Raw genomic sequence first — 144,179 nt, 5'->3', positions numbered from 1 at the left:
CACAGAAACTGGCTAAGGTTAACAATGTCGCCATGTAAGCGGGTTAGAAACTCCAGAATATTCCATACTGTTATTTGCCTTGTTACACTGACCTATGTTCATTGATCTATAAGATATGATGTAATCATATTTAACGTTGCAGACTATTGCGCATGTCTCTATAAGTAGAGCTTGTGCACCGATCAATTCGGGCGCCCCACGGGAATTTGAACCTAGCCTAAGTGGGGTGGAAAATTTAAACCGAAACTGTCAAGTCTTTTTAGCTGAATACACATGTTTTATCTTTTTATATCAAAGTGTTATAGGTAAAGAGTCCGCTTTTGCGAGCAGGCAGCGGAGAACAAAATGTTGTTTATTTCACAGAAACACTTGTTGAGTCGAAAACTCGACTAACCAGTAAAGGAGAGGTTTTATGCAAACAGAAAACACGCTTAAAACAAGCGAAATTACAAGATAAACAACTGAAATGAAAACTCATCGACTGTTCGAGCTTAGGGTTTACAAACAGCGACAATACACGGCAACAAAACAATTTTTGAAATGAAGGCGACGATTTTCCCTTTCAAAGCACATGGGCGATTGCCCGGATGTTTACGTCAACATAGGCCCGCAATGGGAGCTACACAAAAGGCTTACAAGAAGGTCATATTCGCCGACGTTGCCTTTTACAAGAACATCAAATCCGTTACTTGGATATGGCATTTGAACTCTCTTTCAAATTCGGCCCTGTGGAGTGGTAATTTGAACGTACCAATGTTAAAAGGTTCAAATGCTCGGGGAAGGTTGCCCAGGTCGGGAGGGGGCAGTAAAAGTTTCGAATTAATCGACGCATTACAATATGCACTTGAAACTTTTATCTATAGACTGCTATCTCTATTTTTTATCCGAGGATATACTTACATGGAATGTAACAACGTGCAAAAATAAAAGTAAGTGTTACATGGAACACAAAAAATAACATAAGATAAAATAAAAGAGTTAGATATAAGAAACAGGACAGTTAAACATTGTAGGCCTGCGTTTGAATTCCCCGTTCTCCTGGTTTAACAATATAAAACCAACAATAATCATATCGGACTTCACATGAGTAAATTTGGAAATATGTCTCAAAATATTATGGGATGCAAGTTGAAGATGTAGAATCGACCCAAGTTGGAGTCTATTTCTCTTTATCAGGAACTTCCCTCGGCCAAGATTTTTCCTCCAATGGCATTTTTTGTTGTATTCTCACTTACCCGTCGCTTAGACAGCATGTTTGCTTAAATTGCCTCATTTCATTTACTCGTAGGGTTTTTTTTTTTAATTAAAACCCAAACATACAAGAATTGAACTTCAGACCCAATGTTGTGGTACTGCACGAAATAATCAAATGTAAAGATGCAGAAATTTTTATATGTATTTACCAAATGCGAGATGAGGTTTTCATTCTCACGTATCTCAGTTTTAAAAATACGGGAGTATTCATTTGATTTTTATTATTACGTCACTGTTTCGGGAATCGTGCGGGGTCTTGTCTTTTGGTGGATTCAGTGAACGCTGTACCCCTTCAAAAATTTGTATTTAAATTAAATTTCACACTGAGATATTCGGCTAAGAGTCGATACTTAAGTCGCTAGGTTTGTTTGTTGATTTTTTTCTTTTTATTACATGAGCATAATGCCTTGGAACAAAGCTTTTATCCGTAAATACTCCCTCGTAAGCTCCATTGTCATACTCCAAATAAACCTTATGTTTGATGTGCTTAAAGGTGCGAAAACCAGACAAAACTGTGCAAAGTGCCTCAAGACGCATTTCCTTTCTTCTTTCGAAGGGCTGTTCAAATTCCTGCGGTGCTCCTAATTTTGAAAGTTTTCTGGTATCGAACTTAAGCCGACTGTAATGCTGTTTTAAAGTTTCGAAAGGTATTTACCCCTGACAAATTGTTGTTCTTTTAAGTAAATGAAAGTGAAAACACTTACAGAACTTGAATAGAAATGTATCACCTCTTCTCAAATTACTCTTGAGCATAAATTCGTGACGTTCTGAAAAGGAAGTCATAGTTTGCACATAAATAACCTCAATGTGCCTTGCTAATGAAATATATAGATAATCAGTGGCGGATCTAGGGGAGGGGCTCTCCCCTTATTGTGGATAAAAAAATAAACGCAGAAGGAAGAGAAGTCGGTAGGTGAACACACACAAACAAAAACGCCCCCCCCCCCTCCTCCCTAGTTCAAGGGCTTAAGTTTGAGGGAAACAAGGTACCGAAGACGATAGAAAGTACAATCTTGGAAAGGGACAGTTTAACTGAGGAATATCTAATAGTTTTTTTTAACTGTTCTTCATCTTCCGTAAATATTTTATTTTATTACAAGCCAGGCAATAATGAATATGATTTCAATTCCCAGAGGTTAGCAGTTTTACCTTATCCAAGTTCACACATTTGTAATCTTTCCGTAAAAAATATATGACCGTGTATCCATCCCAGATGAGACTGTCAAGGTCACCGGTCAAGTCGCCCGAGGTCATGTCGCCCGATACCGGAGTCAAGTCGCCCGAAACGTTAACTTTTGTTGCCTGAGGAAACAAATATCTAAAAGATCAGACTTACAGACTGTTAAACGGCAATAAAGTTGGGAAACCTTTAACACAAAGCTCTTTTCGTTACCGGAAAACACCATGAAGATGATGATCGCAATAGGAATATCTTCTCACTATATCTTTACACTACAAAAATAAGAAAAAGAAGGGCGATACGGGAGGAATCTGTCTCTATAGCTGTCCCTCTTTCATTTCTTTCACGTTCTTCACCACACTAATACGTTAACGTGGCTGTTTGTTTATTCCTTTAAAAGAAGCTCTCAGGGATGATAAACTTATTCCTTCAATTAAAGCAATATAATGCTTACGATGATATCAACAAACAAAATAAAAACAATGTTGACTATCTACAGCAGACAAAGATGACTACTTACCCAGTTCATGATTACAACAGATATAGTTTCTCAGCTTTTCTAAATGTGGAGAAGAAACAACCTAATAAAAATAAAGAGCGTCAAGTCCATCGGCAAGATTTTATTTTATCATATAGCCTACCTCTCTAATATGTAAGGGTTGTTGTTAATTTGCAAAAACGTTCATAAGCTAGTATTACCTACTTTTAAGTAACGATCTCACTCTCGTTTATCAACAAAATAACCGAGAGTGAGGTCATTACGGGAAAATTTCAAACTAAAGCCTTGCCGTATTGAACAAGCGATGGCGAGGTCAATACGGCTAGGCCAAGGTTTGAGATCTTTTTCCGTAGCGAAAGAATGGTCGAGGTTATTAAGATGTTTCATGGTTCACAAACTGAAGAAACGAAAAAATTTATTCAAGCAGAAATCTTCAATTTATACATATTTACCTATTCAATTTTTCACTTTTTTCATTTCTCATTAAGAGTCGCTGCCTATTTAATTTTATGCATAACTCTTCATATAAAAATTAGCGGGTTATCGAATACTTTGTACGTACTTTGCAAAGCTTTCCCCGTTACAATTCCTTTATATCTTCCCTTCCACTTGCTTGCCTCTGATTCATGAAACACTATCCCTAGCTCGGTAAGAAACATAGAACGAGTTCCGTTGACAGCATTGCCAGGAGCACAATTTTCACCACCTCCATCAAACGTCAACATAAAAAAAAAAGTGAGATTTCGTTTTAATGCCAATCAGTCTAACTAGCCTGAAGAGGCCGAACCAGGTGTATAAGATTTGAAAAACAAACACAAAATTTATAACAGTGGGGGGAAAGTTGATTTTGAGCGCTCTGAATTTAGCCAATGAGAGTTTAGGAAAGTGAATCCATACACCCTAGCCAGGTGGAAGGAAATGGTGGATATGGTACATTAGAGCTACTTCTAAATAGGCTAAGGGCTAGACACACAATTGCATAACTAAACAATAAGACAGAAACTCGGATGGAAAACCTGGAATAAAAATAATTAATGAAAAATATACGTTATTGTACGTTCCTGTGAAAATGGAATCAACTCTCGAACATTAGTGTATCAATTGAGTTCTTATTTAACCTGCCATACTTAATGCAAGAATTTGGATTGTCCACCATGCTTGTGGCGTCTGTGTAGAGAAAAACAAAACTATAAAGAATGGAGGCAAAGTCAGTATTATGCAGAACCAAAGCAAAAGTGTAATGAATACAATTTTTAATGATGGATTAAATCAAAGTATGAAAAATACTAACAACATCTACGAGACTTATTTTGAAACAAATGTATGGGGCTGGCCTACAAACATAGAAACAGAACAAAAAACCACAGAGAGGGGTAAGAATGAGAACGGTAGACAGGCAGCACCATAATGTGCTCGAAATATTCCTTATCATTACAACTACTACAGAATGTTATTTATATCCTCGCAAACACGTGCAAGCAATAGAGTGATCCATTTCATGACTCACCGCGTCTGATTCTCTTGAAGAGTGACGACCTATGCTCATCAACGAAAACTCTCCGTTTAGTCTTAACAGACTTACTTTCTCCTATGACAACAGGACAAAAATGGAACATAAGATAACTTAAGAAGTTCTTGCGCGTCTAACAGAAAGCCAGAGGGCCTGCTATTACATGTTAATACTAATTTTGGCCCATTCCATTTTTCATGAACTCTCAGAATAGAGGTCTGTTGTATGAAAGTTGAAACCAAACCAAGTTGGCTTTTTAAAAAGCTCGTCGTTCTAGCTCTTCTCCGAAAACGAGGTGATTCAGCCAGTTAGAAAATAAATAATGAAGTTTTCAAACTCTTAAGCTGTACGCATAACCTATGGATGTTATTTCTTTTATCAACTGGGGGATTATAGTTTAATTCCTTACCTTCCTCACGAAGACACCGTTCATAGCAAGATCGACGACGAAAGATCTGCAAGAAATAATAGTATCGTACATATACAGTCACCATCTATGCCGTTGATAAATCAGATCTCTAAGCCAAATTGTTAGTTTTGTTAGGCTTTTCACCAGCTCATGCAGAGAAACAAGCTTTAACAATTAGCGGGGTGTAGAAAATTATTAACGTTCTTCGTGTTTTTCCAATATTCCGCGCAGATCATGCCTATTCACCTTTGAAACACCGGGAAGATACGTTTGCTGCTAGAACACCTTTTGCGTTCCTTTCTCGAAGATGAAGTACAAAACTGCTAAAAGCGGCTGAGCACATAATACAAAAATGACAAATTAAGGAGCTTGCTTTATTTTATGGACATTGTCAACTGTCCATGACAACTGAAAACGACTATCACATGTAAAATTGTCTTTAAAAAGCAATGGCTACCATTGTTGAAAGCGCACACCCATTTTAGTAAGTCCATTTTTGGTCATTAATGGAAAGGTTTCTAAGTAAAGAAAAAAGGCGGGAAAATGTAACGAGTAAAAAGATATGGACCCAAATGTTCGAAGAGTAGAAAGTGACGGTAACCGATGGATAGATCTACATCCGGTGTAAAGCCCAATTCTTTTCATTAACACCAAACAACTTCATATTAATTTATCCATTGGAGAGCGTTATCCGCTCACTGAACGACCTAGCCGAGGTGTTTTTCCTTTATGAGCCAAGTTGACATCTTAACCCAACAGCACGTAAGTCTGAGAAAATGTACAAAAACAGAAAACAAATCGCCAGTGATACCAAGTTCAATCATGATGACTTGTAACAAAAATCCGGAAATATCATTTGAAATCTCGAACAAGATGTAGGTGGAGAAATCGTACACAGATAATCTCTTTTTGAAGTTAGTTCAGCATTGGGTTAAATCATTAAAAGAAGATAAGTACATGCCGATAAGCTGACCTAATGACTCTACGATTTTTAATTACAAAATCCGCTTTTCCTGCATTTGTCATCAAAGCTCACGAATGGCCACATTTCTCTTCGTGTGTTTGTCAGAAAGTATATTAGTTACATTGTTTTTGTTTACTTCTCCTATGTGGAGGGGAAGAGGGACAGGAGGGTGGAGCCCGTTAGAATTGGGGGCTGGAGAGGGCGGTAAGCGGGAGCAGAAATTAAAAAGGCACTCTTTGTTGTTTGTTACTGCTTATCATCCAGTGAAAAACTAGAACCATCAAAGTTTTTGACTTCTATTTCACGTCCATCGAGGCCTAAGATTTAGTTTTTGTAGGCAAGAGAACGTACGTTTTTTTTTCCTCAGGCGGGAAAAAAAAAAGCAAAAACAAAATCAAAACAAAACAAAAAATAGACAAAAATCAAATAAAAAAAAAAAGCAGAAACAAAACAAAACAAAACAAAACAGCATAGTAGCGGTGAAATTGGATACCATGATCTCGATCGCGAGCTGGAACTGTCGAAATTCTCCAGCGAATAAAGCGGGTCAGGTCAAATGTATTGATCAGCCACAGTATGTTTCAGTGTGGCAACCAAAACTCAGTTCATGGTAGACTTCGTATCTGCTAATGCTTATTGTTAAAATCAGACAAAAACATAGCTGCATAATACCGGTGTAAAAGTGTGCGTGAAAACTTCCCTAACTTTAAAAATTTTCTCGGGGAGCAATAACCTCTCCTCCCCCAAAAAAGAGAAAGATCAGTAATGATTTGTTTTGTCGTAGCTTTCCAAAAACCAAGGTTTCTGATCCTTTTAATTCACCTGAAGACGGGAGTTATACCTTCAAAATGTCACGATAATTAACATTGGCTCATTTTCGCATTTCATCACCCCTTCTAAGCTACGCCACAAACCTATTGTAGGTCATGCAAATAGTCAAATTCTGCTTCATATATATCATTCTTACCTAAGCCTACCTAAGGTAAACATACCTTAGGCCTCTTTTAAACGTGGCAAGAAAGAATATCTTAATAAGGTATAAACAGATGAAGAAAGAAAGAATGAAAGTGAAGAAATATGGAGAAGGCGAAAGAATTGTGCCACCGCAAATATCTGGCTTGACATAGTTACATAAGACGATCGTGTGGGCGTCATCTAACGACGAAATACCTATCGACCAAAAGTCTAAACAAAATGTTAATCCCTTGGCAGACGGAAAGTTCTTTAGGTGATGCCATTTAAAGGGATGATTACGGAAAACAGAGGCCTTATTAAGGATATCTTGTATTGTAGCAAAGCTATGATATGTGACAGCGTAGATTATTAGGCATTTATCTTTACCCTTTCCTTCACATAAAAAGAGATCTTGACGCAGATTGAAGGATCGGGGCACGCTACCTTACAATTGAATTGCTAATATATCTCAGAAATCGCGACCGTGTTTTTAAATGATATTGAATCTAAGGTAACTTGATATATTTATTCTTTTCATTCGATAATAGTTAATGGTTATTGGAATTAAATGCTTTCATGTGACAGATCATAAACCAGTGACAGATTTATTTTGAAGTCGTTTGCACTTGTTTCTTAAGAAATTCTGGCAGAACACATTTCAATGCGCGATTATGTAAAAAGAAGTTTTACTAGAGTTTGTTTCCTGAGTCTATGTTACTTCTACCCTAAAGATCCTTTCACCGCGATCGGGAAAAGATGCAATGTTATGACAAGATTAAGACCCGTGATCTACTTGAAATCGTTTTGAAGTTTTACTGACTAAGCCTTAGAAAAAATTTTTTGTGAGCTCTAAGAATAGTTTAAATGAAGCCAAAAGAGGTAATTAATTTAATTTAATTTATTAGCTTCGCCGACAGGCAGGGACTCCACAACAGCTTGCGCCAATATTACTTCGGGCCCACTAAACAGGCCAGACCACATCACAGTAATCTCGTGAGTGGGTTCTTTTAAGCGCCTCTGAGACGAAAATTGACCATTTTATTTTGGCATAAATTGTTTACACAATGTTGAATTGGGTCAAGTTAAGACCCTTTTTGCCATTCAAACTCAAAACAAATCTTCGATGACCAATTTTTACCGCTTCAAAGTCGTCCAAGAATCGTCCGCCATTGCTGAAAACATGTTCTAGCCGAGCCCGCAAAAACGTCGTCATGACGTCAAAAGCTCAACAAACTTATGCCTTGCTTTGCCACAACTCTCTTTGTTCGCTGCACAGAGAATCACACATATTACTTTTGTGAGAACTGTTTCGTTGTCAGTCGGGAAATGTCGACTTTTTCTGACGATGAATTGTCCCAGAAATCATCTGAAGCTTCTGTGGATAGTTTTGCGCCGACAAACGATGAACCATGCGAATAAAGATAAACACAGAACGGCACGGACTTCCAGTGGCTTTTGTGGTCGCATCGCTTTATCGCCCTCGAACTGTATTTTTGCTTGTCGTAAGGGATTTTCCTTTTTGCAAGAAATGATCGGGTGATTAGTAAAAATAGTTTTCGGCAATGGCTAATTGTGTATCCGAAGGCGGATATTGGGAGTTTGCGAAAGCCATTTCTAACAATGCGTTTTCCCCGATGCATTTGGTCAATGATCTCATTAACTCTTTCCTACGTGTTTTTTGCTATCGGTGCTTTGAGAGGTTTGAAGTGAACTCTGTTGTTGAGTTGCACTTTGGCCTCCTTTGTTTTTTCTGTCTTATTCATGATGACTATTGTTGTCAGGCGTCGGTGAGGTTTAAAGCAGAGTTTGTTTCAACTCTTTTAGAGCCGTACCCTCATTGCGTTACAAAGTATTTTTGGCTTAGATGCAGTCTGCAAGTAACGATATGACAATTTTCCAAGTAGCTCTGAAGGGCGATAGAAGACTGAACCGGTGGCATTCAGTTTGATATGAAACAGAAGTGGTTCTTTGATTTGTCCGTGAAAGGTGTAACGGAGGCGTATTCGTCTTGCGAATAAATCTCCCAAAGTTGGCCTGATTTTAAATTCGTTTGTCACGGGCGTTGGGATGAATTTGAGACCCTTTGATAGCATGCTGACTTGGCTGTCAGATGGTTGATAGTTTGACAGGTTTTTAATGAAATTTTCCTTTTCTCGGTGTTTTGGCTGCAAGCCAACATTTTAAAGTGTTTTTACGCTCTGTGTCTTAAGCTGTTTGTTCTGCTTTCGCTGATATTAAAGCCAGCTTTTTTAGAATCAGAGCACGCAATTATATTTTTCATCTCTTTTGTATAAAAGTGAGCTCTTTGAGGTCAGAAAATCAATCTACAACTCGGCTATTTTATCATTCTTATTTACAATGTTCACCGAGTAGTACTTTCTTTTGTGTAAGGTATTTTGCCAGAGAGTTGTTAAAGGTGGATATTGATCAGCTCATATGTAAAGGTGACAAAATCTGTGGACAAAAATCTGTGGACAAGATCCTTGACCAAAACAAACTTCTTTTCACCATGGATATTACGTCTCTTTACACTGTCATTCCTAATGGCGAAGGCCTTCTGGCCCTTAAACATTTTTTTGATCAATGTACTATTAAGGAACCTAAATCTGAAACACTACTACGCTTAGCCGAACTAGTGCTCACAATCAATTGCTTTTCATTCGGAAAAAACTTCTTCAAACAAACCAATGGTGTAGCCATGGGAACCAAAATGGGACCTAGCTATGCCAATCTTTTTGTAGGTTTTGTCGAACATCAATTTTTCAGCCAATACAACGGGTCCAAACCAGAACTCTACGGTCGCTACATCGACGACTGTATCGGCGCTACCTCCTCTACCAGAGAGGAGCTCACTAAATTCATAACCGCAGTCAATTCTTTTCACCCGGCTCTGAAATATACTTGGGAAATTTCTGACAATTCTGTATCCTTTTTAGACGTCAAAGTTTGAATTGAAGGTAACGGTTTATACACTAGTGTGTATTACAAACCTACATACTCGCATAATTACTTGTTATATTCGTCTTCGCATCCATCTCACGTTAAGAATTCCATTCCTTTTTCTCAGTTTCTAAGACTTCGTCGTTTATGTAGTGATGACTCTGATTTCCACCACAAATCAGAGTCAATGTGCCAGTTCTTCGATAAACGTGGTTACCCTGTTTCCGTCGTTCAAGCGGGTTACCACCGTGCTCAATTTATTGATCGACATTCAGCACTACAAACGTCGCATAAGGAAGATTCCGACCGCATTCCATTCACTGTCACGTTTCACCCTCACAACAACTCAGTTAAATCCATCATTCTTAAAAACTACTTCAAAACGATCCAGAGACAAGCACTATCTTTTCGCAGCCTCCGCTCATTTCATTCAAACGCGACAAAAACATAGGCAATCTTTTGGTCAGAAGTTCTTTTCAGACTAATGACCAAACAGGCACTTTTAAATGCGCTCGTGCACGATGCAAAACGTGTCCTTTCATTCACAACACTGATAAAATATCGGGACCTAAACGATCCATTAAGATCACCGATCACTTCACGTGCACCTCCGCCAATGTAATCTATTGCAAAAAGATATACATCGGCGAAACAGGCAGAAGACTGACTAGGTGACCGATTCCGAGAACACCTTCGAGACGTGGAAAGGAATGACAAGGACACATCGAAACCAGTCGCTAGACATTTTAATTTACCTAATCATTCTAAGAAACACATGGCAATCTGCTGTCTTTCTTTGCACTTAGATGGCACGGAAAGCCGTAAAAATCTTGAACAAAAGCTCATCTTTCAAACCGGTAGTCTAAATCCCACAGGGATCAACGAACGCTTTTCATTCCACTAATTTATTCATTTTTTTTCTCGTTGCCATGCTCCAACCAATAACGTAGCTCCATTTTCTGCCTTTAAAAGCACACACGACCCACAATTCCTCTATTCGCTCCAACGAAGGGCTAACGCTCGAAACGTCAGCTTTTATAATCATTACGGTGGCTAATTTACCATTTCAACTTTGTTGATATATCCAAATTATTTCGTTACTCCCACCGACGCAGCCCCAAACAGTTTCCTTCGAAACTATCAGCCTTTAAAATCTGTGGAGGTTCGTAGACTTCGCTTTCCGGCGTCGAGATCGCACTGAGGATGGTTTTTCTTGTCCCTTCTCCTCTTGAACGGTAGGCACTGAACCCGACAGATGTCTTCGCCAAGATCCTTCAAAGTACATACATCTCTCGAAACAGTCCTCCGAGAAGTGTTCGGAGTAGATCACAAATATTTCTCTAGCATTGAAGTTTACTCGGCGAGGTCGCACAAATCGCATCCGTTTTTCCCGCTCGGATCTATTTGCAAGGCTCCGATGCAGAGAAATACCTGCAGCATGGTCTGCACGATTACTTCAGCTTTGAATTACATACATACATACATACATACGTTAGTTGACCACTCCCCATGGGGGTTTTTCAGGGTCAATTCCCACCCATCCCACCCCAGGGGAGGACATCCACGACACAGTAATCTCGTGCGTGGGAAATTAACGTCTCCTACCCCTAACCCTGCAGGAGACGGGGCCTACGGTTTATTCGTCCATATCCGAGAAGACTAGAATATCTATCCATTTCTTGATTATAGAAAGGTAGCAAATTCTCCTCACTTATTTTAAGACCATGAGTATCGGTCCGGCCGGGGCTCGAACCCTCGACCTCCCGCACAACACAATCCGGCGCTCTAACCAACTGAGCTAACCGGGAGGCGAATTACGCATCGATGCCCAGTCATTTTTGTTTAGTTTTTGTAAGAATAGAGTAAAGCACTCTGTTATGTTTGCTTGACATTTTGCCATGTGAGATTTCCCGTTGAGCCTTTGACGTCACTTCCTCTGAGTCTTGCGATCAACTTCCGGAACATGATCAAACAATGGCGGACTCGAAATCGTAAATTTAACGGCCCGAAAAAAGATATTTCTGGTGCTCGATCTAAACTGAAATTTTAAAGAGTAGATGAAGGAGACACACTGAACACGAAGATAGAAAAAAATGATGTACGAAAATTTTGATCTCAGGGGCACTTTAAGAGCGGCCGTCAGTAAATAACGCCCGGAGGTGTGCAATATGGAAAAATCGAAAATCCCCAAACTTTGCGAGAATATAGGTCTGGATGAACTATTTATAGAAGAAATACTTTGAGTTCAATCGCATTTTTACTTTCCCCGAACGGCGGCAAAATCGGTTTTGTGGCTCTGACCGTCAGCTTCATGAGGTTTAGACAGCCATTATTTGAACGTCGCTTAAAAATGAAATAAACAGTAAATGTGACCAAATATTTTCCTAACGAAAATAACACGTAATTGCAAACAGTTTGAAGTGTTCTTTGCTCGATTTCGTTGCAATCTAGATTTTTGGGGAATTTCTGTTTTTTTACAATAATTCACTCATTTTGGCGGAAAAAAAGAGCAAAATTAAGAGAGTAAAATCGCACCTTGGTACATGGCATGGGCTTATATCTGTTAGAATACATGCCCGGATATTCCGAGCACCTACACTTAAGTTACTTAACAGTTGCCCCAGATTAGAATACACCACAACGTACTACTGCTCACCTGCAAATTTCCTTTGTGGTAAATGCCTAAAATGATTATCGTTTCGTTCTAATTACGCCTATCTAAAAAACCTGTATATAATATGATTCACTATGAGAAATAAATCAGTTATTACTCCTAGCATTGGTTGATGTGCCATTTTGTGTAACTACTATGGCGACATCGAACTCTTGGAACCTAACAGGTTATGGGCCCAGGAGAACACTCCTGTTTGACGGGGATGACAGTAAATACGAGCCATGGGAGGTAAAGTTTTTGGGATACATGCGCCTTCAGAAGCCGTACAATGTGGTCGTTCCCCCAGAAAGCGAAACGACAGCCCCCAGTGCTGAAAAGAAAGCGCATGCCTTCGCCGAACTTGTTCAGTGTTTGGACGACAGAAGCTTGTCCCTCGTCATAAGGGAAGCCAACAACGATGGGAGGAAAGCTTTGCGCGTGCTACGAGAGCACTACCAAGGGAAAGGAAAGCCCAGAATCATTGCCCTCTACACAGAGCTGACTTCGCTTCGTATGAATGACGGAGAGACCACCACGGACTACATTATTAGGGCGGAGACCGCGGCAACTGCTCTGAAGGCAGCGGGGGAGGTGATCAGCGATAGCTTACTGGTAGCTATGGCACTAAAAGGTCTTCCTAGCAGCTACAGGGCTTTTGCTACAGTAGTTATGCAGAGAGAAAAGCAAATGACCTTTGCTGAGTTTAAGACAGCCCTTCGAAGCCATGAGGAAAACGAGCGATGTTGCCGTAGTGAAAACGACGGTGTTATGCTGGCTAACGCGTCCAAGGCGCTCCCAGCGAAGTTTCTAGGAAACTGTTATAAATGTGGCAAAAAGGGGCACAAAACTGTAAACTGTTACTCCCATAAAGTAGTGGATAAATGGTGCCAACAATGTCGGACCAAGTCCCACAACACTAAAGAGTGCCGAGTACGGAAGACCGATGCAGCGAAAACAGCCGCGGAACCCCAAAGAAAGAGGGAAATATCAAACAACATGGACTCCGTTGAACATTATTTTACTTTCACCGTTAAAGACCAAAGTGGTCTAGGTAAGAAACAGCAAAATAGTTTACTTTTCGATTCGGGAGCTACTAGTCATATAGTAACTGAGGAATCTAAGTTTGTAAAGTTTGACTTAGACTTTAAAGCAAAGGATCATGTTGTTGAGCTCGCCGATGGAAGTAAGGCTAACGTAGTTTTGGGGAGGGGAGAAGCTAAGGTTAAGTTATATGACATTAACGGTAATTTGCATGATGTTATCCTTAACAACGCTCTGTATATCCCGTCCTACACTCAGAATATTTTTTCTGTTTCCGCGGCGGTAGAAAGAGGGGCGAGCATAAATCTTAACAGGAAAGAAAAATATTTCAAAGCACCGGATGGCACAAAGTTCGAGATCGAACAAAAGGGGCGGTTGTACTATTTGAATAGCATTTCATCCTCCCACAACAATGCAAGCTCTTTGATGGAGTGGCATAAAATTATGGGCCATTGTAATTTTCAGGATTTACGAAAATTATCTAATGTTGTTGACGGCATGAGAATCAAGGATGACAAAATATGCGAGTGTGCGGTTTGCACGCAAGGTAAAATGTGTCAATTTCGGAACCGGAAACCCGATGAAAGAGCTAAAGCAGCATTAAATTTTGTCCACTGTGATCTGGCTGGTCCAATCAGTCCGGAGGCCAGAGATGGTTTCAAGTATACATTATGTTTCGTGGATGACTATACTGGAATCATTATGGTTTATTTTCTTAAGCAGAAAAGTGACACAGTAGAGGCCACAAAGAAATTCCTGGCTGACACAGCCTCGTATGGCAAGATAAAGCGCATTAGGAGCGACAACGGAGGCGAATTTTCGAACAAAGCGTTCCGATCGTTATTGCGCGAAAACACCATAAAACACGAGACATCCTGCCCCTACTCACCGCATCAAAATGGATCGGCGGAACGGGCATGGCGCAGTCTTTTTGAAATGGCCAGATGCCTTTTGTTAGAATCAAAATTGCCAAAACAATTTTGGACATACGCGCTAATGACTTCCGCCCATATCAGAAATCGATGTTTCAACGCGAGATTAGGCAAAACTCCCTACGAAGCGCTTGTAGGCAACAGACCGGATATTAACCACATGCAAGTTTTTGGCTCCACTTGCTATGCTTATGTTCAAAATGCAAAGAAGCTAGAGGCGCGTAGCAAGCAAGGTATCTTTGTAGGCTATGACAAGGAAAGTCCATCTTACCTAGTGTATTTCCCGGAATCAAACAAAATTGAGCGGGTAAGATGTGTAAAATTTTTCCGAACTGACAACTCGCCACATTTTGATGAGGACGCTCTACGACCAGCTGTTGACCCGACAAAACTGACAGAGGGGGAACATGATGAAGTGACTAGTAACTCAACTGAGACAGAGAGTCAGAGCCCCGGTGAGAAATCTGATAACGGTGAAAATGACAAACGCTACCCCCCACGAACCCGTAACAAACCCCAACAGTTAGAAGACTATGTTTTAGACACTGACTCAGACGATGATATTAACGTCACAGTAGATTACTGTTATAGAGTTTCAAACATTCCGACAAGTTACGAAGAAGCCATTAACTCTATCGAGGGGATGAAATGGCAAAAGGCCATGAGCGACGAAATGACTGCACTTCGAGACAATGACACTTTCGAATTAGTCACGCCACCTGCGGGTAGAAAAATTGTCGGTGGCCGCTGGGTGTTTGCAGTGAAGGTTGGCCCGGACGGTGGGGAGACCCACAAAGCTCGATATGTAGCTAAGGGTTATTCGCAAACTGCTGGAATTGACTACCACGAAACCTTTGCTCCAACCGCACGGATGAGTTCAGTTCGACTACTTATGCAGCAAGCCGTGCAAACCGGCATGATCATTCATCAAATGGATGTAAGATCAGCCTATCTTAATGCACCAATCGGTGAATGCGAAGTTTTTATGCAACAACCAAAAGGTTTTGAAGAAGTCGGAGAAAATGGCGAAAAATTAGTTTGTAGATTGAAAAAGTCCTTATACGGTCTTAAGCCGAGTGGCCGAAACTGGAACAACATGCTTCATAATTATTTGTGCGAAGAAAAATTTGTTCAATCAGCCGCAGATTCCTGTGTTTACACTCACAATTCCGAGACAGAAGGTCGTGTTATTATAATTGTTTGGGTTGACGATCTAATTATTTCCGCAACAAATTTACCATTGCTAGAGCAGGTAAAAGGCGCTTCGAGTAATAAATTTAAAATGAAGGACCTCGGCCCACTTGCATGGTTTTTAGGCACGGAGTTTAAATGCAGCGAAGAGAGTATTGAAATAAACCAGACGCAATACATCGATAAGATTTTAAAGAAATTTGAGATGTCCGACTGCAAACCTAAATCGGTCCCATGTGCCACAGGGATAGAAAAAGAAAGCGAGGATTCGCGCACATTAAGCGATCCCAGATTATACAGAGAAATTGTTGGTAGTCTTATTTACGTTATGACAGGTACTAGACCTGACTTGTGTTATATTGCAACTAAACTTTCACAGAAGATGTCTTGCCCCACTGAATCAGACCTCAGTATGGCCAAGCACGTGCTAAGGTATTTAAAAGGCACGCGTGCAAAAGGCCTAACATTTTGCAAATCAAGATCAGCATTGAAGTTAGTTGGATTTTGTGATGCTGATTGGGGAGCGTCTGTAAAAGATAGGCGCAGCATTACTGGGTATAATTTTCAGCTATCTGTAAAAGGCCCTTTAATTTCATGGAAAAGTCGCAAGCAGCCAACTGTTGCACTTTCGACTTGCGAAGCTGAGTATATTAGTCTAGCGAACGCAGTTCAAGAGGCGAAATTCCTCAAACAATTATGTAGTGATATGAATGTAGTGATCGATAACGTACTTATTAAAGTTGACAATCAAGGAGCGATCAATCTAGCTAAGAACCCTGTAAATCATCAGAGGTCAAAACATATCGACATTAAGTACCACTTTATTAGATCTGAAGTACTGAATGGAAATGTAAATTTAGAGTATGTTGCAACGCAAGATAACGTAGCAGACATCTTCACAAAACCTGTAACTAAAGTTACGTTACAAAAGTTCACAGGCATTATTCTAGGTAGTTAGATTGTTATGCTCGCAACGTCCGAGCAAGAGGGGGTGTTAGAATACATGCCCGGATATTCCGAGCACCCACACTTAAGTTACTTAACAGTTGCCCCAGATTAGAATACACCACAACGTACTACTGCTCACCTGCAAATTTCCTTTGTGGTAAATGCCTAAAATGATTATCGTTTCGTTCTAATTACGCCTATCTAAAAAACCTGTATATAATATGATTCACTATGAGAAATAAATCAGTTATTACTCCTAGCATTGGTTGATGTGCCATTTTGTGTAACTACTATGGCGACATCGAACTCTTGGAACCTAACAATATCAAGTTAATTCAGCGACAGAACAAAGTTTCTTCTTCAAATATCTCCAGCAAAATTTTGGGGTACTCAAACTATGAAATTTTAGTACCCAAAAAAAAGAGGTCAAAACTCAGAGGTCAAAACACGCCATTACTTGTCACGCAATTGGAGGTGAAAAATCAAAAACGCGCACGTGGAAAAGACAACAGGCCGCTTTGAGAACGAAATATCGTCACCAGTCTGAATAAAAAGTTAACTTTGATCAACGTTTGCCGTTTCTGCTGTTCAGGTTATCTGAGATTTAAAGATTTTAGCGTTTATTTTCGAAACAAAATAAGCCAAAATGCAACATCGTCCAGTTCGAAGCGGCCAAGGACGGATACAAACCGTAAAATAAATATGTTTGCCATATTTACACTTTGACTTGAGAATTGCTTATGAATTTGTACATACCATGCATCAGCGCCAAATATTGATTATATATTCGCTGCGTGAACTGCCCTCCGCTGTCTCGAAATGTTCAGTAAGGATTGCGTGACAGGCGGACTCAGGTCCTGGACCACAATTGCAAGAGCACGTGTCTTCACCAGAAACACTGGCACTCCTCCTCTATATTCATTATTTTTTTTCTGTTTGGGAACGTTGAATTATGCTTGAATACTTTTTGGGGATTTTTCTCTTTATTCACCCCCCTCTTCTCTGTCTTTTTCATTCACTAATCTGTTGACATTTTACAGGCTTTATCAAATAAGCTTTCAAAGCTTATCTGATCAGTGGTCTGTAATTTTTTAACATTTGGATTAGTGCAGGAACATGGATTGTGTATTTGCTTCAAAACGGTGCAGTCGTTAACTGCCCTCCGTTGATCTTAATGTTCTGTAAGGATTGCGTGACAGGCGGCTAGGGCAAGCGTCTTTACCATCATTGAACACGAGCTCTCTTCCTTCGTATACAGTATTATTTGTTTGGGAACCTTAAATGATACTTGAATGTTTGTGGGGGATTTTTTCCGCTTAGTTCAAGCCCTCCTCTTTTTCATTCACTAATCTGATGACATTGTTTTTTAGGCTTCATCAGATAAGCTTTTAAAGCTTACCTTATCAGTGGTAATTTTTTACAAGGTAATTTGGTAATATCAACTGATAAGTTGAAATTGTAAATTGGCCACCGTAAAGAGTTAAAAGCTGACGTTTCGAGCGTTCGCTCTGATTAGGGGCTAACGCTCGAAACGACAGCTTTTTAAAAACTCTTTACGGTGGCCAATTTACAATTTCAACTTAGGTGATGTTACCAAATTACCTTGTTACCCCCACCGACGCAGCACCACAGTTTCTTTAGAAACTTACCCTCTTTAGTTTTACATCTTAATTAGTGTGGGAACATTGTATACTTGTCATGTTATTGTGCTTTTAGTTGTAACGTTGTTCTACTTTTGAGGCTGTAAGCTTCCCACATTATTAGATGGGAGAAGATTTACGCAGGTAGGTATTGCCCTGTATACAAGTGTCTGGGAATCATGACCAAACATCAAGCACTTAGCACGCAATAACTGATACGATACACAGATAAAATTAACGTCTTTACGTTTGACGCACAATCAGATTACTTTTGCGTCTATAATCTGTGCCGCGGTGCGCTTTTGCACAGTCGTGTATATGTAATGACGACCTGTGGCTACTCAGAACTTGTTGGAGGGCCTTGTGGTTGCAGTGTCCCCGAAAAATGCTTTATGTGAGGTGATAGAAACATGCAGAAGGAACATCAAGTGTCACCTGAAGTTTTGACTGCTTTGATTCAACTTTGAATACGGAGGCAGATCTTCTTGTCGCCAGGGCAGGTAAATCTCAATATTTCTTACGATTTCTTATTGATTCTGTAGACGTTATGTAGTGTATAAACAATAAGATAACTCGAGAAGGTACCTTAGGATGGTTATTGAATGCTATGTACATGTAGTTTGGTTTTTTTTTTTTTCCTGAATTATATTTCCCGCATAATAAAAGTATGAGAAAATTAGGTTGACGACAGCGGATAAAGACTTGCTTTAAGTTATTTCAAACATTTTCATACGCGAGTCCCTCAAAAAGCCTTCAAGAATAATTCAAAGTTACCAAAGAATTGATACTGAATGTTGAGGAAGAGTGCCAGTGTTTCTGGTAAAGACGCTTCCTCTTGCGATTGTGGCCCAGGACTTGTGGGCCTGCCTGTCACGCAATCCATATTGAAAATGACCCCTAAAATTTTAAATCTCAGGTAACCTGAGCAGCAGAAACGACAAATGGAGATCAAAGTTGACTTTTTTTTCAGATTGGTAACGACATTTCACTCCCAAAGCGGCCTGTTGTCTTTTCCTCGTGCGCATTTTTTATTTTTCACCTCCAATTGCGTGACAAGTAATGGCGTGTTTTGACCTTTGAGTCAGTTTTGTTTGGGGTCCTAAAATTTCATAGTTTGGGTAGCCCATAATTGTTATTGGAGATATTTGAAGAAGAAACCTTGTTCTTTCGCTGAATTTACTTGATATAACCCCATGCCATGTACCAAGGTGCGATTTTACCCTCTCAATTTTGGCATTTTTTTGTCCGCCAAAATGAGTGAAATATTGGAAAAAGTCAAAAATTCCCCAAAAACTTAGATTGCAACGGAATCGAACATAGAACACTTCAGACTGTTTGTAAATACATGTTCTTTTCATTAAGAAAATATTTGATCACATTTACCGCTTATTTTATTTTCAAGCGATGCTCGAATAATGGTTGTCGAAACCTCGTGAAGCTGACGGTGAGAGCCATAAAACCGATTTTGCCGCCGTTTACGAAAAATAAAAATGCGATTGAACTCAAAGTATTTTTTTCTAGAAACAGTTCATCCAGACCTATATTCAGGAAAGGTGTGGGGTTTTCGATTTTTTCATACTGCACACCTTCGGGCGATATTTACGGACGGCCGCCCTCAATGAAAGTCCCCTTTCAAGTTCGTAATTCTGTGCAATTTGATCTACCTGCGCCAAGACATCTTCATTACTTTGGTTGAGTTGATTGGCCTGCGGTTGGCTTGTTGTAGGAGATTCCAGGGAAAGAATTGTAACTAGGGGACTGGTAAATTCTTGGCCAGGAAAAGGATAGACAGTCGATCCTTAGCCCAATGTCCAAATTTGCCGCATTTGAAACAGCGGAAGAAGTTGCCAGAAGTGTCTCTACGCCTGAAAGATAAAGGCAATGTCGAAACCTGTAGTAAACGGGAGGTGGGGGACGTAAACCAGAAAGATGAATAAACTTTGTGAAACCGGAAGCGCGTATGGTACTCAAGAGACAGCGAAGAGTATAGTACTAATAACTGGCCGATCAGGACATACATGTAGAATGCACAATAGTGGGTGCGGCAGGTGTGAAATGAAAACAACCGCAACTAATTACTTGGAATAGCAGCGGAAAATAAATCAGTCTCGTCTTGCAGCTAAAATCCCTCTCCTTTAACCTGAAGTGAATTTGTATCATAATTCAATTCGGTTCTCTTACGTAAAGTGTGGTTTTATAATTCACCTTTTATTTCTCTGAGCCATACTGACTAAACAGTGCTAATTCTTGCATAAATTCGAACTTTGTTTTCTTCCCGGGGCTAAGAATAAACACAAACGAGCAAAGCCGAAATAGGTTTTTACCGTAAGGGGTAATATTCTTTCCAAAGACGGTAGCAGAATTAGATCTGTTATGCTGATAATACAAAACATAAGATAGCAATTGAAGAATCTATTGTGAGATTTGAAAATAGTTTTTAGCTCAGTGAAGGCAAAAAAGTATAACCAATACGTTCAGCGAGTCAATTGGACTAATTATGAAAACTGAAGAAGGAAGCTAGTTTCAGTTGATGATGAGTTTGACTTTGAGACCGGAGTTTCCCCAGAAAGCGGCAATTATAAAATCAATTTTACTAAAGCCTTAATTCTGGAGGTAAATGAAATGCAAATAGTGCGGAAAAATACGACCACGCCCTTTCGACACAAAGGTATTTCAGGGCACTTACGGCCACTTACAGCACGGACTGTTTGTGTACATCATCATCCTGACGAGTGTCGACAACTACAAAAGGAAAGTCTATCTCACGGTGAAGATAAATCAAAATGAAGCAAGGTAAATTCGCCTTTACGCTTAAAGTTTCAATCGTGTTCTTAAGCTAACGTCAGGTTTTTTTTTCTTTTTGAATCAATGGTTTAGAGAAGAGATTTTTGTCCCGCGTCTAAAATGCAGTCCAAGCTATTCGTTATCGTTCTTTGATTATTGAACTTTCATTTTCAGTTTGAGTGGCAGGTAAATTTGCTAACCGTTAAATAATGAAAACGCAATTAAAATGTAGATCAAATTGTCAGCTCAGCTCCTCCTTATTTCTTCGCTTTACTCAGTATTTGCACTTAACTTTAGAGAAAATGACGGAAGTAAAGTCAAATTCATTTTTATTTTCTTAGTGAATTTCTGGAATTTACATTGTGTTTTGATGATAATTTTGCGTTTCAAATATTTGCAATCGCCATGAAAAGAAAAATATTCAAATTTGTCATTAAAAAAAATCGATGTTAAGATACATGAAACAAATAAGTGAAGGTCAAATTTTGCACGAAAATGTCATGTAAATAAATCCAAATTTTGCTAACGCTGCAATTTAACAACAACGGGAGGAAATGAGAAACAATTCAAACTAAAATTTGTCAAGGTACTGAGGTCAACAGAGAACTGTGAGGCTTCAGTGCTATATTGTGGGACACTGGGTCGAATGGTTTTTGAAAGTCAATGTGGCCTTTCTGTTGTCAACAGCTGTTTTCCAGGTTTAGATCAGGTAGATTAATATATCATGAGTTCCCCAGTTGATCTGCCATGTCGAAAAACCACTGTTTGTCCGTTCAGTTGCCCGATGTCTACGATGAAGCCGTCTAGACCCTGACACAATAGTCCCTCTAATAATTTGCTTGGTAAACTCAGCATTTGGAGAGGTCTGTAATTTCCTCTGTCTGATTTGTTTCCCTTCTTGGGAGTGATAAGCATTCTGGGTACTTTCCATTGGGATGGGATAGTGGAGTTAAGCAGGCTATGTCTAAAGACGATGAAAAGGCCCTGTTCTGCAGAGGCCTTACTAATGAGGTGCAGGTCTCGTGGGGTAATCGAGTCTGGGCCACAGGTTTTGTTGGGGTTGATAGACGTGATATGTCTAAGGAGGTCTTTTTTGTTCTGACTAACTCCGGAGAGGGTGGGAGTGATTCTGTAGATATGTTCTACGTCCCGAAAACTCGGTATTGGGTTTAACTGCGAGGGCCAGGTTTGGTCCTACTGCCACATAATAGTCGTTCATGGTCTCAGCCTTATTTTTATCGTCAAGAACCATGTGGCCCTGATCATCAGCAAGGGACCCAATATTATTCAGTTTCTTCTTGTAGGTAATTCTTGCTACAAGCTTCCAGAAGTCTTTGCTGCTTTCTGCGTTGTTCAATTCTTGTCTCCAGCAGTTAGCCTCTGCTTCTCTAAGAGGCTTGGTAACTTCGTCCGTAGTTAATGTTTCGTTTCTTAGCTTGTAGCTGGTTTCTAGCTTCCTAGCTATGCAAAAAGCTAGCGAAATCTTCTCAGATCAAATTTTTAGCCCCTTGAGTCTGATTTTAAAATTATTTTAAGAGATAACAATAGTTCTGGAAAGGCAATGGATGAAAACACAGTCATAAAAAAAACTTGTCGGTGAAAAACGAAGAGGGAAATATCAATATGGCCGATGGAGAAGTGCTCCTAACCGAAGTACCAATGCTGAGCGACTGGAAACCAATGGACAGCTGAATCCTCCTGTGGATAGGATTGTGTGGACATTACGATAAGAATATTAGATCAAATTTTACTTTGATGATGCTCCTTCCGAAGCGAAATTGATTACACGTGTGTTGTCGATTCGTTCTGAAGAATGGCTAACGCTTGAAAAGTCAGCTTTAGAATATCTTTATGGTGGCCAGTTCAAACTATGAACTCAACATATGAAACCAAATTATCTTGTTATGCCCCCAACGACGCAGCAACACAGTTTCCACAGTGCCCTCCATAAGCGCATCAGGGATGCAGGGTTATCAATTGTCACAGTTTGATTCACTTGACTAAAATACACAAAACAAAGGCAGGACTGCTTATCTAAACAACTACCCTGTAAATCGTTCGACCTGGTTGTTTGACATCAGGTTTTCCTAACATGATTTCATTCTTATTTAAAAAGGAAATGCAAGCGAGCATCAAGTCTTTTCTTTATTAAAATGAGAAAATTTGCTTTTTATCAGCTTTTTGTGGCTACTACCTCGCATAGGAGGGGAAGCCACATGTGTTGTCAAGATGAGTGATTGAGTGAGTTCTTTGTTACCATTTAATCATTGGTTGAATGTCAATTAGACAATGTATTCTTGAATCATCTTTCTCTTCTGGAACAGGGTACTCATAAATATGTGGGATGCAGCATATTTTTGTTGTTGTTGTTTTGTTTTGCATGTGAGACAAATGTTCTGCGAATCTACCTCCTAGCATTATTATACAACCTTTCATTCTTTTTAATGCCATAAAAAACCATGCTATACCAGTAGCCACGTGCAGTCTTTGACTGTACATTTTTCTCTTTGATACTCAAAAGGTATGAGGCTCACCCTCATAATCAACCAGGGTTCTCATTGAACCCGTAACGTGTAAGACCTGTCGCGGGTGTCACTGGCAAGTATTACATACAGCTATCAAAGCGCTTCGATTAGAAGATCAATTCGTCTATTAAATGCAAATGAAAGAACGACTTATTGGGGAGGTAACTGAGTTTAGTATTGACTGTTGGTCGGTTCTAGTTTCCGAAATGAATAGCCTATCAGCAGATCACAGAATGACAAAATAATCAAAATGCCTCGCAGTGTCTCTACAACGTTGAAATATAGGGACCATTTTGAAGTTGTAAATTCTGGCCCAGGCCTCTCGCAGATGTCATTTTCCGATATGCTTAAACGTGGCCCTTCAACGGGCCCAAGATACATTACCTTTGGCTTGTATTCTAGTGTCAATCATGAAAGCAGCGCAGCAACAACTATAAAAAATTTTACTGAGAACCCTGTCAACTATTTTAATGACTTACCATTACAGAAAAAGAGGTTCCCTTCTTATCACCTTAACTGCAGTACCTTCCACCAATCAAAGTTTGAAAATTTTGACTCTAACCAGAGTCAAAGCTTAACTTGATAAAAACGGCGGTCTTTCTTGACTCATGCAAACAATATTCATAGTTTTCTGGTCCGAACTGTTCTCCTCATCTTTATCTTTCTTCATAGAAACAATACCATAAAAGATAATTGATAACCTGGAAATCCTTTTAGAATCTGGAGAAAGGTCTCCACTTATTGTTTATACTGTACATTGTGGCGCGACACTCGTAATTATAGTCATGTGATCAGCAAGTCACATGAACTGTCGTGCCTCGTGGTACCAGAGTTGTTACAAAAACACAAACCTGAACAGGACGTTAAAAAGTCTTGTTGCAGTTTTAACCTGTAACTCTGGGATTTTATCGTCATCGCAACTCTACATACTTTGCAAAAGGGAAAGTAAATGTTGATGATGAATTTGTAGCACGCTTTCCTAACTTAATGGAGACTGTGGTTGAGAGAGAAGTGGTGGGGATATTGAAAGAGGTGATAGCTATTAATTATAAAGAAAAGAGAAGGTAGAGTGAGTGAATGAGACAGTTATAGCTGCATTTACAGTAAAGGGGAATCATATCATACTGAAATAGGAATATCCTAATTCAAAAAATGTCCCACATTTAATGTAATATAATCCAAGAGGCTCTCCACGATTTCTATAGTTACAGTAGATTCTGGATAAGCAAACTTCTTGTCAGTTAACAGATAATCAATTTATACAGGTACAGTATTCAAAGTATGAAATGTCTCCGGGATCAGAATCTTCAAAAAATTAACGAAAATCAGGTCTATTGGAATTCATGATTAAAGATAAGAGCAAAAATTTAACAGAGTTACTTAACTAGGAGAGGGAGCCTTGAGAACTCGAGATCGGTCACTCCAACGTTTTCCTTAAAAGTACTGAATGCAATTTTTGGAGGAAAATCGTTGCCAACTCTGGGGGAAGGTAATTAAGGAATAGGGAACTGAAAAATTGATGCTACATTTTTTAACCCTTTACACCCTAACATCGTATGCATATTTTCCATACTATTCTCTATACATTCCCTAAGGAAATAATGAGAATTTGTTTACCAATCAAGAGCATCTTTAGTTGGTGATCGTTCTCTTTATTATTGTGACCTTCATGTGTGATACAGGGGTGACAATGTGTGGAGGAATCAAACTCTAGCCAATTCGAGGGTAAAGGGAAAGTACAGTCTAGAAAAAGTTCATCTCAGTTAGAAGACTTTACCCTCAGGAGTTCGAACATTACTATCATTTTGTCTAGTTTGCCTTGTATTAGCGACAAGAGCACTTTGAAGTTGCCCTTTCTTATAACTTTCGTGTTTAGAAATGCGCCATCTTGGATATGATGTCAGCTATGATGGAGCAATAGTCAAACTTTGTTCGACGCTTTGTCCTTGTTGACTTGTTTGACCTTTGTGAGAACAATTTCTAATAGTTGGAATAGGGTGAACTGTCTTGTGATTGAATGTCAAAATGCATACTTAATTTAAAGGAAAAGGTGTAAGCCTACACAAGCTTCGGAAAAGTGTAATATTAAAGAAAGTTTAGCTGGCAAAAATAACCCGTGAGGACGGCTTGCCAACCCCTACAAAATCTCAGAACTACCAAAACAAAGACTTCTCAGCGAGATACACAGGCATTTAAGTCTTCTTGTTGACCTTCGCTTCAAGCTGAAGGCTATGCTTACGTTTTCCATATTTAACACAAATTTCAGTTATTTATTGAATGAACTTTTTCAAACCATTTAATTGTAAGCGGGTAAATTAAAGCTCGAAATGGTAGTACACCATGTGTGGTAAGTTCTCAGTCGCCACCCAAAGCCGATTTTTGAACATCATGTGCTTTTCCAAGCAGTGTTTAAAGTTATCTTATCTTTCCCAAGTCTGCTATGAGTCCACCGAGTAAAAAAAAAAAGAAAGAAAGAAAGAAAAGACGTTTATTACATTGCCGGTGTCCTTGCGGATTTGGACCTCCCTGAATTTAGACTGCCCGGTCCAAGTTCGTCAGCGGATATGGACCCACTTGTCCAAATCCGTTAGCGGATATGGACCCCCCCCCCCCCCCTTCCGCGGATTTAGACTTCTCACAAGTCGCGACATTTCAAAAACTTTAGAATGTAAAATATTGCGTTGAAGCTAATTCTGAGCAATAAAGATAAAAACACCGTTGCAAATTAAAGGTAAATGCTGAAACAAACCAAATTTAATCCGTAACAATTAACCTCTGCCTTTTGTCTGCGTTAATTTTGGTAACTTAATGTTTCTAATCAATATTGTTGGTGTTTACGGAAACGAAGAATGATCCTCAAATCTATCATTCCTAACTTAATGCGCGCCAACTGGGGCTTTGCTTAGTTCTAAATGGTTCGTGTTCAGTTAAAAACCGAAGCTGGTTATCTGAAATTGCAAAAATAATTAGTTTCATTCTGAGCCGGGTAGCAATGCGAAATGAATCCATCGCAGGCACTGCAGTCTTCTTAAGCAAAATAACTATCAATCCAGAGCTAGGATTGTTTTGGAGGAAAAAACCTTTACCTTTCAAGTTAAGTCGGTGTCCTAGTACATTTAATTCTTAGGAGCATACTTTCTCGTTTTCCGTAGGTTTCTCTTGACAGTTGCCGCAAGGAAGCCGCTTGCGATTTCCAAGACGTGAGCGACTTCTTGAAACTTATTTTCCTGACTTTCTATCTCTTTGTGTATATGTTTCGTTTGGAACATAAATGGATTTATTACACCCTCTCAGCTAGATTAAAATCCAGGTCAAGAATTTAGTCAGCAGCGCCCTCCTCGCTGCTGTCTTCCTTGTTTACACCCACCTCAGCAGGGATATAAATTAGCATGCTTGACTATTGCTACATCAAATTTTCGTCATAACAAAGATGGTGGATTTCAATTTGAAAATGACGATTTCTGGACGTAACTGTTCGCAACTGAAACGCTTTTAGCTCAAATGAATTGCCAGTCAGTACAATGAAAGCAAGGGACTTTTGTTTTAAGTAAACTTTTTCTGGACCTTGCTTTCCCTTTAAAGGGTTATGAGACCACCCTCGTACAGGATTTAGAGCGAGCTGTCGAAACTCAGACGGAATCGTTCAAAATCCAACAACCTTCGGAGGTCGCTCGGAATCATCTTAAAACAGACAGAAATCAAGTGAAATCTCGTGAAATTAGACGAAACAGTTTTTAAATTTAGGGACACATACACTGTACTAGTCGGACAAAACTTTTCAAAATTAGAGGGAAACGTCCTTAATCAGCGCATGAACAGAAAAGCTTTGTTAGAATTAGAATAAGAAACCGAAATGGCTACATAAGATAGAGACACTTAATGTGCACCGGCTCCTTATTGAACACAAACACACTCAAGCTACGAAAAGATTATCATGCTTTATTCCACTTTATCATTAAACTCGAGACTCGAGATCAGAATTGAAGAGGCTTCAGTTTACAAGCGTTGAAAGGCTATATGAGCATGACGAATTGAGCAAGACAAGCAGTCTCTAAGAGAAAACTCGACATCGCACTCAGTTATTTATTTTTGAAAATATGAAGATATGAACTGTAGTATTTCAGTGTTCAATATCTAATCTTTATGATTCCTTACTAATGGTGACCTATTAAACAATTAACTATCGAAATAACGCCTTCATCCCATGTGGTTTTCAATATCTAATAGCTTTATTTCCTTGCTGATGATAAGCCACGATCGTCAAGTAACCGTTGAAACTTGCTTGAATCTACGTGAACACATCGAGCTTGACAACGCTTTCATTCGAAAAGAAACTGAATGAGAAACCGAATGAAATTTTCTCCTGTTAGTGCTTTGGAAGAAGAAACAACAACAACAACAACAACAAATTCAGAGGAGATGGGATGAATCCCCTTTTCTCTTAATCTACCGCGAAAAAAAGAAACTCTTAACTAGGATACCGTTTCAATGGCAAAGAAATAAATTTTTAATATGGAATTTAAATTCTGTTTCGAAAGCTTATATTAGAGACAAGAAAAAACGGGAAAATTAGAAAATTAATTGAAATATGAATTTCTTTGTTCAACGCTCTACTGAATAGAAAAACCGGTTTGCCGAAAGTTACACTGGCTACATGGAGTTAGTTGTTTGTAATCTCTTCTCGCTCGCCATCCATTAGCGAAAGATTGTAAGTGACCGGTCTTTATGGTTATTATCATTATAAAATTTTATTACTCAATGGACCAATTGTTTTGTAATTTTCCGTGTCATCGTAATCATCATAGTCGGTATTGTGTAAACACACTTTCCTCATCGACTTCCGCGTAGGCATAGGCAAAAAAGCGAAAAAAATATTTTTTCGAAATTTTGCGTTGAGTCTTTTGTTATAATCGATTCTGTTTGTACTTCGAATGGAAATACTCAGGGACACTAACCTCCTGCTGACGACATGTTTCACTGTCATCTTTCGCTCGTTTGCGCCATTTCTGTGTCAACACTAAACAATGGCATTTGCATAACATTTCTGAGAGGGCTGTTTGCTGCTGACTTTTCAAAGTTCTTTCGATTTTTTTATTTTTTTTATTTTTGTGGTTAAAATACTAGTTATAACTTGAAATTGATTAAATTCATTTTGTTTTTGTGAGTTGGTACTTGTAACTTCACTTTGCTGATAGTAACTTCTCTGTAGTATATTTCTTTGCGTATCATCCTCCAGTGCACTGAGTTACAAGTTTCCGCGTTGGGTGTGCCAATTAGGCAATATTAGAAACTCCGTTAGTTTCACCATTAGTCTGTAAAGCTACACTTATGCCAATTCTCTTGTTGGCAAGGGAGGTTGATGGTGTATTGCTGCAAAGAAAGAAAGCGCTGCATTATCGCGAAACTTATTACGGTTTATATTATTTGTTCCAGGCATAAACGTTTTCCTATTAATTATTTTAAAGATAAAAGTGTCCGGTGAATTACGTGGAAACGATGATAAAGCAGGTGACAGGATGTTATAAGTAAGTTAATAGTGGAAGCAAAACTCCCCGAAATAGCAGTTTTTCCAATTTGAATTGCATTGCAAGATGTTAACCAGCCGCCTCCCGCTGACGTGTAGGTTTTGATGCTTATTTGCGTTTATATTCCCTTTTGAAAGTTCCTCAAGATTTCTATAATTTTAAGAATTTCAAGACTTCTAGAATTTTAAAAAAGAAAAATTATTCTGTATGATCGCAGCAGTTTGACATTTGTCCGGCACATTGTTTACAGAGATATCTTGTCAAAACAAAAATTACCATTAAAAAGCATTCAAACAGCTGATCCCTACTTGCAAAGCGCTCAAGCACGCTTGATATATTTTTAATTAAAGGGTAACATTTTTTCATGCCCCATTAGTTGGTGTCTCCTCCTCCTACCTCCTTCCTAGCTCTAAAATTCAGCGTTAAACGACTGATTCATTTACTTCCGGTCTCATTAACTTGACGTGACATCAAGAGTCACGAAGCGATGTTACTTCAGCTTTGACCAAATTGAAAAATTACACCAATGAATAGAGAACTGAGAAATTGATGGAATGTTTTATTTAACCCTTTATACCCTAACATCACTATGTGTATTCTCTGTACTGCTCTCTCTACATTCCCTAAGGAACTGATGAGGAGAATTTGTTTAACAATCAAGAGCTTGTTTAGTTGGTGATCATTCCCTTTATTCTCGTGACCTTCCCGTGTGATACAGGAGTGATTATGAGTGGAGAAATTAAACGTTGGTCAATCTGAGGGTTAAAGGGTAAGGAGATTACCCTTGTACAGGAGTTAGAGCGAGCTCTCCAAAAGCAGACAAAATCGTCCAAAATCCGACAACCTTCGGAGGTTGCTCGGAATCGTCTTAAAACAGACGGAAATCATGTGAAGTCGTCTGAAATCAGTTGAAACAGTTTTTAAATTTAGGGACACATTCACTGTAATACTCGGACAAAACTTTTCAAAATTAGAGGGAAACGTCCGCAATCAACGCATGAACAGACAAGCTTTGTTAGAGTGAGAATAAGAAACCGAAATGGCTACATGAGATAGATACACTTTATATTTGTATTTGTATTTATTTTTTCCTCCATTTCAACAGATTAATTAAGAATTATTTTATGCTTAGCGTGCGTATATCGAGTTATGGATGCACGCGGGGAGTTTGGAGAGCTCGAGAGAGGCATAAGAGTTGCTTGAGGCGTTGCTCATTGTTTTCATAATTAATTTCGTTGGCAACCTCACTTTCAGTTAACGGGTAGGTCGCATTCTCATTAACAGTATCCTCTAAATCAATCGACGCTAATAGCTCGTTTTCGCTTTCGTCTTCTAGGTCGTGGAGGACTTCTGGGTCGAATAAAAACCCGAGAGAAAAATTCGGGATTTGGTCCGCCATGTTACAAATTGGCAGATGGCGTGACAGCTTCAACTCCATGTTCTATACTCTCATAGAGCACGCCCTTTCAACCAATGACTGCACACGTTATATCCGAACTTTATTATTAAGTCTAATGAATAGTTACAAGTAAGATAAGAGGATGCAGAAGGGCATAATAGAGCAAGCTAATTAGATACCCTTTACCTTGAATTAATTTTTTTTATACAGGAGTCGCTCTTGCATCGCTCCAATTTGTTGGGCTTGATTTTGCGTGGTACTTTCAATTTCTTCGATTTTTTTGTGAGTCTTGCTGATATGTCGTTCAAGGACGACTCGTTAAGTTAGACTTTTGCCTTTAAGGTGGCTACAACGTGGAGAATCTTGTCTTAGCCTTTATTCAATTTTACGAGCGATTCTTTGACAAATGCTTCAAGGTCGTCTGTGTCAGTAGAATTATTTTCTTTCCCTCTTTTTTTAAACATATTAACACTTAAACACTGAAATGTAATGACTAAATTAGTTCAAAGATTAACCGAAAGATGAAAAAATGCAAGTTTTAGCCTCTTTTGTTGAGAGCTTCAAAATTTGCGGCCATCTTGACCGACGTCCGCTGACCTGAAACTTTATGTGCGTCGGCTCCTTATTGAACACAAACACACTCAAGCTGCTAAAAGCTTATCATTGAACTCGAGACTCGACATCAGAATTGAAAAGGCTTCAGTTTACAAAGCGTTGAAAGGTTATATGATCACCACGAAATGAGGACTAGAGAAAGCAGTCACTAAGAGAAAACTCGACATCACACTCAATTCTTTATTTTTGAAAATTCAGAAAAAGGGCCTTAGGTCTTTTCGACAGGTATGAGGTATTTATCCCATGGCTCTTCAATATTTAGTTAACAATTATTCCTTGCCGATGGTGACCTGTCAACAATTAACCGTTGAAATGACGCCCTCATCCCACGTGGTTTTCAATATCTAATCTTTATATTTCCTTACCGATGATGAGCCTATCGTCAAGTAACCGTTGAAACCTGCTTTGAATGTAATTCAACATATCGAGCTTGATGACGCGTTCATTTGAAATTGTATTGAATGAAAAACCAAATGAATTTTTCTCCTTCAGTGCTATGGAAGAAAAAACAAACAAAAACAGAAAAGATGGGAGGATTCCCCTCTTCTTTTAGTCTACCAAGAAAAAAAAACTCTTCACTAGGATACCATGTTAAATGGCAAAGAAATAGATTTTGAATATGGAATTTAAATTCCGTTTCGATAGCTTATATAAGAGACAAGAAAAAGGGAAAATTAGAAAATTAATTGAAATATGAATTGCTATGTTCCATCCGTTAAAAGAAAAAACGGTTTGCCTCAGGTTACACTGGTTATATTGAGTTAGTTGTATGCAATCTCCTCTCGCGCGCCATTGAATTGCGAAAGGTGGTAAATGACCAGTCTTCATGGTTATTATTATAAACTTATATTACTCAATCGACCAATTATTTTGTAAATTTCTGTGTCATAATCATAAACGGCATTAGGTAAACACACTTTCCTCGTCGACTGCATGGGCTACAAAAAAAAATTGGTTTTTTCGAAAATTTTCGCAGTCTTTTGTTATAATCGATCAAGTTTGTACATGAGGGACTCAGGGACACTAATCTCCTACTGAAGACATGTTTCGCTGTCATCGTTCGCTCGTTTACGCAGTTTCTGCGTCAACACGAAACAAAGGCATTTGTATAACATTTCTGAGAGGGCTGTTTGCTGCTGACGAAGTTTTTTTTCGAATTTTTGGGGTTTTTACAGTGTTGGTTATAACCATAAATTGATTCAATTCATTCTGTTTTTCGGAACTAGCATGTGTAGCTTTACTTTGCCGTTAGTAACTTTTCTTTACTATTTTTTCGTATCATCCACCTGTGCACTTGGTACGCGTTTTCCGTAGTGGGTTTGTCAATTAGGTAATATTAGAAGCGCCGTTAGTTTCACCATTAGTCTGTAAGCCTACACTTACGCCAACTCTTTTTTCGTCTCCTTTTGGTAATGGAGGTTGATTGTGTATTGCAGTCATAAAAGAAAGCGCTGCACTAATGCAAAACTCAGTGTAGCTTATATTATTTGTTCCAGGGATAAACGTTTTCTTATCGATTATTTTAATGTCAAAACCGTCCAATTAACTACGTGAATACGATGATGAAGCAGGTGACAGGATGTTATAGTTAATAGCGGAAAAAAAAAATCGAAATAGCCACGCGATTGAATTTAAATTGCGTGGCAAGATGTTAACCAGCCGCTTTTGGTTGACGTGTAGGTTTTCAGGCTTATTTGCGTTTAAATTTCCTTTTTGAAGTTTCTCCCTAGTAAAAAGGAAATAATTCTAGAATGTTAAAAAAAAATAAAATTATGCAGCATGATCGCAGCCGCTTGACGTATGTGTGGCACATTGTTTACAGAGACATCTTGTCAAAATAAAAATTTCCAGTAAAAAGCATTGAAACAGCTGATCCCTACTTGTGAAGCGCTCAAGCACACTTGATATATTTTTTTAATTAAAAAGCACCATTTTTTTCATGCCCCATTAGTTGATGTCTCATCCTCCTTCCTTGCTAGCTGTAAACTTCAGCGTTAAACGACTCATTCATTTACTTCCGGTCTCATTAACTTGACGTAACATCAAGAGTCACGAAGTCATGTTACCTCAACTTTGACCAAATTGAAAAAAATGCACTAATGATTAAGAATTCATAATTATTAGGCAAGCCACAAAAGTTAAGGCAACTAACGTGCGATAATTAATAATTCAAATTCTAGGGAGTTCGGTTTTCACAGCTATCTACATGCTCATGATGAACAACGCTGCGGGCAGAAATGTAGGTCATTATTTTTCGGAATCATTTTTTCCAAGAAGCAGAAGACGATACTCAGGAAAGCATACAAAAAAAAAGCGAAAAAAAAAAAATTGAAAAGAGACGGTGAAATTCAGCCACTGCTTAGAAATTGTAACTGTGATAGACTTCTCTTTTCGCATAGAAAACAAACTGACAAGTCCGTAGATTTGAAAGGTCACCGCTAATTTAAATATTTTCGTTTTCATGGTCCACAAAAAGTTGGAAATGCAAACAGCTTTAACTAAACACACTGAGGAGGAGATCGCGAGAGATTATTTGATTCTTGTGTCGTCAACTGTTGAACAAGTAGTTTTACTTTCACTTCGAAAACTGAGGAAGACCCCTCAATGATTCGGTGTAGACGTTCTTAAAGACTTCTAGAGTCTAGACTTCTATCCATCCTGTGTTGGCCAGGAGAGAGAAACGAGGAGTCCAGGTGTGAATTTATACTAATATGCACATACATATGTACATTTGCAAGTTCAATGGATACATCTTAATATATGAAAAATGAAGAGCATAACATTGTGCGAAAATGGGTAGAAACGTATTCACCCCGTGTTGAACTTGTTAGCTTGCCGAATGCATCGTTAGGAAAGTAAATCCATATTATACATGCTTTATACTCGAGAAAAAAAAGATTTTTACAAGTTGTGTAATTTCTCGTTAACCCCAGACCAAAATGTTAATGATAAAATGTCGCAATTCATGTCTATTTCGTTATAGCTGAGTTTTCTTCACTATGTAGCTGGGTACTTTATTTCCCACCAGACTGCTGGCTTTTAGATAAAACGTTTAACGTTTTGCAATGAACAATTTTCCACTCGTTTAGATCACACGAGATACACCCACGAGATGAGACAGATAAATATTAATAAAGACCATTATTGGTATAACGTCCTCTCCGTCTGCTTTATTAACTCGCTTTGTGGTTATTTAGGTGTAATTCATTCGTCAGTTGACAGTTTGGAGCAAATCTAATTTTAACTTTAGGTGGGCCGCTCAAGCTGTTTTTTTTTCCGTACAATTATATAAATGGAGTTACTCTGGTCCTGAAAGGTCACATCCTGAAGATTCACCAAGCTGGAACTCGCCGAAAACTGGTAAACTCCCCTTAGGTAGTCAGAATTGATATGACGCTGCGCAGAATCGATCAGATATGCTGGGAAACCTTGCCAAAGTTTTAATAGAAAAAACCAGGAAAGATTTATTACTCGACGTTTCGGGGTCATCGTGACTCCATTATCAAGAGACTAGTTTAAACAAACACCGCGCCAAGGTGTTTGTTTAAGCCGTTCAGTCTAATTTATGCTATTCTTGTACCTTTCCTTATTTGCATGTTTTTAAACTAGTCTCTTGATAATGGAGTCACGATGACCCCGAAACGTCGAGTAATAAATCTTTCCTGGTTTTTTCTATGCCTTTGCCTTAGCAAATCCCTGCTGATCAAAAGTTTTAATAACATTCTTAAATGAAACTCTTTCTTTATGTTTTTAAATCCCTAATTCTTGTCTTTATTTGTTTCATTTTTATTTCGCAGTCTAGGGGTTTCAGACTCTTTGCCCTTCTGCTGCTATTTATCGGCACCCCGAAAGGAAGACAAATTTACGGAAGAGCTAAGACCGTAGAGGCGGACCGTGGCATTAAAACCAACACATGGGACGATGTAATAGATTACAACGCTGAAATCCACCAAGAACGCGATAACAAGGAACACGACGAATGTTCTTCAAATATAGCTAAGGCAAAACGAGGATGCGCGGGGCCTGATCTTTGCGCGGTTCTAAACGAAGTCATTTCATGTTTATCAAATGACGAGGATAAAAGAAATATTTGTCAGTATAATACCTCTTGCATATGTAAATTCAAGGGAAGCATTTTAAAGATGGAATGTTTCGGGTGTGTAAAAAGCAATAGAGGTTCTCCAGGCTTTTGAAAAAAGGAAGGTAGACTCGAAACGCGTCAAAGCTGTGTTTAATAAATGAACTAAAACAATTATAGTGCTTGCCCTGAGCTACATGTGCGTAATAAAAGTATAGTACCTAAGGTCTTCTGATTGATTTTAATACAGCAGCCGGTCTTTTGACGCATGTGGTTCTGAGTTTTTAACTGGAAGGCTGCTCTGCTGAGTGCTATGCATATTGGTTTTGTTTTTTTCTTCCCGCTCATGCGGTGCGAAAATTATAGACGAAGTCAGAGTACAAAAGTGTCAAAGAGAGTATTAGGAGTGGAAGTGGTACAAGTTAATCTTGAAGTCTTGAAGCCCCCTTCAACCCGACAAAGTGCAGTGAGTGACTCGCTTATGTTCGTCTGGAATCTTAAGAAAACCTATAATTCCGAACTTTGTTAAGGTTACTTATAATAAAAGTAATGATAATGACAATCTTTATACAGGGGGCTCACATCACTGGGGAGTGGTATTCTGTGAGGCCCTGTAAAATAAGATAAGTAAAATAAATTTTATAGAAATGGAAAACAAATTACAAACATAAAAACTAAGTAATATATAGGGTGTGTGAACATGATAAAATCAGATCTCAACGCTAACTTAACTAAATACATGATTTTTCACTCTGTGCTTAAAAATGAGAAAGGAGTCAACTTAATAGAAGTGTCTAAGAGATTCCATTCTCCTGCGCACATATATAAAAGTCTCTGTTTTCCATACTTCGTTTTTACACGAGGGAGGCGGAAATCGTTCTTTCTTCTTGTATTATATCTATGGAAGTCAGAATTCCTTAAAATATTAAAAATACAATCCACAAGGCGGTGAATGTACTTAAAGGTGGCAATGTATCTGCGTACAAGACGCCGTTGGAGCAGTGTTGGCCAGTTCAGAGAATTTAGAGCGTCGGTGGATGAGGCGTGACTCGGCAAATCAAGGATAACTTTTGCAGCTTTATTTTGTAGTATTTGCAAATCTTCCAAGATAGTGGCGTTATTCTTGTCTCCCCAAATGATGTCGGCATAGTGAAAAAGTGGACTTATTAAGGAATTGTACAATGTAATTCGCGTTTCTAATGGTAACAGATGCTTGACTCGTTTTGGTAAACCGATTCTTTAATTTGTTTCATTTTGTTGATTAATGATTCGATGTGCTCGTGCCATGTCATGTTCTTGTGGATGACCACACCGAGATATTTGATCGAATCTGTATTTTCAAGTTCTTTGTTATCTATTTCAAGCTTGATACCTTAGTAGGTTTGCAATCTGCGATGGCTACCAAACAATAAAAATCTCGATTTTTTAGTGTTCAGTGTCAGATAGTTACTGTCAAACCATTGAGCTAAATTGGCAAGGTCGGCATTTAGATGGTATTGAATATCTTGGCAGCGTTTTCCACTTGAATATATCACAGTGTCGTTGCATACATAATTACTTGACAGTGTTCTAAGCAGTTCGGAAGATCGTTAATGTAGATAAGGAATAGTAGAGGGCGGAGGATGCTACCTTGCGGTACTCCAACATAAACTCACAAGGAGGGGACTGGTAGCCTTCAATAGATGTTATTTGGTACCGATTATTGAGGTATATGAGACAAACCACTCCACGACTTGAGAACCAGCACCAATAGCCTTGAGTTTTTAACAAGAAGCATATAGTCTACGGTATCGAACGCCTTGGAGAGGTCAAGGAAAACTGCTCCCGTAAAACAGCGGTTGTAAAGACTCTGAAGTATATTGTCAGTGAAATGGGCAAGGACAGTTTTAGTTGAAAGCGTGGAACGGACACCAAACTGATTTGGAGTAAGTGGTTTGGAGTCTGATAGAAAAGTGTAAAATTGCTGGTGCACGGCTCGTTCAAGAATCTTGCTGATGGTTGGGAGAACATTTATCGGTCTGTAGTTGTTACAGTCCGTTCTTTCACCAGTCTTAGATAAAGCACATACTTTACCAAGTTTCCAGATCGATGGGAAGGTGCTTGTCTCAATTGACCGGTTAAATGATTTGGTCAGCATGGGTGCCAGACACTGAGCCGAATCCTTTAATAATCTTGCACTAATAGGATCTAGTCCTATGGTTTTGTTAGTTCGTAAAGCTTTCAGTTGCTTGAGAACAAATGATTCAGTGATAGTAGAGAAGGTGAACTAGTTCTCTTTTCCAATGTAATGAGTGTAAGAGGGTGACAGAAAACTTTATACTGTTGTTAAATGTAGATTTTAGTTTACTTTGATTTTTGCAGCTAGTTTGATTCCGATAAGAGAGAAATGTTCATTTAGAACCCGAGCTATGGCGCTTTTTTTGGTGTGAAAAACGCCATCAGCCTCTTTTAGAGAAAACGGTAGAGTTGGATTTCTTTGACGTGATCTCATCTAGAGTCTTCCAAAGCTCACTGGGATTACCTTTGTTCTTGTTAATTAAATTTTTACATTTTTTTACCAGTTTGTTCACGAAGCACTTGATCTTTTTAAACTTTCTCCAGTGGTATTTTGAGTTCGTTTTTATCGCCTTTCTATGATGAAAATCTCGGTCTCGTATGGCGTTTGATAGATCAGAAGTCATTCAGGGTGTTTTTATTCCTTTTATGCGAGTTTTCTTGATCGGCGCGTGTCTATTTGCAACATAAGTAAAAAGGATATTCCACGTTTCCACAGCAGGATCTACGTCTCTATCTATCTCAATTAAGTCCCAGTTAGTCTCAGCTAAATCCTTGATGAAGGCATCTTTATCGTACTTGCGGTACGAAAGGTATTAAACTCTCTTTGGCTGGGACTAGGGACACCAGATTTTATGGTGCAGAACACAATGGAATGGTCGCTAATTGCCGAATGAATTACACCACTTTCAACAATGCGATGGTTGTTGCTGACAAAGATCAGATCGATGGCGGATTTCGTTTGTTCATATATTCTGGTCGGAGTGTTGCTTAACTGCTCAAATTCATTTGTTGTTGCAAATTTTGCAGTTGCCGTTTTAGTTAAAATGCAGAGTCGTCTTTTACAGCTAAATAGTCGATATTGAAATCCCCCAAAACGCCTATTTCCGATCCCGCTGACAGTTTCGTGAGTGAGTCACTTAGTGCATCGATGAAAGTCTCAGAACAGACGTAAGGTGGCCTATATACACAAGCAATAAACGATTTATTGCACTTGAGTCGATGTTCCTCAATCCATAATATTTCAAAATTTTCAGTAGTCAAATCCGTTCTATGTTTGTAGGGAATCCCATCGCGTACGTAAATTGCCGTGCCGCCGTCTCTTTTACCTGTTCGGTCATTTCTCAATACTAAATAGCCACTAATATCTGCTTCAGAATCTTTTATAGATGGGCTAACCCATGTTTCAGAAAAAGTAAAAATGTCGAATTTCTTGTCACTAAATAATAGTTGAACATGATTCATCTTGTGCAAAATGCTTCGCACATTAAGATGAGCTATTTTAAAGCCGCGAAGCTTCGGTAGATTTTCGACGCTGTGGAAATCTCCGATAGATCGAGGATTCAAGTTGGCATTTGGTCCTGGGTTTACGGAGATATCACCACACTGTAACAGCAAACCGGCGAGTAAGATATCCCCAGTGAACTTGATGATACGAACTGAGAGTACAGTCGCAAGATGGCTTCTGTTTGTCGGTCTCTTTAGAGCTCTTCTTTTCAGCGAGAACTTGGGAAGGGAAAAGGAATTAAGTTCTTTGCCAACAGCCAATGTGGAACAACAGCCAGTATCATTATTAAGCTGTAAATCGTGCGAAGGCTTTAGAAAATCTCCAAGAACCAGCCAGAAAACCAAGATAACTACTGAGCGCATAAACACGTGTCTCAACGTCGCCATTTTGTTTACAATCAATGGCAACCCATTTCAATTTCCTCACAAAGTCTTCCCACCTTAAGAGGCCGAAAAATATTATTTTCTTTTATTAAACTAGATTGAAGTTATATATTTTACCTAACGCTTACAAAAATAAAAATTTAAAAATCTTAAAAAGCGTCTGACTTATTTAGAAAAATGTACTTTCAATAAATCACGAAGGTGTCATAGTCTCGTAAATGGGCGAACCCCTGGGGAAATATTCGCGGCAATTTCATGTTAACGGTTGTTTTTTCACTGGGACAAGTTTGACTAGTTGAAGTCGGAAAAGTCCGGAAGTACAGTGAAAATAGCTCGTCGTAAGTTTAGCCAGTTAAAAATGCAAGCTGTTCTCACAAGGAAAATCAAAGGATTATCTCGCCTTCATGACCGGAAATTCCCGTAGTTATACTACCTCGCGAGATGGTATAACTCGTCCTGATAAATGCCGCAGCCAATCACATTGCTCGTAGCGACAGATGCCTGCCAAACCGTGAACTGGCAAATATTTTTCAGACAATCGCGTTCACTTTGCAAACAGTGCATTCGAAATGACAGACAAATTCACTCGTAGTACTTTCCCGTTCTGATTTACAATTCCTCCGGCCTCATTAGACTCCTCAGCTCTTCGGCCAGGACTTTACCCTTACTTATTTCACCGAGGTGGCATGCAGAACCCGCCATACCTGCTTTTGAGCACAAATGCTCAACAATCCGTGGTATCCTCTCCATTACTCGAGACATTAGTCGCGTCCTTTGAAAGAAACGCCGTCTGATTCGGAAAAATATGGCGAGAATCAATACAAGAAAAAGTCATTGAAAATGCCTCGTCTCCCGCCATTTTCTCAAAGTTTAGGGCTTCTGTAATTTGAATCTACTGAGTAAATGGCTTAAATTTCGGTTTAGATTTCAGAGTGAAAACAGATGTCAAGTTTAACTAGTAAATGTCGGTCTGTAAACAAACACCTAGAAATGTTCAGCTAGAAAAGTTGTCTGATGAAAACACACTCATTTGCATATTTGACAAACTTCTCACGTGGAAGTTCTCTGTTAGTGGAAAGTCTTTTTTCATGGATAGAAAATATAGATCAAAATTAGAAATAATGTCAAGCAGAAAAAAAAAAAAAAACAGTCCTGACACTCCCCTCCACGTTAGCATCGAAATTGGGTCAAATTGCGAACAAAGAAGTTGCCATCTAATCTACACTTGTCGCACATAAGGCTAAAAACGAAGTTGCTTTCAAGATGCAAGTACGTGCCTACAAAAACATCGGCAATCGCCTCGAATCGTATGAAATTATGAATAAACCTACCCGAGGGAACTCATTTCAGCGAAAACGGTACATGTATTACTTAAGCTGCCTGTCGATTCGCTTGTTTGCTTTTCAGTGGTTTCTCCAACTTTAACTTTCTTGCCGCGGGTTTTTCCTTTGCCATTTGTCCATTACTCAACGTTCAACAGAGTGAGATAAAAAGAAAACGTGATTGCTGTCTGATACTTTTCACAGGAAACTTTTGATCCATTACCATTCACGCAAGGGAGTCCTGGATTCAGGAGGCGAGATAATAGGGAGTTTAAGCAAATCACTACGGCTGACGCTGCTACGGCTACCGGAGGTAAAATTGTCCAGAAACGAGTCATTGCGCATGTCAGTGGTTCCCATCCAGCCGTAGCGGGAAATCCTTCTACGCGAGCGGAAAGGTTTCGGCGTAGTCTGTGGTACGTGAACTTATCTCGCTTCTTTCTTCGCTTTATACATTCTCCTGAGCAATTTTAACTATTGAAATACACTTAACATCTTTAAAAATAGCTTATCGGGAATATTTATCAAGCTTGCTGTCCCTTACCGAGTGAATCTGCCTTTATTTTTGCAGCTGGGTTTGTCGAAGGATCGAAGCAGTGTGCACACGGAGAACGCAGCGAACGCAAGGAGAAATGCATAAGTAGAAAGTCTAACTTTTCCTTTTCAAACCTCAAAGACTACTTGAAATTCAAATAGCTGAGACCGAGGAATGACGAGGGTTATGAGGGACCGTGTAGAAACTTTGCTTTGGTGCTTATAAGCTCCAAACTGGCAATTTTACAACACGTATGCTTAAATATTTCAATTCACTCATTCACTGTGCACAGGATCGCTTACAATTTTTTTTTCCAAACGTTGGAATCCCTCGTCCCTTTGGACGAGGCCATTTTGAGTTTTTAGACGTGCAAAAACTACCGCGAAGACACTTAATTTATTGGTTTTAAACTTCTCAGTCGTACTAGGTTTGTAGTTCGCGTTGCTTAACGTTGAATTTTGGCGGGCTACGGCGACGTACTCTCCCCAAACCTCGTCAACCACGCTAGCCGTAGCAGCGCCAGCCGTAGTGATTTGCTTAAACTCCCTAATCTTTTGGTGTGGCGTTAGTTTTTTACAAACCTTTAGGAGCTAAAATCTCGCATTTGATTTTGAGATGAATACATCCACTTTGAACGAGTTTATAGGGTATGTAGATTTGACCGATTTTCGTGCAATTTCGCCGAAACATTCCAGGGATAATGACGAACGAAAGGGTGTCAAGAAATTTTGATATTTGAGATATTTTTCAGGTGGTGTCCATTTACGCGACATGTTTCGCATATTTTACGCTACTCTAACTTTAGATGAGGATATCTAGACAACCAGTCAGAATTTCAAGAAAGCGCGACACCCTTTTGGCGATTGATGCCTTGTGAGTAACACTGTGTAGCCATTTTTCTCTGCTGCGGGATCCGATACCCGATAAATTCAATAGAAGGACTCTCGGTCGTTTCAAGCCTTACCGGCTCATGATTCTCCCTAAATCAAAAAGGGCCTAAATTATATTTTTATCGTAAACTATATTTATTAAGCTTTCTTTTCATGTATAGTTTGTTAGGGTTTTCTTGAAACTAGCGTGCGTATAAAATTTTTCCCGAAGGACACCTGCGAAGGTGTGAAGTAACCTTAAGTCGTTAAGTCGTACCAGAGAACACTGAAAAAGGAATATCCCACGCAAATGGTAAACTGTTGATAAACATTTTGTCCTGCACACTGCAAAAGTATTTGAAGGATAATAAACGCATTAGAACTGACAGATTTTTCCTCGAGCTTCGCTCTCGGGACGATAATGTCCGCGGACAAACATCCGAGCATATTTTCGCGCCAAATAAAGGCTATAGTCTAGACATCTGCCTCTAAACAAGCCATCTCTACAATTACCACATTTACAAATACCGAAAATATTTCACTTAGACTGGATCTTTAACGAAGAAGTTCAAATATGCGGAACATTGCTTAAAGTGCACCTGACCCCTAAATTTTTTTTTCACTTAAAAAATCTTCTTGCTTTGGTGAGTATTTCTTCGAAAAAATTGTTGAATTTGGTTAAACCCTCCTTTTTTTAAGCCCTGTTGAAGTCGAGATCGGAATGGACCACGACTGCGTAAATGGCGATCTGGGTAGAGTAGACTTGTGATGTCACTTCGAGAAGACGCTCGAGGAATTCTCAGCCAGTCGTCGACCTGCGAAAGCCTTTCTAGCACTAGATTCATTCTTCGGCATATTTGCGACCAATATCGATGTAACCTTTCAAATATAGCCAATGAACTGTGCAAAATGGGGCGAAATGCAGATTGTTGGGTTCTCGAAGTGACGCCACATTAGTCGCCAGACTCTTGATCCTTGAAACGCGGTCGTGAGTCAAAATAGTGGTGATTTTAATGCGATTTTCCGTACCTGAACGGGGCACAAAAATTCAAGGATTTGACCAAATCCAACAATTGTTTCGACGAGATACTCACCAAAGCATGAAGATTTTTTTAAACGAAAAAAAAATTTAGGCGTTAGGTGCACTTTAATAGTCACATAGTGCCCGAGTTTAATTTTGAACTTGAGAGTTCCTTCGACCGACTAGCTACTTACTGTTGGACTTTTAGGGTGAGCTAGCTCGAACACCACGTGCAAACGAGTGCTAGGTACCCGGGGAAGGCGAGGGCTTCCTAACCTTCTTGCCTCCCAGTTAGCTCAATGGATAAAGCAATGGACTGTTGTGAGGGAGGTCGAGGGTTCGAGCCCCGGCCGGACCAACACTCAGGGTCTTAAAATAATTGAGAAGAATATGCTACCTTTCTCTAACATCAAGAAAGGGTTAGATATTCTAGTCTTCTCGGATAGGGACGAATAAATGGAGGTCCCGTCTCCTGCAGGGTTAGGGGCAGAGACGTTAATTTCCCACGCACGAGATTACTGTGTGATGGATGTCCTCCCCTGGGGTGGGATGGGTGAGTAACAGGACCCCCGTTGATACCAGTGTTTACTACGCTGAAGGGGCTATCCTGTATAAATATAGATGTCTACTCTACTCTAAAATGGGGGGGGGGGGGCTTACTAGAGGGGGTCGCTTATTAGAGAGGGGGCTTAATAGAACATTTACGGTAAAACAAAAATGGGCAAACCTTTGTTCACCGCACACAAAGGAAATCAAAGGCTCTGTGAGCGAACTCGTGAATTGGATAAGCCAATGTAATTTGTGTCGTCAATAGAAATGGGTGCTTGATTTCTATACTAGGGTATAAATCGTTAGATAAAGGCTGATAGTTTCTAAAGAAACTGTATGGGGCTGCGTCGGTGGGGGTAACGAAATAATAATTTGAGTATATCAACAAAGTTGAAATGGTAAATTGGCCACCGTTACGATTATAAAAGCTGACGTTTCGAGCGTTAGCTCTTCGTCGGAGCGGATAGAGGAATTGTGGGTTGTGTGTGCTTTTAAGGGCAGAAAAAGGAGCTATGTGATTGGTGGGAACATGGCAACGAGAAAAACACGAATAAATTAGCGGAACGTAAAGCGTTCGTTGATACCTGTGGGAGTAGACCGCCGGTTTGAGAGATGAGCTATTAAGGTCCGCGATTCTCTAAAGAATTGGGGATATATCGACTCAGATAGGTGCGCCTTCTGTTCCGGTAAAGAAACTATAGATCACATTTTTTTCAATTGCCCCCGTGTGAAATCTGTATGGTTCCACTTCTCCCCTGTTATCTCCTCTATCCCTGGAACTAGCTTTCTCCCATCCTGTACCTATGTTTTCTTTTTTCGTTGGACCCCCGCTAGTCCAAGACAGAATCGTATTGCTCGCTTTCTAATTAAGACAATTCTGTACAGCATCTGGAAATTTCGAAATAAATCTACCTTCCACAATGGGAATGATCCCCCTGAAGGTATAATTCGCTATGCCCTTAGTGAGACCAAAAAAAAAAATCGCGTGCGCCTACTTCCGACTCTCGTTATCTAACTTTAGAAACGCTTGGGAGTCCCCATCAATCTCTACAATTGATGGGGACTCTTATAGAATACTTTTGTAAATAGATTACCTTAAGCTTTAGTTAACATTAGATTAAAGTAACTTGGAATTATTTACAACTTAGAATTAGCATTAAACAATCCTAGCGTTACATTAATATTAGTCTACATTAGCCCTAGCCATACCAATATTATAGATTAAGCTTATATTAATATTAGACCTAACTATTTTGGAATTATTTATAACCTTACATTAATATTAGTAATATTTGATACTCGTATATATTTAAGAACTCCTGAACTTTGGAACTTTGGACTGTTTAACAACAACAAACATATGAAACATATGTATGAACTGCGGTTATGAAACGTATATGTGCACGATCCTTCGCAGTAAAGCACTATTTGAGCAATAGTGAAAATCAGACCTGAAAAAAATTTTTCAGGCCTGTACGGGACTCGAACCACTGTGCACATATACGTTTCATAACCGCAGTTCATACATATGTTTCATATGTCTGTTGTTGTTTGATTTATCAAGCTAACTGATAAGTATCGAGAATAGAAAGAATTACAAAAGTACAATACAAGACGATACAATATTATAATATAATACTTTACTGACAAATCCCCATGAGGGTTTTTCAGTGACAGTTTAAAGAAATAAAAATTAGTATTTAAGGCTAGCTAAAAGATGACAAAATGACTCATCGTAAGGAATCTTTCAAAAGATGCTCTCTCAAACTACGCTAAAATTATTTAGAGATTGGCTCAGATTTATTTCAGGGGGTAAATTATTCCTTATTTTAACAATTCTATAAGAAGAGGATCGCTGCCCTGTTTTTGTTTCGATAATGGAATATTTAATTGTGGGAAGTTCTATTCGCCCGCCCACTTATGTTACCTCTAGAGAAAAATTTGTTACTTAAATGGTCTTGGGCCATGCCCGTCATACATTTAAATACCATAACTGCATCTCTAAAATATAAATTGGTTTTTACTGAGAGCCACCTCAGTCTCTTTAACATTTGAGATACGTAGTCGTATATCTTATAATTAGTATCGCTAACTATGCGGGCAGAAAAAATTTGAACACTTTGCAACTTCCTAATGTTTGTATCAGTGATGTTAAACCAAACCAAAGAACAGTAGTACAATCTACTTAAAAAAACTAAAGCTTTTATGAATGTTATTCGTAAATCTTCCTTGAAGATATGTTTCACGCGACTAATCTGTTCTAATGCTGACATGCAAAAAGAGACTGTTTACAACCTAATTATTAAGGTCAAACTTTCACTTTACTTCTGCGAAAAAGACACAAAGTACATTATTTCAACGGGTAACTTGCAAGTTTTGACTTTACAAGTTGCAATGCTAATAAATGCTCTTGTTGTTCTTATTACACGCTGAAAATGCATGCCGTTATAGTGCTGATGTAGAGTCAATCATAATTTTCTCTTTAGCTATTGACCTTCAAACATTTTATCAATTTTTTCTCCCAGGTTTCCTTTTCAATTGACTTTGGATAGTCTATGTAGCTCCTGTTTTGAAGTTCCTTCGGCAATTTATTTCTGTCAACATCATCAAGTTTGACAACAACTAAGCTGTTATCATTTTTTTCCATGAGTCGGTGGAGGGCGTAATCTAGCTCAGATCCGCAGTAGTTACTATTGAAGAAATTAGTGGAGACAACAGCCACCGTTTTCTTGCACTTGTAAACGCTGTCAACCATATTTTTCCGAATAGGTATTCCAAGAGTGAAATCTCTGTAGTGTACACAGCACTTTAACCCATGCTTTTCCTCAAGAGTTGGAAGAAGGGTTTTTACTACCCACTCTGAGTCTTTTGAACTGTATATAATGAATGCATCGAACTCAAATTTCAGCTCTGAAAAATAATAAACGTAAACCTCGTAAATATCTGTGAGTTATAGTGTGCGACGTATTCACAAGGTCTTTCATAGTTCACACAAGAATATCAGGAAAATGTTATGCAGCTGTTTTCCCTGACAAGTGCAGGCGGACGAGAAAATGGGGGAAATGATAACAAGCTGTATTCCCTGAAAGCAGGTAGGCGAGAAGATGAGAGAAATGTTACGTCTATGACAATCACCAAGCGTCAATTGCCTGCATGCTAATTTGCTCTTTGTTACCAACCTCACCCATAAAACCATCATCGGAGACCGCTCGGATAAATAATCAAGCGAATAAAATACTGGTTTCGCTTCGATAAAATAGATTTTTGGACAGGCAAGAGTCGTTGGGCAGTTACTCTTACCAGACCAGTTCCACAGGCCATTTGGGTCAGGAAATGCTGAGCCTTGACTATGCAACTCACCATAACCGTCACTTTTCTCCTTTTATTACAAGTTAAGGTAATATTCAGGAAAGGAAACGCCTGTTTTCCGAGTAAAATCCGAGCTCAAGTCCGAGTCAAAATATCGAGTTACTGGCCAGCGGTATAATTTTCACTAAAAAAAGTTACCCAGAATGCCCCGTCAGTTATTTTTCCACGTTCTTCAAGATGGCTCCCTCGGGAGGGTCGGGACGTGAGTGCAGAAATTTTTTATTTAATGGCTTGTATCTTAATGTTTTCTTGTGTTATCAAATAACCTGCGGTGCTATACATGGATTTCCAGCCCAAAGAAAAGCCGCGACATCACACGTGAAAAAATACGATAATTTTTCATGTGTTTGATATAGCCAATCAGCTGCTGACACGTCACTCGCCTTTCGCCCCATTCTGTCATGTTCATGACTGGCAAATCCCTCGCCATTCTCAATTCAAGGTCGTTTGTCGATATATTCTTGGGTTGCGGCAGCTAAAACACTGAAAAACTCGTATCACCCACAGACAGTTACGCTCAGAATTTTCTAGAAGGGGAAGAAAACCAAAGTACGAAAAGAAAATATGAACGTTACCTACTTAGTGTCTCTGGTAAAGACATTTCTCAGTGGTATTTTTTTTCATCTTGTTGTATTGGGAATTAATCACAAACCTGTCAAAGGATTCGCAAGCTTAGTACTTTTGTGTTTTTTATGTCGGCGGTAGTACCCAAAGGCTAATACCAAAGCCACAAATGATACACACGACGTTACAAAGACAGCTACAAGGATCATGGTGGTCCGGTTACCTGAAGGGATAAAAAAGATAACTTTGGTAAAAATTTCTCACCAATTAAGACACTAGATTGTCACTCAAACAAACTACAGTTTTGGGTTCGAACAGACCGACCACAGTCATGAAGGTTTTTTTAAATTTACATCATAATGGCTTACCATTTTCCCTTGGGTATGGCGGCTCTGTCTTCGCAGGACCCCTCGCAGTGCTGCTACTTTGCAGGCCTGCAACAAAGTATTGCATTCCGATATGTTAAACAGGCCCATGTTACCAATTTTTGACGGCATTCTCAAAATGCCCTTCAGTTGTCAGATTAACTCAGCATATGCTTTCTGTTAAGATATTTTGATTAAAGTGTCTCAAGATCTAACCTTAAACTTTCTTGTGGAGGAATGACCAGAATAGAAAGGAGACCAAGAAAGGTTTCATTTGCACGATTCAATGGACCGGCATTTACGTTCTCAATGACAGTCATGACAAAAAGGACGCTCTCTTGTTTACAAGACTTTTTCATGCTATACGAGTGTATCACCATCTGTATATAACTAAGAGCAATTAAATATCAACTAACCTGTTGGCGACATTGTTGTTATGTCTATAAGTAAGAGAAAGAAAAGGTAATAAAAGTAGCATGTCACTTCAAAAAGTATCAAGCATTAAACTAATATCGAATGCGCAGAACTTGTTTCCTGACAATATATCCTCATCAGTTTCTATTACCCTCGACTATGAAGAGGAGAGGAGGGATTGATCAAAGGTTTTTGTTTTGATCGGTAGGATGATATAGATTTTAAGCAAAAACAAGAAAACAACTAACTAGAGAGAAAACCAAGCAAGGTATGACTTAAATAGAAAAATTTACGATTCAATCAGCCACGATGTTAAAATATCCAAGAGAGCATCGATACACTCTTTTGTTTACTAGTCATTTTCACACTAAAAGAACATACCATGATCCGTACGTATATCAATAACAACTTGCCAAAGTTACTTAAGCGGCGCAACACTGAGCTCTCGTCATCAAACCATGGCACCCTACATCTTATATCAACTACTTTACACCGATTAGGAGTCAAGGCTCCAAACTTCACTTTTTCCAAATTTACTACGTTGATGTGTCCAACATTTTCATTTTCTGGTTAATAATCAACTGTGTCTGTCTCAATTAAGGTTACTTCCCACCTTCGTGGGTGTCCTTCGGGAAAAAAAAATTCGCACGGGCGCTAGTTTCAAGAAAACCCAGACAAACTATACACCAAAAGAAAGCTTAGTAAACGTAGTTTACGAAAAAAATATAATTTATGCGATTTTTTTCTTTAAGGGTGAGTCAGGAGCCAGTAAGGCGTGATATAACCGAGGATCCTTCAATTGAATTTATCGGGTATCAGATCCCGCACCACGAGCAAAATGGCTGCACAGTCTTATTCACAAGGCATCAACCAAGAAAAGAGTGTCAAGGTTTTCCGATTTTCTGATTGGTTGTTTAGTTATTCGCGTCTAAAGTTAGAGTAGCGTAAATATGCGAAACGTGTTGCGTTAATGGAGACCACCCGAAAAATATTTCAAATATCAACATTTTCTGAAACACTTTCGTTCGTAATTATCTTTGGAATATTTCGGCCAAATGTCACGAAAATCGATCAAATCTACACACCCTATAAATTCGCTTGAAGTGAATGTATTCCTCTAAAAATCAAATGCGCGATTTTAGCTCCTAAAGATTCGTAAACAACTAGCGCCACACCAAGAGATTACGGAACTTAAGCGCCGGTCGTTTTCAGGTCTGGTGCTTAAGTTCTCTATTATCTCGCCTCCTGAAACCGCGAACCAATGAGGAGACGAGATCTCCTGGCGTCAATCACAATGTATCACGACTTTTCCAGGAAAAGAGTCGCATGGCAGTCACGTTTTTTGATTTCGCTCTGCTGAACGTTGAGTAATGGGCAAAGTTGACAAAGAAAAAACCCGCAGCAAAAAAGCTAAAGCAGGAGAAACTGTTCAAACGCAAAACAGCGAGTCGACAGACAGCTGAAGGAATACCCTGATCGCTGAAATGAGTTCCCTCGGATAGTTCATTCATGATTTCATATGATAACAATGCCGGTACTTGCCTATTGAAAGGCAACTTCGTTTTTAACCTTATGTACGACAATTATAGATTTGATGGCGACTTTTTTGTTCGCAATTTGGGTGCTAGCGTGGAGAGGAGTGTCAGGACTGCTTTTTTCAGTTTTCCTGACAAAATGGTACCATTTATCTCTTCTTTGGGTCTGTTTTTTTTTTTTTTCTTTTCCTTTGCCTTAGAACTCCTATTTAATTTTGATTTATTTTTTTTATCCATGAGAAAGACTTTCCACTAGCAGAAAACTTCCGCGTGTGAATTTTGTCAAGTGCGCGATGTAAACAAAATATGAAAATATAATGAAATTGCCGCGAATATTCCCCAAAGGGGTTTGTCCATTTACGAGCTTCTGAGGCCTTCCTGATTTATTAACTTTTATTTGAAAATTCGTTTTCCTAAAAAGTCGGACACTTGAGATTTTTATTTTTTTCTTTTTGTAAGAGTAAGGTAAAATGTCTAACTTCAATCTAGTCCAATAAAAGAAAAAACGATTTTTTCAGCCTCTGAAGGTGGTAAGGTGACCCATCTACGTCGGTATAAAAATATTTGTAAAAACTCATTCTAAAGAATGTAAGCAAGTGTCCAAACCCTTCGGGTGTCATCTCCTCAAAGCATGTACGGAAAAGTTTGGATTCACAGTCTCAATTTTATGATCGCTTGCCTCATACTAACCTCGCTTATAACATCCATTGACGGCTGGAACTTTGCAGTCTACGAAAAAACCAAACCATATCATATTTGGCATGTATGGCAAATCAAGTAATTGAATGGAAGAAATTGTGGTTTTGACAATTTCCTTCATTGACATCGGTGTAAATGAACATTTGTTCACCTCAAAGCGAGTAAAACTCTATTTCTAAAGGGAAATTACTATCCCAAAGGTAGGCCCAGACACTGATATCCCGATAAATGCTCTAAAAACATTTTGCAGAAATTCCCATTTTTTTCCCTCCAAAAATCCCTGAATATCCCAGAATTTTTCTAAAAATCCCTTAATATCCTAAAATTTTATAAAAATTTGTATATATCTCCCATTTTTTTACAAGAAACCTTAGCTCTCCCTTAAAAAAAAAAGAAGACGGTGTTTTGTACGCTAGATAGCGCCCTTATTAAACAATGTTCCGTCTGATGCGAGGAGTGCAAAACTGCTAGCTCGTCTGTAAAAGTAAAAGCTTGCAAACTGAGACTCACGAACAAGTTTTGATTATATCATAGTTCGTGATGATAACAGGACATAAACGAGGCAATCCACTAGAGTTCTCGCATAGAATGTGAGTAGTCACAGAGTCCTAGACTCCTGGCTTGAAGTGTCTGATAAGGTAAAGCTAACACCCTAATAACGTGACGATTCTCAACGATTGTTTACTCGAAGAATCAGAGCTGCCTCGATATAATCTTTTAATGTGTCCTGCTATTGGTCACCAAACATTGTTACCAGCAACGAAAACACCCTCTCAGTGGCAGCAGATGATGGCTGTACAAGAGCGATTTTCAGTCTTGACACAAGAGACTCAGAGTGTCATTTCCGCAGCTTTATCTCTCCACCATTGTCAGGTGTTTGCAAGAGCATCAAAATTATCTGGGATGTTTCCTACTATCATCAGATATGGTGGAAGCTCATCCTTCAAGGGCTGGGTTGAGGAACGGCACAGCTCTGATTAACATCTGCAGCAACTGGCTTCGATATCTTGACAACTCATGGGTTGAACAAACGCGCTGCTTCATATACCCCGGATGGAAAGGGAGACGATAGCATCATTGGCAGATGTTTCCAGATAGTATTGGAATGATGGTAAGCATTAGAAATAGGAAACACTGCACAATTTTCTTGCTGTCCAAAAATCCCCCACGAATTCCCTTTTTATTTCATAAAATTCTAATTTTTTTATTAAAAGATCCTGATGTTCCAAAACTCCTAAAAAAAGTCAGGCTTTCTATTTTTAGGCCTACTATAAGGTATGATTAAATGTCTTCAATATCACAAGTTGATGTCTAGTCTACGGTGCATGATGATGTATAAAAGCAAACTGTACCTAAAGGCGAACAATTCAAGCCTAACAATTCAAAAGCGTGCTATCGTCTGCAAGAGCGGAATGATAGCTGCTTCTGTCGCAGAGGGGAATGATCAACGCTGAAAGGGGCACAAATTTGAAGTTAACTCCCTTTTTAAAAGAAATATGGAAATTTGTGTCGGGTCGCCAACACACCATAGCCTCACACTACCAAAAGAGCCGTTGGGCATTTTATTGGAATCTTGTCTCTATGTTGTCTCTATCCCTTTAACTATTTCTTTATTACACCATTTACAACTGCTGTTGCTTTATGATAACTTCCGCTATTCCTTTATATCAATCCTTCACGGGTGTTTCGATACTTGTTCGTTGAAAAAAAATGCGAGAGTAAAAATAATTATGATAATAATAATGATGATGATGTTGATAATGATAACAATAAAGAAAACAATAATAATCATTATTATATAGCTGGCTGTGCCCGCGGTCAAGATGAAGCGAATCCAGTGTTCTGATTGGTTACCCAAGCGGGCAAGATGGCTCGAGACTGCCTGCTTTGATCCTGCGCAAGAAAAAAATTGTGTAGAGCGGACTTACAGAATTCGTAACTTTTGGACAATGTCAGCAACGAAGTCGCAAATAGCGGCAGAAGACAGTCAAAACAAAACGACAATCTTAGGTTTAATGTGCTACAAACACAGTTGGCTTTCTTTCCCGGCTCCCTAAATAAACAAGTCATTCTTGATTCAGATTAATGCGAAATCCTCTTTGCTATATATCAAGTTCTTTATTGACCAAGCTTGCCCGATCAAGATGGCTAGATATTAGCCCGGTTCTTTTTTTTATTGCTATTTTGAAAATACAAAAATAGAACTTAGCTAAAAATTCAGCCGTCTTCAGCTGGCTCTTGGTCAATAACGTATATCTATCATACAGCCGGCAGCGCGGGCGGGAATTGTGAAGCGAATCCTATGTTCTGATTGGCTACGCGAGCGGGCAAGATGGGGTCGAGATCGCCCGCCTTGATTCCGTGTAAGACTGAAAAAAATTGCGTGAAGCGGACTTACAAAGTTTGTAATTTGTGGACAATAGCGGCGATGAAGTCACAAAAAAGAGAAACACAAAGAACACAAAGAAAACATTACTAAAAACACAGTGGTTTTTCTTTTCTGGCTCTCGAAATGAACAAGTCATTCTTGATTCTTATTATATCAAATTGTTTTCTTTTGTCATATAATAAATCCTTTATTGACCAAGTTTATTCGGTCGAGAAGGCTGGATATTATCCTCGTTCTTTTTTGCGTTTCTATGGCCCTTCACTTCGTCTCGGTAAAGATGCAAAAAAAGGAACGATCGAGGCTGATATGCAGCCATCTTTATGGAACAAGCTTGGTCAACAGTGCATATTTTCTGATAAAGCGGTGATATCGACAAACAAAATAAAATAAGATCAATGCTGACTAACTAAAGTACTCACAGATGATTACTTACGCGTCTGACTATCTTTTAGTAACTTAGTCAGATTTTCGAAATGTGGATAGGAGACAACCTGGTAAAAGTGCAAAACATTCAGTTAATCGGAAAGATCCTTTTTTTTTTTTTAGTATAAGGCGCACCCATCTATCAATGGTTATTGCTATCTTCAAAATTGTTGAGAAAATGTAGATTGGTCAAAGAGAGAACAAACAAATTGCTCAAAAGGATATTTGAGGTGTGTTGCTACTGAAAGTGAGGTGAACGTTTAGAGACAGACCTTAACAAAATGATACTAAAGTAACAATGTAAATCAGGATCAAGTTGCAACATAAGATCCTTTAAAGCTGATAGAATGTTAACATAGACGATAAACGCTTACTGATACCGGCGTTTTGAAAGCGATTAGAAGCTTTTTACTACGGTTTAAAGGAACTGAAATGCAACAGAAAAGCATCTATAGCATTCATCGGTAACATGAAACAGGACCGACTAAAGGATGCTGTTGGATAATAGGGGAAGGGGGGGTGGCGAGGTGGCGTAGATATTCTCTTTTGTTTTAGGCCCTTACGCGAGTCTTACTAAATTCACTTTTCTCCCGCTTTGCCAAACGGAATAACGGAAAATCCATTAGAGCATAAATCATTTCTAAAATGGGAGCCAAATTTGGCACTAAACCCGGACTCCGCAAAGCAACTCCAAATGTACTCGGTAAGGGATTTCATAATCAAATTGAAGAGGGAATCTATTAAATATGACTTTCATAGGCTCAATTTTACTATTACTTCCTCGTTTATCTCACCATAACGTCCACCCTAGAACCGTTCATAATGCCGTTTGAAGAATTAGTGAAGTTATACAGCATAACAGTCTGAAAATAAAGTGAATATATATCATTAAACTAACCAACAGCTAACGGCTAAGTTATGGTGTCAACCCTTCTAAAACATATGTCACGTATGTCGTAAAAATTGGCCGGGTATGCGCACTTTGTAACGGTGCTTTGATAGCACAAGCAAATTTTTGCGATTAACAAAATTACCTGCAAGTAATTACTTACTCACCCACAGTTTCTTCCCTACTGAGCGTACCCGCTATTTGGAGGGCAATTTGTTATGAGTAAGCGGAGGAATACAGACCAACAAAATTGCGTTCATGTAATCACTCACATTCTTATTCACAACTTCTTACTTGTGCTACATCTCACCTTTGCAACCACTTCGCATTCCACACTTACTTCAGCTTTACCCAGATTATAGACTGCTATTATCTTGTATCCATCACTTTCATCTATCAGCCACAAAATTTACGTAAAATATAAAAAACGAGGATAATGAGGAAAAAAAATTAAAATAAACGGACAAAACTGGCATATCCTCCCCCTCCCCATACAGAGAGGACATTTTGAGATGACTTCCTTCGGTCATGTTCGAATGACTTGTTTAACCCTTTACATACTAATATCAGCATGTATATTCTCCATGCTGTCCTCCATATATATCCTTGGGTGCTGACAAAGAGAATTTGTTTCACAATCAAGAGCTTGTTTAGTTGGTGATCATTTCCTTTACTCTCCTGACCTCGATGTGTGATTCAAGGGTGATATTGTGAGAAGAAATTAGATGCTGGTCACTCTTAAGGGTTAAAGGATTAACGGTGGAGAGCAGCAGAGGTTTGCTATATTAATATGACTAAACTGTCCCGGTGGAAGATAAACTTGTGTTATGACGCAGGGCCGTTCTGATGATCTAACGCACGGCCGCTGGTCACGTAACCTAAGTTAAAACGCTCTATGCTAGGCTTATTGACAGCCACTTTTTTGTCTTACAAAATGAATTAATGAATAACAAAATAAAATAACTCCAGAACACCATTTTCCAAGGCTATAGTGAAAACTTTGATTAATATTCTAGCCTTGATATTAATTACCGATGATCAGAAACTATAGTATTCAATGCGCACGTCAGTGCAAGAGTAAAGCGATCTGATTTTTATCTCATTCTAGGCAGGACACTTGAAATAACTTCGAGACTATAGGTTATGGATTTCGATTTCACATACTTTGCAAGGGTTTCCAAGTTACAGTCCCTTGATATCTTCCTGTGTCCTCTCTTTCGCGGAACACTATCCGTATGCCGTCAGCATTCTTAGCATCAGTTTTATTGCTAGCATTGCGCATGCCAAGCAAGCATTCTAGGCCTTCTTCAAACGTCACAAACAAAAGAAAAGTAATATTTTGTTAGAATGTTTGAACCAGTCTGATAAGGCCGAACTAGATGTATAAAATTATAAACATACAAAAACGTGTAAATAATGTATATGCAAAAAATGTACGTTGTTTTTCATCGGATGTGTTATAACCGTTGGGGAAAGTTGTTTTTTGAGCTCTCTGAATGTAGCCGTCAGAGTTGATGACAACTTCAGCCAGCCACCTTCTTCCCGCACGCGGAAGAAGCTAGGATATGGTACACTGAAACTAATTACAAATAGACCAAGAGCCAGATATACAATAGCATAGCTAAATAAAAAGACAAACAATCGGACGAGAAAACTAAAAAGAAGCAAAATGGAAGCAGTTCTTCAACACTTGGGTTATAAAAAGTATCTCTTATTTAAGCTCACCATTTTTAACGCCAGTACTTTGTTTGTTGGTCGTGTTGTTGGCGTCTGGGAAAAACAAAACAAAACAAAAAACGAAGGAAGGCAAACTCATTATGAGGTACCAATGCTAAAGTATGTTAAAATCAGTTGTTGATGGAGGAAAGTAGGGGAAAACTGACGGAAGGATTGGAGGAATTAGGGATCACATTTTGGTCTCCGATTTTTTTTTTTTTCAAAATGTTTTCTGATCCTAACTAACACCGAGACATATCGGAGTGTCGTTCCCCAGAGCTAAGCAGAAAATGAAAGAGAGGGGTAGGGGGAGAAAGGGAAAGAGACACTACCATAGCATGCTACAATGCTACAGGGTGTTAGTAAGTCCCTCGCAAACACGTGCCAGAGGTAGAGTGATCCTCTTAATGACTTACTGCGTCTGATTCTATTGAAGAGTGACGTCTTTTGGTCATCAACGAAAACTCTCCGTTCACTCTTTACAGACTTTGCATCTCCTATGACAAAAGGAAAAAAATCGAACATATGATAAATTAAGCAGTTTTTGTGCGTCCAGCAACAAGCCAGAAGGCTTATCATTTTATTCTAATATTTATTCAGGGCCATTTTTGAGGGATTCTAAGCGTGTAGGTCTGCTTGTCGTTAAGCGTTTACACGCTCAAAATTGATTTCTTGTTGATTATATTTTTAATTGTTTATCAACTGGAATTAAATTCTTATTTATTTAAATCAGTAGACATTATCTCCCTTGTCGATTAGTTTAGTGTAGACAGGATTCTAGAGTTTAACGAGCTTACCGTCCTCTCGAAGACACTTTACGTAACATGAACGACGCCCAACTATCTGCAAGAAATGACAGGATCGACAACGTAGTTTTCATCAAGAGGTACAGTTGATATATACTCTTATGGTTTTCAAAACATATCTGTGCATACGAGCATTATCTACACCGTTGGCGAATCAAATTCCTAGACCTCTGAAACAGGAACAGAGAAAAATCACTCGCCCTAAAAACGTCCTCGTGTTCTTTCAATATTCTGGCCAGATAATTCACCGGTTATAAACACCGAAAAACCGTGATCTGTACTAATAGAGGGGGGGGGGGGGATTGGGGCCTCTGGGAAACCGAAAAACCGGAGAAAAAAAACCTCCAAAACCGAAAAACCGACAAAAAAAGGCAGCAAAACCGAAAACCCCGTGCAAACCTGACAAATCCGCTACATTTTCACCTTTAAAGGGGTCAAAAAGAACAAACCGAAAACCGCATCAGAGTTTTCGTGAAAACCGAATGCAAAAACACGTAAAATCCGCAAACCGCTCTGAACATCAAAACCGAAAAAACCGGACCTTTTTGGCCCAAAAACCGAAAAACCGATCCAAAAACAGTCAAAACTGCAAAACCGAAAATCCCAAAGCCCCCCTCCTAATAAACCGGTCGTGTTCATCTCTTGATGATATACAAAAGTCTTAAAAGTCTGCTTGTTCAGGTTAGCGCAAAGGAGGATTAGTCAGGTATCCCACAATTCCATGCTTCGAACTATGTTATCAATTCGCTCTAGTCACGTAATCACTCTGTCGAGATGGAGGTAGTTGAGATCAACAGCGAAGTGCTCTCGCGTTCGCGACTAATTTATGTCAACTGCTTGGATTTGGATAGTCAGAGTTACATCAAACTTTCCAATTTGGCTTGTTGTCCGAGACTTCCAGGCTTCTCAATGTGATATTCTTTCGATTTACCCAAACAGCTAGAGGATGAAAGCGAAGATCGAAGACGTCCAGTGATTATAATCTTCGACTTCAATTTCGTCGAAAATCGGTCTCTTGCCGCTTCGGATACTCGACCATATGACGAATACGAACGAGATAACAACATCCCAGAAATGCCCTGGCTAGACTTACAAGTCTTAAATTATAATATTGAAGTTGCTACCCGACGAAAGGAAAAATCGCCGTGAAAAGCCAGTATTCTGAAGAAGAGGCAAGCGACTCGAGTTACCAAAAGAAATAAAGAAAACACTTCCCCAGAAGATACTAACCTTAATTCGGGAGCAAACCTTTACACAGGTGTACTAAAGGGGCATTTAACACAGGTAGTAAAGGCTCTTGATCGATCAAAAGCGGGCTGGGTGATACACCAGTCGAGGAAAGACGTCAAATTTTTGGCGCCAATTCAAACAATTCACAACGGCCACATATTCCTACAAAATTTGGGGACTTAAGGGGACCTTCGCTAATATTGAAAAGTGCCATTATTCAGGCACCACCAGGCGGAATAAAATGCTTAAGTACCCACCAATAATAGCACAACAGTCAAATATCGATCAAGCGTTAGAGTAAAGCGTATAAACAAAGCCACTCAGTCGTGCATACCACTCATAACAAAGGCGTTTTTTTTTTCCCATTTAGAGAAGAGCAAGTTCAAGTACTAAACTACTAAAGTCAACTTAACTGTTACAAGAATACATAAAACCGTTCAAATCACCTTCCGTGCTCCTGAGTAAGGACAAACAGCCGTTTAAAATTCAGTCGACTTTCTAGTCCGTGCACTCGAATTCGATGCAATGTGACACCTTCTCATCGATAATAACGCGCAAGGGCTAATGGGATACCCGACTGATCCTCCTTTGGTTAGCACACAATTAGAGAATGACAAATTAAGGAGCTAGGGGGTTGGATATGGATCGTGATTTGTCCGGCCAGGACGAGTGGAAACAACTCTCAGATTCAAAATTGTCTTTAAGAGCAATAGCAAGCATTGCTGCATGAATGCGTCCATGCTGATATGATATAATAAAGTTCACTTCAACGTTGTTGCGATTAATGGGTTCCGCAACACCCTGAATGTAAGGAGCAAAGCCATGCGTCCACGCACTTTAGTAACTTCCTTCTGAGTAATACGTTGAAAATTCTTTGAAGTAGAGGAAAATATAATGAATAAAAAGACATGGCCACGGTTTATCGAAGGTGGATAACACAATCCAATGAATAAGGGTTTAAGGATACGGTAGACCTTCGAGGGAAAATTTTTTAAGTTTTGAATGCGAAATTAAGCATTATTATTTTAACTATAGTTTCCAAGAAAAAATTTTGATAAAATATTGAAACGCACGCGAGTTATTTACAAAAACGTATTTCCGAACTGAATTCTTTAGTCCACCGAAGTGTGCATAGCTAATTATAACATGCTAATATAAATGACTCCCGTAGGGTTTCTTGCGGCAAAACAGCCGGGTCCTTGAATTTTAATCGCTTAGATATCTGATTTCGGTTGCACGAGGAAATCATTGCTATCTGCCTGCATTTAAAACTAGAGTGTGAATGGAGAAAGATAAAAATCAGAGGAGTACATAGTTGAAAGTAAAAAAGAAGCCTGGCTATTAGCACAAAAAGTAAAGAAATTCGACGCAGAATGGCGAGAGAATCTCACCGAAACGGATTAAGGCTCGTGGCTTAGGCAATCTTCGTTGTTCGCACGAGATCAGCAACCATTCATTTTTAGTTGCCGTGGCGTGCTTCAGCCGCTTTTTATTAAAAAAAAAAAAGCGTTGAAATCAAAATTGCCGTTTAGCAGCTTTAAACTAGTTAGTTATCAAATAAATGCCATTTTGCTAAGAGTCTGCGGAGACTTCGCTTCTGTGTTCTATTGGCGGTCAGTATTTCGAGTTTTGAGAGTGTTGACATAACTTGACATGTAGTCACCCGAAGGCGTGAATTGTTGGAAGACTTTGAAAGCAAAAGAGACCTACTTCTTTTTTATGCGAATGTGCCTTATTTGAACGAATTAAGGTATGTAAATTTTACGGATTGTCGTGAAAGCCTGAACGTTATTAAGGCATGATATATCATACTTCGTCAACAGCGATATCATTCGAAAAAGGTGTAGTTCAAAAGCATGTCGTTCATAGACCTTTTAACTCACTAAGTTCGGGTTCGTATAATATCCAATGAGTCCATTTCTCTTGTTACATGTATCAAATCATTGGGGTTTAACAATATTGATACTAACAAAGTCTGCACAAGCAAGGACGCTCAAACTTTTACGATTATGTTCTTTTCTTGTTTGTTTGTTTTTTTGTTTTTTTGGGGGGGGAGGGTGGTTTTCTTGTGTTGTTTACTAGCCCTTCACATTCAGTTTTGTTACATTTCGTTTTCTGCACAAGCAAGGACACTCAAACCTTCACATTTATGTTCTTTTGTTTTTTTGCGGGGGAGTGAGAAGGGTGGTTTTCTTGTTTTGTTTACTAGCCTTTTACATTCAATTTTGTTACATTTCGTTTTTATGTATCTTGGTTTTGTTTGTTTGTTTGTTCGTTTCTTTGCGCGCTTATGCGTATGAGTTTTTCTCAGTTTACAAACCACAGCTGTCAAACACTTCTGGTGTCTTGTATCACAGCAAAAGAATATCAGTTGACTCTTTGCCGACTCCTGGCGACATAAGTGTATCGTTCGTTTATTCATGACTGGAAGACAATAAAAAGAAAGGAGTCTGAAGCTAAAACAGTAATGATCATGGCGCCCTAGACTTCCTACAGGTGTGTAAATGGGTGGAGGCGAATTTGAAACGTGGAGTAACCACGTGATGGACTAGTATCCCATCCAGGGGGAAGGGAGAGTAGAAATATTTCGTCGCTTAGGCTGTATGGGCTACTGGCCTGACGCAGACTTTTTAAATTATAATACATGCATCTCCAAGAACAGTACCGGCAATTGTTTATTTTTTTGGGACAATTCGAGAAAAATTTCGTGTCAAATTATTTAATTAAGTTGTGAACTTACCATTGATTTTTAATCATCAATATTCTTATTTGTTTATAAATTTACTTTTATTTGTTTAAAAACATTTTTTTTTTGGTCATTCCGGGTATTCCGGGTATTCCAGGCATTCCGGTTCCGGTTCCGAATTCAGGCGTTCAATATTTTCCAACCTACCGATTTTGATTGTTGTCAGTCTGTTTCGCGTGTGTCTTTTGTCACATGTTGACGTTTGTTAGTTATATCAAGGTAATTTTATACGTGCAGGCTTCTGGAATGTTTTGAATTCGTTATAACGAGGATTGCGTTATATATCGAGGTTCTGTCGCACAGATTTTACTATAACTTTAGCCAGGCTGAAAAGTATCGTTCGTTGTACCGAGGACTTCGTTATATAGTGGTTCGTTAAATCGAGGTTCCACTGTACTTAGTTTTCGTAACAAATCTTTACATCTACAGGCATCATATGAAGCGTTGGTAAATCAGATTCCTAAACCAAGTTGTATGTTTAATTAGGCTTCTTAATTACTCTCGCAAAGAAACTAGCTTGAAATTGCTAAAAGAGAGAAAAATTACCCCCTGTAGAATTCGTCGTTTTGTCCAATATTTAATCCAGATCATTCCCATTCACTTTTTAACCACTGAAAAGATAGGTGCTGATGCCAATAAATGCTGGTTAAGACTAGCGCATAATCGAACAATGGCAAATTGTGGAGTTAGGAGGTTGAATATGAAATAAAGCATTTTATGGCCATTGCCAAATGTCAAGGGCAACAAAAAAGAACCATCAGATGTAAAACTGTCATTAAAAGCAATGGCTATCATTGTTTTAAGTGTACACCCAGTTTAGTACGTTCATTTTTAGTACTTTTATGGAAAGTTCTTTGAGAGGAAAAAAGGAAAGACAGGAAAATATAACGAATGAAAAGAAATGGCCACGGATGTGGGAAGGGTGAAAAGTAACGCTATCCAATGGATAGATTTATATCAGATGTAGAGCGCAGTACGTTATAAACACCAAACACCTGCATATCGATTTATCCGTTAGACAGCGTTATCCGCCCATTTAACGACCGGTGTTAAAAAGACTGATTACAAACAAACTGGCGGAAGTTGTTCAAGAACATTAACTTCTAACAAAGACAATTACGTAACGACTTTTGTTGTTGTTGTCGCATAACGTATGCAACCTGGAGATACTTTGTCGAATAATATTGTACGCATAGTTATATAGTTTAACAGCAGAGTGTTTTAGAGAATCTTTCCCGAGGATCTCGAGATTAGTTTTATGCTAGAGACGTCCTGAAGAATCTCGATATTAGTTTATTTAATTGGTGTTCTGTCCGACCAACCGAGTCGAGTTGTTTTCCTTTTATAAGCCGAGTTGACGTCTTAACCTAAGAGCACAGAAGTATGGGAAAATGTTGAAATACAGGAAACACAGCCTCAATGATACCAAGGCAAATCATGATGACGTAACAAAAATCTGGAAATATCATTTCAGGTGGTGAAATCGTTTACATATGATCTCTATTGGAGGTAAGTTTACCATTTGGCTATATCATTCATGGAGTGAAAGAAAATAATACACGCCGATAAGTTGACCTAATGACTCAGCACTGGCCGCGCCATTTATTAAGTCAAGCTATTGTCACGCGTTACGTACCTTTCTTTAACGCTTTGATTGACAGTTTTGTTTACGTCATCGTAATCAGATATTCTTAGAAAAGAGCACACGTGTCTCTACTTCTACCGAGACTGCACACAATTAAAATCTCTCTTCATCGAAAGCTTGTGTTTCATCATCTCTAACGCGATCATCCAAGCGCGATTATAAATTTTAACTCTTTGCCGACTTCTGGCGACGTTAAAGGATCGTTTATTCATGATTGTGTTGCAATTCGAAAGAAAGGAGTCTGAAACTAAAACAGCAACGTGATTCTGCAGAAACCGAAATATCTCCAAAGTGAAATATCCAAGGAAAAATGATGAGGAAACGGAGGAAAAAAAGGAAACAAGCTAAACAAAAGCACGAAAAGAATGTTAAAAATAGCAGAAAAACAAAGAAGATAATCACTACATAATGACCGCAGTGCCACCTAACAATCATTAATTCATGTCTTTTCTAGCGTTTCCTTTGTTTTTCGTTGTCATCAGGAATCATTATATAAACAGCCGAGATAAACTTTCCTTATAATGACGAAAGAAATGGCGACATACATGTGCTGCATGCTCGCTGCTTCGCGAATTGGGGGGACTTCCTATCGAGTCATCGCGTTCGCCACCTCGAATAAGGTAGCGCATTAATGGCTAAAGTGTCCAGCTTTAAACAGACCCTAAGCATAAGAATAAAAATTAGTTTTGAATTTTTGGCATTTAAAGCGCAATACGGTAAACATCGTTGGGTGCGCCATTGAGTTCACCTTTATGGATCGTTGCCAGAGCTTGGTTGTTCCTTCAAGATCCCACCTCAGCTGTATGAAAGTGTCCATCGTTTACGGTTTTAAAGGATCCGATCGAGCTAATTACTGACACTTTTGAACACGTGTGCATTTGTTATTAATTGACATTGGTGACTGAAGAAAAGTGACGGTAAACAGCTCTGAGGCCTTACAACAGTCAGCTTTTATAACCGTAACGGTGGCCAATTTACCATTTCAACTTTGTTGATATATTCAAATTATTTGTTAAAGAGCCGATTTGAGCCTAGTCAACTGGACAATTCGAATAACTCCAATATATCGCCTTACAACTTGAAACTTTGTCACTTAAGTAACCCCATCACGAATATTTTGAAGTGAAAATGGGAGCAAGCCTGTCTGGAAACGTTGGGAACAATACGGCCTTTTTATATCACATGCGACTGATAGGAAAACTCAAATATTGCGCAATATTCACCTTGGCAGTCGGGATTTGATTTTAGACAGAATAAATTTATGACCGAAATCTTAGCTGGATCTGTGCAGCCAAGCTAAAGTTTCCACGACAAAATTCGTATCGTTAACTACTCTAACGTGATTAGAAGTATTATCCTGTGAAAAGAGTCTATGCAAAGAAATAAGGATTACTATTCGAATTTCTGGCGACGATTGTGTATTAACTTTAATAATAAAATTAAAAAAATCATTTACATATGCAGTCAAAGTAAAATGTTTAACTGCAAAGGTTCTGCATGTAAATCGCTGCAGGTACAAAAAAAACATGGGTTCGTACCTCATTACTCGATATTCCCCTGTCATCCGCTTGAAAGCTAAAGTCACATCTCCTGAAACAGAGTTCCTTGTGTTCCGATAACTTTGAATCATTAAGAATCCCGTGAGTGCCTCGACATTGCGCACGCAAGAACAAAATATTGCCCCAGAAAAAGATGATGATAGGATGGAGGGATTTGTTCATTATTTATCTCGGCGCTTAATTTGAATTCAAGGTTATATTCACTGAAAGAGCTTCCAGATTGTAATGTCGTCTTGCGCACGCGATGGTCTCCAAATCAAGCATAACAGGATGTATAAGGTCACACTACACCACTCCCCCACGTAGAAATCGAATGAAAAGAAATCTAATACAATAAAAAATACCTTGCATGCCATGAAGTAATATGCTAAAAATCTGCCCTCGAGCCTATTTTTCGTTAAAAGTTTCATGAATCTTAGACGCATTCTTGAGTTATTTTTTCTCTGGGTATCTTTGTGTCCCCAATCGTGGCCTGAGAACACTTTCCTATTGAAACTCACGCGTCCACAAAGTGAAGCACAGGGGTGAAACTGGTATTCCAACCTAAACATGCCTTAGGCTTACCGTAAACGTAGCAAGAAAGAATATTGTTAATAAGGTATAAATAAAGAAAGAATGAAAGTGAAGAAATATGAAGAAGGCGAAAGAATTGTGCCACCGCAAATATCCGGCTTGACATAGTTACATAACACGATCGTGTGGACGTCATCTAACGACTAAACACCTATCGACCAAAAATCTAAACAAAATATTAATCCTTTGACAGACGGGAAGTTATTTGGGTGATGGAATTTAAAGAGATGATTACGGAACACAGGGAGGCCTAAATAAGGATATGTTCTATTGTAGCAAAGCTAGGATACGTGACAGTGTAAATTATGAGGCATTTATCTTTACCCTTTCCTTTACCTAAAATTAAAAAGGGATCTTGACATAGATTAAAGGATCGGGGTACGCTAGATCACTATTAAATTACTGATATATCTCAGAAATCGCGACCGTGTCTTCAAATGATATTGAACCTTAAGCCTTGGTCAAACGGCGCATGATAGTCGATGAAAGTTGATTCTCTTCAAACTATCACCAACTATCACCAACTATCATTCGCATGGTCAAACGGCCAAAAAAGCTCGTGATAGTTGATGATAGTTCACCGGCACTCGCGCGAGCAAAGTCACGAGAGCAGCTAGTTCCAGGCTCTTTCCGCGTAAAATGTGAACACTAACATGGCTTCGCGTGAGACAAACAAACTTGTTGAAGTATGAATTTACGACGAAAGAGGGCGGCAGCTTGCCTACTAGTGGCCGATTTGTTGGAGGAATGTACGTCTGTTAGACGTAATATGAGGTCATTACTCCATCTCGCCGTTGAACGTTTAGTGAAACGCTGTTTTTTCGGCGGTGTCTCCTCGAATTCCTGCGAGTTGACGCTTTCTCCAGATTCTTGGTTTTCAATATTTTCTTTCTCATTGTTATTATCTTGGGTATGAAAAGGAATTTCTGAAGCTAAAACTGAGCCTCGCGAGGAGCCTTTGGCGACCATTTTAAACGAGCCCGCCGATTTTCGGGGAAAACAGCTGACCAAAAACTATCATGAATTATAGTTCACCACTAAATTTACTCCGGTTCTTATTGGTTTAAATCGATCATTTCCTCGACAGAAAAGATACTCTATTGTTTAACTATCGTACGCTTGGTCAAACGAGAAAAACTATCATCGACTATCATGAAGAATTTGAACAAGCTCAAAATGAATGATAGTTGGTGATAGTCGATGATAGTGTATGATAGTTGGTGGTCAAACGGAAGCGTGCGCTTCAGCTATCATCGACTATCATCAACTATCATCGACTATCATGCGCCGTTTGACCAGGGCTTTAGGTAACTTGATATACTTATTCTTTTCGCTCGATAATAGGTAATGGTTGTTGCGATTAAATCATTTAAACATGTGGTAGATTGTAAACCAATGACAGATTTATTTTGAAGTCTTTTGCACTTATTTACATGAAACTCTAGCAAAACACATTTTAATGCACGACTATGCATAACTAGATTCTACTAGAGTTTGTTTCCTGAGGCTGTGTTACTTCTACGCTAAAGATCCCTTCACCGCGATCGGGTAAAGATGCGATGTAAATACAATACTAAGACCCGTGGTTTACATGAAATCGTTTTGAAGCTTTACTGACTAAGCCTTGCAAAAAATTTTTTGTCGGCTCTAAGAATAACTGAAAAGAAACCAAGAGAGGCACTTAGATCTGTCTCGTTCAAAATTATTCGCAATATCCGGTAATATTAAATTTCCATATCATTAGAGTACTTACGGTAGTTTGGAAAATAAGGAATACCGGAATTCGGAACCGCAACCGGAATAATTGGAATACCCGGAATACCTGGAATTCCCGGAATGACCGAAAAATAATAAATTTTAAAAAAAATAAAAGCAAATTAATAGATAAATAGGAATATTGATGATTGAAAATTTATGGTAAATTCACAACTTAATTAAAAAATTTAATACGAAACTTTTCACTGAGGGTCACAAAAAAAGAAAACGCTTACCGGCACTGTTCATGGAGATGCACGTATTAGAATTAAAAAAAGTCTGCGTCAGGCCATTAGCCCATACAGCCTAAGCGACGAAATATTTGTACTCTCCCCTCCCCCTGGATGGGATGCTAATCGATCACATGGTTTCTCCCCGTTTTAAATTCGCCTCCACTCATTTACACACCTGTAGGACATCTAGGGCGCCATGACCATCGGGCCGCCACGCTTTTCCAGCCGGAACCATTGCAGAAGATTAAACAAAAGCATTATTTCCAATTATTATCCAACTACACTTAGACGAGTACAAATAACGCCATAGACGAGTTCAAATATCACGCGGCATTTGTACTCGTCTATTGTAGAGTACCGGTTAAACAGGTTTTCTCGCATCGCGCAAGCGAAGAATTGGATTGTAGTTACGAAAAAAAAAAAGTGGCGGGCAATTTGAACCATATTTCCGACGACGAAGAGTCAGAATGGCTGGCAAATATAGATCCACGTTTATTAGATGAATCGAACAAAGAAAAACAGCTTGACGAACAGAAAATTTCTTCATTTAATGATGAAAATAGAAACAGCAACACAACACGCCAATTCCGTTCCGCTTCGCATACTTCTGTCACGCACTCCTCGTAAATAAATATCCGCGAAATTCGCCCGCACTGAAATAAAGTTTGGCGTGTTGGATAATAAATAACTTATTAGACGTTTTGTTGAGTAGTATCGCTGAGTATTTTTACTCGTTATTTGTATTTTGACTCGCTCTACGGGCTCGTCAAAATACGGCACAACTCTTAAAAATACTCAGCGATACTACACAACAAAACGTCTAGTAAGATAAATTTAGTTTAATAGTTAAATTGTAAAAAGCTCCGAACTATTACAAATTAATACTCTACCTTAAATAATTATTAACCACACATTGGAAGCTATCAAAGCAGCCACCACTAAGACTAGCCGTCTACAGTTAAAATTAAGAGATCGTCAGTTACTCGACACCTTTTCGCGTTTATTATAAATACTTTGAATATATAACTTTGAATATAAACCTTGTTTAGAAGAATCCATCAGTACAGTAATTATTTGAGGTAGCGTATTAATGTTTAACAGTTCGGAGTTTTTTACAATGGAATTATTAAACTAATTGGAAATATTGCATTTGTTTAATCTTCTGCAATGGTTCTGGTTGGAAAATCGTGGCGGCCTAATAGTCCTGGCGCCGTAGACATCCTACAGGTGTGTAAATGGGTGGAGGCGAATTCAAAACGGGGAGTAGCCATGTGATGGACTAGCATCCTATTGAGGGGGATGTGAGAGTACAAATATCTCGTCGCTTAGGCTGTATGGGCTACTGGCCTGACGCGGACTTTTTTTAATTCTAATACGTGTATCTGCATGAACACTGCCGGTAAGTGTGTTTTTTTTAGGACCTTTCCGAGAAAAATTTAATTCGTATTAAATTATTTAATTGAGTTGTGAACTCAACATTTATTTTCAATCATCAATACTATTTTTCGGTAATTCTGGGAATTCCGGGTATTCCGATTCCGGTTCCGGTTCCAAATTCTAGCATTTTATATTTTCCAAACTACCAGTACTTAATGAAAAACACGCACGTACTAGTTTCACCTATAAGCTGATTATCTTTCAAAAACAAAGTAATGAGCACAACCTGAAAAAAGGAGTTTTCTTACTAGTTTGTGAACGAGATGATAAGTATAATGCATGGCAGAGGGCCTCGAGGGGGTTTAACCGTCAGCTGTCAAAGGGCCTGAAATTTAACCGTCAGCCGTCAAAAAGGGTACGTTTTCACCGTCGACCGCGAAAAAATGGCTCAAAATTAACCGTCAGACGCTTTAAAGGTGTTACGGACCTCGTTAAGAGAGAGTTTCAGATTCATGTTTGAAGTGTTAACCGCAAACGTGAAACCGCCATTAGCAGTTTGACGTTTCAAACAGAGTAAAGAGAAATGCTTAGTTTCAGCTCTTAGATCGACGTCACCTTTCACCTGAAAAAAAAAATCATCGTGTGTGCTGTCATCTTGAATTACACGAAAGATGGAAGTCCTTCCATGTTTTCAAACACAAAATGTGGCAAAATGTTTGGTTTTCTAACGTCCCAAACGGATTTTTAAAAGAAAAGACTCCTCTCACATATATATACAGGACATCTGTGGGAACCTACGGACAGGAAGAAGAAAGGCGCCGCCTGGTTCTAATTAGCTCAAGTGGTGGAGTGCTAGACTGCCGTGCGGGAGGTCGATGGTTTAAGCCCTGGACCGGACCGACACTCAGGGTCTTAAAATAAATGAGGAGAATGTGTTACCTTTCTATCATATCAAGAAATGGATAGATTCTAAGATAAAGACGAAAAACCGTAGCCCCGTCTCGTGCATCTTCTAGTTGTAATTGTAAACACTACTGGTTAATGGAGCTTTCACTCTATCGTCATAATTATTTTAATCGTTTTTCGACTTACTTCTCCTGCATCAACATTTCTGCGCTCGACTGCGGCGTTTATTTAATGTTTTAGTCGTGCGATAGCGAAACTGCCACGTTAACACTGGACTTTACTTCTTATTGAAAATATCGCGTTTACGATCCTCCATTGTCGAGTTACCAGTCTTGCAGAGGTTATGTGTGCCTTTTTAGTCGAATTGTGCACTATCAGTTTTCCTTTGTGTATACGTCCAGTGTGTAATTACCAGATTTATCCATCTCTCTTTTGTCATTGATGTTCTCAGACGAGATCTCGGAATTTCTGTTCCTTGGCCCTTGACTTTAGCCGAAAAAATAGAATTCACCGCTATCGTAAGCTTAACGTTTGTACGTTTACTATATGAAAGCATTTTTGGTACAATCGTACAAAGAAATATTCTCTCAGGTGTCTCGTTAACACAGACCTCGATAACGCAGACCGCAGACCGCACACCTTGAAAAACGTGAAATTCCGAGTACTTGTACACTGCACCCACCCCTCCCTGAGTAATAAAGGTTTGCCTCCCCCTTATAAAATGGTCCAAAAAATGGTCCAAAAAAAATGGTCCAAAGAATGGTCCAAATATGGTCCAAAAAAAGCCCAAGAAGTAGTCCAGTCCAGTCCAGTCGATATCTTATCCTATTCCCGTTTCCTTTGTTTTCGTGGTGTCATTAGAAACCATTACATAAACAGCCAAGATAAGCTTTCTTTTATAGTTATAAAAACAATGGCGACATACATCTGTTGTGTGCTCGTTGATTCGAGAACTGATCGAACTGATTGAGGAGACATCTCATCGAGTCACCAGGTTCGCCTGCTCGAACAAGGTAGTGCATTAATAGAAGAAAGGTATCGAAGTGCCCAGCCTTAAATAGACCCCAAGCTTAAGAGTAGAATTCGCTTGTGAATTTTTGGCATTTAAAGCGCAATACGGTAATCATGGTTGGGTGCACCATTGAGTTCACGTTTATGGATCGTAGCCAGAGCTTGATTTAATTTGCTCGTTCAAGATCCCACCACAGCTATATGAAAGAGTCCAATGTCCACGGTTTCGATGGACTCGACCAGACTAAATTACTGACAATTTTGAGCACGTGTGCATTCGTTGTAAATTCATATTGATGACAGAAGAAGTGTCGGTAAACTGCTCTAAGGGCTAGGAACAATTATTTGTTAAAGAGCCGATTTATGCCCAGTCAACTGGTAAGCTCGAATAAATCCAATAGATTGCCTTACAACTTGAAACTTTGTCAGTTAAGTAATTCCATCAGGAATATTTTGAAATGAAAATGGGAACAGGCCCGTGTGGAAATGTTTGGAACACTACGGCCTTGTTATCTCACATGCGACCGATAGGCAAACTCAAATATTGCGCAGTATTCACCTTGGCAGTCGGGATGTAATTTTCGACATGAATACTTTTATGACCGAAATCTTAACGAGATCTATGCAGCCAGGCTAAACTTTCAACTACAATATTTATCTCATTAACTCCTTTAAAGGTGATCAGAAGTATTATCTAGTGAAAAGACGCTATGCAAACAAATACAGACTACTACTGGAATTTCTGAGGACAATAGTACATCAACTTCAAATGAAAAAAAATAATTTACATATGCAGTCCAACTGAATTGTTTAACTGCGAAGGTTCTAAATGTAAATCGCTGCAGGCGCAAAATACATAGCTTAGCTTCGTACCTTTTTACTCGATATTCCCTTGTCATCGCTTGAAAGCCATTGTCACATCTCCTAAAACAGAGCTCCTTATGTTTCGATAACTTTGATTCATTAAGAATTCCGAGAGTGCCTCGACATTGCACGCGCACGAACAAAATGTAGCCCCAGAAGAAGATCATGATAGGCGCAAAATACATAGCTTAGCTTCGTACCTTTTTACTCGATATTCCCTTGTCATCCGCTTGAAAGCCATTGTCACATCTCCTAAAACAGAGCTCCTTATGTTTCGATAACTTTGATTCATTAAGAATTCCGAGAGTGCCTCGACATTGCACGCGCACGAACAAAATGTAGCCCCAGAAGAAGATCATGATAAGATGGAGGGATTTGATCATTGTTTATCTTGGTGCTTCTTTTGAATTCAAGGTTATATTCGCTGAAAGGGTTTCCAAATGCTAATGTCGTCTTGCGCTCGCGATGGTCTCCTAATTGCACGTACCAAATGAAGCATGTACCCATTCACCCACGTCGACATCGAATGAAAGAAATATAATACAATGAAAAATATAACTTACGCACATGACGTAATAATCTGAAAATTCACCCTCGAGCCTCGTTTTCATTAAAATTGTCATGAATCTCGGACGTTTTCTTATTGTGTTTCTGTGGGTATTTTTATGTCTCCAGTCGTGTTCTGGGAACACTTTCTTCTTGAAACTCATGCCTCTACAAAGTGAGGCACATGGGTAAAACTGGTATTCCAACGTAGTCATGCCTTAGGCCGATTGTAAACGTGGCAAGAAAGAATATTGTTACTGAGGTATAAATAAATAAAGAGAGTAGGAAAGTGAAGAAATATGGAGAAGACAAAAGAATTAGGCCACCGCATATATCCTTGACGTAGTTACATAGCACGATCGTGTGGGCGTCATCTAACGACGAAACACCCATCGACGAAAAATCAAAACAAAATGTTAAGAGTTCCTTTGGCAGACGGGAAGTTCTTTGCGTGATGCATTTTAAAAGAGATAATTACAGAAAACAAAGGCCGAAATAAGAATATGTCATATGATAGCGAAGCTATAGTGTTGACAACGCAAAGCATTTATTTTTAGTAAGCATTTATCTTTATCCTTCCCTTCAGATAAAAAGAGATCTTGACACAGATTGAAGGATTGTTTAAATATATTAACACCACAATTATTCGGGGTGTGCTAGAGTACTATTGAATTGCAAACATATCTCAGAAATCGCGACCGTGTCTTGAAATGATATTGAATCTAAGGTAACCTGATGTATTTATTCTTTTCGTTCGATAATAGGTAAGGATTATTGCTTTTGAACATGTGGCAGATTTATAAACCAATAACAGATTTATTTTGAAGTAGTTAACACTTATTTCTCAAGAGATTCTGGCACTTTTTAATGCACGATTATGCATAACTAAATTCTAGTAGAGTTTGTTTCCTGAGGCTGTGTCAATTTTACGTCAAAGATCCCTTCACCGCGATCGGGAAAAGATGCAACTTGAAATTGTTTTGAAGATTTACTGACTGAGCCTTGGAAATAATCTTTAGCGAGCTCCAAGAATGGTTTAAATCAAACCAAGGGAGGCACTTAGATCTGTCTTAATCAATATTTTGTGGAAAATTCTGTTCATGTTGTATTTCTATATAAATAAAGTACTTAATGAAAAACACGTTCGTATCAGTTACACTTGTACGCTGATTATTTTTTCAAAAACAAATTAACGAGCACATCCTGAAAAAGGTTTTCTTGCTGCAACAGTTCGTCAACGAGATGACAAGTATCATGCATGATAGAGGGCTTCGAGGGGGTTAAACCATCAGCTGTCAAAGGGCCTAAAATTTAACCGTCAGCCGTCAAAAAGCAGCCCACTGATTAACCGTCAGATGCTTTAAAGGTGTTTCGGATCTCGCCAAGAAGGAGTTTTCGATCCACGTTTGATGAAAGGATTGATTTAAAAGAAAAGACATCATTTCACATATATTTACAGGACACATGCGAGAACTTTCGGACAGGAAGAAGAAAAGCGCCGAGGGAGTCGACCTGCCTGAAGTTCAAACGTGGACCGCAAACAGCGAACATGACCGCTAGCGTCTTCTCACCTGATTCCTAGCGGTTTACGGTGAAAAATTTTCACAAAAGAAAGGGGATCTAAAACTCTGTTTTCCCCATTTACGCTGCTTACCGCGAACAGCTGACGATCTTACGTATAAAGAACCTTTAAACTGGTTAACTAGTCTCCAGGTTTCCATGTACACTCACTCTATGGTCATGTTTACTGATTTTCGCCTTAACTGACGGTTTCAAGTATTTTGATGTCTCATTTTCTAATGAAGTGGATTTTCCTTATAACCTGTACGTTATTATATCATTTGACGAGAAAGGTGAAGCTCAAAAGCATGTCGTTCATAGGCCTCATAACCCACTGAGTTCGGGTTCATATAATTTCCAGTAAGTACATTTCTCTCGTTACACGTATCAAACAATTAGAGTTTATCAACATTAATACTAACAAAGCCTGCATAAGCAAGGATACTCAAACCTTCACAATCTGGTAATGTTCTTTTTTCTTTTGTTTTCGTTTTTTTTTTTTTTTTGGAGGGGGGAGGGAGGGAAGGTTACTCGTGTTGTTTACTAGGCTATCACTTTCGGTTTTGCTACATTTTGTTTTCTTGTGATTTATTAGATTTGTTTTGTTTGTTTGTTTGCTTTTCTTGCGTGCCTATAAGTGTAGGGAATTTTTTAATTTATGAACCACAGCTGTTCAAACACTATACCGGTGTCTTGTATCACAGCATGTGGGTTACCGGTTTACTCTTTGCTGACATCTGGCGACATTATTGTATCGTTCGATTATTCATGACTGTAATACAATGAAAAGAAAGGAGTCTGAACCTAAAACAGCAACGTGATTCTACAGAAACCGAAATATCTTTAAAGCGAAATATCCAAGAAAAACTAATGAGGAAACCAGGGACAAATAAAACCCAAACAAAACAAAACCACGAAAAGAATGGTAATAATCACCGAAAAATTAAGATGATAATCACTATATGATAACCGCAGCGACACATATCAATCACTGATTCATGTATGTTTTTACCAACCTTCCTTTGTTTTCGTGGTGTCATTAGATACCATTAAACAGCCGAGATAAGCTTTCTTTTATAATTATAAAAGCAATGGCGACATACATGTGTTTCGTGCTCGTTGGTTCGGGAATTGTTCGAACTGATTGGGGAGACATCTTATCCAGTCACCAGGTTCGCCGGCTCTTAAAAGGTAGCGCATTAACTAAATGGAAGAAAGGTATCGAAGTGCCCAGCCTTAAATAGACCCTAACCTTCAGAGTAAAACTTGTTTGTGAATTTTGGCGTTTAAAGCGTAATACGGTTAACATGGTTTGGTGCGCCATTTAGTTCACGTTTATGGATGTTAGCCAAAACTTGATTTAATTTGTTCCTTCAAGATCGCACCACGGCTATATGAAAGAGTCCATTGTTTACGGTTTTGATGGACTCCACCGGACTAATAATTACTGAAAATTTTGAGCACGTTTGCATTTGTTATTAATTGATATTGTTGACAGCAGGAGTGCATGGTAAACAGCTATAAGGGCTAGGAACAATTATCTGTTAGAGAGACGATTTGTGCCCAATCGCCTTACAACTTGAAACGTTGTCAGTTAAGTAATGCTACTACGAACATTTTGAACTGAAAATGGAAGCAAGCCCGTGTAGAAATGTTTGGAACACGACGGCCTTAGTATCTCACATGCGACCGATAGGAAAACTAAAATATTGGGCAATATTTACTTTGGCAGTCGGGAGGAAGTTTTCGACATGAATACATTTATAACCGAAATCTTAACTAGATCTCTGCAGCCAGGTTAAACTTTTCACGACAATATTCATCTCATCAACTCCTTTAATCAGAAATATATCTTGTGAAGGAGACGCTATGCAAACAAATACGGACTACTACTGGAATTTCTGAGGACAGTAGTACTCTCAAATAAAAAAAACAAACAAACAAAAAGCATTTACATATACAGTCGAACTGAATTGTTTAACTGCGAAGGTTCTACTTGTAAATCGCTTCAGGTGCAAAAAACATTGCTTCGTACCTCTTTACTCGATGTTTCCTTGTCATCTGCTTGAAAGCCAATGTCACATCTCCTGAAACAGAGCTCCTTGCGTTCCGATAACTTTGACTCATTAAGAATCCCGAGAGTGCCTCGACACTGCACGCGCACGAACAATATGTGGCCCCAGAAGAAGATGATGAGAGGATGGAGGGATTTGCTCATTGTTTATCTCGGTGCTTCCTTTGAATTCTAGGTTGCGTTTGCTGAAAGGGTTTCCAAATTCTAATGCCGTCTTGCGCACACGATGGTCTCCTAGTTGAACGTACCAAATGAAGCATGTACCGATTCACCCACGAAGTCATCAAATGAATGAAATATAATACAATGAAAAAATAGACCTTACCTACTGACGTAATATGCTGAGAATTTGCCCTCAGCCCATCGACGAAAAATCAAAACAAAATATTAAGAGTTCCTTTGGCAGACGGGAAGTTCTATGTGAGATTAATTTTAAAGAGATGATTACGAAAAACAGAGGTCCAAATAAAGATATATATGTAGTAGCAAAGCTATGATATGTTGACAGCGCATTTATCTTTACCCTTTCCTCCTGGAATATTCAAGGTGCACCATTATGATAGGATGGAGGGATTTGTTCATTGTTTATCTCGGCGCTTCCTTTGAATTCAAGGTAGCACTCGCTGAAAGGTCTTCAAATTCCAACGTCGTCTTGCGCACGCAATAGATGTTAAAGGTCACACCATATACCCGCATTCACTCACGTAGACATCAAATAACATAAGTATGTCTTTAAATGATATTGAATCTAAGGTAACCTGATAGATTTATTATTTTCGTTCGATAGTAGGTAATACTTAGTGCGATTAAATTTTTTGAAGGTGGCAGATTATAAACCCATAACAGTTTTATTTTGAAGAAGTTTACGCTTACTTCTCAAGAAATTCTGCAAAACACATTTTAATGCGCGATTATGCATGACTAAATTTTACTAGAGTCTTTTTCCTGAGGCTGTGCTATATTTCTACCCCAAAAGGTAGACTTTATCTCACATATATTTGCAAGACATATGTGAGAACTTTCGGACGGGAAGAAGAAAAGCAGCGAGCGAGTGGACCTGCCTGAAGTTCAATCGTGGGCCGCAAACGGCGAACGTGACCGATAGTCTTCTCACCTGATTCCTAGCGGTTTGCGGTCACACATATTCATGTCGCACAAGGGAAGCTTTGTTCAATTAAAGCAATAAAAAAGGATTATTATCTGTCATCGCAGCACGTTTCCTTATCCCACCAGCGTTTCAAAAATTTCTGAAATTCCGCAGCTTGGAGAAGGCACTAGTGTTTGGTGAAATGTCAAGAGCTGCCGCGATATGAAGGCTGTGTTACTGATTGCCAAATGGCACAGCTGCAGACAATCGCATTGACGAATCGAGCTTGGGGAGTTAGATCTAATAAAATTCTGCTTACAACACAGGCTAAAACCTTTTTGGAATGCCAAAAAAGAATCTGGAATGAACTGACTAGTACAAAATTAGCCAATCGACTAACTTTTAACTTGTTGCGTATGCTTATCATACTCAAAAAGTAAAACTGTCCAATCATCAATGTGACAGCTCATCAAAAACAAACTTATTCAGTACACAGTTAAACTGAATGAGTTTGGAATTGTACTGAATGAGTTTTAATTTATACTTAAGAAGTTTGCAGACAGTTATTCTGTATTAAGGCCCGCTTAAAAGATTTTAACATTTACTTCAGCATCAGAATTCAACAATTTGTTGAACCTAATTTTCGGTGCGTTTTTTCAACATTGTTGAAAACGTAAAAAATGTAGAAAGCTGTTGAAAGCGCGTTGAATCAAGTTTAAATCGGTTTAAACTTTCATTCAACATCGATTCAACTTTCCCTTTGTAAGGCCTCTGTAAGACCTTTGTACAACGTAAGGCTTTATAAAAGGCCGCCGCTCAATTTTGTTTTTGCGTTCATCATGAATTTTGCCCAACATCCGTTCAACTTTTGTCGAACGAATATTGGTCAAATGTTGAAACCGTTTATACGGGCATTTAGAGACCTTTAGCAGTCGGCAACGCGACGAAAGATGTGGAGTAAAAATCGATTCATTTCAGTATTTAGGGCCCACCGCACTAGCAGGTAAACCTAGAATTGTCCCGACAAAATCAAAGGTCAAATTTTTGTCTTAACAAATTTTTGTCTCCACTGTTGCACTCGCACTAAAATATCGAAGTTGCTAAAATTCGGTTAATAGCCAAAATTAACACCTAAACTAAACTCAGTTCAGTTACCGCACTGGTAATGATCGACGAGTTTATCACGGTTTTGATTGTTTAGTCGATTTTCTCAAGGTTTTACTCGGGACAAATGTTGTCGGCGGTGCCTTTGAAAATTTGTCCGCTTCGGCTAAATTTGTCAAGTCGCGACAAACCATCCGTGCTTGGGAAGTGTTGGTGATAACAGAAATTGTGTCTAAGGCCCTTTTCGCACTAGACCGAAAAAAATTGGTTGTGTATTTGCAAAAAAATTGAAAATTTTGAAACGGCGGATTATTTGTTTTCGTAATAGCGCTCACTCCTGAGACGTGCGAATTATTTGTGTAACCACAAATGTCAATCAATCGAAATAGATATCGAGATTCCGTGACAGTGCGTTTTCTTTCATGTCGTTTGTGGTCAAGAACTGATCGCAAATTAAAAGGCCCCTGCAAAATGTGTTAATCGTCGTTCTTTGCTGTTTCTTGCCATGCAAAACCTGATTGTGGCTGGTCAACAGTAACTTTTGGTTTTGTTGGGAAAATGAAAATGTTTCACGTTGAGATGTTTTCTGGCAATACAAACAAAATTTCACAAATTGCGAACAGGCCCTTAATAAACAATTTTCGGGTTACGGTAATTTGCGAAACGAAACGAAACGAAACGAAACAAGGTTCGTAGACAATTTCTTTAGGCGCTCTGCTCCCGAAAATTGTCTTGCCAGATAAAGCAAAGACAGGCTTACAGAAGCGGCATGAAATTCAAGTATTCCCTCTCTTCGAAAACTGTTCTCGCTAGGTGCCTTGAAGTTGAAGTTCAAGTTGAAGTTCATTTATTTGTTTAAGCAGGTTGATTAATTGGCAGCTGTAATAGCTGATGTGGACCTGCTGTCCTAACCCACCCATCCCACCCCAGGGGAGGACATCCATCACGCAGTAATCTCGTGTGTGGGAAATTAACGTCTCCTGCCCCAACCCTGCAGGAGACGGGAACTCCATTTATTCGTCCCTATCCGAGACGACTTGAATATCTAACCATTTCTTGATGTTATAGAAAGGTAGCAAACTCTTCTCAATTATTTTAAGACCTTAAGTGTTGGTCCGGCCGGGGCTCGTACCCTCGACCTCCCGCACTACAGTCCAGCGCTCTATCCATTGAGCTAATCGTTTTCGTCGTTTTTTCGCAAAATACCAATAACGGCCGGCTTATGGTATTTTGCGAAACGAAAGGAAACGAAACGAGAGGAAACGAAACGAAACAAGGTTCGCAGTCAACTTCTTTTGGCGCTCTGCTACCGAAAATGATCTTGTTAGATAAAGCAAATACTGGCTTACAGACGCGACAAGAAATTCCCTGTCTTCGGATAATGCTCTCGCTAGATGCCTTGTTTCGCAAGATACTAATAGCGGCCGATCGGTACTCGACGAAACAAGATTCGCTGACTAATAGACTAGCGGCCGTTTCGTTTCGTTTCGTTTCGTTTCGTTTCGCAAATTACCGTAAGCCACAATTTTCTCGCTGGGCGGTAGCCCCCTTCGTTAGAATTTCGCGCATGGCTGGATTTGTTTACAGTTTCTTGCTGCGCTTTACTTCAACTTCAGGACAACACATGTGAGCCACAATGAAAACTTAGCTAATTTTGCCGTTGGGCTTTTTGTTCACAGACCACGCAAATCAAAAGTTGTTTGTTAGGGAGGACAGCTGCGAAATGTACAAAGTTTTCAAAGGGACTCGCTAAGCTATTTTCTGCCCATTGGATCTTTTAAATTTGTTTTCAGTTTGCCACGTCCTCGTCACCGTTACCGTCGTGGTTAGGGCCTGTTCGCACTGCACGAAATTTTCTTTGTTTTGCAAAAGAATTTGTCAACGCGAAACCAATTTCAGTGCGAACGATTTTTTTGACCCACCAAAATTTTCGCAAGAGCCACCAAACTACAAAGATACCGTCAACTACTTTTGGATGCCTACAATGTTTTGTCGGGCAAGAAAATCTATTGTCCCCTGACAGATACCCTTCAACTGGTCATCATATCTCGTAATTGAACGTCGCGTTAGTGAGTTGTGGAATGACTATCTACCCATTCTCAAACTGTCTACGGAAAAAGGCTTCAGGAAGTTACGATTTCAAACCAGGATTCTACAAGTCGACTGAGGCCTCGACGTATATTGAGCAACTGAGTTAAAGTCTCCATGATTGGTAGAAGCCGAATCCTTCCCAAGAAAACCAAAAGTAATTGTTCACTGGCACAATCAGTTTTTGCATGGCAAGCAAACAGCAAAGAAAGGCGATTAAAACATCTCGCGGGGGCGTTTTGCTTTGCGATCAGTCCTTGACCAGAAAAGACATAAAAGAAAACGCACTGTCACGAAACCTCGGTATCTTTTTCGATTGCTTGACATTTGTGGTTACCCAAATAATTCGCAGGTCTCAAGTGCGAACGCTAAATACAAAAACACAAAATTCGTTGTTACAAAATTTTTAACTTTTTCGCAAATACCAAACCAAATTTTTCGGTGTAGTGTGAACCGGGTCTTACCTAATTTTTACACTGTCGACTAAACTTTCTCTTTCTTGAGCGTAATTGCTTTGTTATCAAAACAAACTAAAAAGTACTTGTGTCGTTCCACAGGCAGCCCAAGCTCATTGCTGGAAAAGCGGACGTGACTCTTACCGTGTTGCGTAACGTTTTATATTTATAAAGGTTTGTATGGGATGTTATCGGTTTGCCTTAAAAGAGAGAAAAAAATGTCTTCTTTTGAAATAAAATGGGCTTACCTTATTGCCTTGTTGTTTTCTTTGTTGATTCCGAGCGTCTCAGGCCATTTTGAAGCGTTTTCGGCGAGTTAGCGCTATGTTGGTGTTCAACTGCTAAAAGAAAGACACCTTTCACGGACAAAACAAAGAACCACTTCTGTTTCATATCAAACTGAATGCCACCGGTTCTGTCTTCTATCGCCCTTTAGAGCTACTTGGAAAATTGTCATAACGCTACTTGCAGACTGTACTTTGTAACGTAATGAAGTCACGGCTCTAAAAGAGTTGAAACAATCTCTGCTTTAAACCTCACCGAAGCAACACAACAATAGTCATCATGAATAAGACAGAAAAAACAAAAGAGGCCAAAGTGCAGCTCAACAACAGAGTCCACTTCAAACCTCTCAAAGCACCGATAGTAAAAAACACGTAGGAAAGGGTTAATGAGATCATTGACCAAATCCATCGGGGAAAACACTTTGATGGCTTAGAAATGGCTTTCACAAACTCCCAATATCCGCCTTCGGATACACAATTAGCCATTGCCGAAAACTATTTTTGCTAATCACCCGATCATTTCTTGCAAAAAAGGAAAATTCCTTACGACAAGCAAAAATACAGTTCGAAGCCGATAAAGCGATGCGACCACAAAAGCCACATGGGGAATCCGTGCCGTTCTTTGTTTATCTTTATTCGCAGGGCAAAAATTCATTGTTTGTCGGCGCAAAACTATCCACAGAAGCTTCAGATGATTTCTGGGACAATTCATCGTCTGAAAAAGTCGACATTTCCTGACTGACAACGAAACAGTGATTCTCTGTGCAGCGAACAACGAGAGTTGTGACAAAGCAAAGCATAAGTTTGTTGAGCCTTTGACGTCATGATGACGTTTTAGCGGGCTCGGCTGGAACATGTCTTCAGGAATGGCGGACGATTTATGGACGACTTTGAAGCGGTAAAAACTGTTCATCGAAGGTTTGTTTTAAATTTTTAATGGCAAAAAGGGTGTTAACTTGATCCAATTCAACATTGTGTAAACAATTTAGGCCAAAATAAAATGGTAAATTTTCGTCTCAGGGGCACTTTAAGCATTTCTTTTGATCACTTAGTAGATTTCAATCAGGGACAGTGAGGTACCTAATTTCCTGGAGGAGCTGGCTAGCACCTGGAGGGCAAGCTCTCCAGATTTGACGCTGTAAGTTAGTTTCACATTGACATGTTTCGCAAGACGCTCATTGGCTGAATTTTCAATCGGGTCCTGGAAGGAATTTGAAGGTTAAGCCATGATGGCAGATTCCCTCTTCTTGTTTCTTTTCTTAGAAGAAAGACCAAATAGCCACTACCTAATGAGATGGTAAGAGTTAATCTTCCTCAATAGATTCATGATTTTCTGATGTCTCTTTTTTGTAAAGAGATGTTGAAGCTCAAGTTGCTTTTCAAGTACATCTTTCCAGGGACTATGGTGGCTTCGGCAGCTGAATTCGTCAACGAACAGGCCCTATTTAGGAAACTTAGTGGTCTTAGGTCACCAGTGAAAAATAGGTATTATCATATTCATCACTTTCTAAATTATTTCACCAGGAGATCTATGAACGCGCTTGGGGTGTTTTCTTTCAATCTACGGCTGCAGAAGGAAATTAAGAGAGTGCGTGATAATTAACAATTATTCCACGAGCGCGCGTTGGATATGAGATGATGGATAGCCAACTTGGCGCGTAGCGCCGAGTTGGCTATAATCATCTCATATCCAACAAGCGCGAGTAGAATAATTGTTTTAGGAAAAACGTTAAATCAAATTATAAAATTTTATTAAATTCTTAGCTCCCTTTTAATTTTAAGCTAACACGTACGCTTACCATATTTGTAGATTATGGTATATTGGCTGCTATACCATAATGGCTAAGCCAATAAAAGTCTTGAATTGCATTATCCAATGATCTAGTTTTTAATAATTTCTGATATTTTGCAACCAAAGTTAAAGTTCTGTTTTAAAATTTCAGCCGGACAACACCGAGGTAAATTGAAATTGGATTACTGTAGATGACATTTTCTTAATCTATCAACCTTATGTTAACTTTCAGGTTCTCATATGCAGGATGTGATCATCTTTTACTAAAATAGTTAAACTGATAGATGTAAATGAAGATTTTTGTGCGTGAAGTAAATTAATTTTGGATTGTTCTTAGGTATAAAGCTTCTATTGTTTTATTACCTTTCTGTTTTGATGAACGATATCCTTCGCAAGCCATAAAAAACGCTTATTTGGTCATCGACTTTTGTATTATAATCAAATCTAAAGCTCTCTCGCTCTCAGTAAGCAAACCATACTTCTTGTAAGCTATATGCCTTAGAACTGCCTATTTCCAAGCCTTTGTCAACAAGCTCAGCAGCAACTGATAAAGCCTGACTCAAGCATACAGGAGCAAAGACTGCTGAAAACCTAGCGCCTCTATCGAGGCTTTCAACACGAGTGACGGATACCTAAATTTTTACAGCGAAATCAAATTATATAAATAATACTTGTTCAGATGTGTAGTCTGGACAATTCTTATTTAAAGCCTTTGTCGAAGAATTCTTACTCTAGCTTTGATGTTAAGTTCATGCACGTCATACTCATCAAACCGGAGTTCAACAAATGTCTTTGCTGTAAAGACAAGAGATAAAGGAAAGTACTATTTTCTATGGCAATTTACTCATGTTATTTTATCTTTTTTGCCACAAATCCCTTTGAGCTTTTTTATGGTTTCCTTTTTCATTTTCTTGGTTTTGGTTTCCAATTCCACTTTCATTATAATGTCCTCCAACGGTATCTCTTGAGTTTGTAGTTTCCCTTCTCTTATCCATTCTTTCCACTTTTTTGAGTACCCACCAATTAGCCAACTAACTACTTGTTCATCCGATGCGTTCAATAATGTCGGTCTAAGGGATAGTAAAGTAGTCACGCTCCTACTTTGGAATGTTTGTTTCGTGATTATAATCAGTGCCATCCTCGGAGACCCAGGGGCTGAGTCGATTTCAAGTTAGGGCATGAAGAGCCCCTGGGAACATTGTCTTACAAGACAAGTTCCAAACGGTCGCAGTCGTTCTGCCATCTGATTGGTGCCAGAAAATCTTTGTGTTTTTCTGCCCAATCAAATTGAAGTGTGCTTTAGAGTCCTTTCGTGAGTTTTAACACGGACATATACTACCAGCTCAGTTGCTCGCTATGATTGTTTGGACCGTGCGACGGAGATTTGCTTGAGGTGAAAAGTTTCAGTCTCGGCAGACAATGTAAGAGAAATCGATCAGATTGTCAGCGAAAATCTTACCGGAAATTATACTGAATACTTTCGCAGGTATCACTAGAGAAAGTGTTTTAAAGTTTGCGAGGTTTGTATACAACGCGATGGTTGCAGTCATTGCTATGTCGCTTTAAACGTCTAGATTTTTTGCATAATTTGCTGAGACTGAAACTTTGTCAATCCCGTGAAGTTATTTCGTCGCACGGGCCACGCAGGTATGTCGAGCAACTGGCGCTTTCGCCTACGTAGCTTTCTGCTTTCTGTGCGCGCCAAAATCTAATCTTAGTAGTAAAGTCGTTCACAATACGGCCAAGGTTGCAGAGAACGTTAAGTTCGTGGACCACATTCAGCAAGTGCTAAGAGAAAGCTTAGCTGTCTTTCCGGCTAGCTGATTAAAATCTGAACAAAAACTTATTAACGAGAACATCGTGAGAAGGAGAGATGTTTTCGGGCAGTTACCGAAGGGGTTTGGAAAGAGTTTAATCTTTCAACTGCTGTCTAGAGTGTTGAAATTCTTGAGCTAGGAGGGCCACGGATTCTCTTCTAGTCCCTTGGTCATTGTCATTTCACCTCTTCTGTCGATTGTTGAAGACCAAGTTAAATACGTTTGATCATTGGAAATCGATCCGATGCTGTTTTCGGTGGGAAAAACAAAACTAAAGACCAAGAAATATTGGATGGGAAGGGCGGGTTTGCTTTATTGCAAATGTCAGCTTAATAGTACAGGGTCATCTACCCACATCTAATAAGCAAAAGTTTCCACGCTTAGCTTTTCTTATTTTTCAAGCGAAGATGAGATTAGATTTTGGCACGCAGAGAAATTTGCGCAAGTACCAGTTGCTCGACATACCTGCGTGGCCCGTGCTACGAAATAACTTCACGGGATTGGCAAAGTTTCAGTCACAGCAAATTATGCAAAAAATCTAGAAAGATTTAAGCTTAAATCTTGTTTAACGTTTAAAGCGACGTATCAATGACTGCAACCATCGTGTTGTATACAAACCTCGCAAACTTTAAAACACGTTCTCTAGTGATACCTGCGAAAGTATTCAGTATAATTTCCGGTAAGATTTTCGCTGACAATCTGATCGATTTCTCTTAAATTGTGTGCCGAGACTGAAACTTTTCGCCTCAAACAAATCTCCGTCGCACGGTCCAAACAAACATAGCGAGCAGCTGAGCTAGTAGTATATGTCCGTGTTAAAACACACGAAAGGACTCTAAAACACACTTCACTCTGATTGGGCAGAAAAACACAAAGATTTTCTGGCACCAATCAGATGGCAGAACGACAGCGACCGTTTGGAACTTGTCTTGTAAGACAATGTCCCCAGAGGCTCTTCACGCCCTAACTTGAAATCGACCCACAGCCCCTGGGTCTCCGAGGATGAATCAGTGCCGTCTTCAATACTTGGACTGTTCGATTTTGTAAGAAGGAAAAGTCTCGGTGGGTGAGTTTTACAGCGGAATAAAATTCAGTGTTAAATTGAAAACAACATGGACACCTCGGTTTTCATTGGCTCACAAATTTATAGTGATGAAATTGAAAATGATCGTGATCGGTGAAAGGTCATCTCTCAAACATGTCACTCGTTTGCTGTAGTGTAATCTCACAGGAATGAAACTCAGAGTCGAAAGAGGCAGTCGCCTTGACATTTCTCAACTGATTGGTATTAGAAGCGTGACTACATAAGCATTAAAAATTTCAGTTTGAATTTTATATCCTAATACAATAGTTTTTGCTTTGACGGAACTCACTAATTTTCTTTCTGGCGAGAGTTTTACGGTGGAAAGATATTAAAGTTTACCCTACGCGTTCGCCCGATGCGTTCGTAGCAGGTTCGTATATTTATTTGGGGATCTTGATCTCTATATATCGGCGAAGTGTCATCTGTAAACATCTCCCTATACCTCACAGAGCTGGAAATTGGTACTTACCGTTTGCGGAGGTCGTCTCGGTACCATGATTATAAACTAAGGGGGTTCTCGCGGTTGTCGTTTATGGAAGTCAGCTTAATTTCGATCTCACGGCGCACTATTAACGCAGCGGTAAGTGTTGATAATGAATTGTAATCTTTGTGTTTTGAGTGAAAGACTAACTTTTGAGCGGCCTCAAAGGAAAATTGATTTGTTTCATTTTTCGTGCCTCAATCTGTCGATCTGCGATAACTTATTAAAAAAGAAATATACGCGTTGTCTTCTAAATTCTTTTTATGAATCCATGTCATTGCTCTGAAGTTTGCCAATGAGGGATTGTATATGCTACTAGTAATTATTTAGAAATTATAAACTTTTGAGCGTCCTTATAGATACATTGCTTTTGCCATTGTGACCGTCTTCAATTTCGCGCCACAAAGGAACTATTGCGCCAAAGTGCTAATACTTGTACAACACAAGTGCTTTTTTGTTTGTTTTGATAACAAAGCAGTTACCCTCAAGAAAGAGAATTATGTTTGACAGTGTAAGAACTAAGTAACTTTGCAAAAACCACGACCGGGTAACGGTGACGAGGACGTGGCAAAACAAAAGACTTATGAGCAGAAAATAGCTCAGCGAGTGCCGTTGGAAACTTTGTACATTTCTCAGCCGTCCTCTGCTAAACAAACAGCTTTGGATTTGCGCGGTCTGTGGACTAAAAACCCAACGACCATTTATGAAGTTGAAGTGAAGGGTAGCAAGAAACCGTAAACACATCCGCCATTCACGAAATTCGAATGAATAAGTTCATTTTCAATCTACGTCTTCCGCCCTGTTGCTGACTGCTAAAGGTCCTTGAATAAAGGTCCATTTAAATGGTTTCAACATTTGACCGGCATTTACTCGACAAAAGTTGAACGGATGTTGGGCAAATGTTGAACGCAAAAATGAGAGAAGCGTTGCAAGAAATCGTAAACACATCCGGCCATTCGCGAAATTCTAACTAACTAAATAAATCCATTTGGAATCTACATTTTCCACCGCTTTGCCGACTGCTAAAGGTCCTTAATTCAGTAAATGCCCGTTTAAAAGGTATCAACATTTGACCAACTTTCGTTCGACAAAAGTTAAACGGACGTTGGGGCAAATGTTGAACGCAGAAATAAAACTGTGCGGCGGCCTTTTTAGAGACCTTACAAAGGTCTTACAAAGGCGTTAAAGAGGCCTTACAAAGGAAAAGTTGAATCGATGTCGAATGAAGTTTAAATCGATTTAAAATTTATTCAACACGCTTTCAACAGCCTTCAACATTATCTACGTTTTCGACAAGGCATATGGTATTTCGCAGACTGGACTGGACTGGACTGGACTAGTAAAACGCGGACTAGTAAAGCGCGGACTAGTAAAACGAGGTCTAGTAAAACGTGGACTAGTAAAACGAGGACTAGTAAAACGAGGACTAGTAAAACGCGGAATAGTAAAACGCGGACTAGAAAAACGCGGACTAGTAAAGCGCGGACAACAACAACTAAAAAAACAATTTCATACGAAGGCGATCACAAGACTTAATGGCGAGCCAATTTAGTGAGTGACAATCCCTGTTTGACCTTTAAGCTACACATGGGTTTGACATGCACCAGATACAAACGAATTTATAAGTTGAGGCTAAGAAAGAATTTTATTCAGCACCAGTTCAAAATCCTAAAATACGCTTTCGTCATAAATTTCACGGCAGAAACGCAGGAATTCGATGAATAAAAGTTGCATTAAATCTCCTTGTGTCTAGGTTGAAAGAGTCTCATTGACTTCAGCTTTTCGGTGGAAGACGGAATAACCCATTTACGCACGCCATTACAGAAAACAAACAAGCAGACTGACGACTCCAAAACACATATTTGCATTCACTTACAATTTCACTTTCCGTGACATTTTAAAACGGAACAGAGGTAAATCTTCGAAGATTAATCGTCGTTGGAAATAAAAAATACTTTTCGTAAGATCTCTGTTTTTCTCTTTAGGAGAAAATCGTCGCATGATCAGTTAACTCGTGTGTGTTTGTCACACAAGTACTGCTGTTTCTTCAAAAGCGTATGCTTCAATTGACAGGTGTCACATCGTGACAGTTACTTTTCCAAAAAATGTTTGAAAATTTGTTCGGAAGCCTTTTAACTATCTTTACACTGACAAATAAAAATGTTTCGGCGAAAGCTTTCTCTTTAATTTGAATAACGTTTGTTTTCTTTATAACTCACTCGCTATCAAATTGTCAAGTTCAAGGAGAATTTTCCGTAATTGAATTCGTAATTGTAGCCCTACATCATTCGGGTTCTTTTGGCAATCATTTAAGCTACAAATGGGTTTGACATGGGCCAGATACAAACGATTTTATAAGTTTAGGCTAACAAAGAATTTTATTCAGCACCAGTTCAAAATCCTAATTTTGTTGTATCGAATCATTCAGCAGCCAGTTGAATAAGTTTTTTTCATGTTTTTTCATGTTTGTAAATCGAATAAAACAAAACGGTGATGGACATAACCAAAAAAACTCATACAAAAGCACAAGACTTCATGGCGAGTAAATAGTTGTATCCAGATATGAACGTGATTGTACTGTGGGTCATAGCAATAAAAACTGTATAACTTTGGAGACGCGAGCCGAGAATTTTCGTTTTCTAACAATCCGAGATGCTACACAAATCTCTGAACAGTTCAACGACATCAATAACAATTAACGTTCTACCTCGAAATAAGAGGTATCATAACTGCTAACAGTAACGGACAATACAAATCTACAAATGAGATTTATATTGTAATTTAGCGTAAATGTAATCTGTAGTAACAATCCCAGACGCTACTTCTCAACGGAGTGAATAACAATAAAAGATTCGTAGTTTTCAATCTCATGCTTTCAAATACTCGGGACATGATATGGTGAAATGATCGCGACAGACCACAGTCCAACTAGAACCTTACAGCAAGCCTTTGTACGATCATCTATTTGTGTTCTTGGAGAAGAAACGGTTGGAGATCGGCTGGCATTCGGCATAAATTTGGGTCGAACAAAGGAAAGGTCACCCCGATGCAGAATGGGTTGACATGGTAGTACACATTTGAAATATCAGGTGACGTTTGTTGCTGACCTGCCTTATAGTATTGCCGATGAAGTCTTGTAGTTAGCACAAGGTCATCAGGTGGATCGGGTATAGTTCGTCAGGCTTCAAGGAGTAGCCACAGCCATAACATCGTGTAACCTTACTGTCTAGAAACGCAAGTCTGGCGAAAACTAAGATTCCTGGTGTAGGCTTTGGACGCTGAGGGTACGTGGGCGGTTTGCTCTCTTTTATTTGCATGGGTTCATGCTGTTGAGAAGGATAATTATAAATGAGATGCGATGATTCTGAGACACTAAGATCATGACTAGGCTGGATCGGAGCATGGGGTCCATTGAAAGGACAAAATGCAATGTCTTGGTCAGAGGCGAAAGTTCCAGGCACAGGTGGGCATGATGCTACCGTATTGGCCTCGGACGCGAGTGAAGGCTGCCATACCTGATTACAAAGAAGACGTCTTGCCTCCTTGCTTTGATCCGATATTCCAGGAACAGTTGGATTTGAACAGATCGTTTGGCTTAAAGGCGCTAATGCAGGCTGTAAGACCCGACTGCGAACAGTTTGTCTTCCCTCTGTCAATGTTTTATTGTTGCCACTTTTTCGTTTTCTTGTTCCAACGTTTTGACCTGCGTTCTTTGGCATATTCACATTTGCAATTGCTGATTAGGTGAGCGCTTCTTGCCTTTAAACCAATTCAGGAACTCTTTAAGTACACCCATTTTCTCCGCTGCAGCTAAGGTGTGTGAGCACATACTGTATGTGGCCCAGTTAGCGAAACCTTTATCGCACTGTACTTTGCCAGTTTTAAGGTAAACTTGTACAGAATGAGGGTCACGCGATGATCGGCTGTGGACCAGTATGCGGACTGGGGCAGATCGGTCACTTCCTTCATCTGACGGCACTTTCCACAATGTTGATTGGTCATCGACTGCCTTGGCAGCCTTGCGAATCATCCCCTCGAGTACTGGGAAGGGAATGTCAATGATGCGACAGTTCTCCACAGTAATAGATAAACATTTTTTCGTGGCAGTTCCTTCTTCTCCAGTCACTCCATGTCTTAGAGGATCAGACATTGACCTCGAGAAGAATTTTTTCTTGAGGGAATTCTTCTGTTGTTCAGTCATCCTGCAGAAGTTCTTCTCTTCGACAACAAGGAATAAAAAGTCATCAGTCAAGTTGTACTCTCCTCGGCCGATTACCGCCAGAAACTGCTCTTCGTTTTGTCTCTTTACTTCCGTTCTTATTCGTTCTATCGCAGGGAGAAGCCCATCTGCCTTCTTTGCGAACTTGGAGTCTTCTTCGGCTTTAACTAATCGATTCATACATTCGCTTGCATTTTGTGTATAGACCTTTGGGGGGAAGCCAAGGCCGCACATTGAGCGAATGTCGACTGTTGCACTTTCGCGGATAATCATTGCTTTTTCTTTGACGAAATAGCTGGTAAACTTGCCACCATTCGGATGCAAATGTTTCCATTTGTTTGTTGCATTGTTCAGTGCAATGTCAAACTCTCGACTTGAAGAGCAGTCTACAAGCCCACCTTCCACGACTTCACCCAGCACCTTGCCAAAAATGTCGCAAACAATTTTTGTCGCCACACTTCCTGTTATTCCATACTCGTTCAGTTTTCTCTTGACATTGTCTCTTAAGTGAATGTCGCAACGCAAATTCTTGGCGTCTTCAAAAACCTGAGACATTGCTTTGTATAAGTTTTCCTCACCGTCAGTGCCGAAAGCCAAAACCCCACTCGTTTCTTTGCTATATTTGGTCATGAGAAGAGGCAAGGTCTTGTAGGATGTTAGAAGCTTTTGCTTATGCAGAATGCCTGGTCCGATGCAGACTAGGTGGACCCCATTACTGTTAGTTAACATCAGATTCCGGTAAGTGCAGAACGTGAAGTAGAAATCTGCAATCTGAAAGGTGCAGTCAATCCCCAGAATGCAAAATGCTTCTGGGTTAGTGCAGAAGCACACTATGTCAGTTAATTGCTGTTCTGTGGCCAGGAATATTATCGGCTCTGGGAAAAGAGGAATTTCTCTTATGAACATGTTTTCTTTTGGGCCTTGCTGCTCTTCCTTTGCCTTTGTCAATACCTGCAAGAGAGGGTCCGCGGAGGAGGCACAACCAACATTCTGACGTCTCAATTGTTTCTTCAGATTGTAAACTTGCCCTCTGTCTCTGGGAAATTCTCCTGCGGATTCCACCTTCAAGATGCCCCCTCGTCCTTAGACAATGGAGTGAATGACCTGACGTGGTGGTAATTCCTTTAACTTATCTCTTATAAAATCTCGGGTGGTCTGCATAGTTCTCTTAAAGGCACGTGCCCTTATTCCTTTAGCGTTCCCATGACTTTTTACAGAGACTTCTTGTTCGCCGTCTGTGAAAATGTATTGTATAACTGCCAAGTAGTGAGGCGATGCTGATAAAGCCTGACGCGCATTTATGATCGACTTTCGCAAAGAGGGCAAGCTTTTGTTGCTGAAAAACTCCCTTTGTACTATGTACAAAACGTGGTCAGATGGGCAGTCACCTTCATCCTCCAGCTTGTGACAGACTCCTTTGTCGTCCTTCGAGTATAGAAACTTCTTCGATCCCGTGCATAACCAAGCACCCAAGTCGTCACACCTTATATCTTCTTTATTTGACAAGGTCGACGTATGCACTACAAAGACGGAATTTTTAGAGACGTATGTTGGTACATGTGTTGCCACTCCCGTGATGTCAGCACGCTCTTTTAAAAGAATTTCAGCTGCCTCGTCCGTATTCATTCCTTTGGAAAGGCCCCACTTGTAGACTGGTAGACGTTGGTCTCCATCGTAGAATTTTATTTCGGCGATAGGGCCAAGGGACAACTCCTCCTCACTTTCGTTTGTCCCATCTTCCATTGCAACTTGCCCATTTCATTTTGCCTCAGACACGTCATAATACTGATCACGGTTTCTGTGTTTGTTGATCTGCCTCGGAAGATTAATAATGACGTCCTCAGCGATCTCTTTGACATTATCCCACTGAACATCTCTTTTCTTCTCATTTACCTACAAATTGTAATATCATTATCTCTAAAGAAATATCGACTTTTCATATATACTCGATGTGTATCATACCATTGTGTTTTTATGCTGCTTCTCAGTGTTACGAACAAGAATCAGCCGAACATGTGTCGCCAAGCGGAAGAAACGTTTAAAGGCACCACTCATAAATCGGGCGTGCCTTTCACCTTATGCGGCGTTGGATGAGTGGCTTGTTCAGAATTTTATTTGTTTTATGGAATGTCATTTTCTTGCCTGATGGTACAAAGCTGGATTTCACTCTCGGACAAAAATTTTCACTATTCTTTCTCGAAGGAACATTATGTAAACTAATGTGTTTGATTAATATTTCTTAATTTCATAAACAGGCAACAGTCACAACTATAGCGCTGCTGCGGCCTCACGGTCTCAACCTGATCTAGAATAGTTCTTGACTCTTTTAAAATTTAGAGAAGTTACCGACATTATCTATGATTTTTAACTCTAATTGACGATGCCAGTTTTGCAGGGAAGTAATTTGTCCCGTAAATATTTCTTAACGCTAAAGTAGACTTACGCTGAGGCGAACTTAGTGTGTAGTGTGAATACACTAACTTATTCCTTGAGATCTCAGATGTGGAAACCACCACATCCCTACCTATGTCCATTTCAGCAAGCCGACGCCAGACCCCTTCCACCGACCCCACCCTCTCAACCCGGTATAAAATACCCAAAAGTACTAGACCCCCAAACCTTGAATTATTAATTATCTAAAATAACCCGGAGCTAAGAACCACTTAAATTCACCTTGTTTACAATGCGGTCACAAATGGTCATAGCAAGGAGGGCGCAGCAGTTGGTCCCATCATTTTCTGGCGTCTGGGCTGAGCATAGGTTTACGGACAAGTTCAAAAAACGCAGAGATGCTTCTGGCTGATCTCTATCGCGGAGCCTCAGAGTTTCGGCTGCAGGCGGTCTTGATCTTGAATCAAATTTCGCGCATAACTTGAATACCTCTTCAATTTGCCACCATTGAGTTATCCTGAAATGCTCATACTTACCGTCGTGACACGGCAGTTGTTGTCGTTTCAAGACATCTTTCAGAGTCTTGCTGGAGAATGAAATGCCAGATCGTTCAAATTCAGCCGCATATGGATGGGTAAGGTTAGGATTGATAATAGAAAACATCATAAGCCTTAAAGACCACATGTCGGCCTTCTTTAGGTCTTCCTGGCCAGCGAAACGGAGGTTTTGTAAATAGATCTCCGGTGCCATAACTACAGGAGTACCGCGGCAAATTGATTCAGTCCTTGTCTGTACGAATTAGGTTGTCTGAATGTCTGGAGATCTGCTCAGACCAAAATCGGCAAGTTTGCAGACAATGGGGCACTCAGCGTACACCTTAGCCCAGTCACTATCCGTTGTAATATAATGGTTATTGGAAACCAGAGTATTTCCAAGTTTTAGGTCTCTATGGGCTATGTTGTGGCTATGTAGTTAATCTAGCCCAGTTACAACATCCCTTGCGCATAGCACCAACACATCTGAGAAAGACTCGAACTCAAACTCGGCATCAATGAAATGAATGAAATCCTCAAGGGAACTCACTTTCTTGTCAACTTTAAGGAAATTAAAGTCGAAACACGAGTACTCCATCATGATAGCGTACGGTTCTTGGCAAAATTTCAGGAATTCACACACATTTCTGTTGCCCTTTACCGCGTTGAGTATTGCGGCCTCTTTCTCAAATCTTTATTTAGCCTCGGCCGACTCTCCTTTCATTTTTTTTACGATGACATTTTGCTTTTCTTTGTCGTAGTTCACCAGATACACCGAGCCAAACGTCCCACTTCCAAGCTCTTCTTTTATACTTATGTTCCTCCATTCGAAATACGGAAAATTCACAGGAGGTTTTCGTTTTTTAACGAGAGACGGTAGCTTGAAAGAAGCTGCCATCTTCCCGCAACAATTACAATGGAGATGAATGTTGAATTTTGGCGCGAATCTTTGATGAGATCAAAGGTCAAAAGACCCATTTCCGTTTCCTGTAGCAAAATAAGGGAACGTCTCTCAATACATATATGTTATTCACCAGCCGGGAGGTCCATATTCGGAAAAACTGTGTCTGAGGTATTAGATACTCAAGACCGAGGGCACAGTTATTCCCAATACGGACCGACCTATGCTGGTGAATAACATTTTTATTTTTTTCTAAAACATAAAAAAAATGATTGCCAAAAGAACCCGAATGATGTAGGGCTACAATTACGAATTTAATTACGGGAAAATCCTCCTTGAACTTAACAATTTGATAGCGAGTGAGTTATAAAGAAAACAAACGTTATTCAAATTAAAGAGAAAGCTTTCGCCGAAACATATTTATTTGTCAGTGTAAAGATAGTTAAAAGGCTTCCGAACAAATTTTCAAACATTTTTTGGAAAAGTAACTGTCACGATGTGACACCTGTCAATTGAAGCATACGCTTTTGAAGAAACAGCAGTACTTGTGTGACAAACACACACGAGTTAACTGATCATGCGACGATTTTCTCCTAAAGAGAAAAACAGAGATCTTACGAAAAGTATTTTTTATTTTCAACGACGATTAATCTTCGAAGATTTACCTCTGTTCCGTTTTAAAATGTCACGGAAAGTGAAATTGTAAGTGAATGCAAATATGTTTTGGAGTCGTCAGTCTGCTTGTTTGTTTTCTGTAATGGCGTGCGTAAATCGGTTATTCCGTCTTCCACCGAAAAGCTGAAGTCAATGAGACTCTTTCAACCTAGACACAAGGAGATTTAATGCAACTTTTATTCATCGAATTCCTGCGTTTCTGCCGTGAAATTTATGACGAAAGCGTATTTTAGGATTTTGAACTGGTGCTGAATAAAATTCTTTCTTAGCCTCAACTTATAAATTCGTTTGTATCTGGTGCATGTCAAACCCATGTGTAGCTTAAAGGTCAAACAGGGATTGTCACTCACTAAATTGGCTCGCCATTAAGTCTTGTGATCGCCTTCGTATGAAATTGTTTTTTTAGTTGTTGTTGTCCGCGCTTTACTAGTCCGCGTTTTTCTAGTCCGCGTTTTACTATTCCGCGTTTTACTAGTCCTCGTTTTACTCTTCCTCGTTTTACTAGTCTGCGCTTTACTAGTCCGCGTTTTACTAGTCCAGTCCAGTCCAGTCCAGTCTGCGAAATACCATATGCCTTGTTGAAAACGTAGATAATGTTGAAGGCTGTTGAAAGCGTGTCAGCAACAGGGCGGAAACGGTCGATTGAAAATGAACTTATTCATTCGAATTTCGTGAATGGCGGATGTGTTTACGGTTTCTTGCTACCCTTCACTTCAACTTCATAAATGGTCGTTGGGTTTTTAGTCCACAGACCGCGCAAATCCAAAGCTGTTTGTTTAGCAGAGGACGGCTGAGAAATGTACAAAGTTTCCAACGGCACTCGCTGAGCTATTTTCTGCTCATAAGTCTTTTGTTTTGCCACGTCCTCGTCACCGTTACCCGGTCGTGGTTTTTGCAAAGTTACTTAGTTCTTACACTGTCAAACATAATTCTCTTTCTTGAGGGTAACTGCTTTGTTATCAAAACAAACAAAAAAGCACTTGTGTTGTACAAGTATTAGCACTTTGGCGCAATAGTTCCTTTGTGGCGCGAAATTGAAGACGGTCACAATGGCAAAAGCAATGTATCTATAAGGACGCTCAAAAGTTTATAATTTCTAAATAATTACTAGTAGCATATACAATCCCTCATTGGCAAACTTCAGAGCAATGACATGGATTCATAAAAAGAATTAAGAAGACAACGCGTATATTTCTTTTTTAATAAGTTATCGCAGATCGACAGATTGAGGCACGAAAAATGAAACAAATCAATTTTCCTTTGAGGCCGTTCAAAAGTTAGTCTTTCACTCAAAACACAAAGATTACAATTCATTATCAACACTTACCGCTGCGTCAATAGTGCGCCGTGAGATCGAAATTAAGCTGACTTCCATAAACGACAACCGCGAGAACCCCCTTAGTTTATAATCATGGTACCGAGACGACCTCCGCAAACGGTAAGTACCAATTTCCAGCTGTGTGAGGTATAGGGAGATGTTTACAGATGACACTTCGTCGATATATAGAGATCAAGATCCCCAAATAAATATACGAACCTGCTACGAACGCATCGGGCGAACGCGTAGGGTAAACTTTAATATCTTTCCACCGTAAAACTCTCGCCAGAAAGAAAATTAGTGAGTTCCGTCAAAGCAAAAACTATTGTATTAGGATATAAAATGCGAACTGAAATTTTTAAAGCTTATGTAGTCACGCTTCTAATACCAATCAGTTGAGAAATGTCAAGGCGACTGCCTCTCTCGACTCTGAGTTTCATTCCTGTGAGATTACACTACAGCAAACGAGTGACATGTTTGAGAGATGACCTTTCACCGATCACGATCATTTTCAATTTCATCACTATAAATTTGTGAGCCAATGAAAACCGAGGTGTCCATGTTGTTTTCAATTTAACACTGAATTTTATTCCGCTGTAAAACTCACCCACCGAGACTTTTCCTTCTTACAAAATCGAACAGTCCAAGTATTGAAGACGGCACTGATTCATCCTCGGAGACCCAGGGGCTGTGGGTCGATTTCAAGTTAGGGCGTGAAGAGCCCCTGGGGACATTGTCTTACAAGACAAGTTCCAAACGGTCGCAGTCGTTCTGCCATCTGATTGGTGCCAGAAAATCTTTGTGTTTTTCTGCCCAATCAGAGTGAAGTGTGTTTTAGAGTCCTTTCGTGTGTTTTAACACGGACATATACTACTAGCTCAGCTGCTCGCTATGTTTGTTTGGACCGTGCGACGGAGATTTGTTTGAGGCGAAAAGTTTCAGTCTCGGCACACAATTTAAGAGAAATCGATCAGATTGTCAGCGAAAATCTTACCGGAAATTATACTGAATACTTTCGCAGGTATCACTAGAGAACGTGTTTTAAAGTTTGCGAGGTTTGTATACAACACGATGGTTGCAGTCATTGATACGTCGCTTTAATTTGCTGTGACTGAAACTTTGCCAATCCCGTGAAGTTATTTCGTCGCACGGGCCACGCAGGTATGTCGAGCAACTGGTACTTGCGCAACTTTCTGTGCGTGCCAAAATCTAACCTCATCGTCGCTTGAAAAATAAGAAAAGCTAAGCGTGGAAACTTTTGCTTATTAGATGTGGGTAGATGACCCTGTACTATTAAGCTGACATTTGCAATAAAGCAAACCCGCCCTTCCCATCCAATATTTCTTGGTCTTTGGTTTTGTTTTTCCCACCGAAAACAGCATCGGATCGATTTCCAATGATCAAAGGTATTTAACTTGGTCTTCAACAATCGACAGAAGAGGTGAAATGACAATGACCAAGGGACTAGAAGAGAATCCGTGGCCTTCCTAGCTCAAGACACAGAGACACAGACACAGAGAACATTAAGAAGGAAATATGCCGCATCTTTAACAACAACGGACTACGCATCACCATAGAAGCTAACAAACAAATAATCGACTTCCTAGATGTCACATTTAACCTTAACCGAAGCACTTGTCAACCATTCACAAAGCCGTATACTTCACTGCAATATGTTCACCGCGAGAGCAACCATCCGCCAACAACAACAAAAAACATTCCCGCCGGTATCAACAAACGACTGTCCTCCCTGTCATCTGACAAAGCATCCTCTGACCAAGCCGCACCCCCATACCAGAAAGCACTCGACGAAAGTGGATACCACTACACCCTAAAGTACGAACCAGCCAAAACAAGCAAACGGAAAAACCGACAACGCAATAACATCCTCTGGTACAACCCTCCTTTTAGCAAGAACATCAGCACCAACATCGGACACAAATTCCTCGCCCTAGTAGACAAGCACTTTCCCAAAGATCACAAGCTCAGAAAAATCTTTAACCGAAACATCATCAAAGTCAGTTACAGCTGCATGAACAACACGAAACAGATAATCGACAACCATAACAAACGCATCCTAACAGCATCTATACAGTCTGATGACACCGCCGCCACCGCCACTACCATTGATAACAACAAGACATGCAACTGCCGACAAAAGAACACATGCCCGCTCGACGGAAACTGCCTGCAACCATCAGTAATCTACCAAGCCTCCGTTACACGCAAAGACAACAACACGACAGAAACGTACATGGACTCACAGAGAATGAATTCAAAACAAGATACAGAAACCACACCGCATCATTCCGCCACGCTAAACACAGAAACTCTACCGAACTCAGCAAGCACATCTGAACCCTCAAAGACAACAACATCGATCACTTTATTTCCTGGCGCATTCTCTCATCGCACGCACCGTATAACAGCTCAACTAAAAGATGTAACCTCTGCCTCAAAGAAAAATTCCTAATCATCTGCCGGCCCGAACTATCAACACTAAACAAACGTAATGAACTCGTGTCTTCATGCCGCCACAGAAGCAAAGCCCTCCTACGCAACAACTAAACTGTCAATTTCGCGCTGCATAAATTAGATTAGTTAGATCATGCAAATTATATTGTATATAAGCAATGGTATTCTCATTAAATCCCCTGATGAGTGGGCGACCACGAAACAGGCTTGTAGGGATGAACTTGGAATTTATATATAGATATATATATATAGAAAGTTTAAAATAATTGCGAGGATGGACAACTTCTGAGGTAAAAAAAATAAATTACTGAAATCGGTGAGAAAGCATGTAGCATGACGGTCTGGTGCTCTCATGGACACACATAAAGCCCCATTAAGGCCCTCTTAACAGAAGACAAAATAGATGGGAATATAAAGGCTGCGGGAAGAAGTATATGGATGAGAAGCATCAAAAACGATAGCTGGAAGGAATGGGGAATCTGTGATAACAACTATAGAATAGTAAGTCCACCTCTCCTTTTGAAGACTGCAAAAGCATAAGAAACTATCATCATGTTGAATTAACGGTTAGTTGAGTTATTCATTAAATGTTGGGTAAAAAATCATCCCTCTGACTTTACCGACCTCTCTTTTTAAAAGCAATTCAAGCATTTGAAATAAAAGCTAGTATCAGTTCAAATAATCTTCTAATACGAAATCTTAAATCAATCTTTTCCATTAAGGTGTATTTCTGAATCGTTTTGTTTATCTCCAAATTTGTAGTTGGAATGAAATTTCTTATTTGTCAGTTAGCCGAAGAGTGCATTAATAATCTCGCCCTAGATTACCTTGCAAATAAGTTTAGGCTGCGTTCTTGTGTTCATGACAAGTAAACTCGATCAGCTAGTACCCTGGATACACCTTTTTGCCGCCTTTCAACTGGTCTGAGGTCTTCTGTTTGTCGAGGAGCGAAACTATGAAACTCATTGAGCAGCAATCTTAAGTGTTTAAATGTCCCAAGAGATTTAAGTGTCAACTTGCTAGGCTGTTATTAGGTTAACTTCGTTATTCATTGTTTTTATTTTCCTGATATATATATATATATATATATATATAAACACAGAGTAACGTCATTAATTTATAACCGATATATATATATATATATATATATATATATAGTAGTGTGGCACACGAGGACGGACAACTTGTTATATGTATATAACTTGTTATATATATATATATAAATGTAAAAATGTAAAAAACATTATCTTTGAATCGCAGAGTACTCTACAATCATATGGAGCTTTGTAAACGATTATTTAGGAAAATAAAAATTAAAACTTGATACTACAGATCTTTTTCGAAAGGAAAAGTCCTCTCTCGTCAGGTGGATAAGGCACTAGTTGACTAACGGGCCTTTTAAGTAGGTGGTTTGAGCAGCCTTATCAGATATTTAGATGAGTGCCGGCACGCACTCGCCAGTTCGTTCCTTTTGTTTAGGGTACCCGCCCCTGTTCTGCATATGATAAAGAATTTCTCAGCTATGCAAAGATTGCATCTCTTCGTGGTATTTGAGTACGGCCTGGCAAGAGCTATTATTTTCCAGGTCACGGAAAACTCCGTTTCAGCATCCTTTAGGGACCAGATATATTTGCTCAACTCTGTTGCGTTCCTTTTGTTCTCGTGTCTAAATGAAGCTGTATGATTTCTAAATCTTGTTTTAAATTGGTTCGCAGTAAGGCCGACGTACGTTTGGGTTCCCAAGGGACTTTCAACTGTGGCCTGGTAGACCACATTTTGAATTAGGCAATTGCCACGTAACGGGCAAGAGTGTTTGTCTCTACAATTGCATGATTTTTCTTGCGATTGGGAATTATTTGCGAGGGCGGACTTATTGTGGGCGTCGATTTTTCTTTCTAAATATCTGATAAGGCTGCTCAAACCACCTACTTAAAAGGGCGGTTACTCAACTAGTGCCTTATCCACCTAACGAGAGAGGACTTTTCCTTTCGAAACAGATCTGTAGTATCAAGTTTTAATTTTTATTTTCCTAAATAATCGTTTACAAAGCTCCATATGATTGTAGAGCACTCTGTGATTCAAAGATAAGGTTTTTTACATTTTTACATTTGTATACGCTCCGTAAGTTGAGCACTCTATTATCACGAGTCGACATGGAAAAGTTAAATTTTAACTGCTCAACCAAGAACATACCAATACCGACTAACAAGGAATACCTGAAAAGGCTGATTGAAATGACGGAAAGGCTTATCAACAGAATGCGCTGGCGCGCCTACCACTTCCTTAATACATCATCAGTGTCCGACCACCGCGAAACATACGGCTTCAACTCAAAGAAAACACCACCGCAAGTGCCTGAGCTTAATGAATTCGAAGATAAGATGACTAACCTGATCCGAAACATCGAATTCAAAGCACCCCGCCCTTCCGAACTCCAGAAAAAATTATCACAGCACGTCGATTCCATCAACAAGGACAGCAACCTGTATGTACCAGCAGATAAAACCACGAATTTCTATAAGATGAATGCTAATGACTATAAGTCACTGCTGAACAAAAACATAGAGAAGGAGTACAAGAAAGCCCCCGCTAACGCCGAAACGCATATTAACACCGAAGCGAAAGACCTCGCCCAAACCCTAAAGATAGACGATAGAGTTGAAATGTTGGCACCTAAAGAATCATTCATCACTTTGAAAGACCACAAGAATAACTTTCAGAACAACCCTACATGCCGCCTGATTAATCCAACCAAATCAGAGTTAGGCAAAGTAAGCAAGCAAATCCTTGATAAGATAAACAAAGCCGTCATCAATAAGACTAACGTTCATCAATGGAAAAACACAAGAGCGACCCTCGACTGGTTCATCAATATCCCTAACAAAGACCAACACTCGTTCATTGCCTTCGATATTGTAAACTTCTACATGTGTTCTATATATATATATATAGAGAGAGTCGTTATGAAACTCTCAGGCCAACAAAGGTGCACCGCGCCAGGAGGATCAATAAGGATTCGCAGTCCAAACCTCCCAGCCAACACGAACGTAGAAAGTTTAAAAAAATTGCGAGGATGGACAACCTCTGACGTAAAAAATAGGAACATCTGAGAACGTCTGCGCAGGAGGCTAGTCTACCCTAGGGCTGAATAAAACCAGACTGGTTTCTGTTTTGATTATTTCTGGGGAGAGATAAACCTCCCCTGGTTGGGTCAGTTCACCAGGGATATAGCTTCCGAATTGGCAAAATGTACGAAGCTCTCACCACAATAATAATAAACATTCGACACGAACGTTTGTAGTACATCATTGATGAACACAAGAAAACAAGTATCAGTCAGTTTGATTGACCGCTTGTTAATCAACTCGGGCAAGTAAGTGGATGCGTTTTTAGACATTGAAATATTTGATAATTTTGGGTTCAAATATCTCTCCTTGCCAGAAAGCTACAACACTACGTTCATTTGTTATCCATCATGTCGTCTTGGAAAAGCATTAAAATATTTTTGGGCCCTGCCTCTTTTTCGCCTCAGAGGCCACTCAAAAACTACAACTGTGACAACCTTTTTTTTTAACTCCACCTATCATTTTGGCTATAATTAAAGCGAATAAACACTTTCTATAGCTGGCTCTTTTACAAGATAATTGATCAAGGATCATGTTACCCATTGATAGGAAAATCGTACCGTTTCCGTCATGCTGTTTGTTATTTTGTAGATTTGATAGAAAATTCAGCTATTTTGCTACCGTAGGCATGAAACGCCCGATTCTCTTTTAGTTTGCTGTTTATCATGATCATAATAAGATCGTGCGGTTAGCAACCCTCTTTTACAAGAAATTGTGCCTTCTAGCTTAAAAGGAAATACCAATATCTAAAGTAAATTCGCAAGTTACACTTTAATTCCCGGAAATTGGATTCAAATAATGTTGTTCAAAATAGCGTTGATTCAAAAGTTGGTCTGATTTTAAATTCGTTTATGACGGGCGTTGGGATGAGTTTGAGGCCCTTTGATAGCACGCTGACTTGGCTGTCAGATGGTTGATAGTTTGACAGGTTTTTAAAAAAATTTTCGTTTTCTCGGTTTTTTGGCTGCAAGCCTACATTTTAAAATGTTCTTTACGCTCTGTGTGTTATGCTGTTTGTTCTGCTTTCGCCGATATTAAAGCCAGCTTTTTATAGAATCAGAGCACACAATTATATTTTTCATCTCTTTTGTATAAAAGTGAGCTCTTTGCGGTCAGGAATCTCAATCCTCAATTCGGCTATTTTATCATTCTTATTTATAATGTTCACCGAGTACTTTCCTTTGTGTAAGGTATTCTGTCAGAGAGTTGTTAAAGGTGGATATTGATCAGCTCATATGTAAAGGTGACGAAATCCGTGGAGGTTCGTAGACTTCGCTTTCCGGCGTCGAGATCGCACTGAGGACGGCTTTTCTTGTCCCTTTTCTTCTTGAAAGGTAGGCACTGAACCCAACAGAATTCTTCGCCTAGATCTTTTAAAGTACACAGATCTCTCGAAACAGTCCTCCGAGAAGTGTTCGGAGTAGATCACAAATATTTCTGTAGTATTGAAGTTTACTCGGCGAGGTCGCACAAATCGAATCTGTTTTACCCACTCTGATCTATGAGAGATCATGTTAGATTTTTGCGTTGAGCCTTTGACGTCACCTCCTCTGAGTCCTGCGATCAACTTCCGGAACATGATCCATCACGAGCCACAGGAAAACGGAAGTTCAAATATTCGAAAAGGCTGGCTGCTATGGAGTGACTTCATAAACCGGCTAAGTTTCCATCATCGCCTTGACAGCCTTTTTCGATAATTGCTCGTAGTAACCTGAGTAATTGCTTGAATTTGTATAATCTATGTTCCCGCTGGGTACAATGAAGCCTTTTTTTTTATTAGCGGCTGGATCGGCCTATTGACCTTTCGAGATTGGATTTCATATTAAAATGCGTAGGCAAAAGCGGGAATGTTTAGTTTCCCGCGGTCGAGTGCAGTTATGGATCCCTTCAAACTTCGAAGGGTTGAATTGCTGCATTCTCCTCCAGATGAGTCAAGGGAATGGTTTATCTTAAATTTCAAGAAATGGGCCATTCCATTTAATATCCGCACCCCCCCTATTGAAGGCCTGGGATTTCTTAGGGGAAGGGGGAGTCAACGCCACATATTTCCTGGGGGGGTTGAATCATATTTCCTAGAGGGGGTCGCCATATATTTCCGGGAGGGGTCGAACCATGTCATTGATAGCGCGCGGCTCCCATGTGCATTTCGTGGGGCAGAGCTCCATACCGATGGAATATGGTCAACCTCTTTTCGTTTGGTTGTCACGTGACTGACTGAGCGAACGTGCCCTCCCTCGTGTATGCTATCACGAAAATACTTTAAGCACATGGGATGCAATAAACCACGAGGTCTGTTGTTATACAGTACATAACACCTTCAGATTGCATGGGTAGGGTAACTATCGAAACTAAGGGAGGGGTGTCTCAGGTGAGTCTTGGAAAATGCACATTCTTTTATGTTATCATTAATATTTCGCACTTAGGAGCTCCGCTTTTAGGCTTGGCTAAATCTATATATTATATTATATGTTTGCCGAACAAGAGGGGTTGAACCATATATTTCATCTGGTTGACGGCTCCAAAATAACTGTAAACCGCTTTTTCAACACTCATAGAATGCCTGAACACGTAAAGCACATCGAATGGGAGATGAAATAGGGTTCAAGGTTACGAGTTTGTTAGTCTGCACCTCCAAAATTTCTCTCAAACCCTAAGTCGCCATTTTGTTGGTGTTTCATTGGTCAGCGGAGATTTAATGGATCAGAATTACACTTCATGTATGTGACTCCTGCTTACAGAGCTAACAAGGAATCCAGTTTTCTGAAAAAACAGTTTATGTTCTGATTTTAAGGTCAAGAGTGGACTTGTCTGTTTTTCTTACATTAGTAGCAGATCAGGGAGTGATTGAAGGAAGAAGAGGATGATAAACTTAATATTAATAATAGTCATGCGCAAACTCTTATTTATCTAAAATTATGTCATTTAGTCATGGTCACCTTGCAGGAAAAGAACAGTGACAGTTTAAACGATGGAACAGCTGTGATAAACAGAACTTGCAAATCTCGAGAGATGCATGTAGCTTATAATGTCGGAGACTTCGTAATTTGAGTAGAACAGATGTTTAGTTTCTTAGTTAACACCATTGACTGAGGTAACTGTGAACGAACTTTCATTGATTATCACTTAGCAACGATCAATGGGACATCCAATTAGACGTTCTCTTACGTGATATCCCCATAACACTAGGGTCCCACCTTTTCACGAGAGTTTTTACACACCCGTTGTAAGACGAATGAGAGAGACTTTTGATTTAAAACGCTTTGCTTTAACATACGTAGAGTCTACTGTACAAAAGTATTAATAGGTCAAAAAAACCCTCGTAAACGGGGAAAAGTTTACGAAAATAAATTCCCTAAAGTTACCGCAGTTACAAGCAGCATCCCTACGAGTACCACACGCGAAATAGATCGAGTCAATCAGCTCTCGGAACCTGCTGGACATGCTGGCTTCCGATTTTAGTACTTGGTTTTGATTGCTTTTGATTTCCCTGTTGTTACACATGTTCCATACTCTTCCCGTGACAAAGTGGCATCCCGCCGGCAGAACACAGAAATGGAGCCGTATATTTCACACGGCTGTAAAAATAAACAAAATGATGTTGTATTACGAAACCTCATCAAATTTCCTCCTACTGGGGTTCCTGATTGGTGTCCAGTTGACTTCAAAACAGACTGCGAAAACGCAGACCTCGAAAACTCAGACCTTGAAAACACTGACTTCTAAACGTAGTCTATTACTCGAAAAATCTCAAGGCTCTTGGTGCTGCCCCTGTGTAAACAATTATCTTGGTGTTTTTCCCTGGTAATGACATGCGAGACAGGCGAGACGTGACAACATTTCCGGTGTGCATTTACATTGTCACAGAAAATTGCCACAATAGTATTCTGAAGGTGGTTATAGGTGGTTTTAGATGGGGTTAGATAGTGGTTATAGGTGGTTGTAGGTGGTTTTAGGGGCCGACCATTTAACTTTTGAGGGGGGGTGGGTGCTTTCTGGTAATCAATAAATTTTTTTCTGGCAATCTGCTGTGCGGGATATTTTTTTCCGAATTTTTGTTACAACTTTTTCTATTACATTTGGGCTGCATGGAATTTTTTCCTTCCAAGAAGCGCTTGCAGGAAATTTCTTTTCAAAATCACCCACCCCCCTCCCCTCAAGAGTTAAATGTTCGGCCCCTTAGGTCATTCCTTCTTTTAGTACTTATACCCCTGCACATATCTAATGTCACAGTTCAGTGCTCATAGTAAAAGTTAGTATAATCTATATATATCTTGATATATAACCTGGATGATACAAATGACTAAGTATCATGTATTCATCTTCAATACTTTGAGTTTGCTTACAAAGCAAATTAGGAATCCAGTTTCCTGAAAAACAGTTTTTGTGCTGAACATGCGAGACATGGAACAACATTTCCGGTGTGCAATTAAATTGAAATTTGTGGACAAAATTGTCACAAATTGTCTCTGAAGGTGGTTGTAGGTGGTTGTTGTAGGTGGTTTTAGATGGTTGTAGGTGAATGTGGGTGGTTTTAGGTACTTCCTTGTTTTAGTGTTTACGCTGTATTTTGAAGCCGAACACTCAGCTGTTCTGTCCTACTCCAACTTCTGATCCTCCTTCCTTCTCTAATAGATCTTAAAGTGTGTTACGTTTCGATAAGCTAAATGGAAATTGTTTTATCGACCACAGATCCGCAAAGCATTGTACTAGAGGACAAATGATTGCAGCATGACGGGTGTTTCGAAAACTAAGACCCTCGAAAACGAAGACCTAAGACCCAAGACCCGTCTTAGTTTTCGAGATTACGAAAACTAAGACCCCCTAAAATCGAATCCGTTTAAATATAAATTAAAATTGTAACCAAAACAGGTTTAATCTGTCAAATTATCTCCTGTCTGATCCTTTCCACCGAGTTTTAAATCAGATTTAACGGTAAATTTAGGGGTCTTAGTTTTCGTACTCTCAAAATCTATAAGACCCCTTAGTTTCAATTACGAAAACTAAGACTCTCACCAAAACAGTCTGTAAAATGTCTACAAAGTCAAATTACGACCGTGGACATTCAATTAAGAACCCACAGAAAGCTCATATTCGATCAATCGAGCAAACACTGGTGTACTTGCAATATGTGGTTTGCACGATACGTCATTGCCGCCATGTTGGTGGACGTAAACAATACGTATCTCCGTATGATGCACGATATTTCGCAGTAGATAGCGCTATTTATGCAATAGCGAAAATCAGACCTGAAAACAATCAGGCCTGTACGGGATTCGAACCACTGACCTCTGCGATACTAGTGCAGCGCTCTACCAATTGAGCTAACAAGCCAACTGCGAGCAGGCCGTTAAGTTGATTCGTAATAAACCCGTGATGATAAATCAGATACAATGAATATATGAAGTTCATATATTTTGAACTGCGGTATTAAATACGTATGATGCACGATCCTTCGCAGTAGATAGCGCTATTTATGCAATAGCGAAAATCAGACCTAAAAAAAACCAGGCCTGTACATGATTCGAACGCTATCTACTGCGAAGGATCGTGCAGTGGCCATCGCCTCTCTATTTGGAGTTGTTTCTACCATCTTCCGGCAGAATTTCAAAGAAGGAGAGGTGGTGAGATATTTTTGGTTGATTGATAAAATAAATTGGCCTAAAATCAAAACGGAGACTAGCAAGAATCGACCAAGCGATGACTTTTGCGAGGAGCTGAAAGCTGTTCGTGATGTCTCCGCAGCTATTCAAATTGAAAACGATCGACTCAGAAGGCCGACATCAATCAAGCGCGGAGTCAGCTAGAATTCCTATTAGAAGAAATAAAAGAATTAGCTAAGTAAGACCAGCATCAGAGTTAAAATTGAGGAGAAGGTCGCCGCGAGGATGTGTGGACATCGATCAAATGTATATCGTAGGTAAGGTCCACAGTCCTGAGGTGGGGCGAATGCTCAACGACATCCTTGAGAAAGCTAGAATAAACAGCAGCTGGCTGAGCCTACTGCAAGCATTAGAAACAATACTGGGGGACAGTAACCCTCAGTTTTTGCAATCTCTCAGAGTACCAGACTGGACTCAGGCTCTGCTGTTTTTCAAACTGCAGTCGAGGATCCTGGATCAAGAAAAGCTTGGCAAACGTTAGCATTTCCAAGCTAAGACGAACCGGGGTAAGTCATAACGTTTATATTTTTATTAAGATTGGAAAAAGTGAGTTTGCTGTCTTATGTTTTGTTGTGAATGCTGGTTTTATGGTGTATCAGAACTCATCTCTGCTTGGCAGGAAAATCACATAATTGGCTGAGTTTGATTTTACACTGAGCCTCTAAGTCTTCTAGCTATGATCACTTTTTATGGCTACTTTAGGAGAAATTTCGGATTTGTTTCCTTGATAGGGTCTTCACAGTATAATGATTTATTCCATTTCTATTTTTCTACGATAAAAGATTTAAATCGCCAGAGGGATGCCATTGAGAAAACTGGAATAGTAGTTAATGGAAGATGCTTTAAAGTTAAATTTCCAAGCTATTTATGTGTGCCAATCTTGACTCTTTATATTTTTATCTTATTTTTTATTTTTGCAATGTTTTTATGTTACATGTCTAGCTACGTAATAGTAATTATTGAATCCATTTTATGCTTGGCAGTGTTAGAAAATGTTCGGGAAAGTATACCATTTGAGATCTTTGATGTAGCTATTTAAACTTCAACTTCTTATATTCTTCTTGTCCTTTTTCATGGCAGTTACTCTTGATTACGAAACACTGATAATGCTGCTCAAGCATTATTATTCAATAACACAAAAGATATTCAACCTACCGGTATTTGTTATGCAATTTATTTATAATCAATTAGTGAGAGCTTTCTTGGCTTTCTTGACTTTACAGAAAGGCAGGCGAAAGGTGTCCATAAAAATGAACATATTTTATCTGTGGTGAACAGTGATTATATATCTACAAATAGTAGTGAACATTATATGACTTTAGCTCAGTTAATTCATTATTGAGCGATACATGCATTTTATTTGTAGGAATGTGCCTCTCCTGATGTTCCTTTTGGGGAAGCCTTTGCTGAGTGTTTCCTAAAGAGCAAAGCAATTATTGGGGGGTAGGTACAGCTCTGCATTTCTGCATTGACATGCATAAAAAATTCCATTGCTTGCAGTATGGTATTTCACTTTCTATTGGAATACATGTCTATAAATCTCACTTGGAATACTTAGTTTGATGGTCAGTTGGTATACTGCTGGCCAATAGTTGGCCGACAGTCGGCCGATAGACTTTTAGGGGAGCTGTTCTTCACTTTTACCCAGTTACCAGCAAAAATATGGTAAGTTTGGATTATAAAGGTGGAAACTAAACTCACTGTTTTTTTATGTCTGTTTCAGATGGAAGGGCTTAAGAGATGACTTGCTCTTTCTCCTTGAAGAGGAGCCATGTGATGTTAATTTATGTGCTCTGCCATCAGTGTATAACATTTTAATTTTTATATTCTGTGCACCCATTGTAGTAAGGCACGGTCAACATTGTTTTATTTAAAAAAATCTATTTTCCTCAAGTCTTAGCCTCTAACAATATTATTTTGTTTAGTGTTGCCTGATCACTTCTGAGATATATATTTATATGTCACATTTCTAAGATTTATATGGCATTCAGCGTAATGCCTGAGAGCTTCTGGGATATATAGCAAACTTAGTTTTTCATTCACTGTTAATAGAGGGAAATGATGTCTTTCCTTACTGGTTCACCCAGGCTGAAGTCCTTCATTCAGAGTAATGACTGAGCACTTCTGGGATATATAACATACTTAGCTTTTCATTCATGGTCAATATAGGGAAGTGTTGTCTATCCTTTCTGATTCACACAGGCTGAAGTCCAGGCATTCAGAGTAATACCAGAGCACTTCTGGGATTTATAACATACTTAGCTTTTCATTCATGGTCAATATAGGGAAGTGTTGTCTATCCTTTCTGGTTCACCCAGGCTGAAGTCCTGGCATTCAGAGTAACGCCTGAGCGATTCTGTGATATACAATGGATTTTCAAATAGCTTTTCATTCATGGACAATATAGGGAAGTGTTGTCTATCCTTTCTGGTTCAACCAGGCTGAAGTCCTGGCATTCAGAGTAATGCCTAAGCGCTTCTGGGATATACAATAGAATTTAAAATAGCTTTTCATTCATGGTCAATATAGGGAAGTGTTGTCTATCCTTTCTGGTTCACCCAGGCTAAAGTCCTGGCATTCAGTGTAATGCCTGAGTGCTTCTGGAATATATAACATACTTAGTTTTTTAATTTATGGTCAATATAGGGAGGTGTTGTCTATCCTTTCTGGTTCACCCAGGCTGAAGTCCTGGCATTCAGTGTAATGCCTGAGCGCTTCTGGAATATATAATATACATAGGTTCTCATTCATTGTCAATATAGGGAAGTGTTGTCTATCCTTCCGGGTTCACCCAGGCTGAAGTCCTTGGATTCAGAGTAATGCTTGAGCGCCTCTGGGATATACAATAGACTTTAAAATAGCTTGTCATTCATGGTCAATATAGGGAAGTGTTGTCTATCCTTTCTGGTTCACCCAGGCTGAAGTCCTGGCACTCAGTGTAATGCCTGAGTGCTTCTGGGATACATAACATACTTAGTTTTTTTACTCATGGTCAATATAGGGAAGTGTTGTCTATCCTTTCTGGTTCACCCAGGCTGAAGTCCTGGCATTCAGTGTATTGCCTGAACGCTTCTGGGATCTATAACATACATAGGTTCTCATTCGTGGTCAATATAGGGAAGTGTTGTCTATCTTTCTGGTTCACCCAGGCTGAAGTCCTGGCATTCAGTTTAATGCCTGAGTGCTTCTGGGATATATAACATACTTATTTTTTTCAGTCATGGTCAATAGGGGGAAGTGTTGTTTATCTTTTTTGGTTCACCCTGGCTGAACGGTTCTGCTATTCACATTAATGCTTTAGTGCTTCTGGGATACCTAACATTCTTATTTTCTTTAATATTCACAGGTTAATCTAGGGAAGTGTTGTTTATCGGCCTTACTGGTTCACCCAGGCTGAAGTCCTGGCATTCAGTGTAATGCCTGAGCGCTTCTGGGATATTTGACTTAATTTACTTAGCTTTTCATTCATGGTTAATATAGGGAAGTATCGTCTATCCTTTCTGGTTCACCCAGGCTGAAGTTCTGGCATTCAGAGTAATGCCTGAGGTTTAACTGGGATATATAATGTGAAGAAATTCTTGTGACGCAAAATTTTCTGCTATTTGAGCTCTTCGCCTATATCTACAGCAGAGCGACAGGAATAAATAGTTGTTTGAGACAAAAATTTGAAAAACAGCTTCATTTACTGTTAAAAGTCGCCCTGCAAACCGCGACGGGAAGAGAACGTAAAGACACAAAATGCTGCCAAAAAAAACTCAATAAATAACACAAGGCAAAACACTGCTGGTACATTTCTTTGCGAAGCTAGATCGTGAAATCTCTGATGCGACGTTTTTGTAGGACGTAAACACACGACGACGATTGATTTCCTGACAAACTGGGTAATATGAGATAATATAAAGCATGAAACAATACGAAATAACGCGCACAGCCTCAAGTAATCGATATACCGTATTTTCTTGAATAAGTGCCCACCCCTCGGCCATTCAAACTTGCAGCTCTGAATAAGCGCGACACCGGAACCCTTTGCTTTTCAGCTTTCATAACATTTTAAACTTTTACTACCTTATATGAATATGTTGGGAGAGATTCTTGCTTTAAGAGTTATATTACGCCGATGTATTACCTTTCCTTTTTATATGGCTGGCTTCGCAAGCGGTGCAAGATGCAACGAATTCTGTGAGCTGATTGGCTATTAACCCTTGCTTATTTTTCGTTTTCTGCGGTGGCCAGCATTGCAGCCAATAGGCCTTTTGCTACAAACCGTCACGTGACCGATTTTCCCTTGGCAACGCCGTACTGGAGGGCAAGCCATTCAGTCTTTCCTTGACAACCAACAAAGCGCGAGTGGGCGAAGTGGATACAAAGGTAAAGTTAAAGGTCTTTCAAGGCGTTTGTTTGTCGTGATGTCATAAGAAAACAATAAGATAATATCTCTTTAGAATTTTTGCATACAACTGAAATAGTCTTGGACTGAAATCAATCAGTGAAAGCCGGGTTTCAGACTCGTGAAGTTCTAGCACGTACTCGCTTGAGGCGATATCACTGGCAGCGACCTAACCGAAAAATCTCCGTGATTACATTGTAATAATTCGACTTGATTGCTTTTTTCATGTGGAAGTTTGGTTTTAGGGTTTTCACTGGATTGATTGAATTTAATTTATGCGAGCAGGTTAAGAACTGACAAGTTTACCTCAAGCAACTTGTAACGGTGGTCACGATGAGTAAATTTCATTGCTGTGTTCCTGGTTGCAATGCAGATAAGTGCTACGACCGTGAAAATAAGTTACTGTTTCGCAGATTTCCGCCACACTTCAAGAAAGAGCTTAGAGATGGTTACACAGTAGTTTGCTTATTAGTGAACTTCCAGGGACCATTGATATTGTCAACAGCAGAAGGATAGATAAAATACATGAGAGATACACAGTTAGCCCACTTTACTTTATGGTAAACATTGTGGAAAGCCTACAACCATAGTTCTGTCAAAGGTATTAGATAGTGTATAAACAATATTGCTCAATACTGTGATAAATCCAGACTATGCCTTAGGCTATTAAAGGTCATGCAACAAGAAAAAATTTTTGGTTCACTGAATAACCTTTGGTTAGATATTGACCAATACTTTTAAGGGAGTATAGTCTCAAGAAATTTGCCAAGATGATTTTTTATTTCATTGTACAACTGCAAACATGTTTCTTGAAGACCCAACAGTTCATTATTAAACATCTATATCTGTAATTGGTGAATTTTATTCAATCCATGCAAAGACATCAATTTTTTTCATCCCCCTTTAAAAACATTAGTGGTAATAAAATCTTCTAAGAGTGTAAATATCTGTCTTGAGTAGTATGTGTTAATGCAGCTTCTTTGTATTGAGAAAACGAAATAAAAGCAAACATCTTAATCAGAGTTCTAAGCATTACAAAACCTTGAGACAGTAATAGATTACTGCAGAATCAAGTCTTGAGGACAATGCACTTGAACTTGTACATGCCTAACAACTCATTGTTGTTCATTTAATTTATTTTAAGTTAATTCTGAGTACAAATAAGTTGTTGTTGTAGTTGTAATAATAATACTAGCCGGTATGTACTTGAAACATAAATTGTTAGGAGCTTGCACATTTCGAGGTTCCTATTCAGGTAAAAATAAAAAAAGAAGGCATCCACATTATCTTTGGCAATCTGAAAAAATTCTGCATCATAATAAGTTCTTTCACAGAAGAAAGTTGTCTCATTGATATAACTGAAAAAGTCATTCCATTGGTAATAGTATTCATGGTTTCTCTTCAGTGACAACTGCTTGGCAACAGGGTTTTTGTAAATATGAGGTACTTCATCAAAATCAGTTGAGCTTTCCTTGACAACTTTGGTTTCAAAAAGTCCAAATGGGAGGTAACCATTCCCCCCAGCTGAGCTGTCATACACTTTCCTATCTCGTGAGCAACTAAGCCATGGTGACCAAGGGTTGATTATCACTTTGATGTTACTTCGACCCGGTTAGCAGAATATTGAACTGCAAAAAAACAAAAAAAAATTAGCCTAGTAATGCTTTTGTCCAGAAAGCACTGCAATAATGTTAACTAAACATAAAAATCTATTTTGTAAACTCTCATCTACTGAAAGCTTAATTAACTAGCATTCATCTTTCTTGGTTGCATGTACTGTATTAACTCAACCACAAATTTAAAAAACAGGCTATTGTTTAACTTAGAACAGCAAATATCTGTATCTTAATTATATACTTTACCTAAACAAAACAATATTCTTGTTGTTCATTCTGGACAAATTTTCATTTTCAATGTTATGAAATTTTCTTCGTATTTTGATCTTAACCTTATAGCTTTATATAAGCTTAAATACGGTTCAGTTTAGGTGCTGATCACCACTTAAATATATATATTTTTTATTTTGTAGTCATTTCCTCCAGAGGATTTCCTCCACCTGAATATTAAGAAACACCCGACGACTTTATTTAAGCTTATATTTGCACACAGAAGTTAGGATATCCCAGATTTTACTTACGTTTCTTATCATGAAGGCAGCCAGGCTCAGCGAAAAACTTGTAGGCTTTCCTGGTATGTTCGCATCGCGACGCCTTCTGAGCAAAACTTTCAACTTCTGCGAAAGAAATATCAGGAAAATTGCTTGAATCTCTGGACTCCACACCTGTGAATATAGGAAAAATTATTCGAGTTCACCCTGAACAACGAGACTCCAATCAAATATGCTAGCATTTTTGTTGTCAGCGAGAAGCCTCCCTCCGACAGAAACTCGGTCGTGATTCGGTCGAAAGAGCTTGGCTACCAGCAGTCGCCATATGATGCAAGGCTATTCTCCCTGAAAGTCAAACCAAACTATCACTCAATATTTTCATTCTAAAGGCTTAAATATCCGTGTAAGATAGCAAAGTCGAATGAATCACGGTGATTTTTCGGTAATGTTGCCGCCATCGCTATCACTTCAAACGAGACTGACCATGCTAAGACTTCACGAGTCTGAAACTCGGCCTCTAGTGACTGATTTCAGTCCGAGACTAGTTCAGTTGTATGTAAAATGTTCAAAGAGATATTTTTCTGTTGTTTTCTTGTGACATCATAACAAACAAACGCCTTAAAAGACCTTTAACCTTACCTTTGTATCCCCTCCGCCAACTCGCCCTTTGTTGGTTGTCAAGGAAAGACTAAATGGCTTGCCCTACAGTATGGCGTTGCCAAGGGAAAATCGGTCACGTGACAGTTTGTTGCGAAAGGCCTATTTGTCCTTCTGTAACCTGCAGGCAAGCTCTCGCTTGGCTCTTAACGCTTGGCTCAGGTTTGAGTCCTCCTGCTTGGTCAATAACGCATTACTGGATCTACTACCGCGCTCCATGTTAATTTTCAAACCATCCTAGCGCACAGCGCTTGACTCAGTATTTAAAGTTGGTTTTTCGGAAAAAGTTAACGTCCCACCCCTCTCAAGAAGCTTTTAGAAAATAAAAATTCAAGGACTTTCCAAGGATTGGTTGAATTCATATGGGGGGGGGGGGGGGGAATGCCCTGAAATTCAGGGACTTGCAAGACAGTGCGAACCCTGTCAAAGTTTAAGGGAGTTTAAACTTGCTCGTAACCTGTCATTAAACGAAAGTTGGTCTTTGTCTGTTTAAACTAATTTCTACTTCCTCCTCTTTCGCATTCTTTAGCTACACATTGCACGCCTTCGTAAGCTTTGTCAGCTTGTTCAACATCTATCTTGATTTGAAAACAATTATTACTACCCCCGGTCTCTGTTTATTCACGATTTTAATAATCGTTTCGGAGGAGGTAGCCGGCGCAAAAAGATTTTCAATACCAGTGCCTTAATCACTTCGTACCTATAATGTCTGTAATCTCTCGCAACTATCTAGAGGATTCCGGCACCAATATAGGTCATCTGAAGGCCAGTGACAAAGAATCTTATGAGTACTGCATGGATATAGTTTAAAAGACTGGAACGGTGTGTAAACTATAAATGCGACATAAAATATCAGTGAGAAAAAGTCGCCATGTATTGTGGACTCTGCGTTAAACAGCAAAAGAAATGATAGGTTATAATACGCCGAGTTTATTCTCAATAACTGGTATCCGGATGCTCAAAAATTACAGCACCGAGCGTCAGCTGTCAAAGATTCCGAACACAGCGAAAAAAAAGTCCTCGGTTCAGGAATTTACTTTGTCTCCGATCCGAAAATAAAAATGGGGTAAAATTGATTAGAAAACAAAACACTCAGGCCGCCAGTTAAATGTCGTAGTAAATAAGCGTCGCAGCCAGTGTTAGTATTAATGAAGTCAACTTAAACCGCAAGCATTGACTAAAAAATGTTTCTTCGATGTGACTGTATCATTAGCCGTAACACACTCCGGGCGAGCGCTTTGTCTTGTCACTATTTTTAAGCGCCGGCCATGTACACTTTTTTCGGATACGGCTTCTTTAATTACATTTTCACGCCATAGGATGATGACATGATTATGTAAAAGTTGACGCCTCTATCAGATCAGGAGCGAAATGCGATAAAAAATTTTACCCAAGCAAGCCACTGGTATCCAGCGGAGAATGCGGACTAAAAGTACGGATTCTCTGCTGCATACCTAGACTTTTTTTGGTTGCTAACGGCGTGAGGCTCTAATGGCGGAAGCGAAATCGTGAATTCAACGGCCCGAAAAAAGATATTTCTGGTGTTTGGTCTAAACTGAAATTTGGCAGAGTAAGTGAAGGAGACACACTGAACACGAAAATGGAAAAAAATTATGTACGAAAATTTTGATCTCAGGGGCACTTTAACAAAACCGAAGCAGAAGCTGGTAAATATAGCGTGACAAGCTGACGTTAGCTAAGAATTATTCCAAGAGATTTTTCAACCTAATAAAGTTCTGTCTGGTTACAATTTCAGAATATTCTGGAGATCTCTGTGTCTTTGAGTTCTTTCTGATTGCCAAATATCAGAAATTTCCAAAATATGATGTTGTAATCAACTGCAAGTCTGTATCTTTCGATCGGAAGTTACCAGTGCTTAACTGCGTTACCTGAATGGTAACGCCATTAAGCACCGTGTGTTAATGTATGCAAATGACCATGTATTCCCACGTTCTTAAGTATTGATACATACATTAAGGATTTCACCAAGTACCTACCTGTTATAGACCACTTTCATAAATGGCTGCTGGATTAATATTCTTTTGTTTAAATTTAAATTAGCCTTTCTGGCCTCGTTCTCCAGTACAAATTCAAAAGAATACATTATCTCAAGCGAGACCAGAAAGGCTAATTTAAATTTAAACAAAAGATATTAATCCGGCAGCCATTTATGAAAGTGGTCAATTGGCAGTCATTAAAACAATGAAAGTAAGTTGGAAAGAAATTCTAAAAATTGGAGGCAAGCAATTTTTTTTTTTTTTTTTTGGTTGTGGTACAAGCAGCGTTACGCTCCCCCAAAGTGTTCGAGTTTTCAAGATATAAAACGAGTTATGCCTGAGCTGCAAATTTTATCTAAATTTCTTAGGTTTAAGAGCAAAACTTGTTTCTTTTTTAACCTTTCTTGAGCGATTTCAGTCTTTTTTCAGTTCTCAGTAGCCCCAACAAGACTGTTTAATAGCCCCAATCCGACAACCCTTTTGGCTAGTTTTCTCTTTTGCCAGCCATTTACAGTCTACTTATATTCCTTTTCCGCTATTTACTGTCGGAAGTACTTAGTCCTCCTGGTTATATCTTCTCTGCTTGTGTTATAGTTTACCACCATTGTGATTCAGTACATATCTTTTAACACTTAGAAGTTTTTTTCAGTAAATAGTGAACAAACTGGATGATAGAACAACACCATATCATACTCCCTTTTATATCTGGAGTTCTTATATTAGGCCAAACTCATTGTTACCAGTATAAATTTATTATAATTCTCATATCTTTTTCTTACATTCCGCTTTCTTTGAGAGGTTCTATCTTAAATGCCTAAGTGCAATCAATGAACCTTAGAATATATCTCTGTATTTTGAAGGGAGAATTTCTACCTTTTTTTGACCGTTTGGCAATTTTGAGAACTATATTACCCTGTCGGACTCTCGCATAATAAAATTCGTCGACCAATGAGATACTCTTTACTGATTTTACTGCTCACATGTCTCAAATATTGTACTTGCGGGATGATTATGTATTGTCTTTTATTCGCAAAGGAGATCTGTCGATTGTCTACCCGGCTGTGTACTTCGAAGAGGATTTGATATTACCTCAATATCAAGGCCTAGGGCAGTCTAATTTTATCAGCCATGTGCTGAGCAATGTGCTGATATTGTAAGAAAGGGTTACTTATTGACATTACATAAACGCCCCCGTTTTGCTGTTTCATCGATTTACGTAATCAAAACCCTTCACGAAGGAACATTGCGAAAGAAAGGGAATAAAAACACCCGTATATTACGTCTTTCGATCGTGGACTTGTGGACTTACTATATTAAGAGGGCACTAACACGAAAAAACAAAAGAAAGAAATACCGAGAACAAGAGCGTCGCATTCTAAGTGAGACACCAGTCTCACAAATCTCGATTGCAAAAAAAAGACATATTTCAGAAAAATTGACACAGAAAAAATGTCAGCACCATGCGCGCGTCGTATGTCAATATTGAAGAGAGTCACGTCTACCGAAGCAGTTATTATGACAACGGAGAAAACTGAGACAAAAAATTTAAAAGAAGACGATCTTTAGCATGGCGGGTAATTCCCCGCGGATCATAAATAAGCATCAAATCAGCACGACCATTTTCTCATCTCTGGATGAAAAACAATTGTATTTTTTCTGAATTAACGTTAAATCATGTATGAACTCTGGGCTGTGGCTTGCATAAATTAGAAAATGTAACTTTTGATAGTGCTGAGTTGATTTCGAAACGATTGAGGAAAGTTTCATTAGCGATATCGGATTTCTTGATGTGCTGAAACGATGCTGGAAAAATGCCTTCGTTGCAGTATAGTACATATATATGTTTCTTAAAAGAGAAGGAGAAAACTTCTCATTCTTCCATTTCGCTTTTTCCTCGTAAATTCCAATCAAAGTAGGACTCAGCGTTCTTGAAACACTTTACCCGTGTAAACATCAGGCTTTCCCTGTTAGCTGAAAGTATTGTTTTATTCGACACCAGATTTGCGCTTGAATAAAATCTTAACTTCATGAAGCTTAAATGTACAGAAATTGATACAGTCTCGTCTTGCGACTAAAATGCCTCTTCTTTTACCCTTATGTGAATTTGTATTATAATTCAATTCGGTTCTCTTAATTTAGTTGTTGTTTTATATTTCACCTTTTATTTCTCTGAGCCATACTGACTAAGCAGTGCTATTTCCTACGTTTGCTTCGAAGTTTTTACTTTTTTGCCCTGTGGCCTAGAATAAACACCAACTTGCATAGCCGAAATAAGGTCTATCAAAAGGGGTAATATGCCCATGTGTGAAACTGCTAGTCAATTCAATACGGCTTAAACTGTAATCATTTTTCTTAAGACTGAAGTAGAATTAGATTTGTCATCGTTACAATGCAAAACAAATACTTGAAAATGATTCGGTAGCTCCGTGAAGAGAATAACTATAACCAATACGTTCGGCGAATCAATTAAACTAATCTTGAAAATTGAGGAAGGAAGCTACTTTCAGTTAATGCTGAGTTTGCCTTTGAGACCGGAGTTTCCCGGAAAGCTACAATTATGAAATTAATTTTACTTGAGCCCTAATTTTGGAGGTAAATAGAATGCTAGTATTGCGGAAAAAAACGACCACGCCCTTTCGAAACAAAAGTATTTCAGGGCACTTACGGCCACTCACAGCACGGACTGTCTTGTACATCAGCCTAACAAGTGTCGACAACGACGAAGGGAAAGTCTATCTCACAGTAAAGATAAATCAAAATGAAGGTAGGTAAATTCGCCTTTACGCTTAAAGCTTTCAATCGTATTCTTTAGCTAACCAATGGTTCAGAGAACAGATTTTCGTCTCACTTCTGAAGTGCAGCCCAAGTTATTCGTAATTATTCTTTAACTATTGCACTTTCATTTTCAGTTTGAGTGGCAGGTAAATTTGCCAACCGTTTGAATGATGAAAAAAAAAATTTAATTGTAGATCAAACTGTCAACTTAGCTCATCCTTATGTCTTCGCTTTAGTAGGTATTTGCACTTAAATTTAAAGAAAGTGTTGAAGTGCGGTCAAATTCATTTCATTACTCTCTTTATGAATTGCTGGCAAATTAATATTATGTTTTAATGATAATTTTTCGTTTCAAATATTTCCGTTATTGCCATGGATAAAGAAATATCCGAAATTTCTGGTTAGAAATCTATGTTCAGATACATGAAACAAATGACTAATAGTCAAATTTTGCACGAAAATGTCAGGCAGATAAATACAAACTTTGCTAACGCAGCAATTTAACAACAACGGGAAGAAATGGAAAAAAGTCAAACTGAAATTTGTTAAGGCACTGAGCTCAACAGAGAACTGCGAAGCTTCAGTGCTATCGTGTTAAATTTGCATGCAGCACATTAAGGTTGCGATGAAAGTTACTTTTCGCGAATGCTTATGTTCTGCCGAAAAGCGCCTTATTAACTGTAAGAGAGAACACCAGTGTCTAGTCACCAATTCCACTCTTGGTTGTTGCTTCTATATAGTTAATGTACGAACAGATATTTATCGATGATTCAAAATAAACTGATACTTAATATTATTTTTCAACCGTCTGGTCCGTGTCCTTAACCTTGAGAGGTGGTTACAATCGATTACTATACATTTCTCGAGAGAAACCTCCCTCTTCAGATATTTTTTTCTATTAATTCGACGTTGTCTTAGATCAACTTATGAGGACATTGCTTTCTCCTTACTTACTTGACATCCGCATTACTATGGCTTCCGGCTTTAAGCAAAAGGAAACTGTTAGAATTTTTTCCATATCAACTCTTTTAGTATCGTCGAGTATGGCGCTTTTTTTTTATCCCCCTTGATCTCGCGATATATCAACGATATATCGCGAATTTTGTTGCCACGTATGAGAGGTTAGTCGATGAGATATCGGGGGTTTTCCGCGATATCTCATTCCAGTGAAATGTCACTACAACGATAAATCGTCGAACACCACAATATGTCGCTATGGCGATTCATCATAGACAGAGGGATGCGTCATCGCGATATGTCGCTCTAGTGATACATAGTTTTTCGTTCGGCAAGTAATACATGTGTTAGATATATCGTTCAGTGGTATATTTCAAACTGATCCCTTGCTTAACGATTATAAACAAATCGCTTCTGTCGTCTCCGATCCATCTTAAAATGAAACGAATCCGAAGTCGAGAGCTAATCACACTTAAGGCAGCACAATTAATTTAAGCGGGTTTCGAAACATGATGAGTTGTATTTCAATAAAAGCCTCACTTTCAATAAGGAAACAGTGGCGAGGCAAGCCATGATATTCAGAATAAGTAACTTGATAAGCAAAGATTCAAATTTTCTAAAATAAGATTTCCGTGAAGCATAATACTATAGAAGTTTACGAATGAGCAGGACTGACACAAATAGAAAAAGGGTCTGGTAGTTCTAGTTTTTGCGCTTTTCTTTTTCATTTTTGCACCAATGCTGACGGCGTTTCTCGATGCTAACTTTACATACTTCCCACATTCGATTGGTGTGGCACCGATAAGGTTCGGTTTCCTCTCAACTCCTTACCGTTTACAGCGAGGTCAGTCGACCTTCTGTTACTAGTTGACAATAACGAATGTACTGTATCGATCACTGTGCGATCTTCGCAGTGGAGAAGTTCACTACGATTCCTCACCTGGCTAATCCCTATTGTATTAGGATGTTTGATGCCCCGTGGGTTTTTTTTTTTTACTTCTGTCTGTCAATAAAAACTCTCGCATTTGCTTTAAGCTTTGTTGGCCTTCCTTATTGATGGTAGTCTGTAGTTTCAGTCTATTTTATTTTTCTCATTAATCTGGCGACTCTTGCGAGGTTTCCTAGAAGATTTTTATGTCTCGAGCCTTTGATTTTTCTACAGCCAGACAGCATTAAAACTGTCCTTGTGGGGACAATCAATTCTATTTCTTTTCTGGGATAAAATGATATTAAAACCTCGAAACTCCACTTTCTAGCAAGGATTGAAGCAGTTTCAGGCTTACAATACTCGGCATCGGCTATGTCATGTCTCTCCCCTCACAGTATTGATAATATTTACAATACTACCATATTACCATTGACATACACTGACATTGTTTTCTTTCCTAATGTCACTAACAAGTATATTATATTGTCCTACAACATGTGAGAAAACAGCAATGTGTATGGGGCAATATACGTATCTAATTGGTTAGTTTATTTTGACAATTACATTACATTTAAAGTACTCGAGAGCAAGAATTTCTGAGCATATCTGTTTAAATTCCTTCTCGATCATTATTTGATGTAGCGATGCATTTTTCGATTTGGGTTTTCTCCTTCACTTAGGAGACGAAGTCAGTAAAAAAAGAGTTTGATATTGTTTATTACTTTGACGTAAGATAAATATTGACCAGAAACGATCGATATTTCGTTGAGCTGTAATATAACGATATCTCGCTCAGGTAGACGAGATGTCACCAGGCGGCGGTGATATCACCACTTGATGAAATTTCTTGTTTAAATAAATTTGCTCTTGAATTTAGCGCAATATAACAGCTTCAGATAAGCTGAGCAGGCATTTTCTTTCCTATTCCATGTGTGCTCAAAGCGAAAAAAATTGTTGACAAATGTTGACACCTCCAAGGTTTAAATTAGAACCCAGGTCTGTGTATCCCTTTTGCTTGTTTATAGCCAATTGTGTTTCGTACCCCTATTTCCTTTCTGTGAGCTGGTACTGTCTGAGCGATCTAATTTTGATTTGGCGTAAACAGTCACGGAAGTAAGAGCTGAGTTCTAGTTTCACTGACTTGTGTCGTCAAGGGACTGAAATGCTTCATGATAGCGTTAGAGAGGTATTTATAAGTTATTTTCCGAGGAGAAAGTTCGATGTCAACAATCTGAAAATTATTCAAAATTTGTTTTGCATACTCACCTTGGCAAGACAGAAGGATTCTTTGAGCTTAGACCTTAACCTTAAACCAACTGTTTTTTTGTGTGTGCTTGTGCCGTTTTACTGGCTTCTTCCGAAACCAAAATTGTATTGCAACGGGTGATTCAAGATCGTGGACGTCAAGGAAAATGCGAGTGTTTTGGCCTACTTTGATAACGGCGAAAGCATCCACTGCCTTTTTTCGGCGTTTTACTTTGAAAGTGGAAATAAAAAGACGATAACAGGAACCGCGTCTCCAAAACAAAAAACTATTCGCTGGATAGCCAATCATAGCGCGGATTTCTCTTGAATCAGCGTGGCTATCTTATTATAAACGTTGACGATGATCGCAGTTTGATACCGAAACATTGCCTTCGAATACTGCGGCTTAATTTACACGAATTCTTTCTTTGCATTACAGAATATACAAATAGCATTACGATTAATATCTTTATCCAGCTTTAATCATTCTTTATCTCTAGTTACATTATCTGATCTTTTCTTTTTTTTTTTTCAGCTTTATACCGGTTTTTTGCAGGGTGCTGTTTTCAAAGCCATTACTGTCTTTCTGATCGTGACTTCAACCTCACACAGTAGGCCACAGGTCGAAAGGGATAATGTGGCCGATGCTGAACTTTTCGCTTGGCACAACGCAGAGGAAGATCATACTCTCAACACGTTCACAAAGCGAGATGTTGGCGATGACACCGATTCTTCAGAGCCAGACGACTGCCAATTAAACTGTCAATATCTGAACAATGTCATTCAAAATGTTTCTGACAACGGAGCAAGAGACAAAATATGCAAACTGGGAAAATGCATGTGTATTTCCAAGAGTTTTCTGAAGGGTAGACACGACGCTTGTGATCAGTGTAGAGAAGTTAAAAACAAAAGGGTAACATAAATTTCACGGCGTTTTTTCGCTGACTGGTATAAATTGTTAATTAAAAACAATTCAAGTCAATTTCTTAACTTATCACCGCCATGTGATTCATTTTCTTCCACTGTTAAAATGTTAATAAAAACCTAACAAACTAAACAGAAATGGTTTCCATGTAAATAAAGTGCCAGTGTTGTGTGTCGGTGGAGGGGTGGAGGCGAGGAGGCCATGGCCGACCCAAAATTCATCCTTTTGAATACATCTCTTGCACGATGATATTATGTACTGAAAACTCACTCCCAAGCCCCTTTGCATTGAAATGTTTCATGAAGTTTTGCCGCTCCCTGGGTGTTTTCGTGCGGGCATTCTTTTGATTACAATGTCTTAGAAATAGCATCCAATTATAAGCCACCAGTCGTCATCTTGAAAGTATGGCTTTGTATGAAACTAAGTATTTCGACGTAAACAAGCCTAAGGCCTATTGCTTAATGATAAGTCTATAAGTTGCTTTCGTTCAGTGCTTCGAGATGTATGGTCGAGTGATTTTACACAGAACAGTATCGTCCTTCTCGCCATAATTCCTCAGCATTCCAAGCATCACTTCTGTCGTTTGTGTTTTGTTCTGGTAAAGATCTAGTGGACGTCAAGCATTTTACTAACTTTTTCTCCCACGTTTCTTTATCAGTGGATTTTAGATAGTCTATGTAACTCCTTTTTTGAAGTTCTCTGGGTAGTTTCCGACTATCGACATCATCAAGTTTTATCACGATGAGGCTGTCATCTTTCTTTTCCATTAGTCGATAAAGGGCGTAATCCAGTTCTGTGCCACAATAATTACTACTGAAAAAGTGAGTGGACACAACAGCAATTGTTTTCCTACTCTTGTAAACGCTGTCAGCCATATTTTGACGAAAGGGAACTCCAAGAAGAAAATCTCTGTAATGAACACAGCACTTCAAACCGTGCTTTTCCTCAAGAGTTGGAATGAGAGTTCTTACCACCCAATCTGAGTCTTCGGAGCTGTATATAACAAATGCATCGTATTCAAACTGCATATCTGAAACATAAAGTAACTGAACGTAAGACATGGCAGAACTGACAAAAATACAGACATATTGAAACAACGAATGAATATGAATAGTACATGTCGAACGCAGCGCCATCTCAATGGTGGTTCAACTTTGAACGTTAGCCCGCAATTAAACTTCTTTAAGTTTATTGATTATATTGACAACTAATCATACCTAAACATTGCTAGCCGCCCGTTTATCGGGATTTCAGGCCTAGTTACAACCTTTGCTGGACTTTCCGCGAAAAGTATCGACTTAATACCGAATTAAAAAAATTCACAGAAAGCATCATATAGACAATGATTAGGGAAGAAGAGTTCACTTTGATAACTACAACTAACTAAAGGTAACTGAAAAGAACTGTACCACACAGATCTTCGTTTCGAGATTTAGGCTGTGGTTTTCTGAGCCCTAGTTAATATGAAGATATCTGAGTATACCTGTTAAAGGGAAAGGTTTTGGCGGTTTTTGTCGACGGCAGCGCAAGAGAACGATGAAAGCAGTTACAATGATAACGAATACCGAGATGGAAACAGCCCCAAGTACATAGGGGATCGTCTCATTCGTATCTGCTGAAAGAGATTATGAAATAGTTTATAAGTGGACGCATCCTTGCCACAGCAAAATAGTTTACTACAGCAGTTTTTTCTTTTTTCTCATTTTGGAAACATTAAGTCTTCAACCACGGAAGAAAAAGAAGTACCAACCGTTAAACTATACTGCTGTTCTAACAATTGCATGCGAGTCTTTATCTTTCCAAAGCTGGTTCTTTAGTTAACCGCAGTCTCTTAGAATTACAGTAAATCACGTTTTAAAGAAGAGAAAACCCCTCTGGAATAAATAGAGTGAACCTGTTTTAAAACATGATCGGCGACAAAACGCCGTCAGAAAACCCAAGCATAGTGTCAGTCAAAATCAAAATTGAATATCGACTAATGAAACTAAATTTTAATCAACACTTACACTTAAACAAGAGACTACAATAATTACGTGTTAACAAACCGTTATTAGATTTTTAAGAATGGTGTCTAGTATTTCCTGACAAACCTGAAGTCTGAGGAGACCGAGAAGCTTTATTCATCTCTGTGTTAAGCAATAAAGGAAAAAAGAAAACAGTGTGGGTAATTAGATACGGCCGAGTAAAATTGGGGATCACTATAATCCACCAAATATTTTTTCTGGCACGCCATCATTCTAAACGCATCACGTGACCGAATGTTCTCCAGCTAATGAAAAACTAGGGAATATTCAAAGGTGTACCCCAAGTAACATACTCTAATTTTTAAACCTTACGTCCACTACAATGAGTCTTCGTTTAGAATTTAATTAAAGAGGTGAAAGTGTTTTCTGATTGTTACAGAAAAAGGGAAATCTTTGCATAAGGTCGTACCAGAGAACACTGAAAAGTAAACATCTCACGCAGCAAACGGTAGGCTGATAATGTCTGCGGGAAATTATCCGTGCATATTTCAGTTTATATATCTAACATATCTACTTGTTACTTCTAGCTCGATTAAAAAAGAAGAGTTATCATTGACAATGTGTTAGTAAGTTTTTTATTAAGAATGATGTTCAATATTTTCTGACTGACCTGAGGTCAGAGGGGACGAAGCAGTATTATTGATCTCTGTAGAGCAAAAAAGGAAAGTTAGTGCAGATTATCACATGGGCCGGGTCGATAAAAATCAAGGATTTATATTGCGCGTGTTTTCAGGAGTTGCAGAAATTTCCCGAGTTGCGCAGTAAGAGCGAAATCCCTCGATCAGCCGTGGCCTACCTTATTTTTAGCTCGATTCAAAGAGGAAAATTAAAGTCAACAAAGTGTTATAAGTTTTAAGGAATGGTGTTAAGTATTTTTTGACTAACCTGAGGTCTGAGGAGACGAAGGAGTATTACTGATCTCTGCAGAAAGCAATAAAGCAAAATAAGTATACGTATGATGCACGATCCTCGTAGTGAGCGCTATTTATGCAATAGCGAAAATCAGACCTGAAAACAATCAGGCCTGTACGGGATTCGAACCACTGACCTCTGCGATACTAGTGCAGCGCTCTACCAATTGAGCTAACAAGCCAACTGGGAGCAGGCCGTTAAGTTGATTCGTAATAAACCCGTGATGATAAATCAGATACAATGAATATATGAAGTTCATATATTTTGAACTGTGGTTATAGATTAGGTTTTTATAGATTTTTTTTCAGGTCTGATTTTCGTTATTGCATAAATAGCGCTCTCTACAGCGAGGATCGTCCATCAAACGTATCTATAACCGCAGTTCAAAATATATGATGAACTTCATATATTCATTGTACCAAAGTAAGTATATCTGGTAATCGCTTGGGGTCCAATAAAATTAAGGATTGATTTCACGCGTGTTTTCAGAAGCTGGAGAAATTGCCCGAGTCACTCAGCAAGATCGAAATCTCTCGATCAGCCACGAAACTGCCCTACTTCTAGCTTCGATTCAGAGGGAAAAATTATCGGTGGCAAAGTATAATTAAGTTTTCAATTATAGGGTTACCTATTTTCTGACAAACCTGAAGTCGGAGGGTACGACGAAGTTTTATTGATCTTTGTATAAGTAGCTATATAACCAAAAAAAAAAAATATGGATACAAATTAAAAAGACGTATTGTAAAACTGCTACATACTTGAATAGTCTCTAAAAAAGACAATCTTAGCTTAACGACCTAAGGACGCATAAATGCATCCGCACCCCTGCCCTTACAATTAAGGGATGATTAACAACGTTCACGGCAAAAGGGAAGAGGGAGCAGCGAAGGGAGGGAGGGGGTGGGGGAGTACAATGCATAGTAATATGCACGAGTTCTTCGCGATTGCAATTTCAAGCTATATTCACCTGATGTTGAATTCGTCACAGAAGCTGTGTATTTATTTAGTGACTGAAACAGTTTTCTTTCCCAAAACCCTGAAGCTAAAAAACCGATCAGTTCAACAGCGAAGATCAGTCAGACTATAGAACTAGAAGATCAACTCTTTTTTTTCTTTAGGCTTGAAACAAAGAAAAAACTGAAATATATCGTCTGCAATATCACACAATTAATTAGTTTATTGACAGACCTGAGATCGTAGCAGTTGTTGAATTCGTGAGCTGTCGTGAGCGGCCGGGAGCTGTGTAACAGTAAAATAGATCAATTAGGTGACCACGCCATAAACTATTTTCAGCGTCTTTAAAAACTGTGAGTAATCGCCTGCTTTAAAACCAGATAGCCAATGACAAGAGATCTTCTCTTGCAAAAGATTAAAACGAAATGGCAATCAAATTTTTTACGGTAATTATGATAAAAAAGCTGCTAACAAAAATACCAACAACAATAACCAAGCACTTTTCCTATTTAAAATGTGTTTGGAGTTCACCGACAATAAGTTTTTTTATTTCCTTCCTTCGGGTTTGCCGTTAACGTTTGTTTTAAAAACGGTAATGTTAAGTGCAATATATACAGTTTTAAATGTATACAAAGAGAAACTTTCATAGAAACTGTCTCTTTTTTATCAGAGCGGTATCAAGTTTCAACAAACCTGTATCAAATATCGAAGAAGGGCCAGTTGCCGCTGGTTAAAAAAAAACAACGTTAACAATCAACGGTTTGTTTATTGATATTATTTTCTCTAAGAATACATAGATTTTTTATTCTTATGAGATGCAATTAATATTCGTTCTACTTAATTATTAAAACATTCAATTAACGAGCTGACAAAGTTGTAATTGGCGACTAAACTCTATGTAAAATCCACTTCGTTGGTGAAATACATCTATAGAATAAACAACAGAACTTTACTTCTACAGCGAATAGTTATCTCAGTCGTTTCCGAGAGCTGAATTAACGTTTGGTAAGTTCTTTCAAGCGTTTATTGTATCATATAAGTGTTCAAGGTGATCAGAAGTAGCTGGCTGGTATGTTGTCTTTCAAAGAAACTGGCCAAGGTTAAAAATGTAGCAATGTAAGCGGGTTAGCAACTCCAGAATATTCCATACTGTTGTTTACCTTGTTACAATGAGCTATTCTCCTTGATATATAAGGTATGACGTAATTATATTTAACGTTACAGACTATTGTGCATGTCTTTATAAGTAGAGGTAATTTGGTAATATCAACTGAGTTGAAATTGTAAATTGGCCACCGTAACGAGTTAAAAAGCTGACGTTTCGAGCGTTAGCCCTTCCTCATTCGCTCTGACGAAAGGCTAAAGCTCAAAACGTCAGATTTTTAACTATTTACGGTGGCCAATTTGCAATTTCAACTTAGTTGATATTACCAAATTACCTTATCACCCCTACCGACGCAGCACCACAGTTCCTTTAGAAACTTGCCCCCTTCATTTAAAAGTAGAGTTTGTGCACCGATTAATTCGGGCGCCCTACGAGAATTTGAACCTAGCCTGAGTGGGGGGGAAATTTAAACCGAAACTGTCGAGTCTTTCTAGCGAAATACACATATTTTATCTTTTGATATCAAAGTGGTATAGATAAAGAGTCCGCTTTCGCGAGCAGACAGCGGAGACCAATAGGCGTACAAGAAAGTCACAGTCGCCCACGTTGCCTTTTACAAGAATATTTATCATCAAATCCAGTACTTGGATATGGCATTTGAATTCTCCTTTCATTTTGGCCCTAAGGAGTGGTAATTTAAACGAACCAATGTTTGTTTCGTTTAGTAAATAGGCGTTGCCTATGATGACAGATATAATTTAATTAACACAACTCGTCATTGACATTAATTCCTCACAATGATGTTAGCTTGTCGTGATTGAAACCAATTTTTTAGAAGAATCAGTAAGAGAGAGAAGTCGATTTTTGTATCTGTTCGCTTACCCGAATCTGCTAACCTGAAGTGAGAAACCTGTTTTTACGACCCGCCACAGAAGTAAGTTTCCAGTCATGTTTTCTTAAATTTTTCAAATGTATTTCTCTTAGATCGAATAATCATTAAAGTTTGGATAATATTATACGTTTGTGGTGGTCGTCTGAGCTGACCAGTTCCGAGTAAGGAAACAATGTTTAAGGGTTCAAATGCTCGGGGGAGGTTTCCCAGCAGGTTGGGAGGGGGTAGGGGCTTCGAGTTAATCGACGCAATACAATATGCACTTGGAAACTTTTGTCTATAGATTACTTTCTTAATTTTTTATCCGAGGAACTACTCACCTTTACAAGGGATGTAACAACCTGCAACAATAAAGCTAAGTGTTACATGAAAAACAAAAAATGACATAAGATAAAATGAAAGAGTTAGATATAACAGACAGAACAAATATTGTGGGCCTGCGTTTATATCCGCCCTTCGCCTGGTATGTAATACTAACATTGTTAAACTACTACGAACGACTTTTGGTCGTCTTAGCTTTCGTTTATTGACTTAAAATTAGTATCACTCGTAGATATCTCCCCGCTGATGCAGCTCAGTATCTTGTTCATGCTCTAGTCAAATCAAAACTTGATTACTGCAACTCGCTATTATATGGTTTACCTAAGTATCTGATTAAACAGCTTCAGCGTGTTCAGAATGCAGCTGCTCGTGTTGTTACTGTTTCACCAAAGTTTTGACATATTACACCTGTTCTCAAAAAACTCCATTGGCTTCCGATTGATCTCAGAATTGATTTTAAAATACTTACAATTACCTACAAGGCTCTTCATGGTCTCGCTCCGTCTTACATTAAAGACCTTCTCAAAAACTATCAACAACTACGCAACCTTAGGTCTGCAACGAAGAATCTACTTGTCGTCCCTATCTTCCACACAGATAGTTATGGCCGTCGTGCTTTTTCTGTTGTCGCACCGCTTCTCTGGAACAGTCTTCCTCAGCATGTTAGGGGTACTGAATCACTTGAAATTTTTAAAAGATGGCTTAAAATTGCTCTTTTTACACGTGCTTTTTAAATTCATGAAGTGATCTTGATGTTTTATAATCTTAACTAACTAATTTTAATTTTTTTTCAACTATTTTTGAACTGTGACTTTGCAAATAGCGCCTTTGGACCCATGGGAAAGGGCGCTCTAGAAATTTATTATTATTATTATTATTATTATTATTATTATTATTATTATTATTATTATTATTAAAGAGGTAACTAACGTGTTTCCAAATCCCCAGGGTCCTGCGTAGGGAATGGCCGTGCGAAAACCTAAAAAATAAAAAATTTTACAGTAAATATTTTTCTGCGATCCCAGGAACGTACCGGAGTAACCCTTTGGTTTAGCTCAACAATAAACGAACCAACAATAAACGTATTGGACTTCGCATGAGTAAATTTGGAAATATGTTACAAAATATTTTGGGATGCAAGGAGAAGATGCAGAATCGACTCAAGTTGGAGTCTATTTCTCTTCATTGGGAACTTCCCTCGGCCAAGATTTTTCCACCAATGGCATTTTTTTTTTTCAGTATTCTCACCATAGGCGTACGGGCAATTTTTTTTGCCAGGGGGCGGGGGGGGGGGGGGGGGCGGTGAACCATTTGCCCTAAAATTTCTCGCAAGTTGCCCAAAGTTTTACGAAACAGTCGTCATTTGATACACTAACATAGGCGTACATATAAAACAAGTTAAAAGAAATAGCTGTCTCCGCCATTTCGACAGCCAAATATATCAATGGCACGATCCAAGTCTTTCTGTTACACCGACATCCATAAGTGTGTACTGTTGTCATTCGGAAGATCTGCGCCAACGTCGTCGGCGTCGATTTTACTGCATTTAAGGATATTTATTGATTCATCGCCGTCGGTGAAACCCAGTTGTGACTGATTTGGCGCACGAGAAACAGTAAATTTAACTCTCTTGCCTATACGCTTGGTTCTTGCATGAGTGTCTTTGTACTCATGTCTTTTTCACATTCGGAACAGGTAACGCGATGGCGATAGGCCCGCTTACGTTTTTGTGGGGCTGGATTTGACATGTCTAATATGGCATAAGGCGAGTTTTACACAAAAAAAAACTTACATAAGGTTCGTATTTGTTTCCACTGTAGCGTAAATTTTTTAAAAAGCTACGGGCGTGAATTTCGCTAGCTTAACGCCAAAAAGGACGTAGTAAAGCCAGTTAAATTCACACGAGACGGAGGTTGCCGAGCACGTGACTCAGATCTTCTTAGAGTCTCCAGTAGATAATCTACAATATGATTCTAGAAAGTTATGCCGAAATTGTCTTTAATTAATTCACGACTGGAAATTCCCCACACTAACTAGTGCAATGCAGCACAGTGCCCAACAACAAAATTACAAATATGTATATTTACTATGTACTAAAATAGTGGGTAGCGTTGAAGGCGCGCTCTGATTGGCTAGTCAAACTCCGAATATCCTTTGCTATTTACCTCCGAGCAACTCGGGAAAAAGTGGCGTGCCGGTTTGCATCCGTGACAAGCGAATAAATCACTCAAATAACAACGAAGCAGTCCCTGAGTACACAGAGAAAGCGACTAAATTTGGTTTGGCTGTTTTTAAAGGTAATGGTAACCGGGAGTTTATCGATAAAAACCAGTGGAAAAGGTTTTGTTTACAAATGCAAAATATCTTGCGTAGCCTCACTTGTTTACCTGAAAATCAAAGTTGAATGGTATTTTTTACAGAATGGTTCCAAATACAGAAAGAGTTTGCAACACCATTTGAAGAAATGTCGCCACCAGAGCTAAACGAAATGTCTTCAGAAATTTTATCTGTTAGCGAAAAAACAAGACGGCAGTTTTTACAACAAAAAATCACTTACCGCGATCCGAGCCGCGTTGCATCGTTACGCGCGGGAAAATTTTGAAATGTTGGAATCGTATGAATTAAAATCAATTTTTGGTGGTGTATATTATCTCACTGTTTTAGTAGATACTAAAACAACTATTCACCTCAGTGTCGGTGGTTAGCGGTGGATATTTACCTCGCTGCTTCGCGGCTCGGTAAATATCCACCACTAACCAGCTCCACTTCGGTGAATAGTTGTTAAATATCAACATATGATCTCCTTAAAAAATAATCAGAAAGTGATCACGTGCTAGGCAACCATATCTCGTGTGAATTTAACTGGCTTTACAACGTAGGCTCGATTACCAGTCACTGTTCGGGAAAATGAGCCCGCACTCATCCTTCCGAAGTGGAAGATCAAAGACCGGACCTGGGAGACGGTGGAGATCGAGCCTATTTACAACGCTGACTTCAGTTTGAAACAGAAAATATCTTCTGGAAAAAAAATGCACGGACACGTGTAAGCTTCTTTAAAAACTAGCTTTGCCCAAATTTCTCGTACTGCCCAAAAAATCTGAGTTGCCCAAAATTTGGGGGGGCTACAGCCCCCCCCGCCCCCTCCCCCGGCCCGTACGCCTATGATTCTCACTCACCCATCGTTTAGACAGCATGTTTGCTTAAATTGCCTCATATCATTTACTCGTTAGGATATTTGTTAAAATTACTACCAAAACATACAAGAATTAAACTTCAGACCCAATATTGTGACACTGCACGAAATAATCAAATGTAAAATTACAGAAATTTTTATATGTATTCACCAAATACTAGATGAGGTTTTCACTCTCACTCGTCGCAGCTTAAAAATTAAAATACGAGAGTATTCATTTGATTATCATTATTGCGTCACTGTTTCAAGAATCGTATGGGGTCTTGTGTTTTGGTGGATTCAGTGAACGCTGTACCTCTTCAAAACTTTCTGTTTAAATTAAATTGCCATACCTAATGATCTTAAATTTCAAACTGAGATATTCGGCTTAGATTCGATTTTTAAATCGCTAGGTTTATTTGTTTTTTTTTCTTTTTTTTAAAGAGCATAATGCCTTGGAACAAAGCTTTTATCCGTAAATACTCCCTCGTAAGCCCCAATGTCATACTCCAAACAAACCTTATGTTTGATATGCTTAAAGACGCGAAAACCAGACAAAACTGTGCAAAGTGCCTCAACACGCATTTCCTTTCCTCCTTCAAAGGGCTCTTCAAATTCCTGCCGTGCTCCTAATTTTGAAAGTTTTCTGGTATCGAACTTAAGCCGACTGTAATGCTGTTTCAAAGTTTCGAAGAGTATTTACCCCTTACCGATTGTTGTTTTCTTAAGTAAATAAAAGTGGAAACACTTACAGAGAATAGAAATTTATCACCTCTTCTCAAATTACTCTTAAGCATAAAACTCGTGACGTTCTGAAAAGGAAGTCATAGTTTGCATATGAATAACCTCAATGTGCCTTGCTAATAAAATATCCATATAGATAATCAGTGGCGGATATAGGGGAGGGGCCCTCCCATTATTGTGGGTAAAAAACTAAACGCATATCGAAGAAAAGTCGGCAGGTGAACACACATAAACAAAAACGGCCCCCCTAGTTCAAGGGCTAAGGATTGAGGGAAAACAAGGTACCGAAGACGATAGAAAGTACAATCATAGAAAGGTAAACTTTAAGTGAGGAACATCTAAGAATTTTTAAACTATTCTTCATCTTGAGTAAAAGTTTTATTTTATTACAACTCAGGTAATAGTGAATATGATTTCAATTCCGAGTGGTTAGCAATTCTTACCTTATCCAAGTTCACACATTTGTAATCTTTCTGTAAAAAATATATGACTGTGTATCCATCCCAGATGAGACTGTCATCTGTAATAAAGATCCCATGCTTAGCTTTCCGCACATACAACGCAACCTTTACAAATTATACAAATACAAATGGATTACTTACTGGTCTTCCAAGAGATTTGAAGAGCTAAGCAGAATTGGCAATGAACATGTCTTGTACGGGCAGCGACCATTTTTCATGATTGACACGAGACATCATCATATTATTTCATTATATTATTGCTGTCATTACTCTACAGACCTTGCAGAGGTATCCACGTCACTTTCAGCGTGTATGTTCCTGTGTTGTTAAGTTCCCGGAATCTCAACCTCGTGTCAGCCTTTATCAAAGTGGAATTCGTTGTATAACCCAATGAGCAATCTTTGTTTGAAAAGTAACAATACCAATTATCATCAGGGAAAAATGAAATAAAATATACTTTTTAAGATTGTAGAAGAGTTTTTAGCACATTCGCCTGTCCTTTTTGCTTCTCTAGTTTATATTTTTTTGTAGAATTTTCATAACTTTTGTAACACCCATTATGAAGTAAACAGACCAGCTTTACAGGTCCATTATGTTAGCGGAACCTTCGAGAAACGGTCTTCACGTCAGTTATATTTTTGCTATCTTAATTAGAATATGATACGAATCGGTTATGGTATCGATATGACTTTCAAAGTCGAATGACCTTAATTTGAGAAATCAAATACAAAGAATGATAACGGTTTGTTATAGCGAGCTCTGCTCAGTACTATGGCGCCGGGTCAGCAGATTATGAAATGAAATAAGAAATCTACCTTTAGCGCTTACAGTGTAAGCGCTACAAATAGATTTCTTTTTTCATTCAATTACTAATCAATGCACTTCGAAAAGTTTCAAAAGCAAAAAAACATATTTTAAAAAACGAACGAATATAACAGGACAAAAGCAGCTGAGACAAAGCTAGGAAACCATGATGAGCCATGAAAAAAGGGTAAACTAAAAGGCAAACGCGTAGAGACAAAAAGAAAAAGGGGTTTCAAAGAGGTTGAAAAAAACGTCAAATAATCCAAATGTAATCAAAGTGGACAGATACTTAACACTGAAAAAAGTAAGGCATATTTCCATATTCATTTTACCGTTTGTTCTGTCATTAGAGCTATCTTTTGGCTGGCTCGACGAGCTCTCTGTACGAAAAAAGAGCAAAACATGATAAGGATACAGATTTGGCTATTGTCTGAGGAGCACTTGAAATTCACTTTCAAATGACATTTTGCTTGTCAACGATGGAATAATGCAAGACGTAAACCTGCACCAAAAAAGCTCTTCAACCATAAGGAGCAGGAGAGTCAAAATGAACATATTTCTGGTTAGAGCCATTGATATTGCAGTGCTTCTGTTTAAATACTTAACTGATGACGAAAACCGCAAATAGTCAATACTCTGGGCCTTATATTAGTAGCGATACTAGTAATCTCTTTTTCACGCCCAATACTACTTGCGAGCTTTCCGACCGTTCCCCGCATGGAAAGTCGGTCCTGCGAGTCTTATTGTAACCAAAAGAAGGACTTAATAAGATACACAAGGCGATCGAACCTATTGACCGTCCATCAATGAGCTCGAGACGTAATTCATCTGTACGGTGAATTTCGTTCAATACCGATACAGTCAAATAAAACTGTTTCGCTCTCTTCGTTAAACTTTACTGAAACAAGCACCATCATCGCATATGGCCTTCCCATGAGCGTGTTAAAATTTATGCACCAACTGATACAATTTTCAACTGCCCCAAAGTCTAAAATAAAAATCTTCTTGATGGACTTGTATGATTGGCTGTTTTAACTGTCCGATTACAGGTGTCCTTTTACAACTCTACAGAATAGTTAGTGATAAATAAAGCAGCTTATGCAACAATCAGATTTAAGGAAATTGTAAAAGTTATGATTAAAGACAAAAATTTGTTATTTGTCCCAATTTATCAACTGTGCTCAATTTGACCAGCTGTAATACAAGTCTAATGCTTAGCCATAAGTAAATCAGCTCACTATTAAACGACACTATGGACACGAAAATGTTATTTGCTACCTCGTTTTTGCCTCCTGAAGGATAGCTTCGCCTGCAAGTCGTGCGTTTGTTTAAGCTTATTCAAACGGGAACGAAGAAAACCTGGAATTACAGTGCAAGGTAGGGATCAGTTAGAGGAGAGTGGGAGGCTGTGGATAGATTTCACGTTTTAGTGAGTAAACCGCATCAATGAATTCCTCTTGATGACTCTTATTTAGTTAGATATCCCACGTGTGAGGTTAAATAATAATAATAATATCAAACTCTTTGGGCGTCTCTTCTGACTATATCTGTTACTCGTCCGTTTCGTCATTCGCAGATGATCCTAACAACAAACGAAGACAAAATTTTGATAACCTCTTTGTCTTATACCCATAGTTTTAATGTTCTCTTTATCAATACAAGACAAAATAACATTTCACTTCCTTTCTGTAAAAATTTTACTCACCCCTCCAGACAAAAACTCGACAGATTTCGTAAGAACACCGATGACGTCCATGTGACTATAGAAAGGAAAAACAGGATATGAGATATTGTTCCTTCGTAAGAAGTTGACATCAATCTGTATAGCATGCATATATATATATATATATATATATATATATATATATTTTAAAGACATACAGTGAATTGCCCTCGACCGAAACAACAAAATTATGGACTGGAGACTGAGCATGTTCGCATCCTAAATAGATTTTTCTCCAAACAGTAGGTAGTATAGGTGCTGTATGTGTATGTGATGGCATGGGATGGCATGATTTATTATGATGCTTTCTTGTGCAATAGCAGTCAAAAATCACGATCAAAAAAGCACTTTTAGCTCCCTAGGTCTCTGGTTTTTATTTTTTGGTTATAACTATAACAATAAAACAAACTAACAAGAAATATTGCATTGAAGTTGGTAAAATAGTTTTCTGACTGAATGATTAAGTTGAATAATTTGTATTTAAGATCGTTCTGGACCCGACCATTCATCCATTTTTTTTAAAGCAAAATTTTCCTGCGTAATGTACCCTCAGGGTCTTTTGATATGCGCCCGTAAATTAGGTTGACTCTATTTCCGACATCCTCAACATTTTTTCTTTCAAAATATACGATATTTTCGTATCAGAAGTAGTGCCAATCTAGGTCAATGTTGGGCAATCCTTCCCGCCACCTAAATAATACAGCGCTGCTGGTTCTTTTTCAAATTTCGTCTCGTCAGGGAAAAATCTTGAAAGGTAACACTTTGTTTATTTCGGTACGAAGGAGGTGCTCATAGTCAGGCTGATTTTTTTTTTAAAGCATAGGAGGTAAGTTTGTAACGATGATCGGACTTGTTTATCTCGAATGAGGTTATTACATCGAGATGCTTTGAGCATAGAAAGATAATGAAAAGGACAGTCGAAGGATGAGAATGACAGTCTCTTAAGGAAGAAAAAAATGGAATTGGAATTGAAAAATATATCATTCGTTATTGAACTATATTGTTTAGGAATTAAAGCTATCATCTTATACACGGAGCTTTTGTTTACATCCTTTTAAAATAGTTTTCATTACACTGAAATAAACACCGCTGTAAATATAAATGAAGGAATTGTTAGATTACCTCTTCACTTGATATTTCCGTGTCGTTTTCTTGCGAGCTGAGGTTACATCTCCTTAAACAGAGTTCCACCTGCCCAGCTAACTTGGATTCATCAGGAATTCCAGAAAAGTTTCGGCAACGCACGTACAGGGTTGAAACCTCGCTCCAAATGAACACAGTGAGAATACTGTTGAAGAACGATTCCCGCATTGCTAAGCGTGGAGCTTCCTGTTTGCTTTAGTGTAAATGAACAATCCCCTCGGAGCGCTTGAATGACGTTCACAGTGTGTTGTGGTAGGTTATTATCAGTTCAGTCGCTCGAGCACGAAATGCATTTACGTGCAAGTTTCGCACGCGAATGATTCGTTGCGTCAGAGGATGACACGGGTGATAGCACATCACTCAAGAAGTCAATATTAGGATTGGAGGAAACTATAAACATTAGAATTTAGGAAAAATAGTTAAGATGAAAATACTAAGAAACACGCAACAAGGCTGAGTAAGGATGGAGGTTATCGATGCTGATTATAAGCAATGAACTTCTGTGAGTAAACTGCAGGGTGAGTAAACCGTGAAGAAGTGGCCTCTATCGTTCAGACGTCAATTGGTAGTGATATGAAACAAGTGCTGAGTGCCCTTAGCAAACAGGATGTCAACAAAACGAACTTTTTCGATTCTAGAAAATTAGAGAGGGTACAGGAACGGGGCCTTAGGGCTGTTTACTGTGATAGCATATCATCATATATCGATCTACTTAAAAGGGCTAAATTAACAACCTTATATATTAGAAGATTACAAGATATAGCAGTGTTAATGTATAAAGTTAAAAACGATCTGTACCCAAATAATATTAAGATTCTGTTTGACATTAATAATAATAGATATAATTTAAGAAACAGTGATTTCATTATTCCCAGAGTAAGCACAACACGTTATGGTAAGCACTCTCTTAGGTACTTAGGTCCAGTAATCTGGTCTAAGTTAGATGGAAAAACAAGAACTGTACAAGAGTTTAAAAGTGCTTTACATACATTAGATATATAAAGTTTAATCTCCTCGGACAATTGCAAGAACTGTATTTTATGTAAATCTTAATATTTCATATTATCAGCATTGTATTTCTAATCTTTTAGGTAATTTTGATTACACAGGGTAGGGTAGTACATATATGTAGGGTCAACTATACGTGGAAGGATTGCATATTTTATGCGTTTTATATATAGTAGATTAGTTTAGTTTAGGTTTCCTTATTTAGTGGGAAACTGCTACTGATTTGACACATTAATAAAGTTTATAATTATTATTACTATTTCGAAAATGAATTCAACGAATTGTTTATTATTTATCGTAATATTTTTGTAAATCATTCTATTTGAGATACGCTACTATTTGTTCTGCTCTTTTTGGAATAAAGTAAATTCCCATCAGATCAACTGAAATGTTAATGAAAAAACTTGTTTTGCCAGAAAAACTTAAAGATTATAAGAAGAGATCAGATCAGTTACCGCGATTTGAAGACCTTTGATTTTTTATCAAGGGCAACCCGCGCTCTAGGAGCAAGTTTAAAAAATCGAGCGTTCTCGAAGAGCTAAGTAAAAGCGATAAAGGCTTTCAAACATTAGTCAATTATTATTCAAAGAAAAAGCTAAATCATTGTAAAAGTGTTTTAAATGTTCAAATTCTGAGGGATGCTCTCCATGCGCTGAGAGAGGCTGCTTCACAAGTCAAACCTGGATGATTCGTCTGCTTTTTCTTCACTGGCTGTCCAAAATTTAGAGGGTATCTATGGAATGAACCGTTAGTCGAAAAAATTGACGAATTAACCGGTTAGTCTGAAAACAAATAGAATTAAACGTAAAAATGTTTCCGGTGACAGCAATACAGCGATATCAGCAGTTAGCCGTAAATTGGCCAAGATTTTTACCGTTAACCGTAAAAGCCATCACCGAGGCGATAAGTACAGCCACATTTTCATAGTACGCTTCTTTACAATGCACTTTTTTCCTTGCTTGGTAGTCCATAAGAGCGCTCGTGAATGGCCTACAATCATAATAAAGATTAGCCTAATTGCTATCATTATCATCACTAGATGATAGATTAGGTTAGATTTTTATTAGAAATTTTAATTAATTCTTCGATTTTTAAGCATTTTATCATGATTTTTGAAAACATTTTTGCGATTATGGTGAATAAAGATTATTTTGGTTCCTATCATCACTATAATTCATTATTATATCATTGTTATTATCATTATTATTACATTATTATATTGTTATTGTGATTATTGATACTATTTTAGCATTATCACTTTTATTAACAGTGTTGCTATTATTATTGCTATTTTTTTCTTTAAACGTAATGAATCATGAATTTTTTTTTTTTTTTTTTTGGTTTACAGCCGGCGTGGCTAGAAGCTGGTTGAGTGTGTTTTTCCAAGTTTTTCCCACCCACCACCCCCACCCGAAAAAACCCATTTAGACAGACACAATATATATGTGCACAATAGAAGAGGCGGTGTTAATAATTCTAACGCCGTGAATGAGTAAGCCGACAGCCTTGGTATTCTAGCATCTATCATTTCAAGGCGATTTTTCCGAGAATTTAAGGCAAACCGAACTTTGCAAACCTTATAATTTTTCCTTCCTCTCTCGCTTTTATTTTATTTCAATAAATATCTTAAAGAACGGGTTAGAGACGATCTTTACAAGCATAACGAAAAAAAAACCTTAGGTGAAAGAACGTTCACTGTGTCAGGTCCCTTCGAACTTCCTTGAAAAGTCGGGAAGAGGGAGAGACTCTCCAAAGCGTTGTAAATTGATGTATGTTGATGGAAACCTTCCAAAGGACGAAAAACACAAACGATGTTTTTAATATATGGTTAGATAGTAGCTGGTGGTTGCTGGCTGGTCGCATGACTTTCAGGTTTTAGTGTTTATTTGTACTTTAAGTCTCCTTTACCTGACAATTTTAAGTCATAATTCGTAGGTTACAAGAAAACAAAAATAAACGGGTGTCAGCCTATTAACATTTCAATTATAGGGTGATGACGATCCATCTACCTTCCCCCATTTGAATAACTCCGCAAGCACCAAAAATATCTCTACAAATTCAGTTGCTGCATAATCTCTCATGCGTCAGAGGGTGGAAAGCGAGGGTAACGAAAGTAAAGGTACTCCTTCGGGAAACTCGTAGTTTACTCTTCTAAAGCCGAGAAGGCTGGATACTCATAAGTGTAGAACAGGCATCAGCCGTATTAACAATACGTATCATTGTAAAGACATCGAAAAAAGTTAAACCATGCAATATTATTGAATCTCTAGTTGCGGTGTTATAATTTTAGATAGCAACGTACTGGGTAAATGAGAAGAAATTGTGTCTGATTTCGTTCCTAAGGTATACTTTAACATTAAAAAAGATATGATCATCTCTTAAACCGTCGGTATACATTGTGTATCTAGTGCGTTGTATAATCCAAAAATAAAAGCTCATCGCACAGGTGGTCCCCCTTGTCAAGAACAGGTTTAAGTTGATCTACATGCAGATGGGAAGGTCTCCTTTTAGATATAAACCGCCTCTGGTTATCGTTATCATTTATTTTTTTGATCCCGAGATCGATTATGTACAAATATTCAGTAGTGTACCTTACTAAACTTGTCCTATCGATTTCAATTTCTTTAAAGTGTAATTTTTAGCCGCGAGAATAACTTCTCTTACTTTCTAACTAGCCACTGACTTTTCAGTAATTCAGGCGACAATTTTTCTTGGTCAATAAACCACTCTTTATCATATCATTATATAACAATGCATAAAAGATGAGGCAGCCTTTATTACAAGTGACAAATTTATGGACGTCGGCACAGTATTGTAAGTCTTCCCTTATTCTAATTCTCGAGGCGCGAAAGGCGGATGAATTTAAGAAGAATACACGATGAATTTAAGAAGAATACACAATGAATTTTTATTTTTTTCCAAAGTCAAAAATTACAATCACCCACAGACTTTCTTCTGCGGTGTAACTGACGCAGGAAGACACGCAGGAGAAGCTGTTTTACACTCTTTTAGTTTCCTTCATCATATTTCGTAATTTATGTGTTATGTGAACTCGACTGAATCATTTTCGAATGAAAAAGTCCCGCTTGACTTTTTACCAGTCCAAGTGATGAATTTAACGGGTAGTTTACACATTCAATGTGGCACTTTCGGATGTTCACTTAACGTGTTTTTCGTGCATAATCGAACTATTTCCTTTTCGAAAATAATAGGGCCACTCGCTTTGTCTTCTTCAAGACATGAATTAAATCAATAAAAAGATAAACAACAATGATAGAAAAATTCCAACTTTGGTGGGCTCCTGAAAAACGTTACTAACTTATCCCACCCTTACAATTTGGCGTGGAAAGTAGATCCACATAATTTTTTTGCAGTCGCCTTGTGTTAAGAGTAAGGAGAATTAAATTCTGGGTAATTTCCGATCTGCTATGGATCATAATTAACAGTTATAACTCTAAAAGATAGCAACTTAGCTTTTCAGCAAGTTGCATTTTATAACTGAACGTTTTAATGGGTGTAAAGGCCCCAATCGTATAGTACAAAAGTGATGCAAACGAAATACTGAGGATTTCTTTTCAAGGCCTTTTAAGCGACAGCTCATTTGAACAAAGGACACTTTTTGGTCGGACTTTAGTCACGAAGTGAAAAGTCACGGTGGAAAGCGTCTTTTCGATCAATAGTGTTTGAAATTTCTCTTCGGACAGACATTAGACTTCCCGAATGATTAAAAAAATTAAGTTAACAGGACAAACCACGAGGATGGAAAGTCATATTTGAGACCGAACGCGGACGACAAAAGGATAAAACAATCATGACACATCACGTCCAATTTAAGGCTCGATCAAAATAAAACGCTATTTGTACTGACGTAGATTAGCATTAGGAGTTGGCGATATTGGCTTCAAATTGCCACGCCAAGGTTGTAGTCCCTCACACATCAGGTGCTTTTTAGAATTTTTTCCCCTTCAGTCATCAGCTAAGCTTGAAATCATCTCACGAAGATTCATTAAATGTTTAGGGCCACAATTAATCATTTGTCTTGATGACAATTTTAATAAACTTCAAACTCTCATGAACTAAAATATTTTTTAAATGAAAACAAAGCTTCAAATTATTTTCATTTAGTTCTTCCTGCAATGTATGGTTTTTAATTCAGCCTTACAAACGCGTACTGATGCGTTATATTTCGGAACACGAGTTGAGATATAGATGACCAATTAAAATTTTAAAGGTAGTCTAAAAATGGTTACGGAACATCCATCCAGAAGCTAATTTCGATTCATGCGGCTTTGCAAGATAAAACGAAACCGCCGAGTGGGTTTGATGTCATGCGAACGGTATCTCAGTGTTTATAGAGTGGTCTCATAAAAAATGAAAACAGTCATTTTTATCGCAATCCTAACTTCTCGAAAAAACTAGGTTATTTTTGGAGTTCATTTAGAAAGTGAAGGAGGTGAGTTAGTATCGCGATAAAGTTGGCACTCATGAGTCCAGATGATGACAGCAAACCTTTTAGAGTTCATATCTTTTCCACCTGTTTGTGTATATTGTTATCAATACTGTTTATAGATGATAACGCCTACGTAAAAAACACCTTATCTTTGGTAAAGCGGTAAAATAAATTATTCACTTTTTCTTTCATTAAGTGCCTCAAAGAGTATAAAATAGGCCCCTCAACTCCGTATCCAACATATTGCCTCGACTCAGGGAAGACTCCTCCAGTTTCTTTTTCACTGTGGACTCTAACCATACATGAAATCTGAGCAAAAATGCGCGGAAACGTTGACGGGATACAACAAACATGAGACAAAAGAAAACTTTGTCTCCTTTATATATAAAACAAGCTTTTCCATTATTCTGTATTTACTAATTTATGAACCTTTCCTTTTTCGTTTTTCGCGTGTGATTTGTCTCATTTGGATGTATCAACAAAGTTGAAATGGTAAATTGGCCACCGTAACGATTACAAAAGCTGACGTTTCGAGCGTTAGCCCTTCGTCGGAGCGAATAGACGAATTGTGGGTTGTGTGTACTTTTAAAGGCAGAAAATGGAACTACGTTATTGGTGGGAACATGGCAACGAGAAAAACACGAATAAATTAGTGGAATGAAAAGCGTTCGTTGATCCCTGCGGGATTTAGACTGCCGGTTTGAAAGATCATCTTTCAAACCGGCAGTCTTAAAACCTGTTAAACCGGCAATTAATGAAAAGCGTTTGTTCCACTAATTTATTCATGTTTTTCTCGTTGCCATGCTCCCACCAATAACGTAGCGCCATTTTCTGCCTTTAAAAGCACACACAACCCCCAATTCCCCTATTCGCTCCGACGAAGGGCTACTCCCCCCCCGCTCGAAACGTCAGCTTTTATAACCGTAACGGTGGCCAGTTTACCATTTCAACTTTGTTGATATATTCAAATTATTTCGTTACCCCCACCGACCCAGCCCCAAACAGTTTCTTTAGAAACTATCAGCCTTTTTTCTCCAGTAAGTTTTAAAAGACCACTACAAAAATATCCCATGAGAATCACGGCATCGTTATGAAGACCACGGAATTGGAGATGAATATCAATAATTGAATATCAGTAGTGTTTACAAGTCAAAGTTCTAGTCTCATCTATATTCCTTACATTTTAATTTGTCTTTGAACTGAAGTATACATCACTATATTTGTAAAACTTTATAAATCACCTCAACACTTGATGTTGACTCCGAGTCATCAGTTTGAATCTAAGGCCACATCTCTTCAAGCAGAGTTCCTTCTGCCTTGCTAATTTCGATTCATCAGGAGTTCCAAAAGGGCTTCGGCACTGCAAGCACAAAAATGCAACATTGCTCCAAATGAACACAATCACGATCACACTGTGGGAGAACGATTTACACATTGTTATTTGCCGAGCTACTGGTTTGCTCAAGTATAAATAAACCGACTTATTCGGGGTTTGGAATGACGTTTACACTGTGGCACGGTTAGTTATTTGCGTATCCTGTTTCCAGACGCGACACAATTTCGTTTCTAGATGAGAGGCTTTCTTATTGACTGAAACAGCGTGCTTTAATAGGATTACAGATGCACGAGACAACGTTCTTTCATCTTCCCGCCCTTTCTCGCTCCAAGGGGCGGGAAGATGAGAGAACTTGAGAACGAGGCTGTCATCGACCCGCGACCAATTTGTACTAGTTTTTTGTCTTCTTCTTCGTTTTTGACCCCCAAGTGCGCTGGACTCTAGGTCAGATGGCCCGGGTTCAAGTCCTGACTGGGGCTTGACGTTGTGTCCTTAAGCAAGACGCTTCACTCACATTGCTTCGTCTTCTCGGATAGGACGTAAAGCCGGAGGTCCCGTCTCCTGCACCTATCAATTAGTTAATTTCGGCAAGGGACGTTAAAGAACTCACATCACGAGATTACTGTGATGTGGTCTGGCCTGTTTACTGGGAATGGGGGGAGGGGGCATCTGTAAAAAATTTCTCCTTTATTAATTGTAAACTGCCGCCGGCAGTCTGGAAAAGTCCCCCGCACAGTGTTGTAAAGCGCATTAGAGCATTTACATGGAAATGCGCTATAGAAATTGATCTATATTATTATTATTATTATTATTATTATTGACGAAATTAAAACTTGAGCAGGGACGAAAACAACAGCGAAAAGAAAAGAAGATAACTGTCCGAAATTGTCAAGGTTTTCACGCTTTATGATTGCCAGAAGCTTAAACTAACTATGGAAATAAAACTCAAACACAGCCAACACTCGTATAGTATAAATAGTTTTGTGTTCAAAAATAAAACAGGAGCGATGAAAAATTTATCCAAACTGGCATAATTGTCAAAAAATCAAAGAAATCACGGTTTCAGAGTGACTGCCATCATGCTACGGTCGGCCGGACGTACAAGTTTCATCACGGCTCATCATAGCAATCTC

The 144,179-nt window shown here is 38.8% G+C and overlaps 3 protein-coding genes, 1 long non-coding RNA gene and 2 pseudogenes across 16 annotated transcripts; 3 read left to right on the top strand and 3 right to left on the bottom strand.

The window, feature by feature from the left end:
* Positions 1-32,966: 32,966 nt before the first annotated feature.
* Positions 32,967-37,552, top strand: LOC111344711 (uncharacterized). Its single transcript, XR_016000845.1, has 3 exons — positions 32,967-33,656; positions 34,214-34,323; positions 34,761-37,552. It is a non-coding gene; the product is annotated as an uncharacterized LOC111344711 (long non-coding RNA).
* A 7,348-nt stretch (positions 37,553-44,900) lies between these two features.
* On the bottom strand, positions 44,901-75,197 carry LOC111344710 (uncharacterized). 7 transcript variants are annotated; one of them, XM_088757044.1, is made up of 15 exons: positions 75,054-75,187; positions 74,856-74,946; positions 74,492-74,764; positions 56,443-56,488; positions 56,062-56,142; positions 55,655-55,699; positions 55,094-55,231; positions 54,240-54,322; positions 53,835-53,903; positions 53,051-53,108; positions 50,220-50,258; positions 47,997-48,020; positions 47,584-47,649; positions 47,304-47,438; positions 44,901-46,192 (listed from the first exon to the last, which is right to left on the bottom strand). In XM_088757044.1, exons 3-15 carry the CDS (start codon positions 74,672-74,674, stop codon positions 45,765-45,767), a joined length of 1,395 nt encoding a protein of 464 aa, XP_088613170.1. In that variant the 5' UTR covers positions 74,675-74,764; positions 74,856-74,946; positions 75,054-75,187; the 3' UTR covers positions 44,901-45,764. The 7 variants fall into 7 exon arrangements, 5 of the variants coding, with proteins under 5 accessions (XP_088613170.1, XP_088613167.1, XP_088613168.1 ...); XM_088757041.1 differs by having other exon boundaries at positions 55,094-55,234; positions 75,054-75,186; XR_016000032.1 differs by having other exon boundaries at positions 46,053-46,192; positions 47,231-47,438; positions 55,094-55,234; positions 75,054-75,197.
* Positions 56,553-57,600, top strand: LOC148733299 (uncharacterized; annotated as a pseudogene).
* Positions 75,198-87,133: 11,936 nt separating the features above from the next.
* Positions 87,134-92,864, bottom strand: LOC148733298 (uncharacterized; annotated as a pseudogene).
* Positions 92,865-117,822: 24,958 nt separating this feature from the next.
* Positions 117,823-122,135, top strand: LOC148733297 (uncharacterized). Of its 2 annotated transcripts, none has more exons than XM_088757807.1 (2): positions 117,823-117,931; positions 121,608-122,135. In XM_088757807.1, exons 1-2 carry the CDS (start codon positions 117,926-117,928, stop codon positions 121,992-121,994), a joined length of 393 nt encoding a protein of 130 aa, XP_088613933.1. In that variant the 5' UTR covers positions 117,823-117,925; the 3' UTR covers positions 121,995-122,135. The 2 variants fall into 2 exon arrangements, with proteins under 2 accessions (XP_088613933.1, XP_088613932.1); XM_088757806.1 differs by lacking the exon at positions 117,823-117,931 and adding an exon at positions 120,975-121,013.
* Positions 121,541-143,203, bottom strand: LOC111346642 (uncharacterized). 6 transcript variants are annotated; one of them, XM_088757799.1, is made up of 18 exons: positions 142,952-143,203; positions 136,232-136,642; positions 135,092-135,146; positions 134,665-134,745; positions 133,719-133,766; positions 132,862-132,981; positions 132,565-132,641; positions 132,130-132,189; positions 129,136-129,184; positions 128,205-128,225; positions 126,581-126,613; positions 126,122-126,172; positions 125,578-125,625; positions 124,907-124,942; positions 124,632-124,667; positions 124,088-124,123; positions 123,481-123,612; positions 121,541-123,027 (listed from the first exon to the last, which is right to left on the bottom strand). In XM_088757799.1, exons 2-18 carry the CDS (start codon positions 136,418-136,420, stop codon positions 122,516-122,518), a joined length of 1,584 nt encoding a protein of 527 aa, XP_088613925.1. In that variant the 5' UTR covers positions 136,421-136,642; positions 142,952-143,203; the 3' UTR covers positions 121,541-122,515. The 6 variants fall into 6 exon arrangements, with proteins under 6 accessions (XP_088613925.1, XP_088613926.1, XP_088613927.1 ...); XM_088757800.1 differs by lacking the exon at positions 142,952-143,203 and having other exon boundaries at positions 123,481-123,609; positions 136,232-136,776; XM_088757801.1 differs by lacking the exons at positions 124,907-124,942; positions 142,952-143,203 and having other exon boundaries at positions 136,232-136,778.
* Positions 143,204-144,179: the final 976 nt, after the last annotated feature.

This window comes from Stylophora pistillata, chromosome 4 (assembly GCF_964205215.1).
Source record: "Stylophora pistillata chromosome 4, jaStyPist1.2, whole genome shotgun sequence".
Taxonomy (NCBI): domain Eukaryota; kingdom Metazoa; phylum Cnidaria; class Anthozoa; order Scleractinia; family Pocilloporidae; genus Stylophora; species Stylophora pistillata.
The sequence above is the reverse complement of the archived record's forward strand: the minus strand, read 5'-3'. Positions and strand labels throughout refer to the sequence as shown.

What these genes read in the sequence shown, in the direction of transcription:
- LOC111346642 (XM_088757799.1), bottom strand. Translation starts at nt 136,420, where the DNA reads ATGCGGGAATCGTTCTTCAACAGTATTCTCACTGTGTTCATTTGGAGC. An exon ending in TCGAGTTTTTGTCTGGAGGG is followed by an intron (nt 134,746 to 135,091) that starts GTGAGTAAAATT and finishes CTGTAATTCCAG; the next exon opens with GTTTTCTTCGTTCCCGTTTG. An exon ending in TTCGTCCCCTCTGACCTCAG is followed by an intron (nt 124,124 to 124,631) that starts GTCAGTCAGAAA and finishes TGCTTAACACAG; the next exon opens with AGATGAATAAAGCTTCTCGG.
- LOC148733297 (XM_088757806.1), top strand. Translation starts at nt 120,990, where the DNA reads ATGCTTCATGATAGCGTTAGAGAG. An exon ending in TTCATGATAGCGTTAGAGAG is followed by an intron (nt 121,014 to 121,607) that starts GTATTTATAAGT and finishes TTTTTTTTTCAG; the next exon opens with CTTTATACCGGTTTTTTGCA.
- LOC111344710 (XM_088757041.1), bottom strand. Translation starts at nt 74,674, where the DNA reads ATGAGCAAATCCCTCCATCCTCTCATCATCTTCTTCTGGGGCCACATA. An exon ending in CTTCAATAGAATCAGACGCA is followed by an intron (nt 55,700 to 56,061) that starts GTAAGTCATTAA and finishes TGTTTTTCCCAG; the next exon opens with ACGCCAACAACACGACCAAC. An exon ending in AATGCGAAGTGGTTGCAAAG is followed by an intron (nt 53,904 to 54,239) that starts GTGAGATGTAGC and finishes CTTTATTTTCAG; the next exon opens with ACTGTTATGCTGTATAACTT.